The sequence below is a fragment of the Lissotriton vulgaris genome, chromosome 10 (assembly GCF_964263255.1).
Source record: "Lissotriton vulgaris chromosome 10, aLisVul1.2, whole genome shotgun sequence".
NCBI lineage: Eukaryota > Metazoa > Chordata > Amphibia > Caudata > Salamandridae > Lissotriton > Lissotriton vulgaris.
The window spans coordinates 827144627-827288805 of NC_141698.1; the positions used below are offsets into that span (position 1 = coordinate 827144627).

General features: G+C 43.6%; 1 protein-coding gene across 1 annotated transcript; it reads left to right on the plus strand.

Moving 5' to 3' along the window:
* Nucleotides 1–15404: 15404 nt before the first annotated feature.
* On the plus strand, nt 15405–92759 carry CCK (cholecystokinin). Its single transcript, XM_086941741.1, has 3 exons — nt 15405–15523; nt 39510–39764; nt 91783–92759. The coding sequence occupies exons 2-3, from the start codon at nt 39512–39514 to the stop codon at nt 91917–91919; spliced, it is 390 nt and encodes a 129-aa protein (XP_086797867.1). The 5' UTR covers nt 15405–15523; nt 39510–39511; the 3' UTR covers nt 91920–92759.
* The last annotated feature ends 51420 nt before the right edge of the window (nt 92760–144179 follow it).

The following is a 144179-nucleotide window of genomic DNA, read 5'->3' on the forward strand; positions in this document are numbered from 1 at the left end:
GCAGCAGAGCGCAGGGGGTCTCAGGGACTGAAGAGTACAGAACAAATCATCCCGAGTGGGGGGTGCGTGCATGCCAGGAGTCCCAGGGCTCAGCCCGTCCAGCAGCGCGTCCTCAGCGCGGACGGGCGCAGACGGGCTGAACTCTGGCGAAACTCCGGCGTCAATCTGGCGTCCCCGCAGCGCGTAACCGCTGCGCGTCAGCATGACTGGCTTAAATACACGCCTAGCGTCCTTCTGACGACTAGAGCGTCAAGCCTACCTGCTGGCGCCGAAAAGCGGCACCGAGTACTTCCAAAATGGCGCTCCTGAGATGCCAGTTACACGAGTATGCGGACCCGCCCAACAGCGGTGTGGTTCCCAAAAGTTAGAATGCAAGTGAGGGCCAGGCGCGCTTTAAAAACAGGGGAAATGTAAATAAATCCAAATGAGATGAAAAACGAGGTAATTTAAAAACACACAGCAGCTCTGGTCCTACTGCGCACACAGCGCGTACCACAGTTGAAATAACAGCTGACAAGGGGGGAGCCTAAGATTTACCTGGCTTAAATACACGCCTAGCGTCCTTCTGACGACTAGAGCGTCAAGCCTACCTGCTGGCGCCAAAAAGCGGCACCGAGTACTTCCAAAATGGCGCTCCTGAGATGCCAGTTACGCGAGGATGCGGACCCGCCCAACAGCGGTGTGGTTCCCAAAAGTTAGAATGCAAGTGAGGGCCAGGCGCGCTTTAAAAACAGGGGAAATGTAAATAAATCCAAATGAGATGAAAAACGAGGTAATTTAAAAACACACAGCAGCTCTGGTCCTACTGCGCACACAGCGCGTACCACAGTTGAAATAACAGCTGACAAGGGGGGAGCCTAAGATTTACCTGGCTTAAATACACGCCTAGCGTCCTTCTGACGACTAGAGCGTCAAGCCTACCTGCTGGCGCCGAAAAGCGGCACCGAGTACTTCCAAAATGGCGCTCCTGAGATGCCAGTTACGCGAGGATGCGGACCCGCCCAACAGCGGTGTGGTTCCCAAAAGTTAGAATGCAAGTGAGGGCCAGGCGCGCTTTAAAAACAGGGGAAATGTAAATAAATCCAAATGAGATGAAAAACGAGGTAATTTAAAAACACACAGCAGCTCTGGTCCTACTGCGCACACAGCGCGTACCACAGTTGAAATAACAGCTGACAAGCTAATTCGGCCAACTCCTGTACTATGCCCTTAAAATGGCATTGAAACTCAAGGCTATTGAATCAGAGGATCCAGCATTATCACCAATTAAAACGTATCTGTTGTGATTCTTCTGTCATTCTGGCACTTTGTGCTCTGCTTGGGTACCCACTGGCAACCATTTTGCATTATATAACAGCTGGATGATGCTTAAATGATCAATTATTTTCCCACATTGCTCTGTGAGATCCATGGGGAATAGCGACTTAACAATAAGTGCGGATTGGGGAGTTTTAACAGAAGTAACACATTTGAAATTTGGTGAAAAGAAGAAAGAGTACAAATGATATTCTGATTGTCCATGACTGCCTGATGGCCTACCCACCAACCAGTATGACATTTATTAAACCAATTAATATTGTTTTGTTTCATCTTCTTGGTCTGGAATTTGTTTGATTTTCAGGTGTTGAAGTATGAGTGTCTTAAAGTTATTCACCCTTTAACTTTAAGCTACTCAGTACTTCCTCTCTGTAAGATGCATGCTGTTGGATAGCTCCAAATGTTTCTACTTCACTAGTCACATAATCAAAGGTGAATCACTTGACTATGCTGGAAGGGTTTCCTACATTCTGTTTTAATTCAAAGGCTGAGTCCAAGTGCTACTTGTCTCCTCTAGTTTGTTGTTCAACACCATTTTGAAACAGTCCCAATAGGATAGGGAGCAGAGACAATGCAAATGAGAAAAGTGAATCAGTCTGGATTGCACAGCTGTGAAGTGCGTTCAAAACATCTATTCATTTGATAAAGTTTCTGAAAAGTATATTCTGAACAAGACGAAAACAGCTACATTACAGGTAAACTCCTTGTTAGATAATAAAATGTGTTCCTCAAATTTGGGTTCTATATAGGATAACCCAAAAATTAAACTGCCCGGGTCACTGGCGCTACTAGGCCAATCAAGGAATCTAATCCATCAAGCAATTGGGCACAGATAAAAACCCTATAACCTTAGCTAACCTACAACATTCACATGCCCTTATTAATATCGACTTCAATAAGTTTCTGAAGCTAAAAACCTGCACACGTAAACTACATTTTTCTGAAGAGGACCCCTCACGCCCTCGCTGCACGAATCCCTACCAGGTCGGGACAAAACGTTTCCAGAACCTACAAATACTTAATTCCTCCCTCCTTTAAGCTTCTGACAGGGATTCACTCTATATCAGTTATGGATGGCCTAGTGGCCGATGATACTTTGAGCATCACTACATTTCAAGTTTAAATACTTTATTCGACAACATTGTCATAAAAGCATGTTTCCCTAAGCTAAACAGAATAAATACTACGCTAGAGTTTTAAGAACAAGATAAAATACTTATTAAATACCATTCATTTTATACAGTGTTGGCGAATATTTCAATTTGTAAAATTCATACATTGTAAAATCAAGTCACAGCACAAGGCCTTAGTAAGTTGAAATTGTCATTACAAATACATCACTACATTTGGTTTACTTAGTGCATTTGGAGAGTTTTGCATCCATTGCATTACTTCTAAAACCTCGCTCTGAACAGACAACACACCCAAAGAATCCTCCATGTATATTGTTAAATCTGTTGCCTCATTCTGAAAGGACAACACTCTTAGATTGTCTGTCATCCATAGCATCAACTCGACGGCTCATCTAAAAGGCCGTGGCTCCAGGAGACTTCTGCATCCATCGAATTACTTCTGCATCCTAGCCTGAGAACACGCCCAACAACTCTTCCATCCAAATCATGAATTCTGTTCCCTCACTCTGAAATTAATCGCAGACAGGGAGTGGGCCACTGATTGCATTGACACTATTACCTCACTCTGAAAGTACATTGCTCCTCCTGCCCATGATTAAAAACATACTTAGAACGTCGCCCTCTACCTCCTTCGAAATGGGGTTATTTTGAAGGGATATGCAGCTGAATAACTTTTTCACAGAAATTCCATTGCTGATATCGTGCAGAATGTAAGCATTAGTTCCTGATTGAGCTTTCTCATTACGTACACTCTGAAAGCAGAGTTCATTGCAAGTGCTCCATCCTAATATTCCTGCTGGTGGTTGCAATCGGAGAGGGCCCTGGTAGTATGTCTGCATGCATGTAGAAAGGGATGGTAGAAATGCCATTGGAGTTTTCCCTACTCCTGCTATTTTGGATGACGTTGAACAAGGTAAATACAGCTTCCAAAGCTTTCCTTGTGGTTAATGGTAAATTTACAATATAAAGAGACTGTTGTAATGGATGTTATGCCGGTGAGCTCCTTCGGTGCACATCCTACTAATCATATTCCGCGATGGACAGTCCAGGTAGTAATCCTATTTTGCCTTTTGTAAATCATTCACATTGAATTCAGTTGCAATATGTGGATTTTTGGGCACTGGGCCAGATGCACCGAGCACAAACACAAGGTAAGTTGACAAAAATATAACTGTAATCAATTTTTTTCACAGTACCCCCAAAATACATTCTACAAGTACCTGGATCGATTGGACACCATTTGCTAGTGGTCAACTGGATATTCTACCAGGACTCTTGGTGAGCGCCCTCTTGCTGTGACCTACAGCTAACATTCAAAAACCATGAGACTGTAGCTGAGATCCCTCGGTATTTTAGCAATTCTATAATTTTTGCATTGTTCCTTTTAGTTTTTGCCTTTTGGGGGCCTGTGGACTCTACGTGAAGACACCGCCATTCAAAGTCACAGGGTGTGTTCTCATTCCGTACCAACATAAGGCAGCATTTGATCAAGTTGGCTTTCTAACGTTTCTATAAGACCCTGGCACATTGGGCCAAGCAATGCATCTTTTGGTGTGGAAATGGAATGTCATATGGGGGCTACACTCTATGTTAAACCACCCACATGCATAACTAAAATCATAATGCTCCAGGGAATACCATTGTCGCTTGACTGGCTGCAGTAACACGTCAAAGGAAAATGCCCTGGCTGTAGGTAACCTTATAGGTTCACTATGTCACCCTTAAATGCGTTCTATAAGTAAAGAGTGCTATATTCTTATTTTATTAAATTGAGAAGTGTAAAATATTAAAGATATGCATAAGTTCCCACAGTAAACATGTATTAAAAGCTTTTCAGAAATCTGTAGGTGGCAAAGTTGCATTTTACCAGCAAGACAGATTATGAATATGAGTCACTGGGTCAGATGTACGACCAGCAAAATTGCACCTCGCAAATTGCGACTCATTTTCGAGCCGCAATTTGCGAGGTGTAATTTGCCATGCACAACAGTATGTTTAACACTGTTTGTGATTCCCAATGAGGTTGCAAATTGCGAGGCTCATTATTATTATATTTGCGAGCCCATTGGGAAAGACAGGCCCTTCCAGGTTTGGTGGCCTGCTGGGCTCAGGAGACCCCCATGTCAGCCCAGGGGTTTCTGGGCACTGTGTCTCCATCAAAGAGCCAGGTCTTGAATCCCCTTCTGAAATCTGCCACGATGTGCTGTACAGAGCTGGAGGGGAAGGTTGTTCAAGGTCTTGGCAGCAATGTCGGAAAAGGAGCTGCCACCTCTGCAGCAGCGATGGATGCAGAAGTTCTGTTCGAGGGTGAGTGAAGAGGAGCTCAGGTGTCTACCAGGTTGGTGGAAGTCCAGTTGGAGGTTGAGGTAGGCTGGTCCTAGGTCATTTTCGGCTTTGTAGATATGCATGAACTGGCATCTCTTCTGGATGGGGATCCAGTGGAGGTCTCTCAGGTGGGGGGCGATGTGGCTTTGTTTGGGGAGGTAAGGATGAGTCTGCCTGCTGTGTTCTGTATCGTCTGTAGTCTTCTGAGTTGCTGGGTGGAAATGCTGGCATAGAAGGTGTTGCTGTAGTCGAGCCGGCTGGTGATGAGACCCTGAGTGACAGTCTTTCTGGTGTTGTTTGGGATCCATCTAAAGATTCTGCGGAGCATGCAAAGTGTGTGGAGGCAGGAGGAGGTGACTGGATTGACTTGTTGTTTCATGGTCAGTTCTCTGTCAAGGATGATGCTGAGGTTGCGAGCATGGTCGCTAAGTGTGGGTATAAGTCTGAGTTCTGCAGAGCACCAGTACTTACATTTTTTGGGAGTTGAGTTGAAGGCAGTTGTCTTTCATCCATTTGGCTATGGTGGTCATGGTGTCACAGAAATTGGTTTTGGCATCTGAGGGGTCCTCAGTGAGTGAGAGGATCCATTGAGGGTCATCAGCGAGGGTGCCATGTAAATGTTCAACAGGGTGGGGCTGAAGGATGAACTGAATCCTGATTGAGAGGTGCCCAGTAGGTGGTCTTGTTCCAGGAAAATGGTGAGCTGCTGGTTGATGGTTTTCTCAGGTATGTTGGCCGGGTGGGGTAGAAGGAAGATTGGTCTGTAATTTTTTAGATCATTGGGGTTGGTGGAGGATTTCTTTAGGAGTGGTCTGACATCTGCATGTTTCCATCTATCCAGGAACCTTGTTGTGGATATAGAGGTGTTGAGGATGTTGGTGAGTTGTGTGCTGATTGGGTTTGTTGCAAGATTGTAGGTTGCAAGGTTGTAGTGGGTTCCTGGGAGTGGATGCAAAACATGATGGTCGAGGGGGTCAGGGCAGTGAGCGGTGACCAGGTGGTATTGGTTTGGCTGGTTTTTGTTGGTTTGTTGACATCGTCGTGGTTGAGGGTGGCAGGTTGTTGTTTGAAATTGTTGGTGATGTTGGTGATCTTGCTGTGGAAGTAGCTTGATAGGTTGTCTCAAAGTTTTTGGGAGGAGTGGATGGTGTTATCTAAGGTTGTTGGGTTTAAGAATTCTTTGACTATTTTGAAAAATTCCTTTTAAGGTTGGCTGCAGAGTTGATATGGGTGAAGATGGCTGCTTTCCCGGCTTTGTTGATGTTCTGTTGATAGTTACTGAGGGCTGTTTTGTGAGCTGCTCTGTCCGCTGTGTTCTTGGTGGTGCATCATTGTTTGTCCAGTTGGCAGCAGTTGCGCTTTGTGGTCCTGAGTTCTGGGGTGTGCCAGCTAACATATTTGGAGGTCTTGGATTTTTTAGGTTTCAGTGAGGCGACTCTGTCGGCGCTGTCAGTGATCCAGGAAGCAAAGTTCTGAATGGCCTGGACAAGGTCTGTTGAGGCCTCTGATTGGGAGGTGCTGAGGGCCAATGATCACTGAGGCTCAGTGGCTTTTTCTCCAGCTGCAGTGAGAGGAGATATGACACTTTTTGTCTGTGCTGGGCATTTTTGATGGTGAAGTGTACAATGGTGTGGTCAGTCCAGGTGAGTTCTGTGATGTGGCTGAATTTAATTCTGTCACTAGATGGCTCTGTGCAAAGATTTGTTAACCATGTGGGTAAGGCCAATGTTGTTCAGGTTCTCCAGGAGGGTGATGATGTTGGTGTTGATATGGAAACTGAGGTCGCAGAGTAAAACGTAGTGGTGAGAGTCTATTGCTAGAAGGCAATGAGGTTGGGGATGGCGTCGCAGAATGTTGCTCGGGCCCCAGTGGTCTGTAGGTGAGGGTGCCTCTTATTGCAGTCTTCGTGTCAGTTTGTAATAGGAAGTTGAGGTGTTCCATAAGAGGTGTAGGGTTGTCGTTGGTGATGGGGCATCTGATGGATCCCTTGAAAATGATGGCTATACTTCTGTTTTGTTTGTTGGTACGGTCAAGGTATATCATCTTGCAGCCTTCGCAGGAGGCAGTGGTGATGTAGGGGTTCGAGGATGGGTTGAGGCACATTTCAGTGATGAAGGCATCACCATAGAAAGGGTGGTGATGGTATCCCAGATTTCCTCGGCATGTTTACAGAGTAAGCGGGCATTGAGCAGGATATAATGGAGCTGTTGTATGTTCTTTGTCTTGTGGGTAAGAGTAGTTTGCAATCTTTTGTAGGTTGTGTCGCAGGAGAAGAGTTAATGTCAGCAGGTGAAGGGTCCTTTGGTGAATCCTGGGGAGGATGAGACTCAGCTGGTGTTTCAGCATCTGGAGTCCACGCCCAGGAGTTCCTAGGCAGTTTACCGTTGGGTGGCAAGAGGGCCAGGGGTCCTGGCACTGGGCGTTGTCCCACTGGCGGTGTGCTGGTGGTGCACCCGCTGCTCGTATCGGCTGTGTGGCCATGCGAGGCTTCAATAGTGGTCCTGGTGGTGTCTTTAGAGGTCCTGAGTGCCAGGTAGGGACCTGGAACAGGCAGCACCGGTCAGGGACGGCAGGCAGCACATGGCAGAGGGACTGCTGGCAGCCCAGGTGAGGGACAGCAGGCAGCGAAGGGACAGCAGAGAGCGCAGGGACAGCAGAGAGTGCAGGGACAGCAAGCAACACAGGGACAGTAGGCAGCACAGGGGCAGAGTAACAGCTAGCAGCACAGGGGCAGGGACAGCTGGCAGCGCAGGGGCAGTGTACAAAGTACCTTAAAGTGGGGGTCGGGAGAAAGAGGGGTGGTCCAACCCAGCCTCCTCTGGGCTTGGGCCTGCGCCGAGGGGACCGCCCTTGGCCTGGGCTTTGCCTGGGCATCACCCAAGCGCGTCCCATAATCCATGAATGAATGCCCTCTAACTAGGGGCTGGGGGCTGAGAAATAACAGTAAAAGTGAGGCGGTCCAGCTCCCAGTAAAAGAGGCTGCTTTGAGATGTGATCTGCTGGTGGAGGATTAGCATATTCCTGCAATGCGGGAGTCCTCTAAAGAGGGGCTGGCGGCTGAGAAATGTTGGAAAAATGGAGGTGGTCCTGCTCCCAGTAGCAGAGGCTGCCGCGAGATGTGGTCTGCTGTTACAGGGCCAGTCATTCATCTCTAGCCCAGAGCAGGAGGGGGAGGTCTTCCCAAATCATGAATCTAAGTGGTGCCTTATTTACACATGACAGTATCTGGGAGTCAGACTCAGAGATCCTGGTTTCCGCCAAGTAAGATACAGGTCTCTGGAAAGCTTTTCAATCAAGTAAGATAGGAAGTGCTGAACAAGAGGGTGAGGTTTGAAAGGAATTCTGTAGATATGAAGCATAGCGAAATCTCTAGTCACCAGCAACTCACAACCAGTTCCTCCAAACATTGCTAGACCTGAAAGAAACATTTTAAATACAAAGGGACTTATTATGAGTTTGGCGATGTGAGAACGGGACCGCTCCACTCCTGCACCACCAAACCCATGTTTGAACCACCCACCAGATTAGGAGTTCTTTGGCATTCCCAGGGTGGTGCCTATGAAATAGGAAACAAAAGGGGAAAGACAAAGGCAGTACCTGCAAGGCATGGACTGCTGCAGTCCATGCTTTGCAGTTACAGGGGTGCATGCACACAAGGGGGCACATGATGTGCCACCCTATGTGCATCTACATTGCATGAGACACAAGGGGTCCCTATTCGGCCCCCTTTGTATCCTCACCACCACATTTTTTATGGTGGTCGCACCACCATGAAAAGTGTGGTGGTGAGGAAACTCGTAAGATGTTTGGCGTACTTGCAGCAGCCCCGCCAAGCATATTGCAGCCTCTAGACCGCCACGCCACTGGGGTCATATTGCTATACTCAGAGTAAAGCGCAGAGAACTTTGACTGACCTAATGAGAATAGAAGCCTAAAGGCTAGTGCTCTTCTGTTTTACCCTAACCCCAGGGGACAAATGGGTTAGGGGGCCCCTAAAAGGACCTATTAGCTCCAAAGATAAAAAAAATATGATTTGAGTGCCCTCAATCAGGGCTCAGAGACCTGATGCAAGACTCTGAGGTTCTCATACCCTGCTTCAAAGTTTGCAAAAGCTTCTGCAAGGGCTCTTGAATTCTTATTGGTCACCTTCTCGGTATTGAGTTTTCAAAACATGTCGGGCTCCAACAAGGCGCTATGAGGCACTAATGTTTTACCCATGTTAGAATTTTCAAACTCTTCAAAACAAAAAATAAAAAAATGTAATAATAATATTGTTATAATAAATAAAGGGGCAAAAAGCGGTTCCCAGTTTTTGTTGGGCACCATTAGGGTCATGGCCGAAGGACGAGCACAGTAGGACAGAGAACGCGTTCATAGATGTTGAATATAGAATATCATAAAAAGCAATTCACTGACAAAATTACAATTAAAGTGAAGTAACGGTTAATATTAGTTACAACACCTTAAGGAAAGTTTTAAAAAACGAAATTAACTGAAACACCCACAATTAAGGTACAGTTCCAGTTACGAATGAAAGCTGGAAAAGCACTGAAATTCATCACTTAAGGTTAGCTTCACCATCCATAACTTGCGAAATAGCCAGGCAAACCATATCTTACACACCAGCTCTGATGATGTCTCAATATTTATACCAGTAAGAAAGAACACCTAAAAGGGCATTGTCATTAAATAAATACAAGCAAAAACAAAAAGCAACATTTACATTTCCCCATTTTAAATCCGATAGTAGTTTTTGCTCTATGCTACAGCTGTTCTCACTTAATAAAACCAAGGGTGGAAAGGGATGAGGGGCTGGGGACAGAGGCAATGCCTGCATGCCCACTCCAGCACCACAATGGAGCAAAGAATGTTTTCAACAGTGGTGCTGCAGCCTCCATATCCCACAGATGCAATACCCGCCCCCCATCAAACACCCCTGACCTGCACCACACCCTGCAGATATTTACCACCTCCTCAAAGTAAGGGGTAAATATAAGTGCAAAACTCCCTGGAGTCAGAGGAAAGCTGTGTTAAAGGACCAAGGGCCATATGTATCAAAGCATTTCCCCATAGTCACAGAATGAGCAAAACCCTTTGATACATCTGTCCCCAAGTACATAAATATATGTCAGGTTATTCCCAAATAAATGTTGGAGATTTTAACTTGTTATCCCTGTTAACTCATGAGGAAATACCGTCCAGACTTATTAATTTGAGCCCTGTTGTTTCTCCACAGAGCTAACAGTGAATTCAGAATGCAGTCCTAAGTATCATGCACTCACCGGATGTTCCCACAGGAGTGAGCCGGACATGTGATGCTAATTTCTTTCTTCCCCACAGGGATAAAGTTACAAGTTGCTCATCCACATTATTAATAATTAAGACAACTGAAGCCCAATAGAGGAAAGTGGGGTGGGAGAAACAAGACACAACTTTGGATCCTGGGACCTTCCTGGGACAACTGCTGACTGGAATATTCTGGGCCTCACTCCCTAGACACTTAGGGCATGATTACGAGTTTGGATGTCCGAGGACCGCCAGAGGTGGCAAATCCAGCCACCGCCACAATGGCGGTCCGACTGCCTGGTTATGACTTTGGCAGACAGGCCGCCCTGGGACCGCTGGCTCCTTCAGGGAACTGCTGGTCCCTGGCATTGAAAGGAAAAAAATACGATGCCCACTGTTTAGTTTTTTGTGTATTAATTGTAGGACTGATACCATTAATTATCCTTCCTTAACACAATATGTATTCTATTAGATTAAATCAATCTTATCATTTCAATGAACTTCATTCCTATACATGCAAATTCGTCAAATTAATGACTCAGAAAAAATTGATTCTTGTATTATTTTTATCTTTCTCTTTTTTCTCTTATTTTTGACAACACATATATATATATATATACAAACATTTAACAAATATATATACACATATTCTGTAATTCCGTGGTTCGTGAGTGAGGTTCGATGGTTCCGAACCCGTTCAATAAAGGTCGTCGGAAATAGACGATTTTGGTGTCAGCTGACCGCAAATGGCGAGTGTAGTGTGTCTGAGTGTTTTCGCATGAATCGATCTATGAGAACACTCCGTATTCAAGGATTTAGTTTGAACCTTCGGGTTCCATTTTTTGTACGGCAGCCATTTTGAGTGGTTGCCCTCACATAGGCCCGATGACTGCGGCCGAACGAGTCCTTGAGACACGTATGCCTTAGTTGACTTCTGAATGACCTGGCCGAACTGACTCCTTGCCCGAGGCTGACCTCGCTGACCCAGTTCCTTGTTAAGCAGCTGATCAGATAAAGATCAAAGAGTAGGACATGCCCGAGTTTATAGTACACTGCTCCCACCTTTCTATCTCACTTCCAATCTGTTTCTGCCTTTCCTTTACGACATAATCACTGATTTGGGTTGAGGGTTTTATGATGGGTTTGTCCGGCCTGATTCGACAAGAAACCTGGAATGTGCTTGGTCATTTCTGGTGGGCTGGACAACGGAAAATGGATTGTCGTCATACGCTACTTTTGAAATGTCACGTTGCCATTGGCCAATTTGTATGAACCCTATGCTAATTTGAAATGTTGCCTGAGGCTTGATTTTTGGCATAAAAGACCATGCTCCGCTCATTGAAATTGTGCAGTCTCTAGCGAACCACGCGTGTGTGCTTCGTAGATCTCTGTTCCTGGTTGCAGCCAATAAACTTTGGTCTTTGACCTCATCAAGAAGTATCCCGTGTCTCTGTTTGCCAAGATAGGGGAACTCGAAGGCATCAGGCGTTCTCCCTGACGCCGCTGGGTTCTAAAACACGGTCCTTCAATATACAATATTTGTACAAATTACAAACACATTCAATCATGAAGTAGAAAACCTTACTTATGGTTCAAATGCCCATCATCAATTCCATAAAAGGGATGTTAACCTATCATTATGTCAATACATTCCCTATACTTAGGTTACCAACACAAAGTCTAATGGAGCTTAAGAAGATCTCATTTTTTCTCCATTTGTATCCAGCTCCTTTCCTGTAATTTCATGTACTTTATCTCAATGTACCTTGTGCTGATGCCGTAAATAAGCAGTCGGCGCGTTTCGGCCTTTCTATTGTTTCGGGCCTCTTAAGGACTTTAGGGCAATTCAAACAAATACTTCCTAGATTCCATCTCTCCCTGTATTTATTGTCCCATCATATTTTGTTCTTGGTAGGTAAGGTCACATCGTTATTCAAAAGTCCATAACCCCTCACTCTGGTTATCGGAGGACGGGTTTCTTAACTCCACCGGCAAAGTATCTGGATTGCACTATTCAAGTCGCGATACACCTCTTCCTGCTTTCTCAGTGATGGTCCGTGGCATTGAAGCAGCAGTCAGAGGCCGCAAAATGATGCGGGACTGCCACTGTCCCATCAAGCTTATTATGAGTTTCTTCTCTTCCAGGTTTTACATAGAGGTTCTTCATTCTTGTAAACATTGGAGGAGAGGAAACAAATGCCTCAACTGCATGTGCATGCACATGCCCCCTAGTATGCATGCACATAGGTTCCTGCACTGCATGGACTTTCAAGTCCATGCCGTACAGGAACCTTGTAGTGCGGTCCCATTACAATGCCACCCCGGCCTTTAAAACAGGCACTGTCATGGGACAGCCATGCTGCCCGCCTGCAAGACTACTGGAAAGTCATACACTGGTGGGCGGGGCAACCTTCATGAGAGAGGTGGCGTGGTGCACCGCTGAGCCACTGCTCTGCCGAAAAGTCGTAATCAGCACCTAAGTCATAAATATTCACACTGAAAAAGATAAGTTGCCCTTGTCAAATCACAGCACTAGAGTGCTCTCCTGACTGTTACCTTATTCTTCAAGCTCTGAAATGTAATCTGCAGCACAAAGATCTGTCTATATTTTTAGAATTAACACTGTTTTCATATTTCTGCCACAACTGTTAATCTATGAGGTATGGTAATATACCTGTCTTTGACCCTGTACAGCGCTCCTTTGCCTTTTGGCTAGGTTCATGCTATCCCTTTTAGTAAGTCACTGAACATTTGCACAAGATATTCCCAAGATTATAAAATTCTATTACAAGATGTGATTAATACAAATAACACTTAATTTACACGCAACATCTGTTCCAATCTTTGTGGTTGTGCAAATTATGTTACAAACATTTTTACCTATGCAATAAAACACTGCAAAAACTATGACATACCATTTACACAATGCAAACATAAACATAAAACATTAATTTCTGAAAGCAAACTGTAGTGTTACACAAATACTCATGGGGATTCACTACAGATGTTACTCAGAGATGCACCATGTGACTTTGCAGTGGGTGCTGCCTTGCCCCTTCGTGAACGAAAAATAATTGGCAATGTCAATAAGCCTGGCTTATAAAAGAATGTTGTATGGCACTGTGAAGCATTGGAAGTAATCGCCATGGACATAGATGTGCATTTATATCGAAGCAAACAACTGTACAGTAATTTTGGTGTAGATTAAAAGGTCAGGTGACAGTTAAACTGTCAAGCCAGACCTAAAAATTGATGTGGGTTAATGGCTGCCCTTCTCCCATATGTGCTGCTGCCAGAGCAAAACATCATAAATGATCTAGTATCTAAGACATTTTTATAGCATTTTGATGTAATGTTTGTGCCCCTGAAAGTTCAAATTTAGGCAGCTGGATAAATAATCAAGATGATCACAGCTACATGGAGGGCAAGCACTTCTGTTGTGGAAGCACACACCATCTGCCCAATCAAATCATGTAGTCCTGCCTCCCAACATGTGGGTGGAGTCAAAGACCCCTTTTAGTGATGCCCACATAATTGTCTGGTGCAGCTGTGCTGACAAGCCAGACGATAAAAGAATCTTGCCAACTCGGGACACCTCTCTGGAGCATCTTACCCTTTGTAACCCCAGCTGTTCAGCCTCTATGCCATCAGGCAAGACTAGCACAAATAAAGAGGATTACAGCATTTACCAGAAGCAATAAAACTTGGAAAGCAATGACACCTGAATCAGCAAATGCAACAGTGGGCTGAGGAGCATTAGCTCCCTCCTCTCCTGCTGGATCTTCCAAAGAAACCTCAGAATAAGACGAATTAGGGAAAGAAATGTAATAGTGAAAGTGACTGTGCCCTGTTTCATCTTCTCAAGATCTTTAGGGAAATCATTAATTAACTACTGGTTGATAAACGTGTAACTAAAGTTGCATATAGTTGTCATTGTGCAATCTGTGAAGATGGCCTCGATGTTCTTCAATACAATTTTAAACTGTATTTTCCCAGATTAGCTTTGAAAACTTATTCTCTGGCTCGGTTGTGGGGAAATATGTCTTTTTTCTCAACAATACATACTAGAATAAGTTGCCGATTGTTCTACGCATCCAGAGTATTATATTCTTTGTGAAGCCATTCAGAACATGTCTCTCCACTACATTGGTGGCATCTTTCAGGCGAACCACACCGGCAGAATGTACCAGGGGCGCTGTTTGCCCCTGATGCTACGTTATTCGCGGGCAACGCAGATTGAAGTCCCAGCCGTGTCCTATGCGGATCCGTTGCACGTTATCTGTCTGATGGTGTATGACGTGTCTATGTGCCGAATACAGAGACCTGCCTTCTGCCGCCTTCTTTCCAGTGTGGGCACTAAATTCGATTCATGTGCAATCTCCAGAGGACATATGACTCACGATTGTAGTCCAGGCGCAAGTTGCGCATAGTATGTTTTTTTTTTTGCCTACATGATTTTCATAAGGTAAAAACTGGCACAATTCGTGCAAGCAAATAGCCTGTGTTGGACGTTCATTGAGCCAAAGGACTTTAAAGTACCATATGATGTTAGCATATCATCCCTAATTCCAAGGTGCATATATAGTCGAACGGGACGCAAAATGCACACTCTTATAATACCACACCGGCAGAAGGTACCAGGTACCCTATTTGTGCCCCAGATACTACGCAATTTGCGGGCTACTCGGAATGAAGCGCTAGGAACCATAAACGAAGCAAAAATGGGTTGAAGGCGATTTTTTACTGAGGACGTTGGGGAATGTCCGAGGGAGTACACTCCCTTTGTTCTTGAGTCACACACCAGTAAATTAGGGCAAAGTTGTGTTGCCTGACACCCTGAGCAATATTGACTCGTTTCTCATCCGTTTATGTACATATATGTTTTAGGGTGTACTTCTGGAGCGTGTGTGTTTGTTTATGTGTCCTGAACACTAATCACGTCATATACATTCACATAGACACCTTTACCTGAAATTCCTAAGTGTGTGCATGTGCTTCCCTTCCAGAAGCATGTGTGCATTAGGGAAACATCTTGACTGAAAGAGCGCAAATTAAAGAGAAAAGGCCTTTCCTTTTACGAGGCAAGCATTCCACCCCACACCTGCTGACCCCGAAACTCCTGAGACACGGCGGTGATGGTTTATGATTGCTGATAATGGAAAAGTCAGGGGGCTTGTGGGAGAAGGCCAGGGGTGAAGGGGTTAACAGCAGACGTCTTTGCCTTGAAAGGTTTCGGACCCTTCTTCCCCCGGAGGTGAATGAATTCGTTATGATGTGCTCGCGCTGGGCCGAGCGCGCGAAGATCCCCCGCCTGCGTCAGTGCTGTGCAAACAGATGACAGTTCGACAGCGCCGCGCGCGCCTATTTAAGCAGCTGCAGCGCTGCCAAGTATGGGAACTTCTGACTGCAGCGCGGGCACTCACCTCCCGGAGTTCACCGCGAAACCGGCGCGCGCGTTACAGGTAAGGGGCGCTGCTCAGCGGTCTGGCTGTTTGCCGCTCATGCTTGTGCAACTCAAGGCGAGCCATGCTCCAGACCTGCGTTTTCTTGCGCTGTTCAGTGAACGCTGTTTTTCTTGCTCTATGTTCAAAATGATGTCTGCCTTCCGACAGGGACCACCTTACACTGCTTCACAGCAGTTTTCTGTGGTGTTTTCTAACCCTTTGCGTGTCATCCAGTGACAGTTCATTTTGCTGAGTAAATTGTTCTTGTTTTAAGAATTTTTCAGTGGCATATGTCGGTACAGAAATTAGATGCTTGCACGTGAAGTCTCCAGTTTGCCTTTCTAGATAAATGAAATTTCATCTCACTAGTTCCTCTTTAAAACACTACTTAACGTCGAAAAACACATGGTCCGCAATTATCTGAGTGTAACAGTTGCCCTACTTTGTTACAAAAGTATCAAGCAGGCGTTACTTATATTTAAACCCTGCTCTAGTAGGTAGTACTCCTAGCAGACCACTAACCGGATAGGTTTTAGCTCTTTTTTAAAAAAAATCTTTGTTTGCGCACCGCAAATATTGAAGACATTTTATAGAAAATGCAGTGTAGAGTCACGGAATAGAAAACCTCTCACACGATACTATATACGTTTGGTTAACATACAAGCATGCTTTAACTACTATACATTTGTGAATATTTTCTGTATTTAGCGACGTAATACAATACCTCATTTATGGAGTTGGACCTGCTGAGATTAGCGCCTGTGACCTACAGGTCACAGCACATGTCAGAAGAGAATACCTCCTAACTCAAAGAGAAATGTCCACAGACGTCAGTGCCATTTAGAAACGTGGTGCAAAATGTATTGCAATGACCCCCCCCCCCTCACACACACACACACCCTATTCCCCCCAACACACACTCTTTAATGTATCCGGAGCAGCATGGCACCTGGCATATATATTTTTTTAATTCATATACTTTATTGATTTTCACCAGGGCGAACAGAAAGTCAGTAACAGGGCTGTCATAAGGTACTCATCATTCATTGTTCTAAACTTGCCATATTTTTGTCTGTTCTCTTGTGTATTGAGAAGGTGTCCACTTGTTGAATAGAATGTCCCAGAACTCCTTATCGGGGTTAAATATGTAAGGGCAATTCGCATACTTATGTTAATTAGTTTCAATTGGAAAGATTATTGAAAGTCATGTGTTTCCATAGTATTTCCGTCTTTCAAACATCACCAGAAAACTTTGGTCTCCTTGCTCAATTGAAGCTTCTGGTTGAGACTGCAGACTTGCGCAAGCTCTATCATTTCATGGAGCTTTCCGCCTAAGCAGAGAAAGCTACTTCCTTGTATTAGATATAGCACTTAATATTTATGATCAGGTTGTGTTTATGTGCTTTGGAGTTTGGCAAAGGAGGCATCCGACAGTTACAGTCACTTGCCCAAGATCACAACCTTTAATTCAAATGGGAAAGCCATGATTAAAATCATGATTAGAAAGACATCAACTTAGCCCCTAGAATCCATCTCGTCGTCTGCTTTGCATTTCTAAATGCAATCCGGCACTTGAGAAGCACCTGGCCATGTGCATGATCGAGTGTAGTGCTTTATGTGATTGCTTCACGTAAATAAAACCGGTAGTAACATCCGCGAGTACACCTGTTTGATGTTAAACGTCATAAAAAGGAAATATGGTCCTTTGCAAGGAAGAGTCCTCTCGACAATTCTTATTAATTGTATTTCTTTTTGCTCTCTGGGTCCTGTCTGACCTGTGGTGGTGGAGTACTTTTCATGGCAAGAGAAGTGTGAAAAAGAGAGTGAGCAACACATTTTATTTTCTTACAAATGGTACATAAAGGGTATAGGGTTAGCGTTTAGTTGAGTGGCAAAACTTCACAAAGCATATGAAGGATGTATAGGGTGATGTAGGTTCACAAACAATTGTGGCTATAGGTTTAGGGCATGGGCTTAGTGCAAGTTCATATCAAATGAGAATGGTACAGTGTATTTGAATAGGTTTAGTGTAAGTTCCTATAGAGCATAAAGTATAGGATTAGAATATAGGGTTAGTGTAAGCTCACTTAAAATCAGAAGGAAAAGGGGTTAGCATATAGGTTTAGTGCAAGTTCAGATATAAATGGGCAGAACGCTGCTGTCTACGTTTAGTGTAAGGTCACATACCTTACATGGTAGGGTTGGAGTATACGGTCAGTGTAAGTTCACACAAATAGCAAGGGTTATTATCATGTCACATATACAGAGAAGGGTGTGGGGTCGGTTTATACGGCTAATTTAGGTTCACATAAAATGCGTAGCATTACTATAAATGGGCATAAATAAGAAGTGTACTGATGACACACACAGGATTAGAGGAAGTTTACATAAAGTGACAAGTGTTAGTCAGACGATGAATACGCATAGGGCTGGCAGAATGTAGATTCGGTGCTCAAGGTCGTGATTTCAAACCCTAGTCTCAGTGTGATCAGTGCTTGCACCCATGGCAGGGGGTGGCCCCTTCTCTGCATCCTGCGTGGCCCTTGTCAGATTCCTTGCTGAGTTCCTTTTGCGGGACGCGCAGTCCAAGGCAGCTCACAGAGCCCTATGCGCAGCAGTGGAGGAGCCAGTGTGTCATGAGCCCTAGCAAAGGAAGGCGTGAGGCCCTGTGGCTGCTGTTATAATTGTAAAATGCAGCAATAACCATGATTTGTTGGGCTCCTCGAGCCTCTGGGCGCCGGTGCCACTGCACCTGCTGCACTAATGGAAGCTAAGCCCCTGATGTGCAACAATACAGGACATTAGGTGTTGACGTGTATGACGTTCTTTCACGCCTGCGCCTACCTCCTTTTGCATTCATGCAATGGTCTGCGGAGGCGCTGCGGCTGCGAAGGACTGTGGTTAATCAAAGCGTTGCCTAAATGCCGATAGAGCGCACAGCAAAGAGACGCTTCAAGACCAGGGAGGTTAAACTTCCCTTAAATACCTAGAAATGCAAAGTGAACATTCCTAGCATCAGCTCTCAGGGGCGGACGCGTGACCTCCGTCACCAGCCTTTAATGAATGGGGCCTCGAGCGGCACTCATTAGACACCTCTGATACCAAATGTCCGATTAAAAATGGATGAAGGGAAGTCAGCGGAGTCCACTTTGGACGCGACCCTCGGGGCTCATTAAGGAAAAGCCAATGCGACCTCAACGGGTTTAAGCAGCATCATAATTACTCCTTTCGACCTTTAAATACAGAATTTACAGCAATTATAATTAGATCTTTTAATTTGGCAAATAGTCTTGCACGCCAAGAAGTGCAGTTTTACAGCTGGCGACTTTACAGGAGGCGAAGCAGCAGAAAAGTGCAGATAGTTCGTGTGTTCTTTGGCAGCTCGCGCCAGGGTCATGCGCAATGGCCAGATGGGGTTGTCAGTGTATTGTTTCTCGCCTACCTGGTGCGCGATGAGGACTGTCCCTGCCACATACACGCACACATACCTAGCATGCACCCACACACGTGCGCTAGAGAGCACACACAGCTGCAAGCACACTCTAACATTTACACAATCACCTTCACACTCTCCCTTACAGACATGCAGACACACGCACACGTAAACCCACACAAAGGTAGACATGCACACATACACACACAAACAAAAGCCAAACACTTACAAATGCATAAATATGTCCAATATCCATTCATCCACCCACGCGTCCGTCCATCCATCCGTGTTTTATTTGATTTTTTATTAGAAACGACATACACATGTTTAGAATTAAAAAAAAAACCCTTTTAATCCACATTCTGATTTGCTTATAATTACATCAAAAGCAAACCAATAATCACTAAATGTGCTCGAAGACATTCTGAGCAGGGGCCCTAAAGCAGGCTCAATCGGGGGCGCCCTGGCTAAAGTATATTGTGACATAAATACACTCAGCACTTCCGCCTGACTGGAGCCAAATGGTAAGTCTCTGAGGGCCAAGTGCAGGTTGGCAGTGGTGATGTAGTGTTAAACCCTGGCAGTGCCCAGAGGCCGCACAGATGGCCATAGTGCCCCAGCCACTAACGCGAGACGGAACATCTGTTAACAAGTGAATGGAAGTGAGAAAATACGATTTTTATTTATTTTCCACAGATAAGGTTTGCTTATATGAAGTGCAGACACACTGGAGCCAATATAACATTTAATCGGGGTCATTACTTTTTAAGGGAACGGTTTTTTGTGACGACGAGAGTTAGTGCTCTGTTGACAAGGTGTAGAAAAGGAGTGATCTCCGGATTGGAATACATTATCTGCAAATGATGTGCGTTTTAAAATTAAGCAATTTTCAATGGCAACCTTTGAACAAAAAGTAACTCCCGGGATATACGGATCACAGTCTGCACCGAGGCAAGTGCAAATGAACTGCTGCTCATATTGCCTCAAATGAAGAGTCTAGTTAAACACGGATAATCAATCCCTCTCCACGAGGCTTTAGTAAACACTGCTATCCGTACACAGGGCATCATCCTTACTACCATCTCTTTTGGAAACCACACTTTTTCTATCCATTCCTTTAACATTTGCCAGGTTCGCACCCTACTCATTTCCCAAGGCACAAATAATAATTCCCTCTCTTTTCAATCAAACTTCGACTAGGATGCCTGTAATGATAACACGAATGTAGTATATAATAGGTGTGGTAGCTCCAACCATGTTGCTTCTTTCAAATTTTGTCCAGCCATAAAAAAGTCTCAAATTTTGACTCTTTATCTGCTCCTCAACTAGTCTGAATGCTGCTTGTCTGATCCTCCGAATTCGTTACTCGCCCGAATTCACACCCTTCCAAATATTCCTTCTGCTGACTCTTTATTTATCTCTTTCTTCAAATCGACTTTTTGTTTTGTCTTCAAGTACATTTTTGGCCTTACTTCCTTCCATCCCAGCTTTTCTTATCTTCTCCAAATCTGTGCACCCTCCCAGGCAGTCCTGACAGATCTATTAATTCAATGTATTTCCTTTCCTCTGTGCATTTTCTTTTTCGCTCAACACATCTAGATTTTGAGAATTCTCTAATCCTTGCTTTGCTTAGAGCATCACTTGTTTGGATATTACTGTGGACTGCGTTATCTGATTGGATTATTAGATCATAGTCTTTATTATTTTTCTGCTTGAGAGGATCCTTGTACAGTTTCTTAGAGAGACTATGGTATTTTCACTCTTTGTTTTTCTAAGTAGACAGACTCTTCAGCTTTTCATTTGCCAGAGATGTGTTATAAATCGCTTTAGGAACAAATCCATTAAGCAACATTATTTGAAAAAAAACGATGAAGCAAATTATTAAGCAACATAGAATCATCAACTTCTTAAAGCAACACTTATTTTAGGGTGGGTGTCCTGTAGATCCATTTTCTTCCAGTCAATCATGTGATATCATGTCTGTTACATGTCTTAAAGTGAGTTGTAAATTGGTTTCTCAACAGTTTCATAATCTCTTTAACATATTTAGAGGTATCCCATATAATCTACATCTACAACAATTGGAGAAGGTTGCTCCTACATCATTGGTTGCTTTCTGGTTTACCAAAACATTCACCCATAGGATTTGTGTACTGGGTATCCTAATATTCTGTGAGCCTAACCCCAGGGTGTCCACTAACAGGACAGTTTTGCAGACTGTGCTGGGTTCATCTGAAGGTGGTTTCCAAGAAAGTAGACATTATGCCTCTGACTTCTTTTACAGTCCACGGCTCCATTGGGAGGGAACTCATAAATAACAGGATGACAGTTAATGGAGATTTAACTAGGTCCTTTTGAATTTCAGAATCAATCTTTCTCATTTAGAGCATGTCCCATTTAGTGAGCAGAAAAAAATAACACCTACTGCACTTTGAGTTTCTGCTGGTATTTAGCCACCCCAAAAGCATATGAATTGCTTGTGTATGGTTAAAAAGTTCTATGCAGGCACTATTCAACTAGAGGCATGGTTTCCTCATGGGCTAAGACCTGGGGCATCCATTTAAGACACTTGTAATGCATCCATATGGACATCTCCCTACATATTTATCCAGCATAATACATTTTTGTGTTTAATGGGGCATAGTATCCACTTGCAGCACAGATAGGCTGAGCAATATTTCCTTGTAAATATTGTAATAGTTGTTTCAAGTAAGATAGTGCAGTTATGTCTGCGCCCAGCATATTTTTTCTTGGACACACTGTTGTCATCCGTTGTTGTGTGTTATATCCTCATAGTTAGCACTGTGATGGAGACAACATACAATGTGTTAATGGCCTTATTAATTACCAGCAATCTTCTTTAGTCCTAGTCCAAGTCTTTATCAGCTCAGTCCTTTGCTTCCCCGTCAGTGGTCCAGGCTGGCCTTCCTACCGAGCATATTAAAACTGTGGAGCTAGTACAGAGGTTAATTATACCATGTGGGTGTGCCAGAGGCTTTTAAAAGAGAGATAAAGTAACTGAGGCAAATTAAAGGGAATCATGGCTCCCTGAAGGGGAAAGTGGACTTCACAGTTGTCTGCAAGGTGAGGAGTCACTCCCGTGGATAATTAACTGTGATGAAGAAGGCTTGGACTTGATATAATAAAGACTACTTGTAAGTAATCAGAGCAATCATCTGCGGTCCTTCATTATTGCTTTTTCACAAATGCAAGTATTGTTTCAACAATTCTGACCACCTTTCTGTGCTTTCCTTTCTCCCTTCAGCCCTACAAGCTCTCCCTCACATTCCACCTTTCCCTAATATGGCCAAACTAAGCTGAGTGTCCATTTCACATGCACCTTGGAACTGACTCTTATGTTTAGGTGTTCACTCAGTTCAATATTTATCTTGTTCCTTTACAACTGTTTAAAAACACCTCTTTCTTCTCCGTTGTATGAGTTCTTGTTTAAAAATAAAATAAAATACTGGAATGTATGTGTTTATCATTTCTGTGCCCTTTACCAATTTTTTTGTATGCCATATTTCAATGCTTTATGGCCTCTGAGATCACAAGAGTCACTAAAATCACATTTCCAGTATCTAAGATCAGTCGAACATGTTCTGTTGGTGACTGAGCCCTGAGAATCTCAGCCTGGGAATGGCACTAAGAAACCTGCTCCAAGTGATCATGTCACACATCAGTGGCTTTAGGTTGTGGCATTGCTCTCGGTTCCAAGGAAGCCTAAGGGCGAAATCATTTGTTACTCAGGTCAAGTCATGAAATGGCTTGTTACTCAAATTGGACGGAACTGGCAGAGGGTCATCAGTGCGATAGGTACATCATTCCTCTGATCATTGATTTAATTTAAAATGCTTTTTTTAGACAATCAAGTCCATTAAAGAGGCGGCAGCAAGAAATAACAATGTAAAAAAAATGGTCACAGAACATAAAAAGCAATATCATCATAAAAATACAATCCATTTGTAGAAGATTAAGGTGCCTGTGATGCGTGACTTCTTATTGTAAAACATGATCCCGTTCCCGAGCAAAAGACAAATATATATTATCAAAAAGGCAATCCAAGAAAGTATCAGTACAAATCTTGTATGCTAGTATTCTCCTTTTTTTTAAATTTTTTCATCCTGTTCACAGCCGTAGAAGTTTAACACATGGCTCATGACAGCAGATTGGCGTAGTTGGTGTAGCCTAGATGTAGCCAACACGTGTTTTGTCTTGGATGTATCACCCAGCGACTTCCTCAGGGCAAACGCAAATTCAAACAGTTCCGCCAAAATCCAGGCCAAACCTGTAAGTAGTCCCATTTAACATGGGTCTTGATAGGACTTGTATCATATTAAGATATTAAGATTTTACCGGATATCTGATTGCGACGGGAGCCCTCTCCTTAATATGATATATATATAGACAAATTGTGTTTATTGGAACACAAGTTACTTCGAGATATTTACCTATACAATTGACTGCTTCACCTGAGATACAAGTCCTATCAAGACCCATGTTGAATGAGACTAATTACAGGTTTGGCCTGGATTTTGGCTTCAACGTCCATAAGAGCAATCAGACGATAGCTGTCGGAGCTCACCACTGGTTCCTTTTTGCAGATCGAATGCAGCATCGATCCTTGCCAGGACAAGGGGATAGAATTAGTGATGAGGCAGGTTATAAACAATTTTTCCATTAGCAGGGACCAGAACTTAGCATCTTGCTTATATACTGAGGCAGGGATACCATTTGGTCCGGGGGCACCATTGGCTCTGCTTTTCTGGATCAAAGTTACTATTCTTTTAGTCATGATGCTCGGCACATATTGATTGATTTGTGCTTCTGTTACCTTTGACTTTTCATATTAAAGACTGAACTTGCAGTGGCTGAGTTGTAGGTTGAGGTTTTCTGGTTTAGTTTTATAAAGTGTGCTGATGTGTGTGGTCCAATTTTCAGAGGTGACATTATTCTCATTTAATTTGATAATTTCCTTCTCACTGCTAAGATAATTGATGATGAGCCAGAATTCCTTTGAGTTTTTAGACTTGATGCCCAGAAATAGCTCATTCTGCAGTGCTTGCTCGTATCTCTGTCTTGCTTGCCAGAATTGTTTTTTTGTAGTTACGGCATAAGATGTGTAGTTCCACATGAGAGATGTTACTGGACCCAGTTTTCAGCAATCTAATCATTTTGTTTAGAGCTCTTTTCAACATTTTAAGCTCTTTTGAAAACCAAGATTGTGATGGATGGAGCATGTCTGGAGAACTTTGAGGTTGGGCGGTAGTGGTGGATGCTGGCAATGGCAAAGAGAAGGTGTTGCACAAAGGGTTCCCAGTTGTGAATAATATGCCGTAAAGGTGTGCTCTGATTAGGAAAAGCTGTTTTCCAGGAAGTGTAACTCGTTGCAAGTTCTCATTCCTATTTTATTAATTTCCAATTTAAACTGACGGTCCGTAAACTGTTGTGCTTGTTGCTGCAGTTTTTTATAAGTAGACTCCGTGCCATAAGATCGTTTTCGCAGTGCACAGTTATAGGGAAAGTCTTAATCGCCTTGAACTATGAAGTTGAGCAGAAGGTGTATTCTAAAACGGCTGGTCTTTATAGGGAGAAATGAGTGAAATCAAATGGTTGATCTTCCAGAAAGGGCCCATCCAATGCCCATAGGGACCTCCCCTCTAAGGCACCTATCATGGTGTGTCCAGTGGAGTCTGTTCTTTGTGAATTACGATTGAAACAGCCACCGAGAGTCTGCTATTTCATCAGAGGGGTTGTAAAGGGGGCTGTAAAGCAGATCTAGGTTAAAATCTCCGATTTGAAGGAGATGGGCTTTGGGGTGATTGAACCTGATGTCTGAAATGAAATGCTCCACCTCCACCTCCTTCACCTTTTGCTTTCTCCCTAGGGCTGTGCGGTGAATGTACACATTTAGCAAGAACAGGTTGCAATTTATGAAGTTGTGGCTCCAGTTTTTGACTTCCACACATAAAAATCCCAACGGGATAATAGAAAGATGGTCAGGGTACCCATTTTGTTGCCCTTGGTGAACTGTCTAGCGGCAGGAGAGAAAAGCTTGTAATAGGATTCAAGCTGGGTTTCCATCTCACGCCTTCCTGGACACATCACTTCATGAGATGTTAATAAAAAGGGTATGGTGTCAGAGTCCTTTAGGATATTTTTTAGGCCAGTCATGTTCCAGGATATTAGAGACATAGTTTTGGCCTAGTTCCTCGGGTTAAGGGTTAGGATGTTGTGTTCTTTGAGTGAAAGTCAGTTTGATGGGGCTCTGGAAAGGGTAGCAGTGAGCGATCCCCAATCCTCTTGAGCGTTTTCTGCTGGTGAAATAACGAACTTGCTGTGTCTCCTTGCCTGATTGTGAGTAGAAATGATGCATGTGTGTGGATTGGTAACAGCTTTTGGATGGAGGGAGCCGGTTGCATTTCTAAGAAAAGATGATGTTCTTTAAACTTTATCAACTCCATTGAAACTTTGATTTTTGTCCCGGTTAACGGAGGGCTGACAACGGGCTGAGTAGGAGATGTTGGGTATCGGGGCTTTGCTGGCAGTGTTATTACTATGCCCCACTTTTCTAAAATTTAGCAATTTGCACAGATTGTGTTGATTGCGAATTGAGTGGACAAAGTCACTGTAGTTTCTTCCTTGTGGAGCAGAATGTTTGAGGGAATGAATTGTAAAGCCGTTATGTTATTAGTTTTTTATTTACAGAGGTTTGGGTGAGAGGCCAAGAGTTCCTCGATTCAGTATATCATTATTGCTTTGGAAGGTTTACTCTGGGTGCCAGATTGTGTCATAAAGAGGAGGCGTCTTGAGATTTATTATTATGCATGGAAGTTGCGCTGGGTGGATCAAAAGCACCGGAGGCCCATGCAATTGTTAATTGGGGGTCCCAGCTCTTGTCTGGAGGATGGAAGTGTACCCAGCTGCTCTATTGATCAAGTAGCAGTCTGAGGTGACCACAGCGTTGGAATACAGCCTTGACAGTGCTAGCTGTGTGCAGTTTAGTTCTTTTGCTGGTAAGGAGCCTGAGTTCCTGGTGGTGTCATACCCATTTGGGACTTGAGCATGGCCTGTTTCAAGAAAGGACGCAGGAACTGCCTCACTTAGTGGTGAAACTGATTTAGATTGTGCTTTCTGTGCAGAATGTGGCCGTAGACTGGTGGCATCTGTATTTTCGATCTTCGACCTTACAGGACTTTGCATTCTGTTGTTTGTTGAGGAGATGACAAAACACTTAAACACTTGAGAGAGTGCTCCAATGTCTGCATTCTGAGGATTCAACATGTAGGGATGACTCGAGTTCCACACAGATCTCTTATGTTGAGAATTGGTAAAAAATGATCGTGGAAACCTTGTTTGCAGCTCTCATGATCTTATCTTGTTTTTTATCCGGTTTCCAGAGTCGCTTTTTCTTGCACCTGGACAGATGAGGGGGGCAGTTCTAGATGAACTGCAAGTTGTATTCTGAATATTTATTAGTGAATTCGTTGCAAAAATGGGTAGCAAAGTAACATCTACTGTATTGGGTACTGAGTAGTTATTATCCAGTCTTTCGTGGTTCGCTGGAAGGGGATGTATCTGCACATTTCATTATTCGGGACCAGGGCTGTTGTAGGGAGCTCTGCTGATGCCAGCATTGGTAGTTGTGCAGTAGTGCATGACAGGGCTGTTGAAGACAGAGTGATTTGAGAGTAGGTCTGGAAAGGCTGGGCTTTTCCTATCAGTTTTACTTTCTGGAGTAGGTTGCCCACTATAGAGGGTAAAGCGAGTAGTGTGTCCATCAAGCTTGAGCAGATGCACTCTTGTATGCTTGGCACAGCCGGCCTTGGTGGATGGTGGGCTGGTGGATTATGGGCGGACGTCTAAAAGTGAGCTGCTCATGGTGGCATTGAGGCATTCGAAGAGAGAATCAATGCATGGCGTGAATTGGGATAGCGAGTGTAATAATGACATTTGGATGTTAAAACTTGCTTGATTTATATTCCAATGCCTTGGAAGTTGTGTCAAGAGTTTTGATTAGTTGTTGCCAAGTCCTTATATCAATAGGCATATTTATGCAACAGTTTAGAATTGAAGACTCAACTTAAAAGATGCTGATAAATGTTGATTAATGTCTTTGGCAGGTAATGGGCAGCCACAGCCGGCAGTGGGAGTACCTGCAGGGCGGTGATGTGGGGAGGGGGCGAGCCAGGGTGGGGGTAGTAATGTATGAATTACGGAGTTTTACAGGTAAGTAAACATTTAAATAATTAAAACGAATTTCGCTGCGCGCACTGCATCGCATTTGGGGATGCAGTGCACTCAACGAAATTCGTTTTATTTATTTAAATGTTTACTTAACTGGGAAGCTCCGCAATCCATACATTACTACCGCCCCACCCCACCCTGCCCCTCCCCCTCCCCACGTCACCGCCCTACAGGTACTCCCACTGCCGGCCGCGGCTGGTAATGGGGTATGTAGATTTCCCCATCCAGATCCGTTGTTTGCTTTTATCTCAGAACTTGAGAAAGGGCCCAGAATTTGTGAAGATGCGACCTGCTTGGGTTGAAGGATTTCATGTTGTGACCTGAGAATGTCTTCAGATGCATCATAGCTGGTGTGCGTTGTGCCATTTATGGCTATGAGTGGGAACTGTTCTGGTGGAGTACGTAATGTTATCTCCTCTGACAATTTGTCCTGTTCAGTGTTTACTTTTTGCGTTGAGAAAGCAGGAGAAGACCTAACCTGTTGTTGCTCTGGAAAAGGGCTTGTGGAGGTGTAAGTGGGGCTGAGCAAGGGGTGCTGAACGGTCAAGCCATTGAATTGTGTTTGCTGGAAAGTGCCTGCATCATTGTCTGACGGGCTAGGTAGAGGATCATGGGGGTTCTAGTGCTGGAACTGCCCCATTAACCTCTTTCAAAGACGGATAAAAAAGGCACCTTTATTTTTCAAAAATGAAAATTTCGATGTATTGTTTTTGTGGACCTTAGGCCATGACACGAACATGCTGGTCGAAGATGAGGTAAACAGTGACAAAAATAGGCTGACCTTTGAAGGTGGAGATGAAGAACTGTTTTGATTGAGGTTAGAGACTTGAAGATCTGTGTCAGTGACTTTTTGGCCTTTCCTTTTGCTCTGGACCAAGGTGGGGTTGACCATAGGTCTGTCTGACCTCATTCTGTAGGAGATGTTGCCGGGCAGTTTTTAACGCAGTCGCTGTTACAGTGTGAAATAGGGTAGCGTTAATGACAGTTTTGGGGAGGCTGAGCGCAGAGTAGTAAGTAGCAGGGGTGCAGTAGATAGTAAAATCGCAGTAGATAAGACTGAGGCTGCTTGAGGGAGTGCTCCACGGACACTCCAAAGGGACACCAGGTGGGGTCAAAATGAGGGCACAGGAGCACTCAGAGTGACACAAGCCGTACTGCAGGCAAGAAGGGTAAATTGAGGAGGGCGGCTGCAAGAGTGGATGTATGGCAGATGGGCGGCAAGATAGCGTGGGGAGCATTCATCCACCGCTCACATTACCTCACACCTTACCTCCAGCCTCCAATGACGTACAGGTAGCCTGGGAAGATTGCCGGCCGGGCTTCCACCTTGAGTACTTGAATTGCTCGGGCCTCACTCTACTGAGCCCGCCAGCTCTCCGAGAGGCTCCGACCATTTGAGGCATCCGGGCAACCGATTCCTGGATTGTACCTAGGTAGATAGCTGGCCTCTTTTGCACTTGCGCGTTCCTTCTCTCAATTCTCACGTTTCAAATCCCCTACTGGCTCGAACTAGTTTTCCATACTCAGCTCCAACGGTGCTCTGATCATGGAGAGGAGGGTGCTGCAACATTGTCATACATCAACCTATTGAGGGAGATGGGAGGCCATCTAAGGCTCCAACCAGCTTGCCATCACCAAACGCGTTCTTGAGTAAGAACTATTTGCTAAGCCTACATACATCTCCCATCAGGGGTATTTACTAATGCAGAATTGTCAAAATAAATGACTGAGTGATCTTCCGGAAGAGCTACGCAGACAAGGTGCATCTTCCCTTGTCGTTTGTGTGGCTTTCATGATGTGCCAGCTCTTGGTTATTTGATGAGTACACTCAATGTGCAGTCAGAGATTATCAATGCCTTTCTAGTACATTAGCAGGGCTTTGAACAAAGTGAGAATCTTGGCTTAGGGAGATTGCATATTTCCTACACAGTAAGTCCACTCGTTAGATCTTTAGTTCCCCCATGTAAGAGTGTATTTCTAGTAACTACAATTTCAAACAGCTTTCCCGCAAGAATTAATTCTCTCCTTTGCAGGCAGTTGTTCTCTGATAGCCATCCAGATGCCTGTACATTTTTTCCAGTGCTGTTCAGCCTTCCTATCTTAAGTTTAGATCAAGCGTAGAAAATGATATGATAATCATTTTTGCACTAAGAAGCTTTTGACAAGGGAAATTAGTAATTTCTGCTGGGGATCTGTATGGAAGTTGTCCTGAGCATTGTGGGGTCCTGACCATGTAGGCAGTGAGATTTCTAACTTCTTCGGCATCATGTAGGAGTGGATATGGTTCTAAAAAGTTTATTACCTGATCCACCTTCACCTTTACATTTATTCAGGATCATTCCAGAGGGTTGGAACTGTTTGTTGGGCTGGGATTCAGGAACCTCTCCCAGATATCTGCAGTTCTATAATTTGGACATTTTGCAGCTCATACTTTCCCACACAGTAGTAGTTCAAAAAGGAAGACCCAAGTACTTCATTTTTTTTGGCTAGTGTAATTAAGTTGGTTTCTATGTGAATATCACTGCTTATACAAGTACAATTAAAGGCCTTCTGGTGTTTCAGTATGTCCACCAATAGATTGTCTTCTTCATTTCCCTAATCTAACTGAAACAATTGTTCATGGATTCTCCACAATAGTTAAACTTAAAGAAGGAAAATAATGAATGTAATATTGAGAAAAAGTACCAATATTCTTCATTACTTTTGGGCCGCCTCTTTCCTATCGCTGTCCTTGTACCCTCCCCACCCTTAAACCGTGCCTTTGCCCTAGTGGAGACTTGAGAATGGTGGTGGAGCTCATGATATACCTTATTCTGTTACAGATCCTATGATAGGTGACCAGGGCTGATCCTTCAGAATGATCAAGAACTGATTAACCTCTCTCAGTGGTAGGATCCACCTCAATAGCAAAGGCTGTTGTGATGAAGCACTGGGATAAGAGTAATCAAGATGAGTGATATGTAACTTGGGTATAGCATTGCTTCCTTCATTGTGGCTCATTTAGAGTCTGGTGCACATCTCAAGGCTCTGCGGGATCTGATTTCTGGCCTATTTTGGTGCTTTGCATTTTTTCAGAGCTGTGCAAAGAATGTTCAACAATATTTGGAATTTTATCATTCTAGCACTTCCTTAGCATCAGCTAAAAGCAAGTAGTAACAACGTGAGAAAAACGAAGCTAAATTGCACTTTAACGAGTGCACTGTTTCTGTGTCCCATTCCAGGGGCTCAAAACCTATAGTAGGTGGAAACACTGCAAAGTAAAAATGTTTGCCTCTTGTTATTATCTTCCAATTTAGAGCAACATGATAATTGAGGGGCCAATATTTTAGAATGATTGGTGCTCAGCTGTTGAACGTTAGGAACACAGCATGATACCACTGTGGTGTAACATTAGGGCTCAGGTCACACTTTAGATCATGAGGCGCACAGCAGAGTTTGTTGCACTTTTGTCTCGGGCATTCCCAGAGTCACTGGTCCAGTGATACATATCTATAAATGGTAGCACAAAGAACGGTTGCAAGGTATGATAATATACAGATTTGAAGAGCTGTATTAATGCAAAAAAAACAGAGAAACGAAAACGTTCTGTTCAACACAGCTATAGCCCATTGCTCTTCTGAAAAACACAGTTTTAAAGATGAATGGTGCTGCAAATTGTGAGAGGTTGTTTCTTGCGCTATACTGGGAACGCTGACACCATTTTAACTACCTTTTCTACTTCAAATTATAGGTGTGGATTCATGAGCAATGATATCAGCACTGGTAACATGTAAATGCCATGTCTGTGCAGTGTGGGTTGATCAAATATGTGCTATGTACTGGGCAAACCTACATTGGTCATGTTTGAAATCAGAAGGAAAAACATACCGAGTGAAGGCTGTTATTCCACACTGAAGTATGAGTTTAGCAATGTATGTTTATTAGTTGTTTCATTAGTTACATAATAACTTGTTTTGTGTAAGTTAACATTTTGCACAGAATAGAAATGGCTGAGGGATATTACCACAATATGGCATAGAACGGTCGTCGTGAAAAATACAGTACAATGACAGTAGACCAAAATTGAACCCACATTGTGCTTTGATAGAGCAATTCATGTTTTTTTTAATACACTTAAGGCCATATTCTTGAACACATTTTCCCATAGACACAGTATGGGCAAAACCCTTTGATGCATCTGGCCCTTAGACATTTTCCGCACATTCAAATGAAATGCGATGTAGCACAAGTTAAGTGAGGCATCGCAGAGACCAGGACTGGGACAGAAAAAGAAATAGCCACTGGTAGAAATCTAGCCCACTTCCACGCATCCCTTTATCGAAGGCAGCTCCTACAATTCTGTGAGTCGCATTACATTGAGGACTATGCTTTGTCCACTGCTTTCCTTTTTGTACAATTGAACACAAATTCCATTTTGAATATTTCACAAAAGTATTTCTCAAACATTTCGCCAATGTTCCAGACCTCCGGAACAAACACGTATCTCTACTCTATTCATTTGCACCCCTGATCGCCCTTGAACGACACCGAACGCCCCATAGAAGTGTTCTAAGCACATCTTGCTATGTTGCTTGACCTGTAACACAGCCTTCTTTCATAGGGTTTGCTATGGATAACTGACAATACTGGATATCTTCAGCTGATTTTTCATACACGCTTCTCTCCTCCTATCAATGTTCAATGTTCATGCTTTCGGAGGGGCACTCCAGGACCAGTCAGGGAGGCACAGTAAAACACAGCTATTATTATCAGAAACTTAAATCACCCACTTCTTTCCTCTCATTGGGCGTGATTCACACAGGGCCACCGCACTCCTGGTGGATGCCCCGCCGTTGTGGGTTAGTTTCCTCAATGGGGCAGAATGTCCACAATGAGGAGATCCGCCCAGAGTGCGGAGACTCCCCCACAGCGGTGGGGCACCCACCACCAGTGCGGAGGCTCTTTGTGAATCAGACCCAAAGTTTACAATGCCTAAAACTGATTAATTAAATTGACTAGGGATTTCACAAAGCTCATGTGACCTACTGCAACTGAATAGAAAAGTGAGATTACAGCCAAGTCAATGGCACGGATCCACTAAAATCGCACACGGAAAAGATGCATAAGAAAAACATTTTTGTCTGCACCTAGCAGTGGATTATATCAACCTTCCTTGGAACTCTCCAAAAGAAGCTAGAACCACACGTGCCTCATTAGAGGCAAACCCATTGCACTGGCCACTGAATCAGATCCAGAACAAACAACACTAACAACTGAAACGACAGCTGCCCATTTCCCACCAAATCCAGTGAAAGGGAAATTTGAAGGGAGAGAGAATAACATCTGGTAGACAACGTTGTAACTTGACAAAGGAAAAAATCATATTTTGGGAGTCCTACTAGTATGAGGTACCTTCATTTGGTCAGCTCATGATGACTAGACGTACTTGTTAAACTTTAGGTGAGGATCCCATTTGTATTAAGGAACTGATAAGTAATTACTGTGGCTGTATTGAGCACCAAATATCACAGTGAACGTTCCTGCCTTTGAGAGGATGAGAGCATGCCAGGGAGGAAAGGAAATGGGTGCAATTGAAGTAGCGGATGCAGAAAATGGAAGAATACTGATAAATGGAGGAGTTGAAGAGAAGACGACGATTTGGTTATAATCAGAAAATGGTGTAAGACCACTTAGGAGAATGCCTTAGAGTACTTTACAAAGAGACACAGTAAAAATATCAGCTGACCCAGGAGTGAACTGTGGTGGATACCCATGCGTAGAGTTGAGGACTAAGATATGAACCAAGAATTAGAGAAAGAGTAATGTGACAGGTACAACGAGGCCATTTTCCAGGCTGGACTAATAATGCTGAAAATGGAAAGGGAGTTAAGCAATATAGTTTGGTTCGTAGAATCAAATGTAGCTAAAATATCTACTAAAATAAATAAATATCTCTCCGACAGAAAATTTGCTGCTGAGTAACCTGAAGTCCTGTTTTCAAAGTCCATCCCTTTTAGAAGATAGCCTGAAAACACAATTTTTTAACATTCCCCTGTTCATTCCCATTCTCCCAATGTCCAAAGCCGTTGTTCGTTCAGGAATGAGGGTGGGTCGTAAAAACAGTGGCAGGCCAGTGCCAGACTAGGAGTACTGAAGATTATAGAAATTTTCTAATTATTACTCCTCTTGCCCCTTGTTTGTCAACACACGTTTTACCACTAGCAAAAAACTTAAAGATCAGCTCACAGAACCAGAATCTGCTGCTGCAGAAATTGAATGTGAATTTGTGGAAAATAGAAATACCTATATTTACTTTCTGACGGTTGTAGAACCCTCAATAGCAAAGTGTGGTGAGGTCGCGTTTGGCACCATCTATCAATAATGTCAAACAACCTTACAATTTTATAAAGAGGAGCTTGGGCAGCAGCTTTGCATGACCATTCATCCTGAGAAGCATGATTCTCCTTTTCAAACTTCTTTGTCTCTCACTGTGAGTGATTCCCATAATACGAACGATGCTTCTGAAATCATTGAGGTGCTCATCAATCTCGCCAAGGTATAGGTAAAGGTAGAAGCCTTCTAATGATGTGTTATGTCAAAACTGCAAATACACTCAATGTCATCTGAATACCTTCAGTTCTTCCAAAATATCTTATCAACACTCTGTGCACAACTAATAAAGGCAATCTTTTCTCTTTAACAACTATAACAAAGAACAATTGTTCCCTCGCATTGATACTGATTTTGGCAATGAAAACACAGTTTTTATGTTCATGAAATCTAGTCTCAAAATGGTAACCTTGAAGAGCAGCTGGAACTAGAGGGCGATCCTAGGTGGCTTTATCAGTCTACCTGGTTATTGGTGCACTCTTAAAATCTGAAAAATAAGGTGTTTCCTCTAAGAGACCCACCTCCACCCGAGTGTTCCTCAAACACATTTAGCAATACACACTAAATCCTTAAAATTGTAACCACTAATTTCACAGCCAACTCATCCCTTAAGAATTTCAGAATCAACAATTTGCAGGAGTACATTTACCCCTAGTGACACAGCATTTCAAAAAAAGAAAGTAGTCTATAATGTGCCTAGACCTCCTACGCTAGCTCTCTAGACAAACTTGAGTCTTGAAACACATAAAACAGACTTTTTGTTAACATCAGCCACTGCACACCTGACCCCCACAACATGGGATTCAGGAACCATGTAATTTTGTGAACTTTACCTTCCTGCTGATTACAGAGTAGATTCACCCTTTGCAATAGAATTATTGAATGTAAATGTAAATGTGTTTGTATTTATATAGCGCCTTCTACCCAGAGGTCTCGTAGCGCTGTATTCATACCGCTGTGGAACCCTTCCTGCCTTTCCTGTGAGATGTCAACTTCTGGGCACCCCCAAGGTGAAGCCAGGCATCCAAGCGCTGCTGGGGCCGTTGTGGAGATTAAGCAAGCTATTGCCCAGAGTCACAGAGTGGGACCCATGATTAGACTAGGCACCGAGGCGAGAATTATCAGGTCCGGGGAGATTGAGTCCAAGAGCCGCCGAGGCGGGAATTGAACCCTGGTCCCGGGCCAGACCTCTGCATCAGGGTCTTCCGCTCTAACCATTGAAGCCACATTCTACTAAGCTGTTTTTGCACCCCAAAAAGATGGATGATGCTTGGCTGTGACTGATGCTTCAACAACTAATGCTGATGCTCTCACTTCATCATGCACTAGGTCGGGCATGAACTCGGGCACTTTTTTCCATATTCACACAGAGTGCTCAGAATGATGCCAAATGATTTTCCAGTATTATGAATAGTGGCATAAAAAATATATATGAGAGAATACGTGACACAGGCTGCAGATGTATTTACATGTATTGAAAGGTGAGTGCTAGCATAAGATTTCCTTTCAGTTGTTTCATCACTTCTATTTTGTGCACATGGCATCTTCTGCAAGCCTTTGATGGTCTGGACTGGAGAGCAATGAATCAACTTCCTGTACCTCTGTCCCCTCTTTTCTCAATAAGGAATACAGCATTTACACATATTACGTATATTAATGATATTTTTGCTGCTATTCTCCATTCCCTTAGGATTCCCTCTTTTACCAGCACAAGAAGAGGAAGCCTGCACTCTGAGACTGTGGAACTGATGCAGGAGAGGCTCCTTAGATGGGTCTGATAGCTCTGAACGAGGATATTGCTGCTGAAATATGCCTTCACTGCAGCATTTGACTTTTTTAAATTGTTTGTCTCCTCTGGTATTGCCGTAGCTCCTCCTTGACCTGGGAGAGGGTGATGCTAAGTTATCTTCAGATAAAGAACATGATGCTCTGTGTTTTCAAGTTTCTAAATGTGTTTCTTACTCTTCTCTGGCCAAGAATTATTCATGGACAATCGCCCTGATCCTGCTTTCCAACATATCAGGACACCCTGGCATTGACTCCTCATATTATGTGTGGCCAAGGGTAATTCAAGGAAGATAAATATTTTCATGAAAAAGAGGACAGCTGATTTTCTTGGTGCTTCCTCATCATAGTGCTCTTTTATCTTTGCAGGCTGCTCATGTAGCCAGGCCCCCTCCTCCCTTATTAATAATAAGACAGTAATACGCTTAGCAAAAGGACATTTTTGGATTAGGGAGTCGTTAACCCCCGGCCGTATTTATTAACATAAAATTAAATCAACAATTTTATATATAGTATTTAAACAATAAGCAGAAAACCATTACATTGATTACTTGGATAGGTACGGATGTAATTTGCTAACCTTAACATCTCTAATACAAATATATTCCTATCTGAATCTAAACATACAATAATCAATAGTCATAATAATTAACATTTCATTTCTGAGTATTCCTATTTGGGCCTACGGCAAGGTCACTAACTGACGGCAGATCCTTATCAAATTATGCCCGCACTCCAACGGAGTGCGCATGCGCAGGGTGCCCGTTTACCATGAGGGTACGTCTCCCCAGGTCGCCCCATACGCCCTTATGCCCACCCTCCAACCGGAGTGCGCATGCGCAGAGGGCCCGTTCCCCTTGAGGGTACTCCCCCCAGGTCACCCCCGTATGCCCTGTAAATTATCTCCATAAGGGCCCTTGCAGTCATGCACCACTGTGCAGGTGCGGGGTGGCCAAGCAGCCTACTGGAAAGCATGAATCCTCCTCCCCGCACCCATACAGCCAACCGGCTGTAGCTGCCCCTGGAGTTCTATCAGAGACCACTTTTCCCTCCCCCTTGGGCGACGCCATTCAAGAATGGCGCTGCCCTCTAAGGACCTTAAATTTACTGCTTACCAATCATGACCTTACCGCCTGACCAAGGAATCGCACTAAAATACGCGGAGCTTCTTGGATGAAAACCACAGCCGTCCAAAATCACGAATGCCGAATACCGCTCCAGTCGCGCACTGCCAGGGCCTCTCCTGCCGCACCGATCCCAGTGCTCCAATCCCTGCCATCTGGTCCAGTCGTGCTACAGGAAGCTGTTGTGATGAACACTGTTCAGATGCAGTAATGCACCATCACCCAAGCTGTCCACTCAGCGGAGCCTCTAGCCCAGCCCGCAACACAAAGAAGATATTAAAAGGCCCCCAACGCGAGGACTCCGACTTCCAGGATCCCAGTAGCAGATGCCGATCAAATTTGCACGCCAAATCCCTGGAAGAGAAAATTAAAATCCAGCCTCCTAGCGAGGCTGTTGTCCTAAAGGGCAGGCTGTGGGAGCGGCGAGCAAAGAGGAAGACTCCGCCGGTCACCAGCCTTTTATTCTAAAACCTTAGTCAGGCTAGACCAGTTCTAACCGGCCTATTGTTGATGCGACGCATGCCCCGAAGCGATTGCAATCACTTCCGGGGCACGCACCAACAACCCGGAGACCAATCATTGGCGGGGGCGTGCCTGTCGCGTAAGCATGGCCGAATTTTGCGAATTCGCGATCCACGAATTTGCGGATTTGCGAATTTGCGATCCGCAAAATTCGCGAATTGGTGCGAATTTGCGGATTTTAGTTTTTTTGCGTGTTCGCAGGGTTTTTTGCGTGTTCGCGAGGTTTTTTGCGTGTTCGCGGGGATTTTTGCGTCTTCGCGAGCCGCTTGCATAGCGAAGTTACCCATGCAGTCGTTTATGGGAGAGGGAGAGAGAGAGATAGATAGATAGATAGATAGATAGATAGATAGATAGAGAAAGAGAGGGAAAGAGAGAGGGAGAGAGAGAACAAGAGAAAGAAAGAGAGGCCGGATCTCTGAAGGGCCAGATTCCTGAGTTGCCCCTACAGAACATACAGCTTTTTATTTTTAGCAAAATGCATATGAAAATTGTGCTGTAAAGGTCTCTTTTAGTTTAACCCCTCCTGACAACTCAAAATGGGTGTATTTGCCATCCTCTCCCTTCTTCCTGTTTTTTATATCTGTAAGTGCTTCCTGATGAGGTTTAATTCCTTGGACAGGTGCCTCGTTGCCTACTTGTAACTATTCTCTGACCCTGCTTCAAGGGTCAGAGCAGGGTCAGAGAATAGTTGCAAGTAGGCAACGAGGCGCCAGGAAGCAATTAGCAGCAAGTGTCCAAGTTGAAGTTAATTTGTTTGTAACCCTTTTGTAAAAGGTTAAAAAGAAATTAGGTTCAACTTTTGCACCTGCGGCTGTAACCCTTGCTTGGCTGAAAATTCGTCCCCGCTGATTCGCGGATTTTACCGCGATTTCGCGAGATTCGCGGATCGCGAAATCGCGGAAAATCCGCAAATTCGCCCGCGAAACGGATTTTACGCCCACCCTTACTGGCGCGTCGTGTGGCGTGTCCGATGCCGACCCCGCCTTCCTATCATTCACTCTCAGACCAGCAATCCAAATCCCTGTCTTCTCCAGTGCTACCATTATGTATCAGCACTTCTAGCAAAATTAAAGTAACAGAGAATTAGAATACCCTCTGCATGAATACTGTATGTGTCTGCACTGACTACTTTACCTGTGTTGCACGTCAAACATATAAATTATAGCAAGTAAAATGCAAATAGGGTGGACACATTTTTCGCTCCTATGCAATTTGGAATGGAGAGGTAAAGTTTCACCAGGGAAACCCTGCAAGTGGTAACAGTTTTCCTACTGGTCAATTGTACCTTGCGCCATCCTTTTGATCCTCCAAATAGAAACCTCGGTAGGAAACGCAAGTAAATACAAATATACAGTTGTAGGTGTTTACCTTTAGAGAAAAGTAAATCGCTTTTAATATTTCATGTCAATATAGTTATGGTAAACTGAAACTCCTGAGTGTTAGAGGCATTAGAACTGTAGCACATTCCCACCCCGACTATGAATTGCGATGCAGACCTTCTATGAGAAAGAAATTGGTGGGTGAAGTCCATTTCGGGTGGCTGTTGCTGTGAGTGGTGGCTATTCCACTGAACAAAAATTTAACACAAAGGCATGCCCTTCACCAGCTGCCATGTGACATGATAAATGCGGCATAAACATATAAGTCACATATTGCTGGACATTAAAGCAGAGTTGATAAATGGTTAGCAAATGTAAGAAAGAAGGCGCCATATTGTGTTTTGAAATGATCTCTGCACAGATATTGTGCATTGAGGACCAATGAAGAAACCGTTATTATTTGTGTATTAAAAAACTATGCATAGTGCTGTTTGTTGCCATTCGCTTGCATTAGAGTGCCAGCTGGTAAGAAGTGCAGATAAATTGATGTAAGAGAAAGGTAACATCTAATCTGTCTGTGTGAGTAACCATGTCTGATACTCTTCAGCACAATCTTTGTTTGTAGTTATCCTCAATTGAAGGCAAGTTTGAAGAATTCAGTGTTCAAGCTTCTTGGACTTCATGTGATTGTGTTTACCCTCTTGGCATGAGGTGAAGGGTAGTCCAGAATCTCAGTTTTTACACATCCAGATATATGCCACTCTGTTTAACCCTCTTGAAGGATCATTCGTTGATCCACTGAGCAGACATTAAACATAGTTCTCTAGTAGGTAAGAAGTGAGGTGTCAGATTCTACAGATTGGCTGAACCTTTGGCCCAGGATGCTTGGCGGACTGGGCACACGGACATGAATTAAACTCTAGTGGCTACCAGGAGCTAATGGAGAGCCTTAAGAGGGATTTTGATGTTATTGTGCTTCATGAGGGTGGGTTGATAGAGATTCATATTGGGTGGGTGAGTTTGGATAAGAGTTAATGTCTATCTAGCATTCATAAATGTAAATAATGAGTAGAATACTCATATCTCTGATACTATGAAAAACAACTATCACATGATGAGATCTTCGATTCATAAATTAGCCTTTGTCATGTGCAGGTGTAAAATTGTTTGTTATAACACTAACAAGTGTTTCTTCTTGCCCATAGCCATGTACAGAGGAATCTGTGTTTGCGTGTTACTTGCTGTGCTCTCCATGAGCTCTTCTGGGCAGCAGACTGCAAGGTCTAATTATGAGGACCAAGTGGCAGCTGAAATTGAAAAAAGCCTGACAGACCACCACCGGCCCGTCCGCATGCCCTCCTCTTCTGGTCAACTGAAACCCTTTCAGAGAATGGACAGAAGCATTGACCAAAAGCCCAATGTTCAGGCTTTAATGGCCAAATATCTGCAGCAGAGGAAAGGTAAAACATAACTTCTTGTGTACAGAGCATGAATTACTATCAGCATGTAGGATCTTCTACCTCTGTTGAGTATACTTATTTTTTCAACCTGATGTTTTTTTTGTAATACTAAATCCAAACCATTGTAATCCGGTATGACAATATTGTGCAATGGCAAGTCCAGAAGACAATCTCATGATCTCTAAGCCTGTCAGAAGAGTGGCCTCTTAGAAAACACAGCGCTGAACCTAGCCATGCATCTATTCCTGAGAAGCAAAAGTCAACTTCAAAATTCACCAGTAAATATTTCAACTCCAAATTTGTAAATTTAAAGAGAAAGGTACACAATTTAGAATAATGCCTGGTGTAAAAGCAAGCGGAAAGCAAATAAGAATGAAGGTAAGACATAGGTTGGCCAAGTAAGCTAAGTAAATTTGTTATTACATTAAACTGATTCATCAAATTATTGTGAACCAGATAGCTCAAAAAGGGATCTAGAAATAAAATGGTGGTGTGTTCAAGAGACAATAGGATGCACATGTCACCCCGATTCTATCGTATTGTGTTTTGGTGTACACATATTCACAAACCATGTAATAAATACCGTAAGTCCATTTCTAATATTAGCATTAATGTTTGAAATGAGTTTACAGTAGCAAGAAAATGAAGTATACATTTAAAAAATAAATGTGAGTTTATGGAAGAGAGCTTCCCCAAAAACAAACTCCTTTAACAGTTGTCACAACACAGCAGCTTGGATGCAGAAACCGACTTACCACTAAATGCAGACTCAATCTGGCCCTCATTCAGTAACAAAATGTCCACCCATTGGGTAACAGGAATGTGAAATAAATAGTTATTTCGTGTGACTATTAATAACATTTTTCTGTGCTTTGGAATAGCAACCAATTACTGTTAATAAAAACCAGGCAAGCTGCTGCTTTTCAAAATGGCAAAGGGGAGCAACATGTATTGTGCTTTACAAAGCACTAATATAAATAACTGCAGATTGATAAAAAAAATGTAGGAAGAGATCACTTTTATCAATTACCCCCGAAAAAATCCAAGACAAATTAATGGAGTTCTTTAAACCATAAAAGATCGCCCATAAACCGTTGGGTAAGCGGTGGCAATGGCCTCCATGCACCGGTATGCGACTACTACAATATTTAGAAGTCCCCACTTGTTTGGGTGTGCAGATAAAAGCCAAGCAGGCACCATGATTCTTAGGTCCGTTCAGCATCGTTTTTCTTCTCTGCAACAAACTCTCAAAGCATGAGCTTGTTTTAGAAACATAAAAATAAAACAAAGATCCTGATGCACAGGTAGTTATTTCCTTTCGTGTCGGAGTCATTGATTGTTTTCCCTACCTGGGTCCACCTTGCCTCATAGGACGGACCAGGGCAGAGAATATTAGCAGCGGTAGCCATTCTCTAAATGTGTCAGGCTGAACTTTTGTGAACTTGTGAAATGTACGACATACGGGGGTTAAGATATAGACCTATAAAAATATTTTATCCACTATATCGACTACCACTAAATTGCCAAACCAGATAGTTGTGGAGTAAGCAACAGTAAATATATACTTATCTATAGAACTTAAAATGATTACTTTGGGAACCATGATTTTAGGACCATAACATTTTATACAAAAAGCTCGGTTACTTTCTATCTCTTCCGAGTTTCTGTCACAATTTCATATGTAGGAAAGTGTAGAAGGTACTTTCAGACTGATAGAGGTTAAGGAGGTAAAAAAGAATCTATTAAAAATGACAGATTCAATGTCTGCTTAATCATCCCACTCTGTTTGATGTTCACTAGATGACAGACACCCCACCAACTCTTCTGGGTCTACCAAGGCCTGAATGTATCTCCGGTGTAAATGTTGGCAAATTCTCTGCCCATATGTCAGGGCACAAACTTGGTAAACAACGATAAGCTGCTTAAACATCAGAATCAATTCTGAACTAAGCATAGTGTTTAATCGAATATTCTAAGATCACTTACCTTATGTTAAAGCTAATATATGCTTTAGTAGGACAACGTCAGTTTACTGATTTAATGACTAAGCTACTGTAGTTAGCAAAATCTATGCAGTAAAACCAGAAATCTAAGGATTGAAGGTATTTGTGAGCCTTACATAAATTCTTGATTAAAATCATCAGTCATGAAACTTAATTATTAAAGAGTCGATGATAGAGCTAGATAAAATTATAACTGTCCATTGAAAAAGGATTTTTTGACTTGTTAGTATCTTTGGCACTTCTTAAGGAAACTAGGTAAAATATGGCACTTGCTTAGCATATCCAACTACGTTTTGGCATGCTAAGTTTATGGGGTAAAAGCCAAGTGGAGTCAAATAAGAAGCCTTTTCCATTTCAACTACCCTAAGAAGGTCTGATCTCCACTACATCAAAAACAACTGAACAAATGTACGTCAAACGCGGCATGAGAGCAGACATTTATTCCTGAAAGAATGCACCTGTAGTTTAGTTGAAATACATTTCACAGTTTTTGAGATGCTTGCGTTTGATAATGGTGAGATTTGAAGGGTAACATTTTGTACATATCTTAGCTGTTAAACTAGTGAACATGAAACTTGAGAGTTTTGTCGATCACATTTGAATTTTTCAAGAGATATGATTGATTGATGAAAGGTTAAATTATTTTATTTCTGTCATCTTGAAACTCGCAAGTTTCTCACCCATAAATTTGGCATCCCAGGCATTCATTTTGTAGATATGATGAGCATTGTTAAAGGATAAAGAAAGAGACAGCCGTGTCCTGAAGCACAACGTTTCCTGGCATGCTAAATGGGAGGGTTGTGTCAAATTAGCGAATTCGACAACCATTGACTAATGCACAAGATATTGTTTAATTGCAGTTTCAATTGAAAAGGTTTTTTTTCCAATGGAAACTGATTACACTGACTATTGATGAATCTGTATAATCGTTGGTAGACATTTGTCATACTGTCCTATCACTTGGTAAGTCAAGCTTCATGCAGCTGTGTCAAGGGGAAAACGTTAAGGGGGTGCAGAAGAGTTAACCTAATCTTATAATTTTGATGCTTTTCAGTGCATTTGCAGATAATCTGGCCTAGATTTACTGGGGCCTATTTACAAAATGCAGTACTACAATAGTACTATAAACAAACTGCAAAATGCTATTCAAAAACCTACGTGCGGAGTTTACGGCTCCCCATCTCCTGTCTTTTTCAATGCGGACATTTCAGCCCGACTATGGAGTCTCCACACATGTAAATATATGTTTAGTAGTAAAAGTTACAGGGTGGGCGTGACTGGAATATTTACTACTAAAGAGGAGGAGTTTAGGGAGGAGTTAGGAGGGGGAAGGATTTAGGGAGGAGTAAGGAGGCGTTAAGGGATTGAGGGATGTGTATCTACTTACAAAAGAGTAAGCTCATTGCTATTCACTAATTGCCATTCTAAAATTTCGACCTCCAAATAGAGACTCAGAATAGTTGTAAATTACTCCAGCTCAAGGCTGAAATAGGTCCAGCACCACACATGACCAACTACTAGTACTTCAACATCCTGCCATAAAAATGAAGGTAGGGACTTAAAATAACACCCAATAGGAAATAATCTTCACTTACATTAAATAACATAAAATAGTTAAACATACCACTAAACCTAATTTAATGTTAAAATATATTTAACAAGCATTTGCAATGCAATAGGTCTCGCATTATTAATGCTAGAGCAATTGGTGTTACATTATTTAGTAATGCCAATAGCTCAAACTTAAATAATGCAAGACCTATTGCATTGCAAATGCTTGTTTGTTTAGCCATCATCCAACCCTTCTTCCTTATGTTGAGGTTCTGGATCCTAAGGGTGCCCTGCGCCTTGCTCATAAGTAGATCCTAGAGCACCCTTTACCTTCTGTTCTTATGTGCTTTATACCACCCTTGTAATTGTAACTGCTTTGTGGCCTTATTTATGCTTTATAAACCTGAACTTGCAAGCAAATCAAAGTTTTTGGGTGTGGGGGCACCGTAATTCATCAAATAACAGTAATGTCTTAGACACCAAATGCAATCAAATCTCTGCAATCAGTGGGGCACTGGGGTTATCAAATCAGGAGTAGTAACTTAAGCCATCAAATCACAGCAATGAGGGGCACAACAGTCAAATCCCTGCAATGAAATGCACACCATAAGTCACTGACTCGTGATAAGGAAAGAGCTATCCACCTCTGGCCACGAGGGAAGTGACCACAAGCCAGCAAATCATAGACAAAAAGGATATGTTTAGCCTACCAAAGACACACCCAAAACGTATTACATGTTGACATCTTTAGCATTTTCAGTGTTGTGCCATGTGTCCGTCCTTTGCTTTCCACTTTTCCTGGCTCAAATCCAGCCCCCTCATCTCTTGAAATGCCCTTCATTTATCAGATATGTGAGGTGTGCCATTCTTACTAATGATTTTGTTTGAAATTCTCGTGAACCAGGCTGGCACACATAATTTGTTAGATTTAGATCCCCAAAAGTGTAGTATTTATTCTCTAAGGGGAGGAGCTGTGTCCTACAGCCAACGCTGAGGAACCATGTTCGAGTACCAAACTCCAAAAATATAAAAACATATAACATGCATACACTCAGGCATAAATATATGTGAAGAACACACCCACATCCCCACCAGTGCACAAAAGTCTGCTCAAGGGATCATCACTGCCAGGTATGCGTATAGAAATATACCCGCATCAATGGCCAGACAAACTCCTAAAGCATGCACAGATCTCACCTCCTAATACTTGAACAGACATGCACATGTCTGCACACTTGGTGAGTGAGATGGGCCTCATGCGCACCAACCTCACACAGCTTACAGGTAATATTAAACATACGTGGCAAAGAAAACACAAAATTAAAGCAAACGCTCACTGCTGCCCGGTACTTCATGTCTGCAGGTCAGGATGGACTCCCAGTACTCGATCAACAGTAAAGGTTCAGAGCCCTGAGAGAAGAATGGAGGCTTTCTAGCTAGTGAGGTAGCAACCAATCAAATCCATGTCAGGGTGGAATCGAGGTCCACTTCCGGCAGAGCGAGGGGTCACACAGTCCAGAACCAGAGCTGCGTACTGACGAGGGGGGCCAGGCCCAGGTCCAGAGAGCTGTGAGGTCGGTAAGGCTGACTTGAGGAAAGCCTTCGTCTAAAGAGCACAAAACCAGACAATGAAACCGCAAGGGCCTGTGCCGAGCAGATCCAGGGGTTCGGGGAGCGCTGCGTAACATGGTAAGTACTCACTCAGTTGAGCCAAGTTGGGGTCAAGGGATGGCAGACTCAGTGAGTTGTGGTCACTGAGGTGAAGGGTGTTCAGAGCTGGGTCCCACACAGCGCAGAGCTGGCGTAGGCTCCAGCCCCAAAAAGACAAGCCAGTGAGATCCACCCGGGTAAGGCCTGATGCCAGAGGAGACCAGGGTCAGCAGGGGAGCTCAGAAAAAACAAGGCTGTCAAAAAGACTTCAGATCTTAGTAGGTCTGAGGTTTCCAGCTGAGACGGGTCCCGAGGCACCCACGTCACAGCCTCTCATACATATTCAGCCCCATTCTAGGAGATCCCAAAGGCATCGAGAGCCCCCCAGACCTGTGGCAAGGCAGCGGTCGCAGCGCTATAGGAGCATCACAGCCAGGGTGTAAAAACAGACTGTCCGCAGCTCTCGCGCACGCTACAGAGACCTCACAATAGCAAAAACATCCCTTGGTGAGTGTATAGGGGCGGCTGTGCCTAGGGCCCTTACTGACTGCTCCCTGTGAGCTGTCACTCTGCAGAGCCAGGCCTCAGAGGTGGCAAATTTTCCCGAGTGTTAGTGAGTGCATAGGAGCACGTGCTGTCCCTAGGGCTCTCAATGACTGCTCCCCACAAGCCTCACTCTGCAGAAGCTTCGCGGACAGCAAATATCCCTCGGTGAGTGTAGGGGGGTGACTGTGCCTAGGGCACTCACTGACAGCTACCTATGAGCAGTCATTCACCGACCGTGCATAGAAGCATAGTATGTCCGCAGTATGTCGGCACTCTTTAAAGACCCATGCAGATAGGACAGCAAACACCTGTCACTGAGTGCACAGCGAGGCAGGGTTTAACAGGGCCCTCACTGCCTGAGTAGGTGAGGGCTACAGACTGTCTGTTTCTATGCACAGAGTCCTCATGACCCCCTTACCTCCCTCCATTGAGTGCATAGAGAGTGTATAGCGCCCTCACAGTCTGTGCACGAAATCACAGCCGTCACTGACTGCAAAAGAATCCAAATTTAGCTTTCAGCTGTATAGTGCACGCGTCCACCGGCGATTGCACAGATCAGCAAATAAGAGGAGTAAAATGACATAAACTATGGGCAAGGCCGAGAGATAGGACACCGAGGGAGGCAAGATAAACATGTAACATTATTAGCATGACGAACTCGGTCCGTTGTTCAGAGGCGCCTCTGACTGATCAAACACTACGCAGTCCCTTACAGCACAGAGATGCACGTACTGCACAGACACCTCCTCACTACAAAACAAGATGTGGGGCCCACTGGGCAGTAAACCTGGCTCATGCACAGCTAGTTCTCATTTTCCTGCCTCAGGCCTTTTTGCTGGCTCTTGCTTTGGTGGAGCTTTTTCCCTCCACTTTTCACTTTCTGTAAATAATTTGTCCTCTTTTCCAAATGAAGGATATTGTAAGCAGCGAGTCTACGGTTGTGCTAGCGCGGAGGAGATTCAAGGGTTTTCTCCTGCAATCCTTGTTTGTTTGTTGCAAAAGCCATGTGCACGCAAATAGCTTGTTGGCTGTTGGACCTACAAGAACAGGACATTTGTGATGCTTTTTATTTTCAGTATTGCCCCCTCCATCACTTAATCTCCCAGTGCCTACCAAAACAAGCCGGGTGAAAGTGGCGCCAAACAAAACACGGCTTCTTTCAATTACTTGCTTCCCTGTGAAATGGATCCAAAAAAAAAAAAAGCCAGCGAGTGATGCTTGCACGCTACAGCGAGCCCTGGTTCCAATTATCGCACCCGTGTCTGGGCACAATAATTGAAACCGCACGGCCTATTGGTGTCTATTACACGCACCAAGCACATAATAGATACCAATAGGCCGTGGGTGAAGCAACGCGCTTGTCTTTGGCCAATTGCGTGCAGTCTTTTATAAAAAGACGCACGCAAAGGCCAATGGGGTAGCACAAAAGGAATTCCTAGGTCAGTGCTAAAACCCCATTTTTCACTGACTAAAGGTCTCGTGCTGCGCAAGACCGAAAAAGTAAATATTTTTAATTTATCTATGCAATATTTTAATATTTTTTACATTTAAAAATTCTTCCTTAAACCAGAGATTTAAGGCTATTTGATTTCCAAAGTACGCTCAAAATTTTTTCTCAAGTTTAAATAAAAAAATTAATTCACACCTAAAGTAGAAAAAACATATTTTATGCATTAAGAAGTATTAAAAGTTCTGCATACAGTTAATTAAAAATAATTTAAATTTATTTTAATAACATTTATTGTCACAATATTTTTTTTGTAAAAAAGATTATTAACATATTTTTAATTAAATTGATTTTATAAAATATTTTACATAAGGTTGTATTTATTTATATTAGTTTGTTATTCAAATAATTTAATTTATTAACATTTTTTCTATAGGGCTTATATTTAAGTCACTGACCTTATTTTTGCTGTGTGAGGGTGTTGCAGTACCAGTGGTTGGAAATGTGTGGTGCTGGACTTACTACTGTTTTCTCTTTTAGCAGTAACTTACACTCATACATTTGGCCCCATACCCCTTTTCAGGGGGTAGAGACATGTACGTCCACCCTTTTGAGTAGCTTTACATTCGGATTTTATGACTACCCAAAAGTAGTAATAGTAATGTTACACCATTAAGTTGCTCACAAGTGTAACTTACGTTTGTAATTAGTCCCTACCACATTTAGTTTGCTTTTATTATATCAAGTATTCTGCATTTTCTTCAAGGGGAAGCTAAGCTAAAGGGGAGAGGTTTACACATTCAACCAATAAAGAAAACAGATTGTATGCGGGAGCTCTTTCTCCCATCGTGTAATTTAGGCCTGTGACTTAAAAGTTGGGTCCATAGGACCGAATCTCTCTGAATTGCTGGCCACAACTTGGAGAAAAATGTTGTAGCTGTCATTCAGGCACTTGTGGACTTTAACCCTGAGTCCTGAAAAATACAAATAAAGGAGCCAAAGTGGGGCAGTTAGAGCATCCCCTGCCTTTTGCGCAACAATCCTAAATTCTGTCATATGGTTTGGGAATTCTGAGATGGGATTCACATTCCCAGCTGGAGTCCTAGGGTCTCATCCCCGGGGCAAGGACTCTTAGACCATTGTTGGACCTTTCACACTATTTGCAGACCCTGAGTCTTCAAACCCTGCCAAAGGCCCAAAATGGGTACACTTACTAGTGTGGGGTATTAACCCAAAGTGGGGTCTCCAATTGTAAAAAAAGTTAAAAAAAGAAGAAGGCCAGTCTGTGTCTGGCTACACAAAGGCAATGCGCAGCAGGCCTTGTCCACTCATGGAGAGTGAAGCACCTGGTCTTACACTTACTAATTTATTTATAGCAATAAGTGACAACACCTAAAAGTACAGCGTAATTAAATACCCATATTCAAGCCTCTAGCAATCTCTTGCATATTTTTATGGGCAATGTAATAGGTCATCTTATCTGGAAGATTATTTAGAGATGTTTTTAATTGCATCCGGTTACATTAAAGGTGAGGTCGTGATCATTGTGTTTGGTGTGCGATTTATGGGTTGTAGGACTGTTGTGTGAGTTATGGATAGATATGGATTTTTCAGTTTTATTAAATAACCATGGCTACACCGTGGTGTGAATGTCACTGAAATATTAAGAAGTTAATACACTTTTGAATGTAATATCTCATCACATGTTAAGGCAATGTGCCTTATTTTTGTCAGTGTTTATTTGATACCGCTGCTTAAGTTGCTCTATTTGTTTCTAATCAATAATTTTATTTATGCATAGAATTCCCAGCGGATATTTATGCACACTACATTGTGACATGAGTATGCAAAGTTCACCTTGTGCTTCGTAGCAGTCAATACCTGGATTCCAAGTATACAGCGCTTGGTCGGTACATTCTGCAAACTTGCTGAAAGTGACATTCAGAAATTCAGAAATCCAGGAAAGCCCAAAAAGAGGCTATACAAATTCAGTTATGCCTTAGATGCCTTCAGATATTTTGCCAATAACCTTCAGGAAAATTGAACATGCACCAATCGGAAAGTACTCACAAGTTTGCCCTTTGCCACTTTGGTGAAGTATGAAAAATACTGCTGTGCATGCTTAACTCTATCATGTTCTTGCTAGTCACAAAAACTGTTTAGGAGCAGTACCAAGAACCTACTTGTTGACACTAGTCACAGTATGGGAAAGTTCATTTAGCATAACATCATGTATCTTAAAATAACAGAACAACATATCATAACACAGCTAATAATGTCAAACCTCAAATAAAGTCAGCAATTTTCAATGTACCAAAATTGTTGAGCTAAACTCAATAATACCATGGAAAACATTACTGCAGCACTAGCTGACCTCAAAACAAATGCAATAGATTATAGCCAATCTAATATATGGGATAAAGTAGCCCATGCCATACATTACAAAGATATTGGAAGCCACCAAAGAATTTACGAGGTGGGAGGTCAAATCTCTTTATAAAGTCACGGAATTCAGAGATGGTTTGCAATATCCTTTTAATGCACGGAAGAGTTTTTTTATTCCTGATAATACATGGCCACATCATCTCCCTTCCCACAAACCCATTAAATCATTGGTGTCTTGCTTTCGTTTTTATTGAAGACATGAATAATAAAACCAGGATCTGTATTGTGAAATTACACATGCCAAAAAGTAGTTGATATTTTTTTCAAATAGATATTAGAATACTTTTCATATAAATCAGACTAAAAAATGTATCTTAGAATGTGTAGAAACATGCTGAGTGATTGTGGCTTTCGTTTAATGACCTACAGCATGCAAAAAGTTATCATGATGCCATAAAAATCTCCTTTTTGAGGAACACTGATATTTTAGAAAAACAGATCAGAACCAGAAAAGGATCATTTTTCTTGTTTACACTTGCGCTATAGTTATGCTATTTGATTTGCCTTTCAACATTTCTACTGGCTCTGATAGCAGGCATTGTAACATGAGACCTAAAGAAGTACTTAATATAGTTAACCAGCTATGCCATTTCTTTATTACAAGTGACCAAAGATGTCAGAATCCTGCTATAATAAGGAAATTAGAGACAGTTTTTATGCACATATTGCTGGCTCCTTTGTATTATAAAATGCTTGCAGCCCCCTGTTTTTTAGGTTTAAAGCATTTTATTAAAGCACAAAAAGACATGGGGAAGGGAATAGGAGGTCAAGTTAACATACAGTACAAAAAGCTAGACGTTGCATCGAGTCTGAAGAAAAGTAGGGAGGTAGGCAGCCCCGGAGGGGTACAAGGCATAAGTCATAAGGCAATAAGGTAGTGCGAATGACTCTCCAGTAGTCCCCCACCCCCCAATCAAAGCTGAGCTTGAGTAGCGTCCCGCCACCCAGTGAAAAATACACCATCCCCCCAAGCCCCCCTACCCCGGAAAAATTAGAAAAAGGAAATGCAAAGGAAAAAAAAAAAGGAGAAGAAAACAACACCCCAACATCCCCGTCCGAAGGTCAACATTAGAAGTATGTAACCCCCCCCCCCACCCCCCCCACCCCCAAGCCCCCGATCCCACCTCTCTCATTCCGCTGGAGCCGCCGGCGGCGTCAGCCGAAGGAGTCGTAGGTACCGTGGACATGTGAGCTCGCGTAATTCCGTGGACAGTAGTGCTAAAAAGGGGTGCCAAAGCTCTTCAAACTGGTCTACATTCCCAGCCACTGTAAGCGACATCTTCTCCATACCCAGCACCTGCCAGAGCCTGTGTAGCAAGCCAGTGATAGAGGGGGCGGTGGGGGTGCGCCAAAGTACAAGGATGTTTTGAACCGCTGAGCCTAGCGCAATCGCAATCTGTCTACCCCTGCGGGACCTCAGCGGGTACATCAAGTCATTGGGGAGGCCTAGCAAAACATACGCCGGGAAGCGCGGGAGTTCGATCTCAAAATGCTTATCCACCTCATCCAAGACCTCCTTCCAATAGGCCGACAGTACCGGGCACGCCCAGAGAATGTGCGTTAGAGTACCCTCCTGTCCGCAGCCACGCCAGCAACCCTTATCGCTGATTTTGTGCATTTCGTAGAGCCTCTCCGGGGTGTAATACCAGTAGGTGGACACCTTAGTAAAGGTCTCCGTCAGCCCAGTGTGGTACGCAGAGTGCCTCGCCCGATACGCGATCCCGTCCCACTCCTTATGGCTCAAGGTCCTGCCCAATTCCCTGTGCCAGCGCTCCCTCCCTGGGTTATGGTAATGAAACGGCGGGGGCTGGAGAAACTTATATAAGTCGGTAATAAGCTTGGCATCCGAGGTCCGGGTTACCAGCCACCGCTCATAGGGCGTGATCGAACGGGCAGCGACATCGCGCACTGGGGGTTGAAGAGCCCAGTGGCGGACCTGCATATAACGCAGTCTGTCCCCCTCCGTCAGGCCAAACTCCTGTCGGAGCTGCTGGAAAGGGAGCACACCCTCCGGCCCGTAGATCTGAAAAAGTGCCCTACATCCCGCGCTCACCCAGTGGGAAAAGGCTCCCGGTTCCAGACCCGGAGTGAAGTCCGGATTGCCAGCAATGGGTGTGAACGGTGATGGAAAAGTGGTTAGCTCGCGAAGCTCACATACCGCATCCCACACTCGCAGCGGAACCCGGGTGACAAAGGAGGCGTAGAGATTAGGCGGGCGATGAGTGCGCCGCAGGAACGGGACTTCCTGGAGGGTACGGCCCGCCACTGCCTGGTCCTGAAAGAGCCAGTGCTTGTCCGACTCCCACCGGCTCCACTCCACCAAGTATCGGAGCTGCGCCGCCTGAAAGTACTTCCGGAGGTCCGGAACACCGAGACCCCCCGCCTCCGGGGCAAGCGTGGAGAGAACCCGTTTCATCCGAGGCTTACGGCCCTGCCACACAAAGCGGGAGATGTCAGCCTGCGCCTGCCGTATCCAACCTACAGGGGGCTGGAGAGGTAGAGCGCGAAAAAGATACAGGATCTGAGGCAGTATCGTCATCTTCACCGCTGCGATACGGCCCAGCCACGAGAGCAGGCCCTTGCTCCATCGGCCGAGTTCTTCTTTGATCTTTTTGCCCAGGGAGGAATAGTTAGCTGCGACCATTTCAGGCAGCGAAGGTGCAAGCAAAATCCCCAGGTAAGGCACCGTGGAGGAGGACCATTGCAGAGGGAAGAGACGCTGGAGGTCCCGCCTGGTGTCGACAGAGAGTGACACATCCAGGGCGGCCGATTTAGAAATATTCATTTTGAAGCCCGCCACGCGGGCAAAGGCGTTCAACTCTTGGACACAGGCAGGGAGCGACTGCTTGGGGTCATCCAGGGTCAGCAGGACATCGTCCGCATATAAGCTAACAGTATGAGTGTATTGACCCATCTTCACCCCAATAGCGTCCGGATTATCACGAATCCTCTGGGCAAACGGCTCCATATAGAGGGCAAACAAGAGCGGTGAAAGGGGGCAGCCCTGTCTCGTGCCGCGCTCAATGGCAAAGCTGCTGGAGCTGTGTCCGTTGACACGCACCGATGCCGACGGCCTCCTATAACAATTAAAGACCATGGTGCGGAACTTCTCGCCGATCCCCAGTTTCCCGAGAACCAGCTCGAGGTACGGCCAATGAACCCTATCAAAGGCCTTCTCCGCGTCGACCGACAGCAGCATCCGCTCCCCCGGGACGCGTGAGGCCTTTTCTAGCACGTGCGTCACCCTCTTGGTGTTGTCGACCGTCTGTCTACCGGGTAAAAAACCAGCCTGGTCCGCCTCCACCAGGCCCGGTAGGTGCAGTCCCAGTCTGGCCGCTAAGATCCCCGTGTAAAGCTTGAGGTCCACATTTAGAAGCGAGATGGGCCGATACGAGCCGCACAGAGTCCGATCCTTCCCCGGTTTCGGAATAACCGACACAGTCGCCGAGAGAAGGTCCGGTGGGATGGCCCCCGGTTCAGAGAAGGAATTGAACAAGCGAGCCAGGATAGGCGCGACAGTGGGACAGAAGGTCTTGTAGAACAAGGCCGTATAGCCATCCGGGCCCGGGGCCTTGCCGTGCTTCAACCGCGCAATAGCGGAGATAACTTCCTCCACATGAATGTCCCTCTCCAGGTGGTCCGCCTGGGCGGGATCCAAGGCCGGGAGGGTCACTGACTCCAGATAGGCCTCAGCCTCTCCCGGTGGGGAGGGCTCTGCAGCGTACAGTGCCTCGTAAAAGGCACGGAAGGAATCCGCCACCTCCGCGTCACCGGAAACTGGGACCCCATCTGCGCCTACTAGCTCCTTTACTACGTTGCGTTGCTGCGCAGCCCTGAGCCGGTGGGCCAGGAGCTTACCGCATCTGTCCCCGCCGGTGTAAAAGGCATGCCTCAGGCGCAACGCCGCATATTCCGCCCGGTCCAGGTCCAGCGCAGAGAGGAGTTTCCTCGCCGCCTTCAGCTGCCTCCAAACTCGAGGAGCCCCCGTCCGGCGGTGAACCTGTTCAAGTTCCCTGACTTGCGCCGTCAGTTCATCCCTCTTACGTTGCCGCTCCCTGTTCTCCGCCGAGGAAATGGAGATAAACTCCCCTCTGACGACCGCTTTCAAGGCCGCCCATTGCGTTGCTAGGGACGTGTCGGAGTTGTTATTGTGGGTCAGGTACTCCTGAATGACCTCCCCCACTCGCTTCACCACCGACTTCTTATGGAGAAGCGTGTCCCAAAGCCGCCACATCCCTCTGGAGGGGGGGGCCGCCGGCCAAGCAAATACTCCGGAAACCGGTGCATGGTCGGACAGGGACAAGACTCCAATGTCTGCCGCCGTGGCGGCCGAGCGAAGCGGGCCGCTCACCAAGAGGTAGTCCAACCGCGAATAAGTACGATGTGCGTGGGAGAAATAAGAATAGTCCCTATCGGTGGGGTGCATAGTGCGCCAGAGGTCATGCAGATCCATCTCTGCAATCTGGTCCTGCACCGCTCTAGAAAGCTCCCCCGTCTGCGGAAAGCGCTGGGCAGACCTGTCCAAGGCGGAGTCGAAGACCATATTCAGGTCTCCCCCCAAGATAACGTGGCGATCGGGCGAGGCAGTGACGTCCACCAACACAGATTCCAGGAAACAATCCTGGTGGTCATTCGGGCTGTACACGGAGCCAACCGTGAAGGCAACACCTCCCAGCCGCATGCGATACACTAGGAGCCTCCCCTTCTGCTCGGCATGTTTATACAACACCTCGCCCCTAAAGGAGCTGGCCAAAAGAATGGCTACCCCCGCAGTCTTAGTCGCTGCCGAGGAAAAGAGTTGCGTGGGAAACTTGGCAGAGCGCAACCTATGGCAATCTTTAGAGAGTAAATGGGTTTCCTGCAGGAGGCAGATGTCCGCCTGCGAACCCTCTAGCAGGGAAAGGATCGCCCTACGCTTCACAGGATTGTTCAGACCCTTAACATTAAGGGTCACTACTTTCAAGGACGGCATCGCTCCCAGGGAAGCAAAGCACTATGTAGCAAGCGAGGGATCAGTGGAGGGGGCGCGCGGGGCAGGGGCGCGGGGAAGGCCAGAGGCGGCCTTGCATGTGCTCGGACAACATCGGACGGGACCCCCCCAACATCAAACCAACTCCTGAACCCCCCCAAAACCAACCCATGGCAACCAGCCAAAACCAAAAACAGGAAAAAACACCCCATTGTCTCAGTCTAGCCCAAGCGGGCGAGTCCGTAGAAAACAGTCAAGTGGACGTCCAGCCACTCACCTCCAACCTCTCCCCCCCAACCCCCAGCCCCAACCCAGCATCGTAGAGGCTAAGAGTCTCTCCCCCCGGAGTGAAGTTAGGCCGTCTGGGCCACGCCATTAGAGTCAGGCAAGTTCCTGGCCGCAGTCCTCAGGGCCTCCGCCATATCCGCCCTGATGATGGGGGAGTCAGGGCGGCTCGCCGTCGCCGACGATTGGCGCCTCCTCGATCTCCGTCGGCCCCGTCGCTCGGGGCGCCTCCATGCGGGCGTCGCCCCCTCCTCCTCTGTAGCTGTGAGTCCCAGCACCCCACAGACATCCTGTAAGGAGCGCAGCTGGTGTAGCACCCCATTCCATCGAAAGATAAGACGGAAGGGGTGACCCCAAGAGTAGGCTGTCTCATGCTCCCGCAGAAAGTCCGTAGCGATGCGGAAAGACCTGCGCTTCTGCAGCGTGATGGCGGACAGATCTTGATAGAGCGCCACGGGTCGTTCTCGGAAAGATAGTGGCTGCTTCCTGCGGGCCTCCGTCATAATGCGCTCCTTTAGGGGGAAATCCGGCAGGAATGCCAGGATATCAGGTGGGGGTGCCGATGACTGGCGCTGGCGGCCCACTCTGTGCGCTCTGTCGATGCGGATCGGGAAGTCCGCTCCTTCTCCCAAGATGTCTCGGAACAGGTCCTGCAGATAGGCCACTAGGTCCGCACCCTCATCCGCGGACGGGACGCCCCGCACCCGGATATTATTCCGCCTGGACCTGTTCTCAAGGTCCTCAGAGTGGGCCTGGAGCTCGACACACTGCTCCCGTAGGCGGAGAACGTCCTGCTGGAGATGAACTATCTCCTCATCGCGACGTTGGGCCGCCGTTTCCACTGTGTCGACCCTCTCGCCTAGGCCCTCGATTTCTCTACGCACTTCACGGACCTCTCCGGCCACCTCGGTCTTGAGAGTCTGGAATTCCTCCTTGAGGGAGCTGAATAAGTCCTCCATGAAGGACCTCGTGACTGGTGGTTCGCCTCCGGTGGCGTCCGCTGAGGCCCGGGAGGACCCCGGGGACGGCTGCGTCCTGTCTCGCAGTTGCTGGGCCCTGCTGAGCATGTCCGGCAGAGTGCGATCCCCCCGTCTCGCGCCTCCTCTCCCAGTCATCTTGGCCTCCACGGTGGGTAAAGCTTAGAGCCGGCCGCTCATGGGCAGCAGATGTGAAGGCCTCGCCGAAGACAAAGGCGGTGCGTTACAGGCGACAAAATGGCGGCACAGGCCAGGGCGAGACGACCATCGAGCCAGTCAGGGCGGTGATCAGGGGCCAGGCCGGAGTCCTTCAGCCGTGTACTTCCAGGGAGGATGGCATAGGCGTAGGCGCCAGGATGGACTGAGGCGCCCATATGACAAGGGCGCGGGCGAGGGTCACCAGTACCAGTCTCTCAGTGACAAGATGGTGGAAGGGCGGAACCCGGGAGGGCGGCCTAGGCCAGCAAGTCTGTGGGCGACCCTCGAACAGCCATGGGTCGGGAAGGTGCAAAACCAGTGTCCCCCTGTCACATCGGTTAGTACACTCAGATCGGTCGCCGGTCAGACTCCGCCGTCCCCCTCCTCCAGGCTTGGGGTCCGCATGGCGTCACACACCAACACCCATGGCAAGGGGGTAGATCGCCAACGCAGGTCTGGGGTCAGTCGTCCAGCGATGACTCTGGCCACAAGGGCGCCAGCCAGGAAGCCTCCGCACTCCGCTGAGTCCGTCGAGTCCGCTCCCTCGGGATCAGCAGCTTTCAGCACTCAGCCCGGCCGAGGCGCGCGGACAGCGCCGCAACACGCTCCGCCTCCAGGCTCTTCTCCTCGGGCCGATCCAGGCTCCACTCCTCGGACCGATCGTTGAACAAGCTTCCCGGGCACTTCCCCCGGGGCAACAGGAGTCAAAGTGGTATCAAAATGTGCCCCAAGAACTCCGGCACAGTTCTCTCGCCCGCAATGCAGCCGCGGGGGGAGAGAAGCGCAGGAATCGGGGCTCGAGCTGAGCTGGGCCGGAGGAGCTACGGGAGGAAGCGTCCGCTCACCCCGCCATCTTGGCCACGCCCCCCCCTGTTTTTTAAAGCCCAAAAGGCTCAACATCTCTTTCAATCTTTAACAACTTTGAAACCCTAACAGTAAAATTCCTCACCACACATAAATACATTGAGGTGTTCCCTGTTCCTGCCTATCTTCTTTCTTAAAGAGAAGACTGACAAGATATCTTTAAAATGCTTTTAAGGGTGTTTAGACAGAATATCGGAAACAAAAATATTGCGGGACAAAATATTGTGTCAAGAATATCTAGGACAAAAATATTGTGAAGGTAAGTTTCGATAGGTAAGTAAAGTTTTACTATATGTATATTACTCCACATATATGTACCATGACAATATATATACCTTCAAGGTACGCAGATGTGGAGTTAAGAATAGTAAATCTATACATACCTATCTGCACTTTCCTTATTGATATTGTGGTCCTCAATGTTTTTCGACTATATTCTGGCCACACAATATTTTTGGTTTCGATATACTGTTGGTGATCCGCTTTCAAGAGGCTATCAATGAGCATGAGTTGTACACATATATAATATTTAAAATGACATCAAATCAACTCAATATTAGCCATAGTGATTGTGTTAAATCACTAATAGAAACGCCTCTAGTAATAAAGCTAGTTATTTATTGTAGCACAGTGGCTTCCACCCATTAAATCCCACTGGATTTTTTCCTTTTTGATGTCCCAAGTTTGGACCGTTACTCTTTGCGAGTCTCATCAACTGAGTCTCACTCACCTCAATTTGTGGAACTGGACTGGCAGTGATGACCACTAATGTCTGCCGTTTAAAGTAAGCCTACTGCTGCACAGCTAGCCTAAGAGGATCTGGACTGGTTACATGCTAACACTTGAGCACAAATGTGCACACATGCCCGTTGTAGAGGGGACCCTTTAGGGAATGGTGCCGGCCTGGTGTAGCTCTTATAATGCAAGTAGGCATTCAGAGTGTAGGTCTGTAGTGGTTTCTGGAAAGCCTTTGTGCTCACAGCCCTATATCCTAAGCACAAAATTTGTGCCCCTAAAGTTTCACCATATTTAGGCCTAGACATACTGGTCAGCTTTCAACTTTAGAGTTAACATGTCAGTGGAGGGCAGATCCACTGTCACTTTTGTGTTAGATGTACTCCTTGTGGTTCTTTGAGAATGTTCCATATTTCCCAGGCTCAGCCATAGAAATATTCCAGGCCTGTGTCCCACCTAATGGGCAATTTTAATTTGTCTGCTGGCCAGCAGGATGATCAAAGGCCTTTTCACACAATAGAGCCATTAACAGTGTTTGGCCCAGTTTCTCAGAAAGGGAGGGGTGGGGAGGCAATCTGCATGTGCATCTGACTTGAGCAAGCCACCCAAGCCCACAGAAACAAAGGTCAAAAAGTTTGAAGTTTAAGTGGGAAGGGATCTGTCAGCTGTGTCAGTCGGGGATGGAGGGGAGGCCTTTTTACAGACCACTTGAAGTCGCAATCTCTAAATGTCCAAGAAGGATGTGCCAGAGGGTTTGGGGCAGGGTTGGAGAAATTATGTGACACCCTTGGATTGGGCATATATGCCTACCCCACAGAACCCTCCACCCACACTTAAAAACCCCTGCACAAGGGAGAAACACTTAAAAAGACACTGGATCTAGGAGCGGTGACAGTGAAAGAATGCCCTGCTGGAAGGAGGAGCCACCAGGCCCCACTGAGAAAATGGACAGAACCTTAACTCCAGCTGGCACCCAGGACTGGGATGGATCACTCCAAAGCCAGTGCTGCTGGCCCTTTATGCCCCCTGAGTAATAGTTGAGAGAATGGGCCTGCTGGAGGACCCTGGAAGGTTCTCCAGTGACATCTGTGGACTGGCCTTTGACTCCACTCATACAAAGGGGCCCTTCAAGCAGCCATGAAACTGTAGGGACTGGGAAGTGCAACGCAGGGGGTGTTCAGGCGTCTGCCTGTGGAGGGGCTGTGGAAGATACTCCCAAGAAGGAGAGGGCATCAGGAGACTAGGCAAAAGACAGGTCTGGCATCGGAGCAGCAAAACTAAGCTCACCAACAAGAATATCATTTGGAGATCAGAAGACCTCCTGGTGTCCTGCTCCTGGAGGCTAGATCTCACCATGAGGAGCAAATTGCACACAAATAAAGGAAATTGGTCCTGAGGGCAGGAGAAACAAGTATCTACTGCGCAGTCCCCCAGGGGGGGGCAAAGAGAGAAATGAAGCAAGTAGTACTCCACTGCAAATATTTGATTTGCACCCTGGCAAGGCTAAACCCCCGGGGGTCAGCGCAATGTAATTTTTTACTTTTAAATTCCCCTACGCTGGGGTCCAACACAAGTGAAACTGTACAAGAGGACCCCCATCCCGCGGTAACAGGAGACCCCAAAATGAGCACTACCGCTCTATGACCTCCTGACTGTGCCGCCCACTGCGCCTTATGTCTGGGTGAAGCTGAGAGGTGCAGCCCTGCAGCAACCCGCACGCAATGGAGAAAGAATGCACTAGCACATTGTGGACTGAGATGGGAGACGGCTGGGCTGAACGGGAGTGGGCTTCCTGTGATACCCCAACAAAATGGCAGCACCTGGTTGACCAGCGGAAATTTGTACCCAGTATTTTTTTATTTTTTTTAAAGAGTGCATCAGGTCTGAAAAAAGCATTTCTGAAAGAGCAGAGAAGCCATTTATTTCATAGTCAAGTACCAGCTGAAAGAGCATCCCAAAAACCCTAGTGAAGGCCTTAGAATTTTCATATTCCTTTATTGTGGTGCCCCAGAAAAGACAGAAGCACAACCCATGTTTTTTGAAATATTTTGGGTACATGCAGGAGTTCAGAAGCCCTCACGTGAGTCCCACAAAGGCTTTGTCAAAAGGTGCCCTTTGTTTCTTTGGTTTCATTCATTGTCAGTGCTCCCTGAACCTGTACTTTGGTACATGGCCTCTGGAGTATTGGGACTTCTATTGGTTGGTTCAAAAGTTCTAAAGCTGCTGTAACAGCCTGGCAAAGGTAGGATTAAGACTGTTATTCAACACAATGCTCTATTGACAATGCCAAGTGTTATACTAGAATAAATAATAGTTAATGTTGGTACTATCCCCATTGATTTCAGTTGTTGTAATGGTAGATTATAATGTTTTCTTTTTTTAGTAATGTGATGAGCGGTCTCGTCTCCCTGCCGCCTCCTGCCTACATAACCGATGTGCTGGCTAACGCACAGCGGATGCGCGCAGCGGCCGCGACGGTGGCGCGCTGGAGTCGTGCCAGAGTCCTGCCCGTCTGCGCCCGTCCGCGACCAAACGGGACCAGGGGCCACCCCCCCTGCCTCTTCAAATGTTACTTTTTCGTACTCCAGTGAGACCCTAATGAATCTCAAGCCTTTACAATGCTCACGGCACCACCCCCCTCTGTCTTGCCTCCATGCCCCTTTAAGTTGTCCAGAGTGCAATCTATCCTTATTATCCCTTCCCTCTCTGATTGACATAGCCTCCTCTAATTTTCTGCAAACCTCATCACGGCACAAATCCTTTAATCCCCCTGCTGACCTCACTTTCATCAGCTTAAATTGTAGGTCCTTACCGAAGCATAGGAACGATATCTTTGACCTTATCACTTCCACTCAACCAGCTGCTATGTTTCTCACGGAGACTTGGCTGAACGACAGCTCTGGCCCCGACATAGCTTCTGCCCTCCCTGATGACTACACTTATGTAGAAAAAAACAGAGTGGGAAAAGAGGGAGGCGGTATAGCAATCATTTTAAAAAGAACTTATTCTTGTAAATGGGAAGACCTAGCTATTCCTAACTGTGAAGCAGGCCTGTTTAAATTTCTGCTCTCCCCCAATTACACTCTTTCGGGCATCCTTGTCTACTTTTCACCTGGCACGGCCAGTACTTGGGCCTCTTCAATTCCTGACCATATTGCTCCATTACTCTTGCACTCAACCAATTTTCCGGTCCTTGGAGACCTTAACCTACATCTTAGCGATGCATCCTGTTCCACCAGTACTCACTTTATACAGGATTTAGCAGCTCTGAACATCTCTCTGCATAACTCTGGCCCCACTCATAAGGCAGGAAATTTGTTAGATCCCATCTTTTCCAATTTAGACACAATATCTTGTAAACCCCCCAGGCCCATTGCCTGGTCGGATCATTACATAATTAGTTTTTCTATAAAAATTGACTGTATGCCGAATTCTTCAGATAACTCCACGCTTCCTAGAGCTGGCAGAAACTGGAAGAATCTAGATTTTAAAAAACTGAATGCCTGTCTTAAGGATACTAGATCTTCTATTAACATGGCCACCATTGAGGAGGAGACTGTTTTACCAAATTGGCTTACCTCCGCGGTCAATGCTTGTGTCCCCTTTCGCAAATATAAACACAACCTGCATCATTCCCCCGCCCCATGGTTCACTGAGCAATTAAAAAAGGAGAAGTCTATATGTAAAAAGTTGGAACGGAAATGGCGCGTGGATTACGACCCGGGGGCGAAACTTGTGTACAAAGATGCTCTTACTAAATACCATTCTCTTTGCAATACGGCCAGGGCGGAACATGTAAACCAAACCATTCTTAATGCTCAAAATCGACCTAAAGCCTTATTTAAAGCAGTGCAGGAACTCTCGGGCGCGTCCTGCCTGCCCAAGGCTCCATGTCTGAACGAAATGCAATGTAACTCCCTGGCAGAATTTTTCACTGCAAAAATTGAGACCATCTATACTAATTTTGGAGCTCATACTCACACTACTTCCCCTCCTGAGCAGGTCAAGACCTTACCCTTGCATGAATTAGAACCAAACACGCTAAGGGATTCGCTCTCCCCATCTCAGCTGACTGCTTGGGACCCCCTCACTATCACTTCTCTGCAGAATATTTTGGGTTGTATTAAATCTGGTTCCCCCTTGGACCCCATGCCTCCTCAAATCCTCGTATCTCTTGATTCGCATGCACTCATCTTGATTTTGGAACTCCTCAATGCCTCACTCAAAGAAGCCAAGGTCCAGAGTACGTGGAAGCACGCAATGATTGTGCACCTACTGAAGAAGGCCAACGCGGATCCCTATAATCCAGCTAACTTTCGCCCCATCTCACTCCTTCCGGTCTGTTCCAAAATCCTGGAAAAGCATGTTAACAAACAGCTTACCACTTATATTGAATCAGGTAACTTTCTCCATCAGTCTCAGTCTGGTTTTAGGGCTGGCTTCTCAACCAAGTCCACTCTTCTTGGGGTATCTGAGGCCATTCTATGCCAGGTAGACAGATGGGAAACTGTGGCACTCATCCTATTGGTTTTGAGTGCCGCTTTCGACACTGTTTCCCACTCCATCCTTCTTACTGCCATTAAGTCCATCGGCATCAGTGGCTCAGCTCTCGATTGGCTGGCTAGCTATCTTTCTGATCGCACGTTCCAAGTTTTTTCCCCCTCCTCAATTTCAAAAATTCATCATTCCACTCATGGTGTTCCGCAGGGCTCTATTTTGAGTCCATTATTTTTCAACTTATATGTTAGACCCCTTGCTACCATTGCGGAACAAGCCGGACTTATTATTTATTCTTACACTGATGATACTCAGATCATCTGCTCTCTTTCCACAGGCCAACACTCCACCACATCATCGCTCCTCTCTGGTCTCAATAATATAGCTAGTTGGATGCATAACAACAAATTAAAACTAAATGGGGATAAGACAGAGCTTCTCCTGTTTGGCCACAACACCACACTCTGGGGCCCCCATCATTGGCCACAGCAAATGGGTCTCCTACCTGTTCCCTCCAAAACAGCTCGAAACCTAGGCATCATATTTGATGATCAGCTGTCGATGAGGCAACATGTGATCAAGGTCTCGGCCACCTGTATTACCATCCTCAAGTGGCTGAGAAAGATCATATGGATGCTTCCCCATGACACCCAGAGAACCGTAGTCCAAGCGTTAATTACTTCTCGGTTGGACTATGGGAATGTTCTTCTCCTGGGTGCATGTAAGGAGGTGACTCGTAAACTCCAGATGGTCCAAAACATGGCTGCTCGATTACTCTGCAATCTCCCGAGAACCTCTCCCACCTCGGCCTCCTTGCACAGTCTACACTGGCTTCGAATTGAAAGCCGTTCTAAATTTAAAGCCCTCTGCAATATGCACCGGATCAAGTCAGGTACTGCCCCTCTCTATTTAAGCACTCTGGTTCACCACTATTGTCCCCCCGCACTCTTCGTTCTTCTACCCAACACAGACATCAGGTGCCTCGTATCAGGAGAGCCAGAATGGGCGGCCGCTCATTCGCTTGTTTGGCTCCTTCCTTGTGAAACACTTTACCTCTTTCCTTACGTACCGAATCTTGCTATGTAAGGTTCCGCAGAGACCTCAAAACCTGGTTATTTAATTTATAGACCCTTTTGTTGGTTAAAGTTTGTCCTTTGTAACTACCCCGTTCTCTCTCTTTGGTTTAGCGCCGGGAAACCTCCGGGTAGCTGTGCGCTGTATAAAATTAAATATAATAATAATAATAATAATTACACCCTAACAAAGTCAGTAAACCCGCCTTATTCATATTGCCACCTCCTTATATTGTCATATATATCTAGTATAGGTGGGGAAATGGTTATTATGGGGTCAGGGCTGGCTAGGGGTCAGACCTCTTCTGGAATTGGTGCCAAAGGCTTTCTATCTACCTGATTGTATATATTAACAATTGATTCATAGTATTTAGTATTGTGTGTGTATGATAGACATAGTTTTCCATTTTATAAGAAAAAGAACTGACTGGACAATTATTTATTGAGAGTTGTTATTGTGCACTAGCAAGCTGGGGTTACTAGCCAAAGCCACCTCCCCTAAGAAGGCTTTGGACCGCTCTGCTTCCCTACCCTGAGAGAGCCATGTGCTACAACAGAGCACGTATTTCCCAGTAAAGATGGAGTTGCAGACTTATTAATTGTGAAGGACTCACATGCTTTTCAACTAATAACCCACTTTTTTACACTTATATAGAAGAGCTGTCACACCTCATCCAATATATAAACACCTCCTTGTTGTCAAACCAATAAACACTAACCCTGTTATATTGTGTACTACACATTGTTCACAAAAATGTTGTCAATTGGATGAAAATGTTCTATTATTAACTCAACTGGCTGATATTTATATGAACAATATTTTAGACACATTATTTTTGTCAGACTTTTTTCGGTACACAATATTGTGGTACAATAACATAACTATAAGATGACTTCGAGCAAGATAGCACACCACAAGACAAACAGTGCAGTTGTAGGCTTATCTAAGAGTCTACACTTATGGAGATAAGAAAATATGTTTACGATACCGGACCATTAAACAACAGTAGTATTTATCCTAATAGACCTATCCTTGGCATACACACAGCTGCCCACTCTGTCCTGCTCCATAATGGTTGGACTCACATGCTTTCCTGAATTCCACACTAGACTATCTTGGGTCTCTAGGATAAACCCATATAGCCATTATTTAATGCAAAATGGGATTAAATCTACCTCAACAGTTTTGGGGCTTTGGTCACAAAGGTAAATTTACACTTTTGGTGCAAGTTTACTAAGTTTTTTGCTAGTCCCAAACTACGAGTGTAGTTTTACATGTAGTATTTTCATGACTGCAGAAACTGTCCTACCTTTTTATGTACAGAGTTCTCCTCAGTCGTAAAGGTAGAACACCTAAAACTACACTCCTAGTTTGTGAATGGCAAAAAAATTGTAAACTTACACCCAGTTTACCTTTGTGAATTAGGCCCCTTGTGTCTGTTATAGAAAGTACATTGCAATTAGTTTTGATCAATTACAAAGTGCCATCACAAACCCAGTTTCCTCCATGCACTTACAAATCCTTTCAAAGGAAATGTATTTGTTGGTGTTGTTCTTGTTACTGTGTCTACTAAAACTCTTTGAGGAATAATCTGGCGTTCACACCTTGCCAATGTTGCTAATAATGACAGCCTTGATAATGGTAAGAGTACAAATGTTGATACCAAGGAAGTGCATGCCAGAAAGAGTGCCCTCAAATAGATGCAGAAAAGAACTACCCCCCTTTGGAATCAATCTACAAAAGATTAGTTTTCAGTATGTGAACAGTCAAACCTCTTCTATTTCATTTGCGTACACTCATTTAGTGCACCCATATATCCCAGAGAAACTGCTTTTGATGCAATCAGATAATTGCTGGAGGATAGAGGAGCTGTGAATGGCAGGATTGTGAGAAAGTGATCATTCCAGTGTAAGTTTGAGTGCTCCCTTATATGAAGACGGAAACGCTACTCTCTTAGGAGGCAAGAGTGTAATATTTGAACGGCAGGTCAGTCAAGTGGGCCCGTGCTTGAGCCCCACAATTGTGCCAAACAAAGTTCTAGCCAGCTTTGGACCAAACTGATAACACTCTAATTAGTGTAGAGCTAGAAACAATCCTAAATCTATTGAAGCTATTTCTTACTAACAAGGGACCCCACAAAAGAGAAAAGGGCATATTGCGCTCTCTTTCAAAAGAAGCATCACCTAAAGATCCCTGTGCTAAAAGGGTGGTGAGAAAACCTGTAGAGAATGGAATAAAGTATAAACAAAGAGTTTCCAAGTTAACTTATGCAACTGTTTCCAGGTAACAGGATGTAATGAGGATAATCAACAATTCTATAATAGAACTTGGCTTACTTTTTAGTCAATAGGAGGAGCAAATGCTACATCTACATCCTTTCCTCTATTTGATATAGGAGACGTTGTCCATGCTCATTCCACTCTAAAAATCAAGTAATTTCCTTGCTAATTGCTCTTATGAGTACAGCCAATGGCAGCAGATGCAAACAACAAACGAATATGGAATTTTAGATATCAATTTTAGATAACATACCTGTGGCCCTAGGCTCCATAGGTAGTGGTTGTTAGAGCAGATGTTAATAGGTTTTAAGCTAAGAATGTCCCAATGATTATCATACAATGTAGCCTTAATGGACAGTCATCAGTCTTATTCATTCAGTCATCAGTTTTTGTACTGTTAAAGATCTGCTGATAATGTCTGCAAAGTGTAGTGTTATGATAGTGTGGCAACAATACTGTCGCAAGTAGTCCAATAGTAATGTGCTAGTTTAATACTTTGACTCTCTTGGTGTTTTCAATAAGGAATAGTGAGTTACCAGAATATAGTGGCCAAAATATTGAAGACCAAAATATTGAGGTGGTAAGTGCATATAGGTAAAGATAGATTTAAAATTATTAACTCCACATCTACCCACCTTGACAATACGTATATAATCAAGGTAGGTAAATGTGGTGTTAAGTATACTAAACCTATACCAACCAAAATATACTTACATCTTGATATTTTTATCTTCAATTTTTTAGCTGTGATATTCTGGTATCTAGATATTTCCTACTCAATATTCGTAACTTCAACCTCTTGGCTATGGCTTCTACCAAGCAATTCCATATTTCAATCTTGATACACAGTGAAGAAACACTCTTAACCAAGGAACTGTGTACATTCTCATTGTCCTAGCGTTAAGATGATAGGGTTGCATACGTGGAGTAGTTAACTCACACTCCATGGATAAGACACTCAAATAGTTTAATTTTCCCATTTGTCTGTCAGAAGCCACATGGGATTGCATGGGAGTAATGATATTTAATACCCTTGTGTACTCTATTTGTCCATGGACAGGACAGAGTGTTTCATGGAGCAGTTTATACCTATGAGGGACCCTGACCCCCACTTGTACCCAGTGTGTTGATTTAGCCTACCCATTATACCTTCAGGGGATTACATGTAAGAATATCATATAAAAAATATTGTTCACAACAATATTGTACTACTGGGTGTATAGTTTCTATTACTAATTCGAAGGGGGCAACATTTAGAGCCAGAAGTACTTCAGACAGTATTCTGACTACAATATTCTGGTGCAATATCCCATTCTGGAATGTTTCTTACAGATAAGGCATATGAGGGTATGAAGTAAAAATATGACACACTGTAACTTTCCACAGCCCATTTGACGGATTCCTTAATTTAGTTTACAGTCAGTCAGTCAAAAAACTTTATTCGGTTAGTTAAAACCATAAAAGAGCTGGGGGGATAGGGATATGTTAAGTAACATGGATAAGCAACATGTTAAATATGTATATGTTTTTTGTTCGTAGCTGTTGCAATTGACTGTACCCTTTTGCCTAACAGTTGATGCCCTATACATCATCAGTAATAATAAATACATTTTATGAAGAGAAAAAAGTGTAGTCACTGCATCGACTGAGATTTGAGGGACTATTTGAATGGGCATCTGGGATCTAAACATTTGACTTTATTCTCAAAGAATGCTTTTTGAGTAGGTGTGACTTACTCTTGTAGTAATCCTTGCTTGCTCATGAATTTCAAAAGTAAGCCAGAATTACTCCTGTTATATTTATACATCCAAAAATGGCGACGAGATGTTGACCAGTATCAAAGAAAATTGAATTATTTCAGATTCACCCTAACTAAACTTCCCAGAATTTGGTGATTTATTATCCAGTTTCCTCTCAAAGAAAAAAGACCTGGAGTAGAGATAATGCACCAGTCAAGCAAATGTATTTGATATCCTAATGTTTCCTCAGGTAGAATTTTCCTAAGATTTGCATGGCTAAACCTTTTATCAGCAATAAAAACAAATAGATTAAACACATTTCTTCTACCATCGTGTAATGTATTATATTTAATGAAGATGAAATACAAATTTAAAGGGTGGTTGAATTTATTTAAAAATGTTCTTCCTCTTTTAAAAATTAAATGACGAGAAGAGCCAGGGCACTGCATTAACGAAAACTATAAAGTAGTGGACGTTTTAGCTAATATTCTAATCAACAGAACACCATACAATGAAACTACCTACAATAATAAAAATAATACTTTTCCATTCTCATGATTTATGTTAAATTAGCTTTATATATTAATTTGCTCAAACGAAAGGGGTGCGTCTTGATGTAAAAAGTTGGAGCAGTGGAATTCTGAACCTCAAGACCAGTAGTGGTCCTAGGTTCTGGCCGGACTGTTTCCTGAAAGCAGACACTTTCTTGGAGGGCCATAACAGATGCAGTAGGGCACATGGTCCATGGTTGAAACTACTGCAGACATCATTAACAAAGGGCCGGATTTTTATCAGTATGGGAGCAAAAGATTTCCTTAAAACAATTTTACAGGGATAATTGTACAGTAAGTCTGAAACGTTAGTGAAATGTCTTACTAGTAAGTAAGTAATTTTTTTTATTGTTTTAGGTTAATTAAAACCATTACAAGAATACATTGATAGCTCATATCTTCGGATAAAAGATTATAAGAAAAATATGTTATTTTTAAAACAAGAGAACTTTGATAAAAATAGTTTGGTAGGGTGTGTGATCGTAGTGTGGTGTCTTGGCCAATTTTCCACCAGTCCGAATGTCTTACTAGCGTTTCTTGAAATTCAAACTTGGACTTGATTTAAAGTTTGGCAGAGAGGATACAGACAGATATTCCACCCATCTTATTTGGAAGTGCGTTAACCCTATGGCACTTGTAATAAACAGGACTGGATATCTGTCATGTTTGTGGCGGAATACTTTTCCACTAAGTCTTCAACCAAGAAGTTACTAATGGCCGTCTTGACCTCAAATGTTTATTGTCATTGGAATTCAAAACCATGCATGCCTAAAGACAAAAGGAGGGACCTCTTGATACATGCCACTAACGTTTCTCACTGCTAGCTCTCTGTCACAGAGAAGGGCACAATGAGGCCTTGATTTACAAAGATTTTGCTAGGAGTGGGATTAATTTACTTTTGCAGTACTCCTGTTTTACAACTGAATTCCAACAGTAAGCCAGGAGTAATCCTGATTTACAAAAGGAGTTTTGGTGTATCCCAGGACTAATCGAAGAGTACATCAAAGCAAATTCTTTGTTAATTGGGCCCAGAGTCTGTTATTTAACAAATTCTGGGACATATTTACAAGGGGATATCGCTGTTAAAAAGGGTTCCAAAGACAACCGGTAACCAAAGACCCTTTTATGTTGCCCGGCGGTATCGCCTCTATGACCCACCAATATTAATCAATGAAGAAGCAGGCGCTGGAGACTGGAAGGCGGGAAACGAGGATTTTATTTTCTCCGGAGGAGAACACATCAATTCAGACAGCAAGTATCGTCACGAGGTGCTCTAACCACATCTCTGAGGCCGGGCCTCTTATACTAGAGTTTACAACCTTTATTGCACATAACACATTCTCGTAATATTTTAATACTTGAAAGAACATCCTCGGAATCTCCCCTTCAGACCCGTTCCCACATACATTTACAGTTGGATTCCCCACCCCGGTCACAACAGGTGATGGTTGTCGCACAGCAGGGCATTCCGCCGATTCACGGAATGCATGGGGTTGATCGGATCTCATGGGGTGGGGGCTTTGATCGGTTCGGGGGTCTTTTGATGGGGAGGGGAAGCTTCCTACTGTACGGGGTAATAAACAGTATCCGCAGGGTCAGGTGGCAGCCTGGGAACGAGGAAGACAAACGGGGACACAGGAAAAGGGGGTTTGCATCAAAAGGGTTTGAGGCCATGAAAGGAATGAAGGGAGGTGTCGCGCTGGGAACAGGATGGGATTCCGTGGTGAAGCTGCGCTGAAGAGGGGTTTATGACCCAAGGCATGAGAGAGCGGGGGGTTGTCAGCGTGCGGGGGAATGCTTGCGAGGTTAAGAGAGAGAGAGACGCGCTGGCTATCAGCAAGGGGCAGGGAGGCCATGGCATTCAAAATGGCTGCCGCTTACGCGCATGAATGGGCCTGGAAAGGGGCAAGATGGCGCAGATAATGTTCACCAAGTTTGTATTTATTTTCTACAGTCCTCCCTTTAACATTTCCAAGACATCTTGCTGGCCTATTTCCTATCTACATCTATATGCAGCGATCATAAGTAAGGGAGAGGGGACTTAGGCGAAAGAATTGTACATAAACATCACATTATAAACATCATATTGAAAAATCTCATCATTTAGTAGGCGGGTTCATTGTTAAGTTGGTTGCAGGAAAAAGTCATCGTAATGCAATATCAGACTAGAATCACGTAGCGAGGGCGTTGGGTACAGATCATAGAATAAGAACTGGTAAGTCATCATATAAGTAAGTCCTTTTTGTATACGGCGGGTGCATAGTCAGTCCAATGGTGATTGGGAGAGAAAGGAGAGATAGAAAAAAATATCAGAGTTCTCGTTGTCTTTTGTCGTCTTCTGTTGGCACTGTTAAGCACCTGGATTACAATTCGGTCTGTCAACAGGAATGTTCATGTGGATTGAGTCGTTGGAGGTCTGCGGGCAGGGGCTTGTTTCGCCAGGCCTCATAGGAGCAATGCGTTACTGTTTTGGAGCAGATGCATCTTCTTCCGTAATGCAGAGCATAGATTTGCAATAAAAAATGCGATTGTTCCTGAATTGTGAGATCTGTTTGTTTCTTGAGTCTCTGTGGTGGGCATTTCCTGTCGCTTCCATCATCTTCGAGGCGTTCAGCAGCGGGTAGAACCACATACTTCGTTCATCTTCTCTTTGGAGGCGACCCTTGGTGGAGTTCTAGGTCACCGTTCTAAGATTAACATAGTTCGTGGTCTACTTAGTCGGAGCTCCCTCCCTTCTGACGTAGGGAGTACTCTTCTCTGGGGAGCTCAGTAGGATTTGGAGGAACTTGGGAGTTCGGATGGAAAGGTGCGGGTGTGAACAGTCCTTATGGTAGGTCGGAGGAGGAGGGGATGGAGCAAGGCCAAGTCGGGAACAGATCAGGGGGAGGCGGAGAGTTTGCGACAGGCGAGTCCGCAACCATGTTCAGAGAGCGGGGGCTTTTGGCACACGTTGATCATAGAGCAGGGGCTTCAGGTCAGCCCTTTCCTTAGCTTTGTTTGAAACAGTGCCCCGTCCTGCGACTCCTTACTGCCGTGGTCTCGCCTTGGCCTCCGTTGCTGTCGTTCCACAGTCCGCAGTCAGGCCGCGTGCTCCCACATCCGGTCTCTTTCTCCTCCGACAGTGGTATCCTTAAATGAGTGTTGAAAAGACAGTCTTTAGAGATTTTGCAGAAAAAGGTAATTACATGAATCTATTTTCTTTCCCAACACCAAGCGACTAGCGTAAGCACTTGCTACATTTGAGATTTTTGCGGCTTACGTATAAACAATTGATGATGGGTTTGCTGGATTCCTTGCAACTTCCTTTTGTTGGCTAATTTCTTGACGCTTTGATGATTATTACGTTCATTTGTCATATGTCTATTATAGTAGATGTCAGTTCTTCTGGCAGAGACCCATTTCCCTAGTACGAGTCTTGCAAGGTTAGGCTAGTCTTCAGGGCCTTGTATTTTACAAAAAAGTGCAACGTGCTATTCACCATAGTCTGATAAGCATCCTTCTGAGGGATGAACATAGGCTAAACAAGTCTGCATTACATAAAAACATCTTATCTTCAACCATGCCTACTGCAACAAGTTCTTTCGTTTTCCAATCTAATTTTCAACTTTGCACACATCCTTCTAACTGTCTATATAAATCCTCGCAACCTGGTTACTACAAAAACTCGGGAGGGGTGGTTTGCAATAATTATTAAACTTATCCTCGGGGAAGGAGGGATCTGATGGATACCAAACTGGGGGCATTTTGGGTAGATGGGGGTGTCTCGATCATTTCTTACAGCTTGGGGTACGGAGACAATTTTCAATGGGGATGGTCGCATCACCACAGACACATTCTTATCATAGGAGCCACTGACAAAGAGTTCCCTGAGAGTGGGTCAAATTTAGGGAACCTTAGTCGTCTTACCTGTCCCTTTCCTATCGGCCAATTTAAATTTCATTCATATTTTAGTAGAAAAGGAGAGGTAGTAACGTGGTACCAATACAATTTTATTTAGGACAGATTTGCACAAATACTTGTGGTATTTGGGGCCAATCAGGAGGTGCACCAGGTTCGCCAATTAGGTGCCAGTTGCTAGGAAGAGGGAAAGTGTGGAGGGGTGGAAGAGTGAGTGAGAGAAAGAGAGAGAGAGAGAGAGAGAGAGAGAGAGAGAGAGAGAGAGAGAGAGAGAGAGAGACAATAGGCCGAACAGTACACGTGTGACATAGAGAATGACCGTGTATTGTTTGGGCTATTCAGTGCGTTACCCAACGTTAGACGTTTCGGGTCTGTGTTAGGAGGTGGGAAGCATGCAGTTTTGGGACAAAAAAGCGTTAGATTTGGTAAAAAGGTCGTGAGAGCGTCCTTGTTGTGGCATTTTGTAGCGCTAGTCCGTCTTCATGCATCGGGCGTGACGTGGTTCCAGATCCCTTATGATACTCTAATCGGGATTCTAATGTAACCTGCAGAGGGAAAAAGGGGGAGAAAAAGGGGAGGTAGGGGGACAACATTCGAACACATCAAATGTAATGGCACGAAAATCCTTTACTTACCACATAATCGTACTTGTCTCTTCGGGATATAATCCCTTAGGGTTCTGGTTTCTTAAAGTCATGGGGGCAGGCAATGTGATAGGTGGTTCATGGGGAGGTTCGAGGATGGCGTTAAGGATCGTGTGTAGTGAAAAACGCTAAAAAGAGGAATCAGAGGTGCCTAGCGCGAGGTACCCGGTTTCGTAGATGTATCCGGTCATCGGGGTCCCAAAATCATTCCCAAAGCTGTGATGTTCTTAAGGCATACCAGTTCTTTGTTCAACCCCGTACCTTAGTACCTTCGACCACCATATCCTTATAGCAATTTATCAATCACACCATTTTACTTTACCCATTCTCTGAAGTCGAGGTCCTTCTTCATAAGCAGCGTATCATACCTTCGCTTTGACCATCAACCCAGGGCCGAACAACCATTTCTCGGATAACCTTAAAAAGAAAGCAGAACAGTTGCGCACAGAAAAACCCTCCCACCGATACCCGTATTTACAAAAGTACGCGGAGCCTATCCATAGCTTCTAAGACTTTTATTTGTAGAGTTATTCAGTACGTAAAAGGTGAGAGCGCAATTCATATTTTGGCCTGACATGTCGTCGATGGAAGCACATACAGTAGGGGGTTATTTTGTAGTACAAGAACATGAAAAAGGTCTAATTAATTATTTGTAAGTAACCAAAAACATTTCATTGCGTGACGAAGGAATCAGGGGCATTTCAGTTCATAGATGGAAACACAGTCAAGCTCATCGTAATCACATTTCCTAAATGCAAACCGCGGGCGTGCATCATGAGCGACGTTATGTATCAGTTACAACAAATATCGAAAATAAATTGTTCATTGAAATCAACATTTTATGGAACCCTTCTTAAATGTTCGCCAAGTGAACCCTCCTCCCTTTAACATCGAGTGCGCAATGGTTCGTATATATATATGTATATCTTAGTACATCAAGTTTCATTAGTTAAGGAACACCACGAGGCATTCATTAGTTTCCATTGGTACCAGCGCCATTTTGGGCGAGGTCGGTTTAGTCCGGAAGTAGCATCAGGGGCAAAAATATCCCTGGCAATTGGCGGTTGGACCAGAGTCCCTTTCGGCAGTTCAAAAGAAAACTGTGCTAACAGAGGGGCTGGTGGTGCGGACCGTCAATCAAGAGAGGGAGGGGGTAGAGTCTCTCTTACCGGGTCATGTTGATGTTCAGCCGGAACTTGTTCAAGTTCGTTAGCCCATAATGTTCCTGGGTGGTTCAGACGGAAGCTGATGCAGACACGAGGGCACCGCCATCTTGTTGCTGTGCCGTGGTTATTTCATTTGAGATCAATGCAACTGTTCCTCACCGGAAGCCTGAAGGGGCCGAGGGCTCTTGGGACTTTGGTAGAATCTTCAAAGTCGAGGGGATGTTTTGTCGATGGTGGGGGCTTGCGCCCAGGTGGGCAAGCGCCCGAGTTGCAATTTCGGACAAAGTTACTCCAGCGGCCTAGACCCGCCTTTCAAGGGCCCAGACGCCATTTTGAGGCCCTGCAGCGACCTTTGCCGTATCCATCAGGAGCGGAGGAAAACTTCTTGTGATGGCGAAAAACAGAGCATCATGCGGTTGGAGCAGGACATTTTGGTTCGGGGCGCCAGGGTGCAGCAGTGGAGCCTTCATCTGGGGAGGTGAGGGAGGCTCACCCGTGCCGTCTTCCTCTCCCGGTGCATCCTACGCCGTCTCTTGGAATCAGGGGCGCACATGATGACCACCCTACACCCCTGATTCCGACTCTTGGGGGACCACTGTACATCCGGTGCTCCGTAAATATGCCCGTCGGACATTGTATGTCCTGTACTATGCAAGTATACCAGCCGGGTCTTGTATGTCCTGTGCTACGGAAATATACCAGCCGGACATTATATTTCCTGTGCAGCGTAGGTATATGGCCGTCGCCCGGCTGGAGGACATCGGCGTCGGGCCAGGGCAGGGAAGCCTCCTACCTGTGGAGGTGGAAGAGGCTCGTCCGCGTCGCCTCTTCCTCCCTGCCCACCCTGCATCCGTTCGATGGAGGAATTCGTGATGGCCGGACCAGGAGATATGAGGGAGGGGGTCATTTTCATCCGCCCCCTCCCTACTCGCGGCCCGGGGGACGCCATCCCTGGAAGGGCAATATGGGAAGACCATTTCATTGCCCGCTGTGTGGGGTCTCCAGTACCTTCTCGCCAGCAATCTCTTTTTGGGCTCATGGTTGCTGGCAGGCCCCGCCCCACACGTGCTATGTGTTTCGGATGGGCGGGACCATCGAACTGTTACATTTCGAGGACTTCCGGAGTGAGCATAACATGTTTTGTATTTTTCCTATTAGTCAAGTTTGTTTTTTAGAGAGTTCTATTTAGTTATTCTATTTACTGTTGGTTGTGTGTTTTTCCGTAATTAAATCCTAAGTTATATAATAGACGTTTGGCTTTCTTGAATCTTTTCTCTAACGGGGGGTTGTTTACACTGACCTGCAGTTGTGTTTGTTTTTCAGAGTGGGGGAGCAACAGAGAGCAATCAGTCCCAGAACTCTAACATGTCGTTAAAATTGGTCTGACGAAATCTGTGCCACCGAGCATAATCGAACGGGGTGGTCCTGTCTGTTCTGTCTGCACTAGTCTGATTGGTTTTTATCTCACGTCTTTTTCCTTTCTGTCGGTCCGTCCTTTCTGTCAACCCTCCATTCTTACCTATGCTTTGCAGAGTCGGGCACTGGGCTTTCCAGTGTCCAAGACGTTTACAGAAAGCACATTGGTTTTGTTTTAAATCTGTCCGTCCTGTGCGTAATGTCGGGGGATTACCTTCAGGTCGTTGTGTTCCGGGGTTGGCTTGTCGGCACATCCCTTTACACCATTCGCTTTTCATGTCTACTCCTCGGGACTGTGCCATCGCTGGCCCTTCCCTCTGCCTACTAGACGTTTGGGGGGTTGTCCGTCGTGTCCCTTCACCTTCTCCGAATTCGTCGCCTTCCCTTCGTCGTGCGGCTTCTTTGCGCCACATGCCGAGACTATCGAGCATAATAGGTGTTGTTTCATTCCTACGAAGGGCTATTTCTACTGTTTCTATTTTGTCGAGATCAAAGGATCCTCTCAGTGGCCACTGTCTTTCTCGATCCCTTTTCGTATATTTATGCCACAGCTCACTATAGGCTATAGCAATTAATCCATGCTTCATGAACATGTCCTTATTAGGGGTGCCTTCCAGCGGAGCCGGATGGTTCATCTCTAATAAGCGGTCCGGGTAAAACAGGCTATTGACCAGTGGGGAGAAGACAGGCATGACGGATCACAATGGGATAATAATCAGCACTACCTATCTTATCACTGCGCGCAAAGACTAGACAGAATATTTCTATTCTACGTTGTTTGCACGTAGTGAATACCTCATGAACCAATTCTGAGCAATCGATCAACGTTAGGTCAAAAATAAAAAATCAATATGGTCAATGGGGAGAATAAGTAGGCTCGCAAAGGTTCGCGTCACCTACCCTTTCACTATCTGCAAAGAGGGGACCTAATCTTCCCTGTTTTCAGACAGAGAATCTCCAGAAAACAATCTATAACAGTTAATCAATGTTAGGTCGAAAATAAAAAATCAATATGGTCAATGGGGAGAATAAGTAGGCTCGCAAAGGTTCGCGTCACCTACCCTTTCACTATCTGCAAAGAGGGGACCTAATCTTCCCTGTTTGTAGACAGAGAATCTCCAGAAAACGATCTATAACAATTAATCAATGGGGGGGGGGGGGGCAATTGTTCAATGGGGAGGGGGAAAATAGGTCCGACGGGTGCGTACCTATCCTTCGCTGTTTATAAAGGGAGAGCCTGTTGTTTCTCCGTTTGCAGACAGCGAATCTCCAATAAATTAACAAAGAGTAATACTAGTATTTTCACAACAATTATCAATTACTTCCAATTATCTATCCCTATCGCAATTTCGTCGTGTTTACACGACCTTACCCGGACCGCATGGACAGTTTCTCGTCTTCCGAATCCAGCGCCCGATCGTCCTCTTCTCTTCGTACTTCTCGTGGCACTCCTGATGGTTCCCAGTCAGGACCGCAGATCACTCGGGAGAGGTCTGTTCGGAACCAGTGAAGTTCGGATGATCGGCTGTCAGACGAGGGTCTATCGGACAGGGTACCTTCCGATCGTTGCAGTCGTTCACTCTGTCGTCAGGACCTCTCCCACTGGATCCACGAGTCGCTGATGGGCCCCACGTTTGGGACGCCAATTGTTAAAAAGGGTTCCAAAGACAACCGGTAACCAAAGACCCTTTTATGTTGCCCGGCGGTATCGCCTCTATGACCCACCAATATTAATCAATGAAGAAGCAGGCGCTGGAGACTGGAAGGCGGGAAACGAGGATTTTATTTTCTCCGGAGGAGAACACATCAATTCAGACAGCAAGTATCGTCACGAGGTGCTCTAACCACATCTCTGAGGCCGGGCCTCTTATACTAGAGTTTACAACCTTTATTGCACATAACACATTCTCGTAATATTTTAATACTTGAAAGAACATCCTCGGAATCTCCCCTTCAGACCCGTTCCCACATACATTTACAGTTGGATTCCCCACCCCGGTCACAACAGGTGATGGTTGTCGCACAGCAGGGCATTCCGCCGATTCACGGAATGCATGGGGTTGATCGGATCTCATGGGGTGGGGGCTTTGATCGGTTCGGGGGTCTTTTGATGGGGAGGGGAAGCTTCCTACTGTACGGGGTAATAAACAGTATCCGCAGGGTCAGGTGGCAGCCTGGGAACGAGGAAGACAAACGGGGACACAGGAAAAGGGGGTTTGCATCAAAAGGGTTTGAGGCCATGAAAGGAATGAAGGGAGGTGTCGCGCTGGGAACAGGATGGGATTCCGTGGTGAAGCTGCGCTGAAGAGGGGTTTATGACCCAAGGCATGAGAGAGCGGGGGGTTGTCAGCGTGCGGGGGAATGCTTGCGAGGTTAAGAGAGAGAGAGACGCGCTGGCTATCAGCAAGGGGCAGGGAGGCCATGGCATTCAAAATGGCTGCCGCTTACGCGCATGAATGGGCCTGGAAAGGGGCAAGATGGCGCAGATAATGTTCACCAAGTTTGTATTTATTTTCTACATCGCCACCAGAACATTATTTTTAGCGATGTTCTGGTGGCAATATGCCCCTCTCCATATTTACAAAGCAGTGTTAAGCCACTTTTTGCTGCTTAATACCGCCTTGTAAATAATGCCCCTTTAGATTCATCATTTAGCATGAAAAGGGCATGCAATGGCTGTTGCTGTGGGCATTCCACCACAACACCCATTGCTTTTGATACTTCCCAAGATTTACAAGGAGGTGTGAATCTGAGGCAGCACCAAAAACTAACGCCATGCAGGAGCAGGCGTTAGAAGGGTGAAACAAGGAGAAATACTTTTATTTCTCCTCTTTTTTGCTTTTTCTATGTGTGCTGCATTCTGCAGCACACATAGAGAGAGTAAAATGCCATTAATGATTGTTTATGTGCCGGAAGGTGTGCCTTACAGCACATAAACACTCATTAAATAATGACAATTTGCTACAGAAGTAACAAATCACCATTAGTGAATGTTTATGTGCAGGAAGAGACACTATCCTGCCCTGAAACAATATTTCCCTGCAACACAGGCACCATTGCACTACGGTGCTAGGGTGCTGGCATTGGCGCAATGCATCTAAATTTACCACCAGTGCCAGGGAAAACACAGGGGTGCACCGTATACTTGTGAATACGTCGCATCTCTGCATTTTCAAAATGCTGGTGCGTGGCGCTACCAAATTTGGCACAGCTCCGCACTCTGACAGTATCTCGTAAATATGCCCCTATGTTTTTTGGGGAATAGGCTCTGGCGGTGGATTGAGACATTATAATCCCTCCATCATCGCATAAACAGTAGCGAAGACTAATTAAACCAAGATGTCTAACGTAAAACTTTTCCACTTGCCTGGGGCTTGATTTAATTCTTAATACAAGAGATAAACATGTTGTTTGACATAAACTTGTGGGAATTATTTTTGAAGCAAAGCATGCATGAATACAGGGATATGTCACTGCAGTGTGTTGTGAAGAGATCTCATCAAAAGTCAACAACGTATTCAGGGTAGAGGATTAGGGTAGACTTTGGGGAGACAAGCGTGATGTGGATGCAGTAATTTTAGAGGTTAGCATAATGTAAGCATTTATCCAGACTGTCTGACAATCAATGAGAAATATAAGTTACAGGTCAACATGCAACAGCAGAGTGACCATGATTGTTTCTGAAAGCGTAGGTAATGATAACGCATGTGCCATGGACACTGTGTGCTTGAAAAAGAGAGGCATCTAGAAAGGGAGTTCTTTTAGCAATGTGGCCATCAGAGGTTTGGAAGTATAGATATTAATATGTGGCTGGTTTGCACCTAAAATGGCATTTAAGGTCTCAAGATGGTACAAGGCGAGTACCGCAGCCACTGTCATGTTAGGTGACTTTTATCTGGTGCTGAAGCATCTAAATGTTTGCTCCTGTGGTGCATGCTGTTGGGCTTTGTCATTGTGCAGCCTGACCTTCCTCTACCTGCAGCAGTTCATGTTTAGATAGAGTTGGGATGTGACATATCACAAGAAAAGTGGATGAAACAAAGAGAAAGATCACTGAGAACACAGAGCCCAACGGTATGGATTGCCCTCACTCCATTCCTTAAAGTTCAGTCAGACAATATGCATTTCAGAAAACTCCTGAACATTGAATTATTCAGAGTTGATTTTTAAGAACTGTCGGAGTCCATGGCTGCCTAATATCAGCTTGGAGCACAAAGGGTGTCTAATTGGACTCGTTCTGCTCCAAAATCACATTTCCTCTCAATCCACAGCTTTATTTTTCATCGTCGTGCACTTTTAAGTAGCTTCACCAGGACTTCTAGTGCACTAAAAAAATCGTCCAATTAAATAAATAAAATATTCAGCAGCAGCCGTCATGTATTTTTTTGGGAATTTTATATGACGGGAACTTGACCCGAAGGCATCAGAGCGCTTTACATGAGCACCAGCTGTGTTACAGACAGATACATTTATTTTGTAGGCACAGGTAGATTAAGTCATTTGCCTAGAATCACAGCATGTTGAGCGTCCCTGCCAAGACTCGAACACCGTTCTCCAGTTTCATGGTTGACCACTCTTGCCATTATGCCACATCCTATATGATATGTGCATTGGTGGTGAAACTGCCAATAAAAGACATATGACTCCAATTATTTGCAAACATCTTTAGGGTGCGTGGATGGATTCCTAGCTAGTGTGCCTGTTTCACAGACTTCTTGAGTGTCTGGAAATATGTCAACATACACTGCATGTTAGTTGTGCACAGATGTGCGCTAGGTTGTTGTTTACAGTGTTAGTTGTTTGTGCTTGGTTTGTTTACATTGGAGACTGATAAACCAATTAATTTGTTATCACCTCCCTCCTTGGCCGTCACCTACCCAATCGGCCTTTAGACAGACTTATTTAGTCTTTCCCTGTTGTCTCTTCCCCAATCCCCCCCTTCTCTCCTTCCTTGCCCCCACCCCTCTACGCTCCATTTATTTTGCCCTCCATGTTTCTTTAATTGTTTTTCCCATTGAGACCGAACTTTTTGGCCAATGCCCGGTGCAGCTACCTCATAGCTATAAAGAAGATGGGTTTTGGGACTTCCCCCCGACCGTCGCCTACCCAGCCGGACTTTGGACAGACTTTCCTTTCATCTCTCTGCCGTATCTCCCTCCTAGCCCTTTACCCTTACCCCCTTCCCCTCTACACTTCAATTATTTCGTCTTCTATGCTCTTGCAATTGTTTTGTCTAGCAACTGATGTAAATTGGAACTGATTTAATCTGGTAATGTAATTTTTGTTGAACCTCATGTAAAGCGCTTTGATACCTCCAGGTCTAGCCAGCGCTATATAAAACTCTTGAATAAATAATAAATAAATAAATCACACTATGTGAAGGACTGCACCATTCTACACCTATTTAGGCTTGTTGGCTTCCCTTATGGTTTCCTTATAGTGGGCGTGAAGCTCAGTTGTGGTGTGTCACTTGTGTTTGTGTTCTCTTCAAGGAAGTACCAGTCTCTGCTTGAATGGAGTGAATTCAAGTGGACCATCAACACGCATAATGCAAGCTGAGTAATCCCCTCTCACCAAACCATGGGGACAGGCAGCCAGTGGAAACAGATTAAGGACGGAGTGGCACAGGCCTTTAATCTGTACTCCTGGAAGATAATATACCAATCCCCTCAAGAAATATCAATATAACATACCATAATATATACATAACATAATATTAGTCTCACAAAACAGCGGTCATTCAGTTACCCGTAAGTGTTTGTTTGTGATTGTGTTTATGCATGTTATGCATTGACACTTTTTACTAGATAACGGTATTATCTGTGAGGGCACATTACATGTCACTCAAGATAATGGTTCCAAGCATCAGAAGTTACTCTCCTATGGGGATGACTCTGGAACATGCACATCAGAGGCCACATTGGAGCTTTACATCTATTTGTTTGTTGGCCTAGAATGCACAGTAACCCAGAGCCCTGTCTTGAAACAACAATGCTCAGGCTTACTTAGGTTTTTCTGCCCGGTCTGTTCTCCTCCCGGATATGCCCAGCAACATCTCAAGCCCATCACAGCTAGTGCTTGTGCTGAACATGTAGCAAAATGGTAATCTGTGTCATGAGACATCTGATAAGTGCTCTGCTTATGAACCTCTTTTTCTCCTAACAAGAAACCTACTGTATCAGCCAATATTGATCCCCAGGGTCCATGAATGACCGGCAGGAGAGTGGTCTGGTGAAGGTGGAATGCGATATTGCCCTCTTCTAAGACCAATAGCAATTTTAGGTTTTTGACTTTGCGCCATTTAGCTGTGCTGCATGTTCATGGGACTGTATGTGTACTGTGCGGAGAACCTTCGACACCTCTGTTGTATGCCTTACAATTCTTGAGATATTCTGGTTGGGATGTCTGGTTTCACACGAAAACTAATCTAAGGTCCCTACTATCCCATGCTGGGCTATAACCAATCCAGTGTGAACATTGAGTCTACCAATGATTCCCTCATTACAAAATGTCCCCATTTGACAAGGATCTGCATACATGTTTTGATCCATATTGCAGCCCCTGAATGTATTCAGACCTGCTGATGTTTAGTGATTTGTCCAATTTGAACTGTTATCAACAGCACAGATCTTGTGTTTTCATAAGTAATACGTCTAATTGGGCTGTGATTTAATCGTGTGTGATTGTTGTGCCTTTCCGCCGCACTGAACCGGATTTTGAGGGCTACCAACACCTCCTGCGGTAAGCCTTAATGTGACCTCAATCTTCCATTATTGAGCATGGCATACAAAGAGACCTCTTGACAATCCAACGGGAGCGCGTTCAGTGCTTCATCTGTAGGAGAATCCTTGCTGGTGCCCAAAGCTCTGTTCTGAAGTCCTTGTCGGCGTATTACATGTCTGTGCGCGGAACACCAAGGCGGTATAGTCTTCAATCCACTTTATACCTCTTTAATCCACTACCACCAGACACCCCCTTCCCCATTACCTAACCTTGCAGGTTCCTTCTTTCTCCCTCAGCGGCGGGTTTTCTGTCTTTCTCTTCCTCCTCCCTTCCTTTCTGTGTGTTTTTCTCTCATGCTCTCGGAAACGTACGATCAGGTAAAATAAGTGCCGGTCGTCCCCACTGGCAACCACCTGCTCAAATTAACCACGGACTGTGCAGCAGTATCTACGGCACTGGGGCTGCAGTGGTACTCATTCCTTATGAAAAGGATGTATTGCGATTAGTTTATGCTTTGAGGAATACCTTCCAACTCAGAATGATGATGTACATTTGGTATACACGGTGTCTGGATTACTCGTGCACTAGAAAGAATACAATCTCGATTTAGATGCATTGCACAGAATGTTGCAATAGCGTAGAAACTTTGTACGGCTTAGGCAGTGCTTTGAGGGGATAGGCGTTTTTTTGTTTGTTGTTATTATTTCATTGAAAGCATGTCATTTGTTCACCTGTCATGCACGCGCCTCTCGTTTTCCAGGCAGATATTGTTTGCGCTTCACATTTTCCACTTGCGCAGACTGCCTGGCACCGTCCGATTTTTGGAGCATATTTATTATTTAGAGATATATTCATGTGAGTGGTTCTCCTGCGTGTATTTTTTGCCCGAGGCAAAGAGTCTTACTTTATTTAGTTGAATTTTTTATCCTTCGGCTGATGCAGTGGTGACATGAGCTCTGGTACCGTAAATGCTATATTAGCTGGAGACGTGATTTGAATCCTGATGTGCAGTGTTTTGGTGAATTCCCAATATGTACACCAGCGACTATACTCAGAAACGATACATTTTAGTAGAATCAATTTCTTGCATAATTACAACAATTAACCAAGATTGGAATTTCAAAACACGATACCCTGGTGTTTCATTGCTGTGTTCTGACGTTTCCCTCGGTTCATTCGTGATTTTTTCTATTTCACGAAAACAAACTTTTATAGTGTAAACTTACAAATCTAGTGTTTTCATTAGATACTTTCCGACTATCTAAAACATTCTACCTTTGTCAGTCCCCCTTACAACTTATTAAGTGTCCCAGAGACATCATCATGTGTTTTGATGATAGAACATTTAAGGTAAACATTTGCATATATAGTTTCGGAGTAAGCTTTGCTAGTTCACGTTTCAGGTTAAGTAGTTGGTAAGTATGAGTGTTTCTGTGTGACACATAAAGAATAATGGTTTGTAAAAGTATGCGAAATAAATAGAACAATAATTAAAAACGAATACAGTGCATGGGTTCTCAACTCATAAGTGCCGTTTTCTGGGAACAAAACACGATTTGAATATGCCCTTACTTCTGAATACACAAACACTATAGAAGGTCGATCAAAACGTGCGGCGACCAGTTAGTTTTGATTTAATCTATTTATTTTTTTCTGTAATTTTTTATTGAGTAAAAAAATATATATTTACATGGAGCGAGGGATATTCATAAGTGAAAAAGAAACAGAGAGAGAGGAAGGAAGAAAAGAGGGAAAGAAAGGAGTGCCGGGAGGGGGGGGGGGGGGGGGGGGGGTAATAGTTTGATTGTCCATGTTCTGTTGGTCTTGTTTTATGCCTCCTCCTTTGCGACGTTTCGTTGTTCGTTGGTATTTCTTTCCCCAACCCCGGACCATGATGAGGAGGGGGGGGGAATAGAGGTCGAGGTCGATAGAGAGAGTACATGGTACGCAGGAACGTGTGTCCCTTCTGTAGTGTCTGGATTCTGCGCCTATGGGGGTTTGTGCGATGTTAGGTAATGGTCTAGGGGTCCCCACATGTTCGCTTGCCTATGTGTTTTCGGTGAGTGTTTCGCTGTGATATTGTCTGCCCCCCTTAAGAACGTGACCCAGTTGAGCCATGCTTGGGGCGCGGCTTTTGAGGTGTCCTTCCAATTATTTAGGACCGTTTTGACTGCTGCCATTAGCAATAGGTCAATGAGGTCGCAATCTTCTTTTATCTGTTCCTAAGAAGACCCTTTTTCATGTCTCTCTATACATATGCTTGGGGAGCACTTTTTTCTCTCTAATTAATCTTGAATGAGCCCCGCCCTGTAGCAAGGCAACGCAATAGTTTTGCTAGCATAGGAACCACGTCTTACTTTCAAATGTTTCACATATCATTTATAGCTGATAAAGTGTGCTCGCTACAGGTGGGATGACGTGTGTATGTGTGTGTGCCTAATGATGGAATAGAAGGTACAAATAATGTACTCTTTCATTAAAGGTTGCAGTGGAAATGAATTTGTGGGAGAAATGAATGTCACTGCAAGGTCAAGTAAGCATACATGCTAACCTGCCTAACCAGGGCATACCCATAGATACTATTGAGAAATATGGGGGTGTTGCATAGCGCATTGGCAGGAAAAACTAGTTACGTTATGTTTCACAGGAACTACGTAAAATAAACACTAACAAAGTCAGTAGGACTGGCTTAAATGTGCCAAGGCAGATACACTCGAGCATTCATATATGCTTTTTACATGTGTTGCATTCACAAAGGCTGTTTATCCCAGTAAAACCTATTCTAGTGACTTTTCCAATGCTGGGGAAAGGTACCAAAAATAGATTGCTTTCTGCAGAGAATGCCTATAGGAGATGGAGAAAAAAATGTAACAATGTGATGATTGAGTGTACTTTTCAGATGTAAAATAGTCCCTCATGCATTCCACGGTCGCTCTTCCTGGAAAGCAGAATGATATAACAAACAGCCAACAGCACAAGATCAGAGAGGTCAAACCCCCTCCTTTATAATATTATTTAAAGAATGAGTAACACTACGCCTTACGGACAGATGCGCTGTCAGGTCAGTTCTAATACCGACCAGAAAAATTTGTAGAACTAAAATAGGAAAACGAAATACCCTAAATTTGAGCAAGAACATTGGCGGTGTTAGTGAAGCGGTCATTAGAAATATATGATTATTCTACTATGGAGGAGATTGTTTTTTAGTTGTTACATGTATATGATGAGGGAAGTGAGAAGTACATGGGGTGCAAGAGGCGCAGTTAAAGGGGATCATGAGAACAATTCAAGTAATGAGGCACCGCGAATGTCAAGGAGAAGGGACAGGATGCTTCTTTGAACATCAATAGTGGCACCTGTTCTTAAATGTTTCAGCTATTCTGATGTTGTCCAACATTTACTTCATTTGCCTGATAAAAGCAACAATGTGATTGCAACACATTCAGGACTCTCAATTGGCATAACCTTCTCTCTTCACTTCTACATATCATTGCATGTTCAATAGAGCCCTGATATCCAGCCCTTTTCGATTGCTGGATGAGTGTGTCTGAGAAGCTCGTGATCGAGAGATAGAGCTAAAGGAAATTGGTTAGAAAGCAGCCAGAACCCCAAAAGGTTAGTTCAGTGATTCTGTGAAAACTGAGCAACTAAGCACAAGTGAAACACGGGGAAGATGGGGAAATACATATTCCGCGTCCAAATGCTGCATTTACAAACAACAATTATAAACCTACAAAATAGCTCTGAAGGTAACCAAGACCATCTGTATCAACTCATGCATAATCAAAGCCAAAGTTCTGCTCGTCAGTTGTTTGAAGTCAACAACTTCCTTAATCTACACTAACATTCAAGTAAGGGTCCAATTTTCCAAAGATTGTGTGACCTTCTTGCTAGCTTTTTCATAGATAAACCTAAATCTGTTGTTGCAGGAATAAGCCTCAATCATAGTCCTCAGGAAGTAAGACTGCACCCTTCCCTGCTTCCCAGGGTGGGACTGGATTGGCTTGCGTCTACACTCTTTACTGGGGAACAGGTTGGTCTTGTTGTTGCTGTTATTAAATCTTGATCATCAGTGGGTCTTCAACTCTGGCTAGTACAGATTAGGTGACCAGGTTTATTATTGTCTCCTTACTCTCCAGGGTGGTTCCTAAGTGGAAGGAAGAACAATTTGCTCCCTTCACAAACAAATTCAACATGGATGCAGGAGAGGTCAACAACTATTGCCTTATACGCCTGCATTCAACTTCTTTCAGAAACTAGTAGCTAAGCAGCTGTCTTACTTCTTCTAAGGAAGCAATGCTCATGCCAACATGGGCTTCCAGTGAAGTTGGAAGACAGAGACATGTTTTACTCTTATTACTAACTGACAGTCAGGTTTCTCTGAGCTTTAACAAACTGGAAGCCAATTACAAGGTAGGTAGTTAGGTCTCAGGCAATACATGATATTCCAGAGGTTGCATGGTTAGAATATTGAGTGAAAAAATATCATACTACAAAAATGTTGTAGCCAGAATATTGTTTAGCTCCAATAAGGATTTACAGGTAAGTACAGATTTTGTATTCTTAAAGCCACATCTGAATAACTTAAAGATATCTCATGCCACAGTTCATATAAGTGGAGTTGAGAATAGTGAATCTATACTTACGTATATATTCTGACCGCCACAACATTGTTGTGGTTGATGTTCTTGCTACACTATTACTGTAAAATGATATGTAAAACATGATATTCCGGTAGAATACTGTTTCAGATACCACTGATCACATGTATTTTAATATGGTTTTCTAACCTGACTCATCCAGCCAACAAACAGACATATATTTGGAACATGGTTGTGGCCTTCAGGGTAGATATAAATCTAATCAATCTATTTTTTACACTCAGTTTAACCATTGGTCGTTGTGACATATTCAGATACAGAAATGAGCAACAGAAAAGCACAGAGAACATTATTATTTAGATCCATATGATGCAGTGGGTGGTCCCAAGCAATGGACACATTTTAGATACGTCATGCAGATAATATCAGGCCTATTACATTGTTACAAAGACATGCGGACCGAAGACAAACATAACAACAAGTTTCTGCATTATTTTTATAGATTCTTAAGCAACCCAGCAATCTCAGTTTTGCTAGCCATTAGGAATAAGTAGTTCTTTGTTATCCACTCTATTATAGATAATAGGGAAGTTGAAATGGTTGAGTGTCAGCACAGTCTTCTTGGAGATCTAGAACGGTCTTCATATCATCAGCATCTAGTTGATTTCTCAGACAATGATCCTTAATGAGCCATATCAGATGGATCATAAATATCTGGTCTAGAGTATGAGAACATCCGTCCACATTGGATGAGAATCCTGTGCTCACTGTTAGAAATGTGGTACCACACATTGAGAGTAAAAACTGCTATGTCTACTATAGTGTGTAAAGATACCAAGTTTGGGTCTTTAATTTTTTTTTATGACACTCATTTTCTGACTTCTACCGTCCACAACACTACCAATAATCCCTAAGATTGGACATTTGTATTATCTCATAAGTCATTCTATCCATCATACCATGAATTACCTTTTAAAACTGTATATCCTGAAATTCTTCCTTATCTGTCAAATAAAAAAGCAGACCATCTCAAAGAGAGTTACAAGGCTGATGCAAAAAAGAAGGATAATACATGTAAGTGGTAGTGATCATAGGACAAAACATTTTTTACACTTTAAAGGTGAAAATATTGTAATACTTACTGAGACAGGAGAAATTGCAACATATGAGTATAGCTTGTAGCCCACCTTTATAACGCATCAAGATACTGAGAGGCCACTGCATGCCAAGCACTACAACACATTTATTTCTACACGCAGTAAGTTACAATAAAATAAGTTGCAACACATTACAGTTAAAACGTAATTAAGGATTAAGGGTGGGTGGGTTTAATGGTGGTTGGTGGTGTTTAGAGGGGCTTTTAGGGATCAGGCATCGGTAGTGGTAAGGGGTAAAAGGGGATTTTAGGGTTTAGGGATATTTAGAGGTAAGAGGAATTAAGGTTATTTTAGGGTTCAATGAGGGGTAGTATTATTGAGTAGCTGAGGATGTTTCGGGTTCCTGGATAGGTGGTGGTAAAAGGTATTAGGGGGTTCTAAGGTGTAGGTAAGATAGTGGTAAGAGGTAGTAATGGATTTTCAGGGTTCAGGTATGCTTACTGGTAAGAGGTAGGTAGGAATATTTAAGGTTTATGGATGGGTAGTGATAAGGAATAGTAGTTTTTTTTACTGGCTCAGAGTTGGGGAGTTGCAAGAAAATTTGAGTATTAAGTGGCGAAGACTGATTTAAGATAATAATCACAATTCTTTTCAGGGTGAACCACTAGTCACAAAATAAACCCATGTTTAAACTCCTGGAAGCTTAGCACAAAGCAGTCAGGGTTAACTTAGAGGCAATGTGTAAAGTATTTATGCAGCACTTAAACATTAATGCAATGAAAACACAACAAAAGAAAAAAATCAAACCAATTTAGAAAAATAGAATACATTTTAATAATAAAATGACATAAATAAATGACACCAAAATGACAAAATCAAAAATACGTCGAACCGGAGATGTACATTCATAAAGTTTGAATTGAAAATAGCAACACAAAGCACTAATCAATGTTATTTGGTCAAATCTAGAGCAGGTCAAAGTCTACAGTCAGGCAGACTGCAATGGAACGTGTGTCAGATACAGGAACTAAGTTCATCCCAGTGGAGAGTTTACATTCTAACTTAGTCCTGTTCACATGAGGAGCCTAAGTCAGAGCTTCGCTCTGGTGGTGAGGTCATTGTCGGTGCTAAGAGCTGGTGTCAGTCGGAGGTTTGAGTTGGTGAGAAACGTAGGGTGGTTGTTGTTGATGTTAAGAGCACTGCACAGATGAAGTCCAGAGTCAGTAGCCAAGTAGGATGCGTTTACGTTGGATGTATGTCCACATTGGCCTCCATTAGGTCCGCACGCCTTTGTTTGGAGAACAGTAGCAGTTCTTTATCTATGCAAAAAGCCGAGAACATCTGGATTTTCACCTGGAGATCAATTCTTGCAGTTTACAGGTTGGAAGAATACACTTTGGCACCAGCCAAGGGTTGAGGACCAGGGGAGGTGCCTCTTAAGGGTCAGAAGTGACTACAGGAGGAGGGCTGAGGCAAGTCCAGTTGGTGCTGGTCAGTTGCAGGCAAAGTCTCTGGAAGCTTTTTGTGCCCCGTAGCTCAAACAAAAGGTCAGCAAACTGACCCTTGGAGTCACTTTGCGGATCCTGAGCTCAAGGCAAGCAAGTCCAGTGTTCCTTCTTCAGACAGCAGAGCAAGTATTCTTCTGAATCTTCTCAGGTCCAGGATTGCTCTGATAAGAGTTTCTGAGGGTGCCACTTTTATAGTCAGTGCCAGCCTGTCTGTGGGTGTCACCCACTTTATCTAACCCTAACTAGTTCTCGTCATTTCTTCCCGTTCACCTGTGTGTGGCTCAAATCTGTCTAGGGTAGCAAAGGGCAGACATGCCCAGGTGCGAACTACATTTGCCAGTGACAGGGCAAGCACCTACAGAAGTCAGGAATTTGGTGAGCACAACCCTCAGGCTGCTCTTAGAAGCTCGGGAAGGGCTGAAAACAAACCCTCAGGCCATGCTGCTCAGGAGCATACCACACCTAAGGCCCTTTTGTCTCCTATCTGAAAGGACTGCACATCACACCACATAAGAGCAATGAAGTGTAATTAGGTAACACAGTGTTATTATCTGTGGGAGTTAGGCTTTTTACATTGAAAAACACATTTGGATGTTTTTCACTGCCAATACCTAAAAAAGTAAGTACACATGCACTACTATTTATATTCCATGCATCCTGCCCGGTGAGCCTTTAGGGCCTACCATAGGGGTAACTTGTCCGTCTTAAAAAGGAAGTTTTAGGCCTGGCAAAACGTTTTATTTGGCTCGTCAAAATGGCAGTTTTGCACTGCACTATAGGCTGCAGTGGCAGGCCTGAGACATGTTTTATAGGGCTACTGTAGTGGGTGGCTCAATGAGAGCTGCAGCTCAATAGTAGAATTCTAGTTACTGTACTCAATATGGGTATTACCATATACTGGGGACTTCTAAGTAAATTAAATGTGCTAATTATGGGCAGGCCAACTTTATCATGTTTAAGGGAGAGAGCACAAGCACTTTGCTACTGTTTAGCATCGGTAAAGGGTGTAGATTCCTAATGTCAACAAAAAGGGGGTCAGAAAAAACAGGGTAGTGAAGGCAAAAAGAATACCATGCCAAAGGTGGACAGGTCTAGCATTTCCTTTTGCAGGTATTTTCAATATAGTCATCCCTTCAACCATATATTAAAACATTCACTTCCATTGTGTGATGTTAGTTCAAAGCAGATTGTACATTGACAATGCTTTTTATAGTGTACTTGAAATCTTAAATGAATGACTACAAAAGGCACAAAACACTGTCGCAGAACCAGCTCTAGGGCACATATTAACTAAAGTTTCCCCCTGGGTTTGAATTACTTTTATAATGTAAACCCAGTGCAAAGTATTGTGGCAGCATCTACTTTCAAGCTCAAACCAGTGGGTATTCCATGGGTCATAGATAGCGTTATAATGTAACCACCCATGCGTTTACACATGAGTCTCTATTTACTAACAATTGGAGACAGCGATTTGCTCCAAAACCTTACATCTCATTGAGGCAGGTATAACAGAGGAACAATGTTTTAATTTCTTCATATTTATTCAATATTGAATGTGTGTTGCATTGCACAGCACACATAAAAAGTGTGAACAGTGTTAAACTTAAGTTTTTGTACTGGAGGGTGTCCTTACCAGTACAAAAACGATGCTTGACAGAACGCATACACCCTTGCACAAATGTGCAGGGTGTATGCGTTGGTGAATGTCCACCTAAAGTACACCAGTGCTGGGGAGAAAATGTCAGTTACAAATCTTAATAGATATGACACTGTCTTTCACTCTCCCTTTGCAAAAACCCAGCGTAGCACCTTTGATTGTTGTACTGTGTTGCATCAGATTTCAACAACAACTTTCCAGATTTACAGGATCACTAAAACAGAATCAAATGTAATCTTCTCTTCCTTGTCCACAAAGTAACTTTGGGTGGAGAGCGTGTTACTGCTGCATACTGTGCCCACAGTGTGTCCTGCACTGGATCTGTGAAAAGCTACACAAACACTTGCACGAAGCATGCATAGAGAATGAATATGCAAAACATGCACTAGTGAAGTATCATCATTATAATTCAGCATTTTTACGCAACAAGTCTGGCAGCTGGTTTAGATTGCGATGATTGTTAAATTGTTTCCTTGCAAATAGCAAGACAGGAAACGGTAGCCCAATGTTAACGTGGAATTTATAAAATGTCCTTATTCTCGCATGCAGAGACGTCTGATGGTTGTCACAGCAACAGTAATTTTGATCCTTGTTTTTTTTTCAGTTTAATTGAGATATATTTTATTGTGAAGGCCTATACCTGGAGGGCAGGAAAGTACTTTGCAAAGCACAGGGAGTACCTAGTGAGACAAACTACAATATCTTCAGAACATCCCGCACAAATTGCTCATAAACTGAATCGTAAATCTGCACTTGTAAAAGTGCTATTTCTCACAGACCATGATTTGCGATGTTTCCTTTCTCCCACAAATCAATAGTACTGCGCATCAATGTCTGTTTTTAATATGTATTATTAGGTAAATCATTAGATTTTTTTTGAAGGCTGCTGTTTCACCAATGTGTAATTGCAAATAGTTTATAATTGAACACTGTGTAAAGGCAATCCAAACATGCAAATGAAGATTCATTGTCTTCACACCCAAAACATTCCCCCCCCCCCGTGGATAAACCCTGTTCACTACAACGCGATAAACTTTGATGGCGTTCTGTTGCCTTCACACACTGGAAAAGGAGTTACTCCACCTCTTTGTTGGAGTTAATCTATAGCTATTTCCAGGATAGGAAGAGAGAGAAGAATAGTTTGTTAACCATTACAAGCTCTTGCATTTGTGGATGTTCACAAACTCTCAAAGCAGGATTGCCTTGAAACTCCCATTTCTCACATTTTGTGTGGGGATTTAATACTGTGTTATTGTACACAGTTTAGGGCATACAGTTTAGCAGTAGTAAAACAATTTATACCTGTCAGGTATGCTTTGGGGACAACTGGCAGGCATCAATGGAGCCATTTTCAGCCATAAATGTTGACTCAAAATTGTATATGACTCAGGGAATTAGGCCCAGAGTATTCATTGGCATTCACAAATGACATTGTGACATACCTGTAGCTTACATCTTGCTTTGCAATTGTTCATGATGCCTGTCTTTATGTTTCTTAGGTGGTCCATCTGGTAGATATGCAATTGTGCAAAACCGGCCTATCATCGACCCCACCCACCGGATAAATGACAGAGACTACATGGGTTGGATGGATTTTGGACGCCGCAGTGCTGAAGAATATGAATACTCCTCCTGAAAGACCATGCCCCTCACCAACATGCACCACCCTCTCTGTACAGAAAAAAACATAATTAGTTGTCTTTAAAAATAAGTGTTCTATAATATATTTATTATGTACTTGATGTAAATTTGTTTGTAAAACTTTACAATGCAATACATAAGCAGATTTTCTCATGCAATGTCCCTTTATTCTTGGTTTCTTTTCATGTCATGTTGATGCCATATTAAACTAGTTTATTTCGACATCCATTGTTCTGTCAACACAAGTTGTTAGAAGTCTCATCATAAACTGCGATAGAAATAAATCCTGTGTTCTAGAGAGCCACACATGTGTGCACATGTATTTTAGAACTTTTGGAGAAATACATCATACTTATCGGTTTCAAGGACTCCAAATGCGGGTCTGTGAAGCAGAAATGGAACTATTGAACTAATCAGATAGTATCACTGGTATCAGCATTGAGATTAAAACTTAGTATTAGTTACTTGTGTTAATTCCATTCATTGTTAACAATGCTTTGTATAAAAAAGAGGCACCTTTTATTGACAACAGTTTGCATCCTAAGAATTGTTCACCTTTAATAAGTGGCTTAGTTAAGAAAAATCTTTTTATTGTTTAAGTATGTGTGAAAATGTTGCTCAGTTCAACTCATCAGAGAATAAACAGAACATCATGCTGTTGTAATGACTGATACATGTTTCATTCTATGGTAAACCTGAAAGTATGTTTGCACACCAGGGTTTGTAAAATCTTGTAAAAGGTAAGCTTATTTTTGACTAACGCCAGAAGTACTGAAAGTACAATATGCTTTAAGGCATGTCTATTTCTCATTAAATTCTTCTTTTTATGTCTCAACATCTCTTTTTGGCCTACACATTGTGTATTGTTAAATTTCTTGCAGCCATCATTGAAATATTTTCTGCCCATATGAATGTCTTTCTTTCGCTACATCTCACATGCAATGTTTTAGTGAAGGGTGTGTAAAAAATAAAGCACAACACATTGGGAAGCCTAAAGTCCAAATTGTATTTAATGCAAAACAGGCAGCAAGGATAAAGATCATAAAGACAATTGGCATTTCAACTGACCAGGGCTCTTGCTAGAACTGTTCACGTGGAGCTAAGGGCCTGATTATGAGTCTGGCGGTCTTGCGAGCGCCAGACTCGTGGTGGCGCAGGAGTGGTGGTCCACCGTATTGCCGATTATGATTTACAAAGCAATATTGGCAGTGGTACGCCTGATGCGCCTGGGAACAGTCGCCTCTTGTCGAGGAACAGGAGCGCTACAACGCAGTCCTGCTCGGCATATTTTGAGCCCCGCCATGAAATAGCTGGTGGTGCAAGAACAAAGGAGGTCCTACAGGGCCCCCATGTTCCCCTTGCCATGGGGATACATTCAGGGAGGCACAACACAGTTCTAGCACGGCATGGACGTCAACGTCCATGCCGTGCTGGAACCTTTTGGCTGTTCCTATTGCGGTGCCTGTTTTCAAGGCATCGCCATGGGAAAGGCCAAAGATCCGTCAACTGCATTATGAGTTGCAAATTTGCATAATACGGTCGGTGGTGCTCGGCGGGATTTGGCGCAGCGGAGGCGGCATTGCACCGTCGCCGCTGCGCCAAAGTCGTATTCAGGCCCTAAGACCTATAAACATGTAAAATTTGACCTTGTATATATACAATTTCTCTCAATTTAAGTCAATGTTTTATCACCGCATGGAAGAAGCAATATTTGTATTTGCTTAACAGTGGATATACTTGTGAATACATATATGATTATTACAATTTATCTTCATGGGTGTATATTTACATAAAACAAACACATTTGAAGAATATTTTCCACAGATGAGTAACTTACATCAATAATGAGTTAGAGAGGTTAAAGGTAATTAGGTATATCTGGTAGAAACAGTATAAATACAAATGGGATCAGTTTGAATCTGCAGACATATGACCGCTTACAGACACAAATATATGACTTTTGCAAGTCACAAAAAGTTTCCAAGTTATTCCTGGAAAATTCTGAGGTGTGCTTCAAAAAAGGTATTGTGAATTCCTGGCTATGACTGTACTTTGGCATTTCACCATTATAATTGTAAGAGTTGAATCCCACACTTTACAGGTATTGAATCCTTTCCAGATATGTATCCAAATAATCCATACTACCAAAGTGTTCACGCTGATCCATGTTTCCAGGCAACACACCACCTTACCTACTCACAGAGTCAATCAAGCGCACTATTACAGTATTGGTATGAAATTGACTTTTTCCCAGTTGGTCATCATTATTTTGGTAGCTAGCTTAGGGACGATATGTTGCAATAAACGTATTACTTTGTTCCTTTGTAATTCGTTGCCCTAGCACAGAGGCTTATAGGTACCAGGATATTGTCTCCTGAGACCTCAAATGTGAGCAGCATCACAAGCTGCACCTTTAACCAAACATCTTTGACTGGATCATAAAGACTATTTTGACAGAAATATTTAAGAGTCAGCGGTACTTTTTGCACTGCTTAATGATGGCTAATGCATTAGATTATGTACTATTTATTTTTCATAGTAGTATTTTATTTAACAAAGTTTTATACAATAGCAAGATGCATACAACATCTTAGGAAAATATTTAGTTACCATCAAAACTGGGTTTTAGCTGTTGAAATAAATACAGAATTGTACTTCATAAACAAAAACGCAGTAATATTTCAGAAATTCAGAAAAGAGAAAACATAATCTGATTTGAAATACGGAAACACTGTAGGTGAATATTTAAGGTTCTGCAATATATATATTTTCAGAATGTCCAAAATCTGTAAGAAAAGCAATGACATGCACAGCATAAAAAACTAAATATAGGGATTTCACAAATGAACAAAAAAGCAGCCTAACCATATCAATATGCATATGAATTACACATAAAAGGCAGAAGGTCTGGTGTGTTCTCTTTCAAACATTTTGCACACTACAAATGTGTAGGCAAGCACAATGCAGGTTGAGAAATGCATGGGGGTATGGGCTAAGAGAATCTGGAGCACTAAATACGAAAAGGGTAGATTAGTTTCAGAAAAAAATAAAAGAAGTAGAACACTTGCAAGTTATGACTTAAAAACAAGTACACACTTACAAAAATACCTAATACAAAAACACATTAAACATAGCTTAAAATACATATATGAAAAGCTGTAACCCTAATGATGGAAGTGTATTGCATTGGGTGCATTTTAACATAGCAAGATATGCGTTAAATGTTACCTACACTAAAAACTAGATGGAGGTTCCGCTTTTAGATCTGTCCCTGTTCCCTTAGCTGTGGGTGCACGTCCCATTTGACCTGCTCTGAGGCACGCATGTGGACAATTAATTCTTATGAGTAATCAGGGGCCTTGAGGACAGGTGTGCACATGGCCTCCTTCAGGGTATCAAAAGAGTTATGGCACACCTCTGTCCAGATCACCTGTCAGAAGTTAGCTCTGTCAAGGATGCAACAGTGGTGTCATACCCCTTGACAAATCTCCTATAATAACTTGTGAGGCCTAGGAAGGCTCTCACTTATGTCTGGGTTGTGGTGGTCCCCAAGCCAGAATGGTTTCAATCTTGGCCCGGAGAGGCTGCACCTTGGTGACCCAAGTAGACCACTGAACTGTGCCCTATCTGGCACCTACTGGCCTTGATAGTGAGGCCTGCACTGTAAGAGCCTGAAGCACTTCCTTGAGGTGGCACAGTCAGTGCTCCAAGCTGGAACTGAAGACTGCAATGACATTTACATAGACAACACAACATTTTTCCAACCCAGCTAGGACTTGGTTGACCAATCTCTGAAAGGTGGCAGGGGGGTTCTTCAACCAAAAGGGAATCATCTGGAACTGGAAGTGCCCTTCTGGGGTACAGCACTCAGACCTCTCTTTGGTCCCCTTGGTCAAGGCAATCTGCCAGTACCGAGACATTAAATCAAATGTGCTGAGGAACTTGAAAGCTCCCAACCGATGTCTGAGCTCATTAGCTCAGGGAACGGGTGGGCGTCAGTCTGATGACTGCATTAAACTCGCGATAATCCACATAGAACCTAAGTTCTTGGGTGTCACCTGGAGTGGCAGTCTTGGGGACCCACACTGCAGGGCTGGACCAAGGGCTGTTTGATGGTTTAATAATCCAGAACTCCAGTATCTTGGAGACCTCTTCCTCGATGAAGTATCTCACCTTATCAGACAACTGTAAAGTTTACTTTGCACAGGTGTACTGTCCCCATGTCATTATCATGGGTACACTATGTAGTGAGTCCTATGATAAGAGAGAATAAAGAGGCAAACTGCCCCAACAACTGGAAGTAGTCTCTCTGTTGTTCTAGGGTTATTGTAAGGGAGAGTCTGACACCTTCCACTGACCCATCCTGCTCCTTGGAAGAAAGGAGGTCAGGAAGAAGTTCACTCTCATCCTCCACTCCTATCATCCTGGACCAGGAGGATGGTTAATTTAGACATCTTAAAGTGTGGTTTGAGGTGTTTAACGTGTAAAGCCCTAAAGAGTTCCTGGGAATGTTGAGGTCCACCAAGTAGGTCATTTCACTTGTGCGCTCTTTCACCTCATAGTGCCCACACCAGAAGTCTTGCAGGGTCTGGGCCTTCACAGGCTCCATCACCCACACTTTTTGTCCAGGCTGAAACTCGACCAGAGTGGCCTTCTGGTCATATCACTGTGTGATGACCTCCTGGCTGGCTTCTCGATATGCCTTAGCTTGCTTTCAGAAATACTTTATCAGGGCACGAAGTGCCAGCATGCAGCAGAACACATCCTAGGGGCCTTCCTGGGAGCTTGCTCCCACCCCTCCTTGACCAGATTGAAAGGTCCTCACAGTTGGTGCTTATAAAGGGCTGAAGTCAACCCCCTTCTGGAGCACCTCCTGATACACAAAAAACAGGTATGGCAAGAGATGTCCCACTTCTGCCTCAAGGGCTCTTCTTAAACCTTTCAACAAGACCATTGATTTGGAGGTGGTAAGGAGTAGGGAACTTGTAGGTTACCCCACCTATGGCCTTCATGTATGCCAACATGAAATTGGTATCACATGGACAAGTATCTCCTTCAGTGCCCTGGATACTGCAGGTGCAATCACTGTCCTCAGAGGGATAGCCTCTAAGTACCAGAATGAGCCTGTGGGCAATGGGGCTGTCTTGGGGTCCAGAGGCCCAACAATGGTGATGCCTATTCTTTCAAAAGGGGTGCCATTGACAGGGAAAGGTTGCAGAGTAGCCTTGTGCTTCCCTCGTGATTTGCGACTGGCCTTGCAAGTAGAATAGGACCTGCAGCAAGTATCTCAGGACCTCTTCCTTTGAGGCCAATTAAAGTGGATGACATGCCTGTCAAAGGTCTTGTCCTGACCCAAATGACCTGCCAGGGGTCCATCATGAGACAGCTGAAGTAGTAAGGCTTTGTAGCACAGGGGGCACCAACACATTTGTTACCCCATGCTCAGGAGCCCTAGGCTTGATACGCAGGAGACCAATCTCCCAGTAGATCATTTGATCACCAGAGGTGTCATCAACTACCTGGGCTTCAGGAGTCCTGACCCATGGAACTAGTTGGAGAGCTGATATTCTTGTCAGCCTTGGGGTGGTCTTCCCTCTGACTTTTTGCACTCCTCCTCCAATTCTTTCTGACCTTGTTTTTGCTGACCTAAGGACTCGGAGCGCTTTAGGGTAGCTAACCAGTGCTAATGTGCAAGTGTTCTCTCCTCTAAACATGATAATCTTGGCTCATACCCAATTGGTGTATTTAATATAGTTATAAATCCCTAGTAATGTGCACAACATGTACCCAGGGCCTGTAAATTCAATGTTACCGGTGGACCTGGAGCACTGATTGTACCATCCACTGAAGTAGCCCTCTAGAAGTAGCTCAGGCCTGCCATTTAGGAGCCTTTTGTGCAGTTTTGAACTGCCACTTCAACCTGGCAAAATAAACCTTTTGCAAGGCCCAAAACCTACTTTTCAGTGCTTGTAAGTTACCCCTATGGTAAGCCTGGGACAGCCCAGAGGGTAGGGTGCTATTTGTTGAAAAAGCAGGACTTGTACTCTTAGGTTTTACATTTCCTGATAGTTAAAAACACTGAAAGTAGTTTTTTCCTACTGCAAGGCCTATCTCTCCCATAGGATAACATTGGGATTGCATTGTAACATTTTATTAGTGCAATTTTCAAATAGGAAGATATGACTGGTTCAAGTTTTGTGTCTCTGGAATCCAAACTTAAAATACTGACTTATGGTGAAGGTGGATTTTAAATAACAATTCTGAGAATGCCACTTTCAGAAAATTAAAATTTTCTTGTCTAAGCCCTTTGGTGACTGTAACCTGTATTTGATCACATGACTGGGTGTTGTTGACAGTTGGGCTTTGTGTGGTCCTCCTAGATTTCCACACACACTAGATTAGGTGTGTCTAGATGGGCTATCACTGGCAGTATAGGACGGAGGAGCTGGACCCAGCCTCACTTACACCCGGAAGGGCGTTGTCCTGTTTCCACACAAAGGGCTGCATACCCCCTGAAGTTAGTCTGGAGCCAGAGGAGGGAAAGCAGGACACCTGTGCACTTCAAAGGCATGTCATTAGAATCTACCTCTCTTTCAAAGGCCCCTCTGGCTATAATTCCAGCACCCCATACACCACAACTTCCTTAAACTTTTGGACCCGAAGAACTGCTGTGCTGCTGAAGGACTGCCACTCTGCTGGACTTCTGCTCTAGTGACTGCTGCCCTCTTGCCTGGGTGAGAAGGACTGGTTCTGTAAAGCTTGAACCCAGAAGCCAGAGTGACTCAAATGATTAGCTGGATGGCAAACTAATCTGAAGCCTCAGGGACATAACAGGCTTCCAACTGCCTACACCTGGACTCTACCATCTGTGAGTCTACTCTGCCAAGTGGTGTCACCTCAGTACTGGTCCCTAGGAAGTAGGCCTAAGGTACTTGCCAGTGGAACTGATGCATCTTCTCTGCTGAGCAATGCATCCCTGAGTAGAACTGATGCACCTCCTCGATTGAGCAGTGCATCCATGAGCAGGGACATCAGATCGCCACTGCTACGTGGATTGGACACATCACGAAAGACTTGCATTATTACCGCAGCCCAAATCTTAGGACCGACGCTTCACTTTGGGAACCGCCACAGCACGACCCGTTCCTTTGATTATTTCTTGTCACACACCCATATGGAGACTGTAAATAAAATGTTACACAAAACAAAGGGGACTACAAGGTGTATAATTCACATGTCATCCATACTTGTAGGCATCTTTTAAGAGTCCTTGGTCTTGGGAAGCGCAAACTCAGGATTCAGAATGTAACACAGTGTTTGGGGTTGAAAAAGAATTTATTTCTGCCCAAAAAACCCTTTTTAGCACAATAAGAATAATAAAAGACTGGGAAAAAACATGCTTTTCTAGCTTAGATTACGGTTGTCACTTACGAACTGCACAGTGACAAAAGTATCTCTGTGACAAAGGCAGTAATCTACTGAGTTATGCACATAAAATACAAGTCTGTGATATACATAGTACATGCTCTTTTGCTCTTTGCAGCAGACATATTAACACTCTGAGCTACCTTAGATGAGTCAAAATGGCACTAGACAAAACTTTGATCTTTCTCCAGCAGGTACCTTGATCACCAAAGTTACCTTGGCACTTTTATTGTTTCCTGAAAACTATGGGATATACAAGGAACTCCGCAGTGCTTTTAAAACTACTGCACCACTACAAAATTGACCCCGGTTACAAAAGCAACTCCTACCTTCCAGCCTCCCGCCGAAACGCCTGATGCTTGGTATAGTCTTTTTTACCTTGCACATTGCCTCTAAATTTAACCTGACCTCGCTGTGCAAAGACACCAGAGAGTGAGCACAGGTTAATTTTGGGTTTGATTGTGCCTTACCCTCACTAGGATTGAGGTTGCTTCTTGACCAGGGCTCCCACCCCAGTCAACCAAAAACCACATTTCTTCCATTGGTGGCAGCGGTGGATCAGGTCTTGCGTTGGTACAGTGCCATACTGTAATTTGGTCTATATTACCATCCTATAAATAAGACTCAATTCAGGTTTAAATTCCCCCTGATTGGTCCTTTTGGTTTTCCAACTTATCTCTCTGACTGCAAGAATGGAGTTTGAGCTGGACAACATAGATGTTTACTCCATGTTAAAATACAAAATAAATGATCTGGAAAAATTCGAGAAGATGGCAAAAAATTGCTGGGAAGAAAATAGAACGAACGAAGGAGATAACATCAAGGCCTGGGAGAACTTCTTAGAAAGCCTTAGCTCAGCTAATGCTAAACTAAACACAGGAGTAACCATAAGCGGAACTGAGAATCATCAAAATCTGCCCAGAAGAGACAAGAGTGAACAAATTAGGAACCCTGTAACAAAACCAAGCCCACGACCTGAGGCAAATAAAAACGGAAATCGACAGAGCAATTCGCAAATTGCATCGGAGAGGCCCTGATATCAGTTTACAGGTTGAATTAAGGAAGCTAAAGTGCATAAAGAACAACATTTCTTGGCAAATAAGGCATGAATCTACAGAGAAGACATGGGCCAAACTGCTATACGACATCAAATCTAACAACAGCGCGAGATTCTGGCGCACAGTGAACAACTTAGACAACATAAGGGCTTATGAAATAAACTCGCAGATATCAGAAGAAGATAGGGTTAAGAATCTGCAGCATCATTTTAACAAAAACACAGACAAAATTACCGAAGGCACTACTGCCTTCATTTACGACCTCGAATCACAGGAGAACTTAGGAGAAGAAAACCTTATGCTTACAATTAAACAGATTAAAAATCGAATCTCTAAGGGCAAGAAAGAGGGTGCCCCTGGCCCTAACGGAATTCCTCCTAGTCTATATAAACAAGACCCAAATTACTGGGCCGAACAACTTCGTCCCCTCGTTAAAAACATCCTGGATGGGGGGAGAATCCCAAACTCCTGGAAAGGATCTATTATTTATTCCTTTTTCAAAAAAGGCAGTAAAAGCCAAGCAAAGAATTACAGGCTAATAGCCCTAATTGACATAGATGCAAAATATTTCGCAGGTCTATTACTGGAAGAAGTCACAGAATGGGCATCAACAAGAGGATTAATTCCTATTAACCAAACAGGCTTTCAAAGAAGTACAGGGACAACAACTAACATTCTTGCTCTTTCTTTATTAATTGACGCCTCAGCAAAAATCAAGAAGCCACTATTTTGTCTGTTTTATTGACTATACGTCTGCTTTGGGCAGTATCGAAAGGGACAAACTTTGGTCTAAGCTACCAGACTGGAAAATCACCCGCAACTTTTAAACCAACTAGTTGCGTTCATTCAGACACATGGGTAAAAATTAAACTAGGAACTGGTAACATCCTGTCGAGGAAAATAACAACCACCAAGGGGCTGAAGCAGGGATGCGTTCTTCCCCCGACACTGTTCAACCTCTTCCTGTCGGATCTGTCAGCAGAGCTTGACAACTGCCTCCACCATGCCCCAAATCTAGGAGGCTTAACAATATCAAACCTGCTGTATGCAGACGATTTAATACTGATCAGTCGAACCACTGTTGGCCTCCAGCACCTTATAAATACTACAAGCAACTTTTCAGACAGAAATGGGCTAATGATAAACCTGGAGAAGTCAAAAGTGATGATCATAAATCGAAGGAAACAAGGCCATCGTCTTTGGGAACTTCAGGGCAAACTATTGGAGGTGGTCGATGAGTACAAGTACCTGGGTATCACTTTTGACAGCAAGGGTTCATTTGAACAACACAAATCGACTATTAGAACAAGAGGGACTGCACTGGCAGTGTAGTGTAGTTCCTATATTCCCAATAGGCTCTGAGCATTGGAATAATATATACTATAGTTTAGACGTAGGACTGAGGTCGACTAGGTCTCTATCAAATATATTAGACTTAATTGTGAGTGCCAGCTAACTCAGAGGTCACTAGAAACATTCTCGATTTCACAAGAAGGGATTAGTTTCTGACAACCGCATAAACATGACAACTTTGTTTCCCAAGAATAAGTAACGTATCTCTAGAGTCGCAGAAATAATAGATAGATATTTTACTCCGTCAATCCTGCATGCTTCGTTTCACCAGAGGTGCAGAGAAATAGAGAGACGGGCGTTTTCAATACAAGTATTTATTGAACAGTCTTCTGTCTCATGCAGGAGAAATTAACTGCTACAATCGTAATACTGGGTGCAAAGTACAATGCGTACAGTACGAAGAGTATTATAAAATAATACTGTAAAAGCATGATATGGTTTCTAAGCCATAAAATATAACATAAAATACATACATTAATAAATAATGACTAAAAGTACTCAACTTGTGCTTCTAAAATACGCCTACCCCGGTGAACCTAACCTAGGGCTAGTACTGAAGAAATCAAGAAAAGATTCCTAGGGGTCCCACTGATACATGGTCCTTTTAAACCAACAAATAAGAAATTGGCACAGAAGCTCAAATAGAAAAGAGCATTTTTATTAACCTCAAATGAGTGAGACTACGTCACACAGAAGCCTTAGCAACTGAATGAGGCTGTCTGAGGAGTACAGAAAACTGGGGCTTTATATATGATTAGGGTACATAGTAAGCATAAATGCAAGGGGCAGTCCTGGCTCATGTAAGCATGCAAAATTGACTACGTTGGGCATACAAGATCTACTTGCTGAACAAAGTGGGAGGAGAGTTACTTATCCATACAGCAGCAAAATAGCCTGACAGTTATACTAGAGAAGCAGGTGCATTCTACTAGCTAGGCCCTTCTGGGCATTTGCAAAAGTGGAAGATGCTAAGTATAGTCTGTCTCTAGGCAGATTTCAAGAGCAGTTAACACTGAGGGAGGATAGAGCACATGGCGAGCACATGGCAAACAAAATGGCTGCCAGAAATACAAAATGGCTTTCAAAAAGCGGATAAGATAACTTCTAAATACAGGATGGCTTTAGCTAAATGCTAACCCATTGCTGTCAATTTACGGCAGTACGAGGGAAGAAGTACGTGAAGTGTAGATTAAGTTTAGTATTCTTTGCCAAGAATATCTCCAAGAATTCTCCAAGCGTCTAATCAGCTCCGTACCTTGGTTTTAGAATGAAGGAGGTCTTGTATCTCTCTCTCAGAACTCAATTTCCCAGCAACCCGCAAGGGCAGCCTGGAAACACTGGATCTGGATTTCTCTGCAGGAGAAAGGACAGCGTCTCTCAGTGCGTCTGCTGGAGGGGTCAGCATCCTTCGGCACTTGCTGAGGCGAGCTGTGTCGTGTAGGTAGATAGTCGAACTGCTCCAAACCCCTGTGTGTTTGCATGGGCAAGTGTGGGCATATTTATACCTTGAAGGTACCGAGATTGATGTAAGGTTGGACATAATACGTCATCAAAGACTCAGGTCTTTGAAAAGTCCATGATTTCTTGGATGAATTAATATTCAAGCAAGGGGAAGTCCCTGATTGCTAAAGGGGGGGGGTTTTCCAAGAAATTGTTGTGGATTTTCGGAACTAGTGGAAGTAGCCATGCCGTATTTGGACTGCATGGGCTAAGTCTAAATATGGTTATGATTTCTATGCCTATATAAGGATAGGGTGATTTATATCTATTATTGGGCATGAATCGGGAAAATTACACTAGGGTCCTAAATTCATATACAACACCCACTCCACTTTATTAAGTTCAACATTACTAAATTATAAGTACTGAAACATATCTAAAGCATGTGTTTACAGTCCCACCCAATATACAAATTTTGCATTTGAAAAGGCTGTACACGAAATGAGCATAAACTGTACGCATTTGAGAAAAGTGTTTACATATATGATATATAGCATGAAATGATTAATGCTAACCTAATGAATCACGAAATGACATTTATGAAATACAGAAAAAAATGTTGAGACCATCTCATAGCATAATATATAAACTGTTTTGGTTTTGAGGACAAGGCCAAATATTGTCTCTAGGAAGTGTTTAAAATAATTTTTGTTCTCTAAGAATAGTTCTACTTTAAGCAGATTATTCTGTGCCCCCCAAAAAATCTATTTTGGATAAAGTTCAAATTGAATCACAGAAAAATAGAGTTCCCAATTGAGAGTGTTTGTTTTGAAAAAGCGAAGGTCGGATTTCAGAGTTCATGGAACGCTGTGTTCAAGATTCAAAAGTTATTCTTGGTGTCAGGAGAAAGCATCAGATTGTCTAGGCTGGCAAAGAAACCGTCTAAAATAGTAGGCGAAAGTAGAACTACTTCCGTTAGTAGATCAAATGTGCACAGATGAGAAGCATCGCCGTCAGCGTTAGTCGCATTAGCAATGCTCGCAGCAGGTGGTACCTGTGTGCCTGTTGTTCCACGTATCTCACCCTCAGTTAGACTTGCCGGTGACACCTCAATGAAAGCCGTCATCAGGATTGGTAGCTGTTGGGGGCAACACGATGCATGAGTCGTTACCGGACCTAGCAAGGTGTCAACATCCGATGGCAGTACTGATGGAAGTGTAAGACAAATGCCCAACACGCATTCTTCTCCGCAAAGCAGGCATCGTAGAACAGGTAAGATGCAATCTTGCCAGATTGGTCTGAATGAAAGGAACCAGGTGGTATTCAGATCTCTTAAACAAGCCAAGCCAAGAATCTGTGTAATTCTGTCACGATACCGCATGGCTAGAAGAGCGTGTTCCATGGTAGTCTGGGTATCGTTGTTGACTGGACTTGCAATTTCGGAGCCGAAGGAATGAAAACAGAATTCCTGCAACGAGTCCCAAAATGAGAGGCTGGCCGCCAAACACAGAGTGCACGAAATTTGGAAAAATGCCAACTGCTTCAAAGGGTGCTAACAGTCCCGAAAAAATCGTCTTAAATCCATGTGCAATACCACTCGTATGTTTAAGATACGACCTAACATATCTGCGAAATGTAGTGGGCAGTTTGTTCATAATAGGGCATGTACCTCTGCAATAGTCCCTGCAACTTGCAGATCATACGTTTATCTGGACGAGGTCAGTGGCACAGTTTTTTGCAAAAGAATTGCTTTCATTCTGCTTAAAGTATCAATTTGTATAGAAGAGATGTTCAGTGAAGGCCATAACGCTGACTCCTTGTCTGTCTTGCCTTTTGGAAACAATACTTGCATACAACAAGTGACCCTGGCTGACACACTAACTAGATAGGCATTTCCTGGCAACATGCCACAACAGCTGTGATCATTCAACATTATTTAGCTACCATTGGATAGCTGCCTAAAAACTAAAAACTGGATCAATCACTGCTGGTGGTGAACCATGCAGGTGGCAAGAAAGGTTTTTTGAAGAACCCTCGCAGGCTCCGTGTAAATTAATACCTTGACACAAAAGTGTACAGCTTAGTGAGTTCTTACAATTTTTACCACTAAGAAATACTTACTTTCCCCCACTCCAACATTTGTGTGTGTTTATGGTAAATTCCAGGTTGACTTAATGTACCCTTTACCCAACCTTTCATACAGGCCTGCTGGTATGTGTTTTAAGCAATACTGAAACTGAAAAATCGTCACTGGTATACTGATGGTGCCATGTATTATCCATTCTACGACTGGTTTCCCAGAAACAGTTGATGGTAATCTTTCCAGTTTTTCTATGCTCAGCACCTTATAGTATGCTCCTTTTTTGTGCTAACGAGATTTGTTTATCTGTAAGGTTAAATACAGAAAACAATGACGTGGTGTTGATTAGATGCCATGGCACGTAGCCTGAACGGAGATTTTGTAACGTCCAGCCGAACAGCATTATAGAACGTAATTGAGACTGGCCATGTTGTAAAATTAGTAAGTCCTGCTCTATTATGTCAATGGCAGAGGATACAATACTGTCCAAGGAATACATTCTGGAGGACAGAGCCATTAACCCATTGTCCACTACAGAGAGAGCTTTCTATAAATTAATACGATCAATTTCTTGTATTCTTTCTGCAGTTTCCATTTGCGGGACTTTCCATGCTTCATTGTAAGCAGCGTATATACCGACGTATATGAAACGTTTTTGACGCAGTTTACGAGGTCCAAGTAAGAAGTCTCGTAAATCAACACCTTCTTTAAGTAAAGTTTAGTGTTGTTTAATTTCTGGAAGTGCGGATTTCTGTAGCCACTCAAGGCATTGTTTTCCTACACTGTATGTTGTTACTATCCCTAGATGTTGTCTCTGGGAATAACTTGGATCTGGCCTACTCACTTTGAACCCTTGTGTTTTGTTCATTAATCTACCTTGACAGTTATTCGTGTCTGTGGGCCAGATTAACCATTTTTTCCAATCAGGATTAGTTCAGTTCTGTTGTAAAATCTGTTTTACGTCTACCTCCTCATCTGCAGTGTTATTACTGTCAGGCGTGGGCTTAGGTATGGGCAGTTTGTTTAAATCTTTTATCTTAGCCAAGACAAGATGTTTGTTGAACAGTGTCATTTAAAAACATTATTTGCTCTGGGATAATGCAGGCTCTGAATAAGGTTTCTAAACCTTGCACCTACCAGTCTTTTGCGCCCCAGACAGTTTTTGTCTCAATGTTGTATTTCCAAAAGTTAAAACCTAATGAAGACAACTGAGCATAAAGGTTTGCAGAATAAATTTGTTTAGTATTGGTCTACATGTTTTTCATTCCTGTCTTATTCATATTTTTGAAATAAAAAGTTTCTGGATTTGTGACATTATAACCTGAGAAGTATGGAAACTTTTCATAAAATGTTTTCGAGCTGCCCTTTGGCGGCGTTGGACAATGTTCCCATTGATTGTAAGTAAAAACATTTCTAGGATTTGCAGATTTGTGCAAATAATGGTGACCATAATGAGTACAACAATACATTTGTTCATAATCTGATGAACCTTCTATGTATTCATGTTCTGTGAATTTATCTGACATTTCCAAATCTGTCATCATGTTATTAACAGTTTCAAAGTCCCGATCATCAGAAAATGCGCTGGGTGAGACAAAGTAACTCAAAGAAACCTTAAATTGGTGTGGAATCTTCAACAGTTCCACCGGGCCATACATGTCTTAATCAGTTGTATCCCATGCTATACCACCAGTTATAGGAAAGGCTGTGATGTTCACTGATGACAGGTCTCTTCGCTCACGATGAGATGATTTGTGAGGTTTCAAGAGCAAGTTGATGTTCTTACTTGCTGTGTCCATTGTACTGTATTTTCCATCTATCATTTGTCCCAAACAAAAAACAAGAATGGGCCAAAGTAGGGGAAAAAGTACACCTAACACAATCCAAAATTCAACCCATGGTAAAACCAGATAAGTATTTTCAAGTTGATGAAAGAGTTCTGTTACTTTTTCTTTGAAAGTTGTATTTGCTGGCGTAGTTTCAGGTTCACTGGGATCCTCAGAAAATGAATCAAAGTTGATAAAATAGCCAGAGGCAGTTCTGTCAATTGTTAGAATAGCATCAGGATTGTTTAGAATCGTTGGAGCTGCTTCTTCCTTTGTCATATTTGTATAGTCAGATGCTACATCATTGTAGACAGGAGTTTCTTGATGAACTGTTATTTGGGTCTCAAGAGGCACAAGTTCCATGGATTTGTTGCATAGTCCTTCTTTTCTCACTGTAGGTTTATCAAAGGTGATAAGTCTTTCAGTTTGAACCTCTTGGATTGTAGCAAGATTTGGTCGTCTGCTACATCTTGTGAGTCCACTGGGCCTACTAGTTATTATCGGCCACATAATGCCGTTTTACCAGGTCGATTGACACAACTCGGTTCTCCTTTTTACCAGCAAGGGGCGGTAAAACCACTGATCTTGTTCCGTGGATAGCTAAGACAGGTACTGCTTTTTTGTGTAAGAAGGCCCAAATTCATTCTTCACCGCAATCTTTTCCCTGACTAGATCCCCAATTTTTGGAATCCAGACAGGTCTTGCTGGGACAGATGGTTTTTCTTCAGTGGTCATTTGCTTCTGTATTGTGTTACTCAGGTTTCTTCTTGTTTCATTTAAGTCCTGTAAAACAGCCAAACGATCTTTGATATCAAATGGTTTTTTTGTTCCACCACTGAAGTTTGACAATCGAGGTCTTCGATTATCATTCTAGTACCAAACAGTAATTCATATGGAGTGATTCCACCCAGAGAATTTCTTGGCAGATTGTTAAGACTACGTTGAACACTTATTAGATGTTTGACCCACCCATCACCCGAACCTAATACCCTAGCTGTTATAGATTGCCTTATGTCATGGTTTTTTCTTTCCACTACCGCATTTCCTTCAGGATGGAATGGACTTGAGTACCGCAATGCAACGCCCACGCTGGTCATGGCCTCCTTGTAAGCTCGAGAGCTAAACGCAGGACCCTGGTCAGAATGTAGCATGCCGATTGTGTATGCGCCGATAAAGACTCGCAAATCTTTTATAACAGTTTGGGCGTCAGCCGAGCGCTGAGGCCACATCCAAATGAATCTTGTGCAGGAATCCACTGTGACCATGACATATTTATAGTTTCCATCCCTATGTAAGGGACCACAGTGGTCCAGGTAAACACATGCTAATGGTTTATCTGAAATTAGAAGGGGCGTATGTGCAGGTCGTTTTACTGTTGAAACTTTCATTTTTTGGCAGATTTCACATTCTAGAACATAGTTCCTAGTTTGTTTCCTCATGCATGGCCACCAATATCTCTGTTTTAATAGTGATACTGTGGCGGAAACTCCTGCATGTGCCGATGCAAGTCCTTCATGTGCTGCTAAGATCAGTCCTAACCTGTGTTCCATGTTTGGAATTGCCCTATCCCCCACTCCAGGGATTCTAGCAAAAGGAACATTATTTGCATCAGTTACATATGAGTACTTTACTGGAAAGCCTTTTGGGAGTGTTTTACCACTGTCTTTTACTGAAGCGGTGAGAGCCTGCATTATTCCGCTGTCTATTTTCGTTTTTGAACGAGTGATTGCAGCTATGGAAGCCGTTTGTACAGCAGCCTTTGCGACTTCATCAGCCAATGAATTCCATGCAACGTGAACGCCATCCCGCTGATAACTCCATTTATGAATCACATGAGTCTTTTGTAGTTCTTTCCGTAATAGAACTACTTGTTCCCAAAGCATTTTCTGCTTGATTGTGCCACCTTTTGCGTCTTTGAAACCGTTGTGAATCCAGTTGTGCAGATATACATTGTATGATTGGACGCAGAAATATAAATCGCGCACTATGAGTGTGGGGAATTCGCGATCACGCCATCTTGAAAGCTTGGAGTTCAGCTCGCTGAGCTGTATAGTCTCTGAGTGATTGAGCTTTAGTGACCATAGGTCTAAATTTACCTTCGTGCCAGCGACCTTTAGTAATCACGCACGCAGCACTATAAGCTTTTTTACTCCCAATTACGGGCTCTGCTGATCCGTCTGTATATATTATACATCCGTAATGTTCTAGAGGCAGAATCTCGGTCGGCAGAGGACATTCGTGTTCATATTGTACAAATTCTTGTGTTTTCAAGTAGGGGTCAAAGACGTATTCAACGTCTGTTGCAGCAAGAGAGATAACCCATTGTATCCATCTCGAATGTAAAGCCTTAGCATTTGGAATTCTCGCTTTTGTTACTGCCTCTAAGGCAGGTACAGGTGTAATGATCATTATGCGTTTTCCTTGTGCGAGTGTTCTCTCTTTTGTTACTGCAGTTTGAACCGCTGTCAGAATTTGTTCTGTAGAAGTAAATTTCATTTCAGCTTGTGTGTACAAGTAGGATTTATATGCTATTGGTACCTTTTCACCTTCATTAAAGGTTAGATAAGTGAATCTGCATCTTCTTGGGATGATTCGGATCACAAGGTTGCGCACGTTGTCACATGTTTGTAATTGTGTTTTTGCTAACATGTCTATTTGCAGGGAACGCAAAATTTCTGTATGCTTTAGAGTCCAATTGGTTAGTTTGAAATCAGGTTTGATTAGTTCGTAGAGAGGTTTAACCCTTTCTGCGTAATTCAGAACGTAAGTTCTTTCAAAATTCAGGACACCTAGAATTGACTGTAAGTTTTTCAGCATCTTTGGAGTTTGGAGCAGCGCACATTTCTCTAGAAAGCCAGGCTTTTGCCTTCACATGATAACTCGTAGCCTAAGAATAGGACGTTGAGGTGGGCCATTCATGATTTCTTAAAATTAAATTTGTACCCTTCAGAAGCAAACCCAAGTATTATGGTGTTCACTCTTTTCAAGTGCACTTCCAAATCATTGTCCGTAAGATAGATGTCATCGACATAAGATAATGCCTCATCATCCAACGTCTGTAGCAACTCTGTTACTCTGGCTGAAAATAACCCTGGACTATTCTTAAATCCCTGGGGAAGTCGGCAAAATTGTCTCTGTGTCCCCATGTTTGAGAAAGCGGTCAAATACCTACTTTCTGGTGCACTGCTTTGACAGAAGAAACCGTTAGAAATATCTAATGTGGTTTTGTATTTTTTCCGCACAATGTTATTCATCAGTGCTGCACTGTGTGCATTTTGCACTGCAAAAGTTTTGCAGCAAGAGTTTAAGTGTCTGTAGTCCAAAACAAGACGGTATGCATTGTCTGGTTTGGAGACAGGAAACAAAGGATTGTTCATAGATGAGGTGCATGGTTCAATCACCCCTTGGTTTTCAAGTTGATCTAAGATCTCCCTGACCTGTTTTTTAGCTTCTTGCTTAACTGGATACTGCCTTTGTACAGTAGGTTGATTTTTTAACTGGATTTTATGGTGAGGAAAGTCCTCATCCCATCCTACATGATTTTTGTATAATGCTGGAGCCTGAGCTACTGACCATTTTCTAGCATAGGTGTATTTTTTATGAATTGGAATGTGATATGAGAAGGCTGGCATAATTATCTCTTTGCCATGTGGGCACTTCTCTGACAAATTTAGTTGGCCAGTCTTGTTCACCTAGAAGAATGTCATAACCCTTAGATAGCTTCTCCCAAAAGTGTACCTTTATTTTTCTAGTTATGTCCCCCACCATCCGGAGCGTTACTTCATATAACTTATGGGGTACACTAACCCTGGTGTCAGCAGTTTCAATGCATTCATTCAAGTCCACTGTCTCCAGATGATTCTTCAGGATCTTGCGAGCTATGGTGACTTCTGTTGCACTGTCTAGCATTGTCTGGGCCCACTCCCCGTCTTGAGTTGTGTCAAGATCCTTAGCATGCCTGATCTTTACACTTGCTACCTTCTTCTTTGTGAATTGAGTTTTCTTATTTTTAGGAACATGCTGTTCGTCTTTGGACTTCACACGTTCTTCCTTCTGTTCTGATTGTCCTCTTCTTTCGGATTTCTGCAAGGAAGTCTGAAAGGTACGAGAGGATCGTGTATCAGTATCTTGATATCTATCAGGTTTTCTCAAATTATCCCTGTTTCTGAGGTTATACCTCTTTTCAGAGGGCTTCCGTTGGGTAGACCTACCTCCCCGTTGGGGAGATCTTCCTCTGGACTGAGAACGCTTCTCTTTAGGAAGTGTTTGTTTACTGTTCTCCCACATCTTTTTAGCAGTAGTGAGATTATTTTTAATAACAACTTTTTCAGGATTTTCTGTTAGTTGGGGTTTTAATGGTTTCCCACCCAAACTACCTCTACCTAGTTCTTCATAGGATTTTTCAATAATTATTGCAAGTTCATATGGCTGCTCTGTTATATCTGTTTCTTATAGTTTTTGGCGGATGGCCATGGATGCTGCTTCACCTTTAATGTTAGCTAATAGTATAGCCGAGACCTGTTTGAAATCTTTTAGTAACTTCAAACCCAGATTTAACGCAGGTTCTGGTCCGTATTCATTTTGAATCTGTCTTAGGACGTCTGGTATTACCGCCATAGACGGAACACCATGTGTTTTTGTATAGATTGAAGCAAAGACTGTACCCCAAGTGTCACAGTCCTCCACATGTGGTGCTATCCCCATTGGTAAACAGATTGTCAGAATTATGTGTTTCTCATGAGTTGTACTATCAGGAAATACTGCCTATATCTGAGTAATTTTTTGAGCTAACCAGAACGGAATTTGTTCCCTTTTTGCGGGCAATTTACCAATGACTGATTTTTTAGTCTGTGGTGTGATTTTGTTTGTGTTTCCCTGGTGAGGGGTGTGTTGTGAAATCCTTTTAGTAGGTTGGACTGTTAAGATTCACATGACATATTGAACCAATTGTCTATGTATTTTAATTAACTGTTTTAGCTGGGCTAACAGTTCTGGACCTGTCATGTTTTCTATGTCAGGATGTGGGTTATACCTGGCTAGTACCGGCCATGTTGCTCCTGGTTTACCTAGTGGACTGAGCCTGGTAATGTGATTTTAATGTTGTACGGCTCCTTTACACCAGAGCTGATGCTCTTGGTAAGTTAATGGAATTTCAATGTCCTCGTAAGGAACGTATTCTGCTGGAGGTTCCTCTACTTTGTAGTAGTGGAACTCATGTGTTACTGCATTTGCTGCAGGATACTGAATCCATGAGTAGAATACATCTGTCTGCCGATATTCATGTGCCTCTTTGACGAATATTACTTTACCACCTCTCGATGATACTCCATTATTTATGAGTTTGTAAGTTACGGTTTTCCTACATTTGCCGGGATGATTCTAGCATCATCGTCGTTTTGTTGGAGACTTGTGTCATCTAAAACTGCTTGAGCAGCTCTAGCTAATTCTTCGTCACTATTAATTTTTTTGTTGACTGAAAGTTTGCAGAACAAGTTTCAAGGAGACTAAGATTAGGTACATATCCCCTTAGTGCTTAGACGCTCTTCCACGGCGCAGCCAGGGGCTTTCAGATTCTAAGACTCAGCGCTCTGTGATACAGCCTGCCCGCCCCGGTCCGACTCTGTATCCAATACCGTTGAGCGGAGGACGGGACAGGTACGAGCCTGAGTGACACACTTCCTGCTTCCCGCTATAGACTCGAGCGGTTAGCGCTCTAGCCTTTATGCAACAGGGGCTATTTAGCCACTCGTCGGAATAAGCGCGCAGCGGTTGCGCGCAGGGGTGCGCCTTCAGACGCGCCGAAGACAAGCCAAAGACCTGCCCGTCTGCGCCCGTCCGCGCCAGAACGGGCCAGGGGCTATGGCGGGTCCTGCTATTCCATCGCATGATTTCACCCCAGTAAAGCATACATACTCCTCTAAGGTACTGCGTAGTTTAAATGTTCAATCTTCACTAGGTGCTAACTGTACCGCTCATCTATAGGCTGAGGGCCCTTTCTCTTGCCGTCTTTGTCACACTCAATTTTCTACTTCCCAGACAATGACTCACCGTACACATTGTTGTAATTCTATGGTATCTACGCCAACTCAAGTCATTGATACCCCCCAACTGGGAAGGAAAAACATCCTATGTAATATTAGGTCCCTCTCGAAACACACGGCAGAGGTCTGGGATATGATCTCCTCCAAACAACCTGAGGTATGCTATCTCACAGAAACATGGCTCAAACCACATTGCACTCCGGCCATAACTCTTGCTATCCCTTGTAATTATAAAATACTGAGACTGGACCGCCCTCTAAAAACTGGTGGTGGAATTGCTGTGGTGTATAAAAAAGAACTGAGAGTTACGATTTTAGAGGAACTTACCTCCCCTGACATTGAAATTCTGATTTTTAAAATACAGACATCCCCTAAAGAAAACTATAGAGGCGCTCTAGTCTATAGGCCACCTGGTCCTTACAAGAATTTTACTAATAATTTAGTTGAACTACTTGCTCCACATATCAATAATGACAGTGAGTTCACACTAGTTGGAGACTTTAATGTCCACAGTGAGAAACCAGACTGTAATGAGGCACAATCACTAATAACAGACCTATCATCCTTAGGTTTGACACTGAAGAATAATGGACCCACCCATCAGGCAGGTCATACTTTAGACCTAATTTTTTCCAATGTCCAGACTGTTTCATGCCCACCTGCTACTCAGGTGAGTTGGACTGACCATTTCATTGTGGAATTTATTACCCCTTTTCAGGCACCCAACCACACACACCCCAGCACCTTACCTTGCATCCGTAGACAGTGGCATAAAGTCACCAAATCTACTTTTAGAGAAAATGTTAACCTCCCTGTCCTACGACCCTCGGATGATATTGAAACAGCTCTTAAGAAATTCGAAGGCGAAACTAGGAAAGTTATAGATAAAATTGCCCCACTAAAGCTTTTTAAATCTAGGCCAGCCAAAAAGCAAGAAGTTTGGTTCTCTGATCATCTAAGAACTCTCAAACAAGGAGCTAGGAAATTGGAAAAAAGATGGAGAACATCCCATCTCCCAGAGGATAAGAATAAGTACTGGAGCGCACTATCCTCTTACCATAAAGGGATACGTTGTGCGCGGAAAGCACATATTGCTACCCAAATACAAGAGGCTGGAAACTCCCCTAGAGTTCTCTTCCAAATACTACAAACATTCGCTAAACCCACAGCATGTGAAGCCCCTGACATGTCATCCCAACAGCTGTGTGATGAAATTTCCTATTTCTTCACTAATAAAATCGATAAAATTTATGATAAAATACTATGTACGAATCAGACTTCATTGACTAATATGGTACCCCCCCCTTAATCTCACAGATTCTATATCGGACTCACACTCTCTGGACAGCTGTCCCCCTATTTCATTTCAAGAAACATCCAACCTTATAAAACAGATTAAAAGTGGGAGTCCAGAGGATGTCATCCCTGCTAGATTAATGCCCACATTGGATGAACAACTAAGTCCAATGATCACGGAATTAGTAAACCTCTCACTCACCTCAGGCACTGTCCCCAGGGAATGGAAGCGAGCTCTTGTCAGACCCATAAGGAAAAACACCGCCTTACCATGGTCTGACCTGACAAATCTAAGACCTATCTCCCTGTTACCATTCTTGGGGAAGATTATAGAAAAACATGTCAATCGCCACCTATCCGGACATATTGAACAAGTACAAGCCTTGGATGAGTCCCAATCAGGATTCCGCCCCAAATACAGTACAGAATCCACCTTTCTGTCTGTTACTGATGATCTCCACGCCTACCAGGACAGGGGCCTTTCAGTCATCTTGGTTCTATTAGATCTATCGGCAGCGTTCGACACCGTTTCTCATTCCATCCTGACTCAACGGTTGTCGAGCGCTGGCATTAAGAACAAAGCCCTTGAATGGTTAAAGAGTTTCCTAGCTGGTCGCACCCAGAGAGTCACCATGGGTGCATATCGCTCTGCGGAAATTGAGATTTCTAAGGGGGTGCCACAGGGCTCATGTCTGAGCCCCACGCTCTTTAATATCTATGTGGCACCCCTGGCAGGAGTGTTGCGTAGATACGGCTTTGTCTCCGTATCATACGCAGATGATACGCAGCTCCTTTTTCCCTTCAAAACTCTTTCCACTGAGGTTAGGAACTCTTTCTCGTCAGGCATGAAAGAAGTGGCAAAATGGATGTCTACCAACTATCTCCAATGTAACGTCAGCAAAACGGAGATCATGTTATTTGGGGAGGCTAAAATACTATGGACTCCGGAATGGTGGCCATCAGAGCTAGGAGCAGTCCCTGAACCTAAACAGGTCGTGAAGAATTTGGGAATTCGGCTCGATCACGACCTGTCATTAAAACAACATACCAGCTATATTTCAGGGATATGCTTTCACACCATCGGTTTGCTCCGCAAAATCTTTCCACTCTTACCTAACTCAGTAAGGAAAACCCTCGTTCAAGCACTGATCCTGAGTTAGATCGATTACTGTAACGGTTTGTTACTCTCTGCCAACGAAGGAGTGCTGGATAAGCTACAAGTCATTCAGAACACGGCAGCCCGCCTTGTTCTGAATGCCCCCCCGAGAACTGCCTCCAAACCCCTCCTTAAACAATTACATTGGATTCCAATTAGACAAAGGGCAAAATTCAAAATATGCTGCCTGATCCATAAGTGTTTGAATGGACAGGGGCCCATCTATCTTGAGCGGAGATTTGTTCCTTATGTTCCAGCACGATCCCTCAGATCAAGCAACAATCTCCTCCTTGTGGTCCCCCATGTCAAAAAGGTCAGACATGGAGGGAGAGCTCTGTCTACCACGGGCCCCAAGCTGTGGAAGAAACTACCCCTGGCTCTAAGACAATGCAAAGAGCACCTAACATTCCGTAAACTTCTAAAAACTGTCTTATTCAAAAATGAAATCTAACTCCATCCTCACATTATGTCTGCTGATTTACCGGTCAAAAAGCGCAGAGATACTCCTGGCGGAGTGATTCAAGCGCTATACAAACCCACAAATAAATAAATAAATAAATAAATACTACTAAAACCAGCCTGGAACATGAGAGGGATCCGAACCTGCAGGCAAGCCCTAAAAGCATGATTTGAAGGAAGTGACATCAAACTAGCATGCAGATTGGTGAAATTTGTTAATATTGCAAAAGCTATGTCAAATCTAACTGTAATATAACAGAGCATGCACAGAGATCTGATTTCAAATGGCAGAAGCTGCAACTCTGAACGGCAGTTCTAATTGGAAACAATAACCGGATACTAAATGGAGCACAATGAAGGGCACCGCATCATGGACATTGACAATAACTATAATAGTTAAATCAGGAGTTTCTTTTTTATCTGCTTTTACCCCAGGCAATCTGATAAAATTTATAACCAACTGTTCTAACTGTAACATATATTGAAGCTCTTTTTAACAAATGTATTGGTATATGTGACCTAATTTTTAATGTACGGTTTTGCAAAGATTTTAATTAATCATGCAATAAAGATTACTTACTTACTTACTTATAACTTCGAGCCAAAGCATGGGCTGAGCCATTAAAAGATATAAACCGGGCAACATATGTCATGAAAAAATATGATAAAGACTTTAAGCTTAACAAAAATGTATTATCAACATTTATTACTGTCTCAAATACATAATATCTCAACTGAATTAAGTTGGCATTTATTGAAAGTAATGTAATTTTAATAAAAATATACTTCATGGCCCAGCATAAGGAGTTTTGCAAGGAGAGGGCGCTTCCTGCCAAGAGCACCGCCAGGAAGGTGAAATTAGAAAAGGTGCTGAGGGCATGTGCAGAAGCTCACCTCACACTAGTTGAAGCCACAAGAGAGGCTGATGAGATGAAGGGGCCTTGAAGATGATTTTATGCCTGAAATGGAGCCCTCTACCAGGGCGGGAGAAGTGTCTCTTCCCACCCCTTGTACCCGGAGCAACTGGCGGAGAGGAGGGAGAAAACAGAACTCAAGTTATAGCAGAGCATATGTAACTAGCCTTAAAAGAAAATAAAATCTTGCTGCCTCATGATCTGAGTCTAATGGGGCTGGCAGAGTCCAGCAGGCATGGTAGCAGAATACTCACAGTGCCTGGAGGAGATAAAAGGGTGCCCAATTATGTGAGAAAATTATATTTGCAAATAGTTTTCTGCCTGTGAGGTAGCCCTGAGGGTTCACAAGATCCCAGAAGAGAATTGCTGGAGGAGGAGTTATGGAAACGTATGCATACCACGGGATGGGACATACTTCTCACTCTAGAGATTGGGGGCCAAACCAGACACTCTAAAATGAAAGCCATTTGAATTACGAAGTTTGGGCTGACCCCTGAAAATTATTATACACAATAAACTTAGGGGTCTAGGAGCTGAATCAGAGTTTGATTCGCTAATGTTATTCCTATGTCAAACAAGTACTATAGGAATACAAAAGTTGAATGACAGACCAAATCGCCAAAATGTGAAACACCTGTAACCGTGAGTCACCCCAGTTGTTTGGATTCCCATCAAAGTCTTGTATAGATCAATATTCTCATTTGGTAATCCTTAACGGGTATTGTGTCTCTTGATCATTAAGACCACATGCATACCCTCTCGGATGGTTCGGGGTAGCGACCACAATCACACAGATATCTCAAATGATGTAGATTCGATGGGAAGAGTGCAGTGCGAAAAGTAAGAGTGGTGATTTAAAATAGGATAGGGAACTAACAAAAAACTTTTAATGGGCGTTGGCCCCTTCCTGGTTAAAAACAAGAACAGTTTGGCAAAATCGTCACAGTGATAACAAATAACTGCGAAGAGACCAACATGTTTCAGCCACGGAGGGAGATGCCTCAGGCTTTCGTCAGGGTCTCTGTTCTTTGATATAGCTACTGCCTATGTGAGTGTATTAACGTGTGTGAAAAATTATACAAAAAAAAAAACACACAAGTGGAAAATAACAGAAAAGGATATAATGTTCCTTCATCTCAGGATATGTGAGACCCCGCTCTGTCCGTCGTTGTCTCGAGCTGTGACTCAGTCACAGCTCGAGACAACGACGGACAGAGCGGGGTCTCACATATCCTGAGCCAGGTCCAGGAAGAGGTGAGGTCCGCTCCCCGGAAACTCTGGTAACAAGACACCAGCTTCCGAAGAGGAGTTCGCACAGATGAAGGAACATTATATCCTTTTCTGTTATTTTCCACTTGTGTGGTTTTTTTTTTTGTATAATTTTTCACACACGTTAATACACTCATATAGGCAGTAGCTATATCCAAGAACAGAGACCCTGACGAAAGCCTGAGGCATCTCCCTCCGTGGCTGAAACATGTTGGTCTCTTCGCAGTTATTTGTTATCACTGTGATGATTTTGCCAAACTGTTCTTGTTTTTAACCAGGAAGGGGCCAACGCCCATTAAAAGTTTTTTGTTAGTTCCCTATCCTATTTTAAATCACCACTCTTACTTTTCGCACTGCACTCTTCCCATCGAATCTACATCATTTGAGATATCTGTGTGATTGTGGTCGCTACCCCGAACCATCCGAGAGGGTATGCATGTGGTCTTAATGATCAAGAGACACAATACCCGTTAAGGATTACCAAATGAGAATATTGATCTATACAAGACTTTGATGGGAATCCAAACAACTGGGGTGACTCACGGTTACAGGTGTTTCACATTTTGGCGATTTGGTCTGTCATTCAACTTTTGTATTCCTATAGTACTTGTTTGACATAGAAATAACATTAGCGAATCAAACTCTGATTCAGCTCCTAGACCCCTAAGTTTATTGTGTATAGTTCAGTCCTCTGGGGGACATTACTTAGGCTCTGGTCTTTAAACGTCCCTCTAGCCCTAAGATATTGGTTGTTTTTTCCCTGAAAATTATTGCCAAAGGTTCAGGGACAGCCAGAAGCTCCCCACCCAGTCCTTGGTAGATCTTGTGGACTACTCCAGTAAGGCAATGGATGGTTGGGTGCGGGGCAGTAAAGTGATTGATTAAAATGGGCTGTGAAATCTGATTATGACAGAGCACATGCTCAGTATTTGTTATCCAGAGCTGTGCCAGCAACTAGTTGACAGCAAGCTGACTGACCCGGGAAATGGGCTGAGGAGGCGGACCCCTGCCACCAGAGTGTCAAGGAAGATATCTAGGGGGGACTCCTACAAGGGTGGTCTGAGGTCCCACCAGAAGAAAGAGGCGGGAGAAAAACTTAAAAATAAGGAGTTCTCTAAAGGCCCCCAAAATAATTCCTAGGGGAATAGTGGAAACCAGTCCCAGTCTGAGCCTAAGAAAAAGGGGTTCTTTCACAAACATACATGGAGGTTTGTATGCCAATGCACAGGGTGCTATAAGTATGGGCACGTCAAGGGTGACTTTAAATGTCCCAAGAGGGCAAAGCCCCCGACCAGTAGGCAGACACCAGCGTTAGCAAGTGTAGCACTCGGGTAGGAGGTAATTTTAGGTAGCTTTAGGGAGCAGACAGAGGAGACCCTAGCTTCCCTGTGGCACAAGGAGATGGTACTGAAAGCCCATATGCCTACCAATACCTCTAAGTACAGGCAGCGGGTCACCATCAATGGGCAATGGCAGGAGGCTTTGAGAGACACAGGAAGCCAGCATGACTGCTTTGAAGAATCAGCTACTGTCCTCAGAGCTGGTCCTCCCTAACACATTCTGCCATGTCAAAGTTGCCGACAATTCTGAGAGCCATCTACTCAATGGCTCTGGTTCCGTTCGAGTGGGGGGGTTTCAGGTTCTCTAAAAGTAGCTGTGAGCCCTGCCAAGCTTTCAGATTGTTTGTTGGGCAACAACCTGTAGAAAGGTAGAGCTCAGGTCACACTTTGAGATGTTGGGATTGCCTGAATGGGTCTGTATGACCACACGGTCCATTCCTGAGAAGGGACTCACGGGCATTTGGAGCCTGGATCCTGGGTCCGACCACCTCAAAAAAGAAGAGGAGCAAGGGGCATGGGGAACCAGCCCCGGATGTTCCTACGGTCAAGGCTGACGGAGCACCTGAGGAGGATGCTCCTGAGCCAACCGTAGATGATATTGCCACCCTGGGAGACCTACCTCAGCCTGCTGGTTGACACGTTGATTTTGGGCCCAACCGGGAGGAATTCTGCAAGGCACAGTAACAGTGCCCCACTCTAGAGGGCTTGGGGCTGTAAGCTGAGACCCAGGCAGCAGGTGACGCTTTAGGAGATCACCTGATCTTTCGGGAGAACAACCTCCTATATAGTGACCCTAAGTCTCATGGATCTGGACCAGCTTGTGTGATGGTGGTCCCCCAGTGTTACATGACCTTCCTACTGGGTTTGGCTCATGACATACCCCTGGCAGGCCATCTAGGGCAAGACAAAACCTCTGCAAGGCTTGTTGCACGCTTTGATTGGCCCTGGATGAAGACAACATCAGATGCATTCTGTATGTATCGTGTCCCACAGGCTAGGCCAGTGAGAAGTCAGGGAGAAAGCTGAAGGCGCCAGTGACTCTATTACCTGTCATTGACACTGCCTTCAAGAGGGTAGGCATCAACATTGTTGGACCTTTATACCCCAAGACAGCTTTAGGTAATAGGCTTGTTCTGGTCTTGGTGGACCATGCCACTCGCCACCCTGAGGCACTGAGGTTGGTGACTCCACCTGTTGCGGCCAGAGCCCTGTTGGGGATTTTTACCTGGGAGGAGTTCCCCAGAGAAGTAATGCCTGACAGAGGAACTAACTTCATGTCCACGTACATGAAGCCCATGTGGGATGAGTGTGGGCTTCTGCACACCCTATCACTCCCAGACCAACAGTGTTTTGAAGACCTTGAAAGGCATTATAATGGGCCTACCTTAGCCCATGAGGCGTAAGTTGGACAATCTCCTTCCATGCCTTATCTCTGCCTTCAGGGAGCTGTTACAGAAGTAAGTGTGGTTTAGCCCCATTGAGGAGGTGAGAGAAGTAAGCTCTTAGGAAACCCCATCAGGGTGTGGTCAACAACATGCTAACTCTCTACAACCAGATTCACCTTTTCTGGACAAAGGTGAAAAGCAATCTTGCTGCCGTTCAAGAGGTTATGAAACTCTGGTATAAAGCCTGGCTAGAGGTATGGGTTAAGGAGGCTGTGGCGCTCAGAACTCTCCATGATCACTGGACAGACACATATTCAGTGAAGGAGCGAAAGGGGGAGTCAACCTACTTGGTGGATCTCAAGACACCTAGAAACCCCTTAATGTTACTCTACATAAACTGCCTCAAGCCTCACTTTGAGAAGCCCAAAATGAGCATGCTCCTGGTGACAGATGAGGGATTGCAAGAGAAGAGCGAGCCTCTCCCTGGCCTCCTGTCTGCCCAGGAACATGATGGTTCAGTAAAAGATGTTAACCTCTCCCCTACACTGACCTTAAAATAGCAGAGTGACTGTTACCAGTTGCTCTCTGTACTTCCTCACCCCTGGACTAGCAAACCTGTGCATCCATGACATAGATTCTGCAGACAGTCTACCTGTTAAGAACATTATGTACAGTTTGTTTGATAAGAAGAGGGCCTGTATCAAGGAGGAAGTCTCTGAGATGCTGGCATTAGGGGGAATTGGTCCAGCCCTGTGATGTTGGTACCAAAAACTGCCCCACCGGGTGGTACTCCAGAACTCTGTCGCGAAAACTGATGAACACTTCAGCGTCGATCTGATGAGCTCAAATACAGGTGGGGCACTGCCAAGTTTCTCAATAGTTTTGGTTTAACCTCAGGGTGCTGGCAGATCGCTCTGACTAAAGGGGCAAAAGAGAGGTCTGCATACTCAATTCCAAAGGGCCACTTTCAGTTTGGGTGATGCCATTTGGTTTGAAAAATGTCCCTGACACCTTTCATAGGTTGGTCAATAGAGTCCTAGCTGGGAAGGATGCATTCTGTGCTGCCTACCTTGCTGACCCGCATGTCCACAGCTCTAACTGGGAGGAACACCTGTACCACCTCCCGGGGGTGCATCAGGCCCTGCAGCAGGTAGGCCTGACTATCAAGCTAAGTAAAAGCCAGATAGGGCAGGGTTCCATGGTTTATATGGGCCACATGGTGGGCGGAGGCAAAATGCAACCCCTCCAGGCCAGGATTGAGACTATAATAGCCTGCCAACCCCCTAAAGCACAGACTGAGGTGAGGGCCTTCCTAGGACTCACAAGATACTATAAGAGGTTTGTTAAGGGGTATGGCCACATGGGTGCCCTTTAACAGAGCTGACTTCTAAGAAGCAGCCCAGACAGATGATCTGGACAGAGGACTGCCAGACAGCCTTTGATACTGATCCAGCACAATTTTAAAAAATCACAATACACAACACATTTATGCACAGAAGACATGAAAGGCTGAAATTGCATGTTGCACACAATAGACATAGTGACACCAGACAGTGACAAATGTAGTAAAAGGCAATAGAAAAACGTGCTTAAAACGCGAGATGAAGAAAACACATTCAACATAAATACACATAAATGAGATAATAAAGTTGAATGCATATGTTGCTTATAGACGTATATTTATGAGAATTGTGATGCTATGTGAAGTAGCTAAGTGATTTTTATGCTTTTTGTTGAGACTGCACCAGTTAGAGAAGTCGTGCAAAAATGTGTAGCAATGAAGTACAGGCTTGAGATTTAGCCTAATTGTTACTAGAGACTATGTCGTTTATGAAATATGAAAAACAACTTAAGTAGAATGAACATGTTCAAACATACATTTATATGAATATTGTGAACATTTGTGGTAGTCGGGTATTTCTAACGTTAGTTTTTTATGTAATAATATTGTGTGAAATGTATAAATTCATTGTGCTTGAAGTAAAGTCAGAGCTCATTTATTTAAATGAGCTATGCAAACCTAAGGGCCTTAACAACATGTTTTTCTAATGCTGACCTTTCCCCTGATTTAATACAATGGACCTCAAGTCCTATCCATCCAATCCCTACCTTAAATAGCTCAATAGATATTGATTCAGAAATAAAGGTCTCGGGGAAGTCCCCACCAAAAATGGAGAATGATCTCATTCCGATCTTCAAAAGGCAACAAGGAGAGGGTGACAGGGAGGCAGTTGTTCTAGAGGAGAATAGTAATAAAGGGAATCTAGTGAAACCTAAAAAGAATGGGAAGAACAAGAGGAAATTAATAAGACGGAGAGAGAAAAATAGGCGGAGGAAAATCCTTTTTGGAAAACACCTTAACTCCCCTACGAACAAAGAAGTACGCCAAACACCCAAAGTGGCAGCTGAAAATGATAACAATTCTGAAAATATGATCATAACGGAAAATATCATTTCTCCGCCCTCGGCTGTTCCTTTAACAGTTACTCCCTTTCCTTTCCCTCCCATAACAACTGACACAAATAGCCTTCTCCAACCAGTTAATGCTAACAGGGATACAATTGGATTTATAAGCTCAATACCTCTGGGACAGGAGCATAATCATCGGACATGTAATTCCAATTCTCAATCCCTTAGCAACCTCTTTTGCTGGAGCAGTCTCACGAGACATTTTGTTAAAAGATATTAAGGAAAAAAGCATTGACACCATGTGGTTAGAATTCTCCCCCCTTTTTGACGCGGAATGCACTTTGAATAGATCTCTTTTACTTAAATACTTTCAAGAATCGGCTAACTTGACATTAATACAATCTGCTGATCTAGACAGGGTACTAATATTAAAGTCCGAGATAGGGATGATAACTAGGGTGAAGTTCCAGTCTAAGTTAGTAGCAAACGTAATCCTGCAACGCTCTGAAGACCTTCAGAGCAGAGGGATAGACGTAATCCCTTTGCTAGGATACACCGGACAAAATAAAGTCTCTAAACCTTTAATCCCTTCAAGGTCCCCCTTTTCTTTGTTACAAGCAGCAAGAGGTAGCACAAAACAGGCAGTTGATCTTGCGGATTTAAAAATATGTAAGTCTAAGGACCTTCGTTTAGTGTCCTATGTGAATCCGCCTTTGCTATCTTGCCAACTTGATTCCGGGGATGAAAGAGACCAATGGAATTGGCTACCTGGAATTCTAGCAGGAAACCCCCTAAACAATCAAACGTCTAATCCGCATTTTTAGTGACAAGATATCTTTAATATCTTGGAATGCAGCTGGTCTAAAAAATAGCCCGGAAAAAATGCAATTCCTCTTGTCCCTTGAAGCAAATATAATATGCCTCCAGGAAACATGGTGCCCAGATAAAATTCAGGCAGGGAAAGATTATTTTGTGTTGGAAGGCAGCGCCACCATCAACAAGAGAGGACATGCCAATGGGGGTATAGCTTGTCTTTTATCGAATCACCTAAATTGGAATTATGCCCACTATATGGACCCCTGTAACCTTTTTCAAGCCATAACTCTATTTAGGTCTAGCAACAATGAAGCTGTTAAACCCTTAGTTTTGATCAATGCCTACATTCCACCGGAAGCTGGCTTTAATGTAACTTTGAAAAAGGTTTTTTCTTACGTTCAGAATATCAGGGAGAAAGATCCGATGATTGCCATAGTCATAGTTGGGGACTTAAATTGCAAAATTTCCAATCTAAGCATGAATTTATTTCGCGATAAATTCAAAGAAGAAACTCTTCATATACCTCCAGCATTATTCTCTGAAAATATTAAAACAAATAAACGTGGAAAGTTACTTCTAAATGAGTTGGCAGATAAGGATGGGATTATTGCAAATGGGAGACTCCCCTCGGATTCCCCTGCCAACTTCACGCATAAATCCTATCAGGGCGAATCGATATTGGACTATGTAATAGTGGGGACTCACTCATTTGAACTACTGAAGGATCTCAGTATTATTGATACGCCGTTCAGTGATCACAAAATACTTTCTATCTCTGTGAATGTAAAGCCCCCTAAATGTGATAAGTGGTCTCTAAATAGTGAATGGGTAAATCTTGGCGTTAAATCAGGAAGGTGTCATTGGAATGCAAGAGCCCAACGAAATTTGGAGGGAATGCTCGATGCAGCAATAAATGATCTTCCTTTCTGGTACGGCTTGGAAACTGAAAATTTTTCTTTGTTCATGAAGGCAGTAATAGCGGTGGCTAAAAACTCCAATTAGAAAAAGTCTGTTAGAATATTCCCAAGCCCCTTGAGATTGCTTAATATAGAAATCAACAAATTAGTAAGGGCTCAATATTTAGCTAGATCTGTTGATACAGCACGAAAAATATTATTGCTAAAAAGGAAAAGGAGAAGGTTATCATGCACAATACGTAAAGAAAAAGAGGATGCCATCTGGATAAAAATAAGAGAAGCCTCTATTAACGGGGAAATGAGGCAGTTCTGGTCCCTTATAGGCGAGGGGTGTGGATTGAGAACAAGACCTTTACCCATTCCAATTGAGGAACAAATATGGATTGAATTTGTTTCCAACCTTTATGCAAGTAACAGCTCTGTGGCCCCACAAGCATGGCCAAAGGAGACTAGTCTGCCCCTGGTACCATTCTCAGAAAAAGACATAGTCCTAGCCATCAGAGAAATGCGGCGCTCTGGGGCAATGGGCCCGATGAATTGCCCATTTCTATACTAAAGCAAAGTGGGGCCAAATGGAGTAAATTACTCTGTCCTGTATTCAACATTTGCCTATTGGAAGGCAAGGTTCTACCTTCCTGGAAGGGACGTATCCTAGTCCCATTGTTTAAAAAGGGTGATCGTTGTCCCCTCAAAACTACCGCCAGTTTGCATTACTGGATGCAATCGGCAAGGTCTTTACAAGATGTTTGCTGAAGCGTATAAATGACTGGGTGGATCATGCAAACATACTCCCACTTGAGCAGACCGGTTTTAGGAAGAACCATGGTACTATGGGTAATTTAACAGCCCTCCAGGTAATAACTGATAAATATATTAGAGCCAGAAAAGGGAGAGTCTATGTGGCATTTATATACTTTTCCACAGCCTTTGATAAGGTCGATCGTCAATTGCTGTGGAAAAAACTATCTGCTCTCGGAATGCCACCTAGGCTTCTACACTTGGTACAGGACTTGCATGACAATACATGGTGTAGAGTACTATTGGGGGGAGAGAGGGGTTTATCCCAGCCCATCCCCTCTGCCAACGGTCTCAAACAGGGCTGCCTATTAGCTCCCCTTCTGTTTTCCCTTTATGTTAGTGACCTCCCCCGCACTATATCCCTCAGTGAAGGAATTGCTCCGCGTTTGGGAGACACTTACATTTCTTGTTTAATGTATGCGGATGACATACTAGTTCTAGACCTTACCCCGAAAGGCCTCAATAATCGTCTGCATGCCCTACACTTATTCTCCGAAGCTCACTATCTGAAAATAAACATTTCTAAGAGCAAGGTAATGTGTTTGGAGGGGAAGAAAAAACTGAAATTAGGCAATATTAGTTGGGAGCTGGGAGGTAAAAAATTGGAAAGTGTAAAATCATATATATTTTTAGGAAAAATAGTTAGTAGCAACTTGAGTAATAAACCCCATATAGATAACAGTTCCCGCAAAGCAAAGTCGCAGGTAAATGGGCTGAGAGCCTTATATAAATCAACCGGTAAAAGACACTTCGTGCATCTTTTAGAGGCATTCCGGGCAAAAATCCCTGCAACTTTGCTTTACGGCATAGAACTCATCGATTTAGGTGAATGGGGCTTTTTGGACACCATTGAGGGTTCCCTCTTGAGAAACCTAATTTCTGTCAATAACAGCTGCACTGCAGCATCCCTTCGATTAGAATTTGGATTAAGAAGTAGCTGGGCGCAGGGTTTGGCAGGAGTTATTCGCTGGGTCGCCTGCTTGATTAAAGGAAATCCAGCCACATTAAGATCTCTCATTAAAAAAGAGCTAATCGGCCCCCTAAAAGAGTATTCGTTACTCATAAAGAACTTTAGGAAGGCTATTACACTCTTGGATATGGAGGAAGCAACCCTCTTTGACCTGTCTGTGCATCAGCTAAAATCTACATTAAAAAAGGCAACATGGAAGTTCAGCTTCGAAAGGGACCGCAACTCTACTACACTTAAGAAGGGTGCCACTCAAGTTGTTAATTCTTACCTGTTTAGACAATTACAACCGTATGCCTCCTGGAATATGTCTCATGGTTTGCGCTGTTTTTGGCTACTTTTAAGGCAGGATCTCCTTCCTTTGAATAAGTTGTTGGCCAAATGGTACGGAATACTCAACATATGCAGTTTCTGCAATAATTCAGTCCAAGAAACCGTACATGTTTTGTTAGTTTGTCCTGCCCTAATGGCCTATCGTCGTTTGTGGGTTAGACCAGTATGTATGCAATTGGGCATTTTATCGGCAAGCTCTTTCATTGATGCTATTTTCTGTCCTCCCAATTAAATTTTCTGCAATAGAATTTTTAATTTTTTTAAATGCTTTTTAGAATTGTATTAAATAATTTGCACGAAAATTTGTAAAACCATGTTAACAACAATTTGTTTTAATAAGTTGTTTTTTCTTATACTGCTTCTTTGTCACCTTATTATATGTGGATCTCTAAGGAGTTCCAAATCATATACTCAATAAAATTGAAAATTGAAATTGGAAGTAAAATGCTACACATTTTGTCTTGCACACCTCTACACCCTGACATTTTTCAATACTTTTACAATGTCCACAGAGAAATATTTCTGCGGGAATTAATTTCAGTTATGGCAATAAGTCACAACTTTGTATTTCTTCTCTAATAATGTTAGGTCTGTGAGGACTAGCAAACTTTTGTTTCTCATTACTAGCATGGGAAACCAGCTTGATATTTCAATCATATTAGGCACATGATGTGAACTGAGGCATATGATAGTCTTTCACTGGTAGTGTAATGCTATGCCACTGGTATTTGCCATTCTGATTTTTCCTAATTGGGATCCAGATGCTTTGCTGATCGATCTTTACTTTTAGACTGTTTAATGATACTACAATTGGTAGCTGATGTACTTAGACCTTCTTTGTCAAACCGTATCTAATTTTTTTCAAATTCCTATTTTACCTTTCAACTTTAAGTTAATGTACTCGTCCCTAAAGGACTTTCAATCTGAACTTTTGTCTCGTCGGGCCTGAGCTGATAGAAATTCAAACCATCCTTCTGCCTTATGGTAGTGGGACTTTGTACTCTGAATTTAATAACCATCCTCTGAACATTTGCCTAAATGCTAGGTGCTTTAATGCAAGCTGTGATATTTTTGACCGAAGTCCTTAAGATACTGCTCATTTTGATTAATTTTGTTTCCTTAATACAAGAAAAAGATTAATCTAAATTCGTATGAGTCTATTTTTAAGTCCTGTTTATTTTTCCATTTTGACTGTAATTAGTGTTTAAATGCATTGTAGAGAGATTCAGCGAGTCCTACCAGAACATCAGGTTTTACTTCTCCTGTTTAGTGTTGCAATTGCTGAGCTCTTGTTTTGCATAATTCTTACTTGACTCAACTTCTTTAGGAGGTTTGGTCTTCCATGTACTATTCTTTATTTTTACAGCATGGTCTTGAGGATGGTCTATCTAAATCTGATTTCAAACCTCTAAGTTGGCTGTCAAGTAATGGTCCTCATTCCACAGCTAACGTGGAGTTGGTCATCCTAATTTCCACCCTTCCAATCGACGGAGAAAGATTCATCAGAGGATCATTGTCTCTGTGGTACATGGAAGTGCTTGATACTGTCTAATCATAAAGGGTCCAGTAAAGGTAGAGGAGTAAGGTGAGTAAGCATACAATAATTGAATTTTAAGTACTGCTTAATCGTGCAAAAATACCCTCAAGGCTGACATGTGTACAAAAGCTGTTATCAAGGTTCCTGACTTCTCCAAGGAGTTCATAGTGCAGACAGACACTTCAGAGCATGGAATGGGGAGGGCTTAGCACAGTTTAAAAAGGAGGGCCTAGACCAACTGGTAGCCTTTATTATCAGGAGGCTACTTCCCCAGGAACAGAGGTACTATTGAAAGGGATGCCTTTGCTGTGGTCTGTGAAGTATGAGTCTAAGGACAACCAAAGACTGCATGTAGCACAGCTATTAGGCTGAAAAAGCATTTACAAACTTAAACTAGTGTTCTCAAAAGTGTTTTACAAGTAGATAGAAAAGACGATTCATCAAATGTGTTTCAAAACTTCATTCCAAAGAACTCAAAGATAAAGCACAAGTTTAAACAAACTCTAACTGTGCGACTCAAAAAATTGTTCATAATAAATCAAATGCATGTTTCTCCGTAGTCTCTTCAAATACACATCTTCTAAATATAATATGTTGTCCAAAAATCAACAGTTTCCAATGCATTTCGGGTTCATCTTGAACCCTTCTTCAGGGGCTATGTTTTAACAACAAATCATAATAATATGAGCAGGGGACAAATTCTTCTAAATTTCCAGTCCAGATCTAAAACACAGAACAATATGGATATCAGAAAATCGAACCCTATTTGAACATCATTTTATGAACATCACCATTCCAATTATCAATGCTCAAGATTTGCCCTGCAAAAGTGAAGGATAAATGCCACCAGAAAAGTTCTTGAACCTAGTGCTGATAAAAGAAGCGTACTTATAAAGGGTATGTGTACCTACCTACATAAGATTGTCATCCCGTGTGATACCTAATGTTATCCAAAATGTGTCATGACCCTAAAAAAAACACAAAACGTGGTCTGGGCACTGAAGAAGCTGAGACTATACCTATTTGGAACTCATTTCTGCGTTCAGACAGACTACAGATCCCTCAGATGGCTTATGCACATGAGAGGTTAAAATCACAAACTGTTGAGGTGGTCCATCTCCCTACAGGCCAATGCTGATGGTCTATCCAGGTTCTTCTGCCTTAGTGAAGAGATCTACCAAGAGGCTGGGTTACTCTCCCTACTTTCAGCTGGGGTGGCATATGTTAGACCTTTCAGCCTTGGGATGGCCTGCCCCCTGATTTGTTGCCTACCTCCTCCATTTTTTCTGACTTTGTTGTTGCTGGCCTTAGGACTCTGAGCACGTAATCACTGCTAACCAGTGCTAAAATGCATATGCTCTCTCCTCTAAACATGGTAGTCCTCGCTCATACCCAATTGTCATATTTATTTAACTTATAAGTCCCTAGTAAAATGTACTAAATGTGCCCAGGGACTGTGAATTAAATGGGCCTGCATCACTGAGCCACCCACCTAACTCAAAGATGCATTTCCCTACTGCAAGGCCTATCTCTCTCATAGGATAACACTGGGATTAACTTATAAATTGTAAGAGCGTAATTTCCAAATGAGAAGAAATACCTGGTTCAAGTTTGGTGTTTCTGGAATCCTAATCTAAAATCGGAATTTAAGGTGATGTCGGATTTTAAATTGTAATATTGAGAATGCCACTTTTAGAAGCTTGCCATTTTCTTGCCTTAGCTATATGGTGCATGCTGCCTGTCTCTGGTCACATGCCTGGGTGTAGCTGGTAGTTGGGCTTTTTGTAGTCCTCCTATATAGCCACACACAGTGGGAGCTTAGGTGTGTCTAGATGGGCCATCACTGACAGGATGAGAGGGAGGAGCTGGACCCAATCTCACTTACACCTGAGTAAGCTGTGTCATGTCTCCACACAAAGGGCTGCATGCCACCTGTCGTTAGTCTGGAGTTAAGGTATTGCAGACATCTGTGCACTTCAAAGGCATGTTTTTAGAAGTCTCCTCCACTTCAAAGGCCTCACTGGGTATAAATACTCGACTCCAGACATCACCACTTCAGTGCATTTCTGGAGCAGGGAATACACTTGTGCTGCCTAAAGGACTGCCACTCTGCTTGACTGTTACTCTGAAGGAACTGCTACTCTTCTCTGCTGACCTTTTGCCTGTTGCCCTCTTGCCTGGGTTAGAAGGACAGACCTAATTCTCTTCAACCAAGAAACAAGAGTGACTCCAAGAGCTAGTTGGTTGGCCTCCTGATCTGAAGCCTTTGGAACATAACAGGTTTCCAACAACCCTGCACCTGGACCCTGCCAATTGTAAGTCTACCCTGACAAGTGCTGCCAACCCGGTCTTTGACCTTTAGAAGTGAGCCTAAGGTGCCTGCCAACCTCTGTGTATCCAGCAGAACAGATACATCTCCTCTGCTATGCACAAAATCCTGAGCAGAACCAACGTATAAATGCTGCTGCGTGGATTGGACCCGTCACAAAGACCTGCATTGCTGTTGCAGCCTGCAACTGCCTTTTGAACTACTGCTGTGCGATGCATCCTCAGTGCAGGCCCTCACATCTCTAGTTGACTGCAGCCTCAATGATGCCGCCGGATTCCGTATCGCAGCCTTGCAACTGTTTGGAACCAACACACTGCTTCAACTGCGCAAAGCATCCTTGACATCACACTTAACATCCACATTGCAAGCCCTCATCGATGAGATTAACAACGATGCAGGACTTCGCACTGCAGCCTTGCTGCAACTCAGAATCAATGCTTCTTTTCAGCAGCCTGATGCATCTTCGAAGTGGATCCTAGTAATGCTCCATAAACCAGGATTTAAGGTATTCTGTTCCATGGGCCTAACTGGGTGCATCGTGGTTGTCCAGAACTTGAGACTTTGCCCCGGTTAGGCACAACCAGATATCCACAAATGGCGCTTTATGCTTTTTGAAACTATTTTCACTAGTATCTTTAAAATGTAATTTATCAAATTCTACTAATTGGATTTTTGTAGTCTTCATCTTGTTTTGTTTATTAAAGAAAGCTCTATCTCTCTAGCTCAGTGTGGGATCCTTTTTGTGTAGTGCTTTCACTTTATTACTGTTTGAAGTGTTGCCCAAAAACATTACACATTGCCTCTAAGGTAAACCTGACTGCTCTGTGTCAAGCTACTAAAGGGTTGAGCACAGGTTAATTAAACATTGGCTTGTGCCTCACCCTGAAATGGATTGTGGTTGCTGCTTGACCAGAGCTCACACCCCAGTCAACCAACAATCTAATTTCTCACACTGTGGCAGTAGTGTGGGCAGGCCTCCTCTAGTTTATGCTATTTTTTGCATTGTGGTATTTGGTGTGCACACTGATAACGTGAGATAGCGAGATTGGTGTGAATATGAAATCTTGATAGGAAGTCTCTGATGGGACTTATGAAACATAGAAATATTCTCACATAGTTGTTACTTTGAGTGTTGGTTTTTAAGGCAGCAGTATACTGAGCATTCTACTTTTACAATGTGTTTTGCCCAATGTTTCTGAAGCTGTGCTTGTGCATTATTTCATTTTGTGCCATTTTTGCAATTTGTGCTATGAGCACATAGGGAGAACAGTCATGAGCAGCAGGCTATTTATCCCTAACATTGACTATCCAAAAATAACATAAGCAGCCAGATGGGATTAGGGTTGAGACCATTCTTAGAGAAAAATACCAGCTGTTTGCTAATGTTTTGTGATTCTGGAAATTTCAGAAGTTGGTACTTTAAAAAGAGTTTACGTATTTATTTTTAACAAGAAAATTCTATCTCCATTTGTTCTAAATATCAATTAAGGAACAGGAAAGTTTTTGCTTACCAGGAAAAATGCCATAATCTGACACCTTTGATAATTGTTTTTTACTGACTGTGACATAAACATACCTGTCACCCTAGGTCATTTGCCAAACCTAGATGACATGAAAGTGTGTTCTCATTTGTCATCATGCATCAGTGGACCTCCCGTGGCACTGCAGTGAGAAATCATTCAACTCAGGCATGTGACTAGTCTAAATGTCTTGTTCCTTTTTTATTGAGTGGTCAGAGATCCTGGTTGTCAGGAACTTGCTACTATTTACACATTTACCTCAGTGTCTCAAGAAGCTCTTTTGGGGTGTATATTTGTCCAAACTTCACCATCGGGCTGCGCAGCTGTAAAAGAGGCAAAGATATAGGTGTCACTTGTAGAAACTGTGCATGTGATTGCACCTGTCATGCCTACACTCTGAGCAGCATCGGCTGGGCTCAAGGGTTTAGTCTTTCCTGCACCTTATACCTAGTAGCTGCAGCCAGGACCCAGTTATCTGATGTTAGACCTGTCATCCTTAGGGTGGTCGTTCCCTCCAACGTTTTGCCTTTTGGCTCTCATTTGGGCAGATTTATTTTGTTGGTCTTAGGACTCTGAGCGCTTTTCCATTTCTAACCAGTGCTAAAGTGCATATCCTACTCCCCTAAACATGTGACATTGGTGTATAACTGATTGGCCTATTTGTTGTACTGATAAGTCCCTTGTAAAGCGGTATACCATATACCCAGGGTCTGTAATTCAAATGCTACTGGTGGGCTGCAGCACTGATTGTGCCACCCTTAGAAGTCGCCAAACCTATCTCGGGCCTAAGGGGGTACTGCCACTTCAACTTGGCATTTAAAACTACTTTTTATTACATATGTCACCTCTTAGGTAGGCCCTAAGTAACAGTAAGGACAGGGTGTTAAGTAGGTAAAAGGTAGGACATGTGCCTTTATGTTTTGCATGTCCTGGGAGTGACTAACAGCCAATTTAGTTTTTCACTACTGTGAAGCCTACCCCCTCTCGTATGCCAGCATTGGGTATTTCTTAATATACTTTTTAATTTCTGATCAGAGAGCAGTAGCTTTTTAATGTTTGATATGTTTGGAATAGTAATGATAAATCCTCCTTACTGGTGAAGTTGGATGTAACATTGTTGTTTTAGAAATGCCACTTTTAGAAAGAGATTCTCTGTACTTGCTGTTCTTTGTGCCTGGCAGCCTGTCTACAAAACACGTCTAGGCTTGGTGACAGCCACAAACACAGGAAACCCTGGATGTGAAGGAGGACTCATCTGCATTCAGATTGCCTTCCTGGGCAGGAAAGGGAAGAGTTGGCTCACAGTTACATATGAATAGGCTGCTTCCTATCCTCACACAGAGTTAACCTGGCAGACAGGACTGGTTTGAAAGGGGTCTTTGTGCATTTCAGAGAGTTCCTTTGCAGTCACCCCCTACATCAAAGGTACTTAGTCTCTGACCCCCTAAAATCAGACACTTCTGGATCATGTACTTAACCTTTGTCAGAAGGACTGCTGCACTGTTTTAAGGACTCAGCTGGACTGCTTGTCTGGAAGGACTGCTTTTTGCTTGTTTTCCTGCTGCCTGCTGCTCCCTGACTCCACTGAAATGACTCCATCTTTCCTCCAAGTGATCTCCAGGGGCTTGCTGGCGTGCCTCCTGTTTCTGAAGTCTCAGGGACACCAAGGACTTCCTACAATTCTACTGGTGCTGCTGGACTTTGTCTTTTGTGAGTTCTGCCCTTGCCCGAGGTGCCCCCTCCAAGCTGGTTCTGCAGCTGTGTTCATCACCCTTCGATGCCGATTCAGTGGCTGCCCAACCACAGCAGTTTCATAGCCTGCCTGGCTCAATGATATGGCTCTTCACGGTCAGATGATGCATGCCTTCACTTCAGCGAAGCTCGACGACAACACAGTGACCCGACTGCGTGGAAAAGATCGACGCATTGACCACTCAGCGTTAACACTTTGCTCCATCCAAGGTACTTTCTCAACGGACCCTGCATGGCTCTTGTAGCTGGCCTGCCCTCCATCGCCGTCAGCCTGATCTTTGTATTTGCACCAGTCCCTCGCGACCTTTTAGTAACTTTTGACCGCTAGTGACTTCTAAGCACTATTTTTGGTTTATTCTTTAAAAATCTGTTCTCAACTTCTCTTTATTGGATTTTTGTCGATTTGGTCTCATTTTGCTCAGATAAACATTCTCTCTTTTTCTAAATATGTGGAGTTTTTTGTGGTGTAATCATTGTGTTAGTGTGTGTGTCTTGCACAAATGTTTTACACATTGCCTTTGTAGATAAGCCTGACTGCTCTGTGCCAAGGTACCAGAGGGAGAGCACAGGTTATCTTATTGTGAATCTAGTTTACCCTGACTAGAGTGGTGGATCCTGCCTGGCCTGAGTGCATACCTCAGACAACCAGGAATTCCACTTTTAACACCAGTAGATGTATTGCTTGGCAAATGGGTGCTGCTCAGTGCAGTATTAGGCGAGAAATGGAAAGGAGTGTTGGCTCTTGTGGAGAATGATTGAGGGAAGGATGACAAGCAGATAACAAAATAATTATTTGAGTAGTTGTTGTTCTTTGACAGATTATTTAGTAATGTGTTGCAGCACATCATTGCTTCCAAGTGGCTACATGTTCTGTAGGCAACTTCAGACAGTCCTTATCTTCTAGCCAAAAAATCTAAGTATCCTGGAACGCAAAACTTTTACACATGACTTATGTTTACCTTTCTTAACTACCGAACAACCTTTTTTTTCTCTTCTGCTCTGTGTGTGCACGGTAACTGTACTAAGTCTAAGTACTGTAAACGGATACACCAACACCACCAGTTATTTATAGTCTCCACAATGTAAAGTGATGCTATCTATTTTTTTGGGGCAAATGGCTGCATACAAAGGAGTCAATCATTTTTCCTGGGTGCCTACATCTATCATAAAACCAGGTACATAAAAAGGATTATGGAAAACACGGCAAAAGGCTGACTACTCTTTAAAATAAGTGGAACAGGGCAAACCCTCTTTCAGCCTCACAAATGATGGAGAAGTGGTAGTGCCGGCCTTTGCTTTAATGTACAAATACAGGATTTGCAGAGTCTGCTTATGTAGCAGAGCTGTGGGGGATGGCTCAGCTTGGTGGATTGTGTCATAAGGAAAATAACATTTTACACTTGTTGTTATCGGTCCTGCAGTTTACTCCAGCGTTCATAGTAAGGGCCAAACGAACTGTTCGAGGTTGAAGAGTAACTATGTGTAAGAACCCTTTTATTCAAGTTGTGACATAAGCTATAGTGGAAACAATGTGGCTTATTTCAGAGCTTCCATAACAGATAAGACGGTGGAGATTGGTTTGCCTGTGTTAAAGATTTACCCCCACATGCATCAAACTCCCGTTTTGCGATGCCAAATTTGCGATTTTTACCGAATCGCAAATATGGAATCGCAAAACGGGATGCATCATTGAAAGAGGACAATATTTGCGATTCGGTAAAAATCGCAATTTTTACCGAATCGCAAATATTATGCGAATTCAAAAGTGCGATTTCGCATTTCCCATTGATTCCTATGGGCCAAAAGGCCCATAGGAATCAATGGGAATTGCGAATTCGCAAATTGGAATTCGCAAAATGTTGATGCATTTCATGGGTGCAGGGGGGGGGTCCAAAGGACCCCCCCTTGCACCCCTGAAATGTTTTTTCAAATGGATGTTTCACACACACATGTCCTAAGGACATGTGTGTCTGTAACATGAAAGTGTTTAAAATGCAAATTTGAGCATTTTAAACATTTTTCGCAAATTACCACGAGGTTCCCCCTCGTGGTAATTTGCACTTGCAATCTTCAAGATCGCAATTTTTTCAATAAATGATGCATTGCATTTAAGGAATCGCAAAATTGCGGTTCCTTAAATGCAATCGCATTTTCCAAAATCGCAAAATTAGCGATTTTGGACAAAAAGCAATGATGCATCCCAAAAAGCATTTTTGGAATCGCAAACGGCCGATTTTAAGGAATCGCACCGTTTGCGATTCCAAAAATGCTTGATGCATGTGGGCATTAGTGCGAGATGTATGTAAATAGCATTTTGAGATTCCCTAATTGCGAATCACAAAGATTTGCCACTAGGAAATCGCAAAATGCAATGTATGAAGGTGTAGAGTAGACCTTTTGTGATTCCTAGGGGTTTGTATATGACCTACATCATGAACATTAATGAGGTAGGTCTCAATTTGCGACCCCCTAAGAATCACAAAAATCACGGGGATGGTGGCCTGCTGAGATCAGCAGACCACCATGTCCATGATTGCTTTTAAATAAAGCAATCTTTTTTTTGGTAAAGCAGTCTGTTTTCCTTAAAGGAAAACAAGATGCTTTAAAGAAAGAGAAATGAAAAGTTTTCTTTTCATTGGGTCGCGCCTAGAAGGCACCTGCACTTTCTGGAAGACCTCTTGTAGTAGAAAAAACTGGAAAGGACTTATGGCCCTGCTTCTTTCCTATTGGTTTAATGCATTGTCCCTCCTCTTTCCTGCCTCCTCAATGGTTAAACAAAGCGATACCTCACTTCTGTTTAAGGAAGAGAAAAACCGATCAACTAGAGTAACTCTCCACCTGTATTGTTCAGCTGTTCCTCAGAAGTACTTTTTTTCCTGTTTTTGATGTGCCACGATCATGATGCCCTTCATGGATCATCATGTGCAGACGTTTAATAAGCATGGGTACCGCGCTATGGGCCCGATGTAGGTAGGCATTTACCGGTCGGTAACGGCCGAATTCGGCAGTTACCGACCGGTAAATGCCTTTTCCTATGTAGGAGGCATTTATTTACAGATTCTGTATTTTTACCGATTCTGTATTTACCGAATCTGTAAAATTACCGAATCGGTAAATACAGACTCGGTAAAAATACTGAATCTGTAAATTCTAATGTAGGTAGCACTGTTGACAGTGCTAGAGGCCTCTAAGAATTCGTTATTTACCACACAATCCAAATGGGTGGTAAATAAGAAATTCCTGTGTACATGCACATCTGTGCATGTACACCTGTGCCATGTGGCACATATACATGCCCTCAGGGCATGTATGTGTGTCACATTGCACACAAGCCAAAAACAGGGGCGCTACAGGGTGTCAAAGTGACACCCTGTTCCCCCTGGCAGGATTCGGTAATTACCGATTCGGTAATTACCGAATCGGTATTTGCCATTGATTCCTATGGGCTTCAAGGCCCATAGGAATCAATGGCAAATACAGATTCGGTAATTACGAATCGGTAATTACCGAATTTTACCGATTCGGCAATTAATTCGGTAATAATACCTACATCCCCATTGCCAGTTCTTAAATACCAAATCGGTATGATTCGGTATTTAAGAAGTGGTAATCTGGGATTACCTTCATTGGGCCCTATATGTTTTAGCACAGCGCCCACTTTTGTCTTTTTTTATCATCATGGAAACCTTCACGGACGGCCATGAGCATAACTTTAATGCACACAGGCGCTGCGCTGTATGCTTCAGCACGGCGCCCATATCCAGTCTAACTCTATTTATTTACTGTTTTTTTTTTACATTGGTGGCACCCGTGCTTTGCCTTTAAACATGTTATGCTGGTGTGAGAATAACTTCAGTTGAAAATAAAAGCCAAACACATGGACGTATTAGCAAGAGTAACGCTCTGTGTTAAAAATGGACTACAAATCCCAGCATGCAACACCAAAAGCTGGACTAAATGAGCTTCTCATACACAGAAACGTGGGTGCTGTCGTAACGAATGCTTATATAATTGCACAGTGCTGCGCCCTCTGTGGTGCATGCAATGCGGAGTGGATTCAGATGTATGCTTGGTAGTGCAGAACAGACACACCAGCTGCCTCGCCTGCCCTTTGAATTTACGGTGTCAGGCACAGTGGTGCTAATAACTTTTGGAGGTGGTGCTGCAATTCACTGTGCCATCTCGGATCGTGTGACACGTGGCGCTCCCACCCTCCCAGCCCCAGCAGCAGCCCGGGACCGAATGTTAGGAGAGCTCCGTTAACCAGTGGGAGGCTGAACAAAGCAGAGCTTCTGCTAATCTGCCCGTTTGCGAGCGCATAAAGAATTGATACATCTGACCCTTATTGTACAATCTGTGGTTACTACACTGTAGACCTTCCATCTAGATAAGCAAAGGATGAATGTAGAGGTCGAATATTCCGAAAAGAGACGTGGGCAGCTTTAGAACTCAAGTAATGGCTGACATCAACTGGTTGCAAAAGACGAACTTTAGGCCCAGATGTATGTACCTTTTTGTTAGATCACATAGTAGTTGCATCGGTACACCTCGTCCCACAACCCTCACCACCCAAATGATACACAGACAAGTATGTTGGGAATAAGAAGTTGCAGGTTTATTTGTGATACAAATAACAGAGCGGGTTAACTGACAGGCGACCCCCCTATACCCCGCAACCCCTTGTTGCAGGGCGCCTGAAGTTGAGCCAATGACGCGGACACAATGGCCCTAGCCAGGTGTCGAACCTGGGAGGCACCAGCCTCCCACCGGTGGACCTATCGTCCACCTGCCCCACCCTCCAGACAAGGGAGAGTCAACTCACACCTTGACCATCCAGGCGGGGCGTTATTAGCAAACCCCCGGTTGCTCAGGCTTACAACCGCCCTAAGGACTAACGGGGTGCCGTTGAACCAAGTCCCCAAGAAGGGCCCCTCGGCTTATATATGACTCAGTGCTGTGCATTTTGCACTGGGGCTTCAGGTCCTGTTCCTGCGCCTGTCCTGCATGGGGGGGTCGCCATGTAACTCCTCCTGCAACCTAGAAAACATAAATACATCATTAATATTCCCCCCTCCCCACTTCCCCCCTTTCAGCGGGTGAGCGGTAGGGAGGGGAGCTGAAATTGCGGGCCTCGCGTCCGGTGTCGTGGAGGGGGGGGGGGGGGGGAGGGAGAGGGCCTAAGGGGCTAAAGGGCCTGAGGCTGGCGAGGAGCAGCCTACACAACCGCAGCGATGGAGGGGGCAGCAGCAAAGAGGGCCCCAGGAGGGAGGAGCTCCCCTATAACTATCCCAGGAAAGGGGGTGGCCTACCTAGCGTGACCCCGCCCCCCCTCCCTCCCATGGGCTGGCCTCGGTTCCCTGCGCCCTACTACGGGGTTTGCCCTCCTATGGGGGTCCCCTGCAGGGACCTCGGGCCTCCCTCAAACTGGCCGATTCGCTGAATTGGCCAACTTGCGAACGGAAAAAAGGCTTTCCAATGTATCAAGCCCAAATTGCGATTCGGAAAACTTTTCATTTTTCTTTTTTAAATGTAACCAATTTTACTTTAAGGAAAACGGGCTGAATTAAAAAAAAAATATTGAGAGAAAAATATTGAGAGAAAGTGGAGATCGCAATATGACCCCAAACTAAAGATAGACTATAATAACGAACTGGCCTCATATAAAAAGATGATAATCGCAGAAAAAAGCAAATTCTTTGTTAACAAAATAAATGACTCCAAGAACTCGAGCAAAGACCTATTCACAGTAGTCAAAAAACTTGCCAAAATTGAAAACAATAATCCAGTAGATATATCATCTGATTTCTGTAACATTCTAGGCCACTTCTTCGTAAATAAAGTATCATCAGTGTATGAACTATTTAAAAACAACCAGAATGACCATACAAATCAAAACCCCACAAACAATACAAAACTAGAAAACCAAGCCAGCGGCACTCCGCACTTTAACTGGTCACTACCCACAGTGGAACAAATCACCAAGGAAGTAATGACAACCAATTCAGGCAGTCCTTCAGACCCATGCCCACCGAAAATATTTCAAATATGTCCAGAACAAATAGGACACACACTTCAAAAATTGTTTGAAGTAATTTTAAACACCAGCATATTTCCAAACAATTGGAAAACCATCTCAATCAGGCCACTACTGAAAAAACCCCATCTAGACAACGAGGTTCCCAGCAATTACAGACCCATAGCCAGGATTCCTTTTGCCGCAAAGGTGCTGGAGAAACTACTAAATAAACAGTTCTCACGGTACCTACTGGACAACAATTGGCTTGATCACTCCCAATTCGGATTCCGGGAAGGACACGGAACGGAATCAGCCCTCCTCACGGCCACCGAGGAACTTAGGAGTATACTGGACAGAGGAGAAAAGGCCGCCTTGGTGCTATTGGATCTCTCGGCGGCCTTCGATACGGTCAGCCACGAGATACTAATAAAACGTATTAGGGAAACCGGAGCCAGTGACCACGTGTGTAACCTCATCTCATCCTACCTCCATGAGAGAAATTTCACAGTTGAAATAGGAGAAGCAAAGTCAGACTCTTTTAAAGTACCATGCGGCGTCCCACAGGGCTCGTCATTAAGCCCAACACTTTTTAACCTATATGTGGCCCCCCTTGCCGAATTAATAAGAGAAAATGGATTTACACCAATATCCTACGCTGACGATACCCAAATCGTCATCTCTATAGGTAAAGACAGCACAGCAACAGCCAATAATTTTCAACTATGCATGATAAAAGTTAGTCAATGGATGCAACAAAATTGCCTCAAACTCAACGGAGAGAAGAGTGAGGTAATGATTCTAGGAAGCAACGCCGATACCTGGTCTCCAGACTGGTGGTCCCCTGAACTGGGAACAAGACCAGAACCCTCAGAGAAAGCCAAAAACTTGGGAGTCATGATAGACACTAAGCTAACATACGAAGCCCAAGTAAACAAACTGGCATCGTCTTTCTGGCTGATACTGAAAATGATCAGAAAAATACTCCCATACATTCCTCAAGACACACGCAGAACTGTAGTGACAGCCCTAGCACTATCTCGACTGGACTACGGTAACGCATTGTACGCCGGAGCCAGAGTAAAAATCATTGAAAAAATGCAGCGACTCCAGAATGCAGCGGCACGACTGATACTTGAAATCCCAAAGTATCAGCCCATCAGTCATAAATTAGAGACACTACACTGGCTACCGGTAGCCAAAAGAGTCAAGTTTAAAGCACTATGCTTGACATACAAGGCACTGCAGGGCAAAGGCCCTCACTTCCTGAAAACTCATCTAAAGCACTACGAACCATCAAGGCCTCTCAGATCAGGTGAAAAAAAACTGATAACGATACCCAAGTTCAAACGATCAAACTGGGGAGGAAGAAGCTTCCTCGTGCATGCAGCACGGACATGGAACTCACTACCAATCGACATAAAAAACTGCCCAACCCTGGAGATTTTCAGAAAGAGAATCAAGACCTGGCTATTCACCGCATAAATTTAATAAACTCCTGACTTGCCCCGGAATCCGGACAATTCATAGCGCCAAGACACCTTCGGGCATTCGTGCGCTTTAGAAATAGACAAATCAAATCAAATCAAATCAAATTATATTTGAAGGCAATCACGGACATGGTGGTCTCCTGACTTCAGCAGGCTGCCATCCCCGTGATTTTAGCGATTCCTAGGGGGTCGCAAATTGCGACCTACCTCATTAATTAATATTCATGAGGTAGGTCATTTGCTACCCCCTAGGAATCGCAGAAATTGTTCAACACACATTCATACATGCTGTTTTGCGATTTCCTAATTGCAAATCCTTATGATTCGCAATTAGGAAATCGCAAAATGGTATCTTCATCCATCTGGCCCTTAAGCCCTTTGTTGGGAGGAACGGAAGGGAAAACACCCCACAACTGTACATTTGAATCATCTTTGAGTTATACAAAATGAACTGCATTTCTTCCTGTTTTGTTTTCCGGCATATTAATTTAGGTACCTGTTAACCCTCTGTTCTTACCTGCTCTGGCCTTGCTATGAAGTCCCTCTGCAGCCCAGACCTTTCGGTAGTTGTGTAATAAGCTTCTTTATTCTTTATTTTTACCAATGCATGGGAATAATGTGAGAGAGGTGTAAAGAGGGGTTGCTATTACTGTTTACCTTTAGTTGTATAAATGTTTGCATTCTGAACGTGGAAATTATATATATTGTCAGCTGAGATTTTGGATTGCTAAGGTTTAAGCGTTGGTGTGTTTTAGTCATGTATTGAGTTTATAATTAGTGTCGTGCGTGCTTTGTTCTTATTATGCATTTTAATTACATACAATAATCGTGATTGATGGCTGATGGATCTGGAGGAATGCTCAGACTGAGAACCGCAAGGGAGGTAGCATACTTTTAATGCTCCCACAGGAGCTAATTTGAAAGGAGCATGGAAGAAGTCAGGGATCCCCCAGGTACCTTTTCAGGGGGGGCAATAACAGGATGCTCCCATTCAAGGGGGACGCACAGTGTCTTTCGGTTAGTAGACCAATGGTGTTTCTGCACTGAAGCTGAAACTATGGCAGAACCGTCAGTATCTGTATTCGAGGCATCCTAAATGTACACAGCCGATGAAGGACGTAAAGGCCCCTGTGCTGTTAAGTGCTCCAGCAGAATCCCGTGCAAGTAACTAGCTCGAGTAAATGTGTGAACTCTTCACCAGCCCAGAGGAAGAGGCAGCCAGATAGGCCTTCTCACAAGGTCTAAGCCATAACAGCCCCCATTACAATCTCTGATGGTGGATGAAATACTACAGAGAAGGAGGCAATGGCAATGCTATACTCTCAACTCAAGGTAACCTGAACCGACATGGATCAGTTAAGCCTCGGGTAACGAATGCAGCTTGAACTAAATAATTCAGGAAATGTAGTTGCATGACGAGGAAGCTGTACAGCAAGATCTGCAATGAATGCTGACCGTCCTGCTTATGAGCAGACGCATTTTACTATAAAACATGCCCAGAACACGAGATCAGATGGTCATTGACCTGAGGACGCCTTGAGGCACGAGGATGCGTGGAGCCAGCAGCGGCCCGTGCCGGTAAGAACGGTGGGCTGGTTGGGTGGGAATTTCGACAGACGATGACCAGGGAAAATTTTGTATTTCTTTTAGTTTCCCTCGTGGTCATCTGTTGAATCCCCCAAGCCCGGCCCCACTGCCCCACCCCTCTTACCTGCATGGGCCGCTCCTGCAATGGGTCCTATTCACAAATGTAAGTTTGCAAGTGCAGTTCTCCTGACGTTTAGCCCTCCACCTAAACCTAGATGTAAATGTCCTCATGGACAGAATTCACCAGTTCCATTTGTAGATTTACACCTAGAAATAGATTTAAATTAGCTAAGTGACACGCATACCTAAATCGAAGATTGGAAAGTTACAAATAGTAACTTTCACCCATTTGATGAGATCTTTGACTCTGTGGTGGAGAGCTTCCTTAACGAAGTACTATGGAATTTCCAGAAAAGTAATTTTAAATTAAAAATATATATAGTGTTTATTTATAATGATAAAAATATTACAACTAATTTCCCTACCTCTTATTCAAATAGGAGCACCACAGTAACAAGGCACTGTACTAAAACTAAACAGATTATTGAATGTTAACTTAATTCGTTTTTATTTTTATTTAAATTAATTTTTTTAAATTACAATAAAGCTAATTAAATGTTAATTTTTGCCTCACCACCCAAACTGGACTGGCATGGTGAGCAAAAAAATGATGGATTTAACCCAGATCTCTTGACTAGGGGTGAACGTTTTGATTTGTTCTGCGTTACGCCCATCAATTGCGTGT

Excerpts from the sequence above, each read along its gene's own strand:
- CCK (XM_086941741.1), top strand. The coding sequence starts at position 39,512 with ATGTACAGAGGAATCTGTGTTTGCGTGTTACTTGCTGTGCTCTCCATG. Across the intron at positions 39,765-91,782 it reads ATATCTGCAGCAGAGGAAAG|GTGGTCCATCTGGTAGATAT; the intron begins GTAAAACATAAC and ends TATGTTTCTTAG.